The sequence below is a fragment of the Teleopsis dalmanni genome, chromosome 2, assembly GCF_002237135.1.
Source record: "Teleopsis dalmanni isolate 2A chromosome 2, ASM223713v2, whole genome shotgun sequence".
Taxonomy (NCBI): domain Eukaryota; kingdom Metazoa; phylum Arthropoda; class Insecta; order Diptera; family Diopsidae; genus Teleopsis; species Teleopsis dalmanni.
Window position 1 is genome coordinate 147,385,037 of NC_051847.1, and position 144,179 is coordinate 147,529,215.

General features: G+C 28.7%; 1 protein-coding gene across 3 annotated transcripts; it reads right to left on the reverse strand.

Annotated features, from left to right (window-relative positions):
* Window positions 1–537: 537 nt before the first annotated feature.
* LOC119681975 (zinc finger protein rotund) lies at window positions 538–105,682 on the reverse strand. Of its 3 annotated transcripts, XM_038095297.1 has the most exons (8): window positions 82,201–82,917; window positions 79,051–79,551; window positions 67,489–67,575; window positions 62,543–62,579; window positions 57,712–58,040; window positions 2,596–3,196; window positions 2,218–2,538; window positions 538–993 (listed from the first exon to the last, which is right to left on the reverse strand). In XM_038095297.1, the coding sequence occupies exons 1-8, from the start codon at window positions 82,915–82,917 to the stop codon at window positions 677–679; spliced, it is 2,910 nt and encodes a 969-aa protein (XP_037951225.1). In that variant the 3' UTR covers window positions 538–676. The 3 variants fall into 3 exon arrangements, with proteins under 3 accessions (XP_037951225.1, XP_037951226.1, XP_037951224.1); XM_038095298.1 differs by lacking the exon at window positions 82,201–82,917 and adding an exon at window positions 105,293–105,682 and having other exon boundaries at window positions 2,218–3,196; XM_038095296.1 differs by having other exon boundaries at window positions 2,218–3,196.
* Between the last annotated feature and the right edge of the window lie 38,497 nt (window positions 105,683–144,179).

Below are 144,179 nucleotides of genomic sequence, written 5' to 3' on the forward strand. Positions count from 1 at the left end.
ACAAATTGTTACAGTTTTCTCATAATAAAAAGCAATAACATAACAACTGATTTGAGAAGTAATACTTTCCATTAAAATAAAGTATATAACTTTAGTATAAAGTTTTGAGTTTTATTTCAGTGAAATTCGTGAACTGTTACGTATCTCATCATACTAACATTTTTGAGTTTATAATTCTTTCAATTAACTTCTTGATTTTATAAAGACTTTTCAATGTATATTAATATCTCTAAAGAACAAATCGGTGTATCCACACATAACATATGAGTAGTTTAAAATACGTATTACAATAAATTATTTTAAAAAAAAAAAACATAGTGGACGGTTATTACAAAAAGTTTACTTTACAGACCTAATGCTTGAGCCTTAGTAATATAATATAAATATAAAATATAATGTATATAAAAAATAAAATTGAAGATACAATACTATAACCTCTCTGAAATACTTAGCAATTAATGCTTAAAATCGACAGCAAACTTACATCATATCATACTGTATTTATATTAATATTACAATAAGAACTAAATTATACATAATACGACCTCTCTAACTACAGACTAACTAAAATAAGTACCTTAAAATGCTTGCTATTATTTTTAAATAGTAAAATATTCTTGTTCTGTTGCTTTCAGCTTTAAATACCAAATCTTTGTATTTAAATTTAGAAGTATAGCTATCCTTTGTCTTTGCCGGGTCCAACACTAACACCCAAGAGATGTTCTCCAGCCATTAAGCCAGCGGGCTGATGTGCATAATTACGTATTTGATGCAAGGATATCAATTGATTAGGAAATGCATTGGCATTGTTTTGATTGACATTTTTGTTTTGAAAGCTGATAGCATCATAAAGATAAGGACGTTGCGCCATTGGGTGATGGCTAAGAGTATTCAAATGCGGTGGCATAGAATTGATTGGCGTAAATGCTGAATTACTGGTGGTCTTCGTAATGCTAGCAGCGTCGTAAGGTCCAATTGTTGATGGTGTAGAAACTGTGAAATAGAAGAAAATATTTACTATGAAAACTAAGTAATGTCATTATTATATCTACAGTATATAATATGTTGTATCTAATATATTAGCTGAATAGATGTTGGGAAAGAGACCGCAGATATTCTCTATCTACTAAAATTATGCAAAATGTTATCAGAACTAAATGATAAAAGCTATAAGATAGCTATAAAGCTATAAGATACATTGTGCAATCCCTAAGAAAATGCACGTCATTGATTTTAATATAGATTAAAGTTATTGGTACATCTTATAATTCATTTCAGTTCAAGTTTTCAGTTCTTTTTAAGTTCGATAATAGCTAGATAAATATGTTGAACTCCTTTCCTTATAATTCCAGTATACATAAAGTAAAATGGTTTACTCAGATTTACCCAATCTTTTTCCATCCTTGAAAACTAGTAGTTAAGGGATACATATTCTGTTGTAACGTAGTAGTTATTTATCTGAGTTTAAGGAAATTTGGATTAATGTGTATTCACGAATGAGAATATTACTATTATGTTGAAGCTAGTTGAGTCAGTGCACTTGAACAATTTTACTCTCTATTAATATATGTTAGTTGATTTAATGGAAGCATTAACATGGCTTATAGTTTGTGATGAACATGTCTGATCACGGATATAGTTGTATAAGATTATCATATACTAATTGTGTCATGATTGGTTTCAAATTAATGGTATCATTTTACTCAGATATGAGGTTTATGTAGTTTTGGATTAATTTGGATATATAAATCCAAGACCGAAAACATTTTATAGCAGCATATCTATGCGCATATATAAATATGATGATATTTTAATTCCGATTCTAATACTATTATCTATTATAAATTTAAAGCGCTCGAAACTCTATATCGCTATATTGAGTATAATTAACTATAAATACTATAACTATTTTCAAACTTTTATATATTAATTTAATGAATTTATACACCATTATCTCCCTAAGTATTTCTCTATCTCATAATCTCCCAGCTTACTTTTTATAGAAAGTGTTACATTTATAATACCAAAATTTTTATGTTTTTACAGAGACACCTTTTAAATATTGAAAGCATTTTGTTTATGCTGTCTTTATACAGTAAAAACTATCCAGAGAATTCAAAAAGCCGTCATCGTTACTTTATATTTTTCAATGTAATCGATATAATCAATGTAATCATACACAAAAATTATATAAATTTTTTTCCCAATTAAACTCACCTATGTCTTCTCTTCCATTGTCAGACATCCGATGATGGGTACCATGCAAATCTGGATGTCCATTAGCATGTCCATTAGCAGCCACTGACGTTTGATGGGTATTTACTGGTGGGAAATCCATATGCTGTTGTTGAGGTGGTTGTTGTTGCTGCTGTTGTTGTTGTTGATGATGTGGTGGTGGTGCGTGCTGTTGCGGTTGATTGGTATGCTGTTGGTGGTGATGATGTTGTTGCTGTTGCTGATGCATTACATCAGTCATATTAGCTGCCGAGTCTGGACTAACTTTCGGCCAATAGGAATGTTCGGTGGGTGCTATAGAAACTATTGTTAAACCTGATTTTAAAAAATTACTTTGCAACTGATCATTATATATATTACCATTGCTATTTGTAGCATTTGAACCTGCACTGCCTACAGTCGGCATATTGTTTCCATTGCCAGCACCATTACTGGAATTAGTGGCCACAATTGGTGGTCGCTTATCGGTGCGTTCGGAATGTTTTTGCATGTGTTTAGTGAGATATGTTTCTTGCGTATACGACTTACCACAATATTGGCATATATGGGTCTTAAGGTGTTTGGACTCTTTGTGCTTGGGTATATGCTCCAAAAGTGATGGTTCATCTGAGAAACATTTATAGCATGAGTTGCATTTAAATGGTTTGTCTGTTTGGTGGCAACGCGAATGAGATTGTAAGTTTGAAAGTTGTGAAAAAGCCTTCTGACAACCAGGATGTCTACATTTGTAGGGCTTATCGCCGGTATGTGTGCGTATGTGTTGTTGTAAATGTGAGAGTTGAGTGAATTTACGCTGACAAATCTCACAACGATAGGGTTTGATTCCCAAATGTATGCGAGTATGTTGGGATAAATACGAAGAGTTGGCGAATGCCTTGGAACATTGTGTACATTTGTAGGGTTTTGCTTCGCGCATGTGAATCTGTGTGTGTAACTGCAAATCTGCTTTGGAACTGAAGATCTGTAAATAATTAAAAATTAATAGTTTAAATTATTTAGAAACAAATTTTATAATAAGATTTATAAAAATATATATGTGTATGTTATATAGATATACATTAAAAGAATTTTATGTGAAGTAATAGATTTGTCAACATTTTTATAGGACAATAATTGAAGAACACTATTTCAACAGAAGTAGATCACTTCTTAATATACTACCTTCGGATCCTTAACATCACCGGCATGTAGCATATGATGTGGTGAGCTAGTTGATGATGAAATACCATTGGTCGATGTGGCACTACTGTCATTGTGGCTCAAATGACGTGCGTGATCAACGCTATTGCTGGTAACAATTATATGTTGATTGGTGTTCGTGTAAACGCGTGATTTTCGACCACGTCCGGGACCTTGTGTAGAACCCGAGGAACTAACAACAGCATTTGTATCAACTGGTTTGATATTACTTGCATCACTGGTGCTACCAACGTCATTAACACGATTTGTGTCCAAGGAAATAATCGCTGCTGCTATTGTGCTAGATTTCTGTTGTTGATTTTGTTGTAATTGCTGTTGTTGCACTGCAGTATTAGCAGCAGCAGCATTAGCAGCTGGTTGCAAATGATATTGTCCAACATTTTGATGTTGCGGTTGGTGTTGTTGATTATGTTGCTGCTGATGTTGCTGTTGTTGGTTACTGTATGATAAAACAGAAGAGCGTAAATCCGAAGAATTAGAGAATACACTTAAAGGTCCCAGTGCTACACGTTCATTTAGACTATTTCGCAATTGATCGATGGAACGATGCACAGCATGCGAGTAGTCTCCACCTGCTGGTGGTATTTCTCCAATGAGCGGAGAGTTATGATGATAATCTAAGCCTCCACCAATAGGGCGATATTCAATAAGACGTCCTTCCATTTTTATTTAGTTATTTTTGATCACTTTTTAATAACAGTTTTTAGTTGTAGTTTTTTAATTAATTTTTATTTGATTTTTATTGTATATTTGCTTTATTTTGCACTTCACATTTTTGAATTTTTGTTTTATTTAATTTTATTGGAGAACAAGTTCAGTTTAATTATCTTTGATGTATTTTATTTATTAACTAAAACAATTAATTAAGATTTAATATGATTATTTGTAATATGTTATTTATGCGTTTTCTAAGGGAATACAGTGTGTATACAAATTTTTTTTAAAATAATAAGGTCATTACTTTCATAAACAGAATATTAAAAAATAAATAACAATATATCAAATCGAACTTTTATAAAAAATGAGTTTTAACATTTCCAGGTAGTATTTTGAAATTATCCAAAGCGTTCTAATCTTCAATACCACTGCGTTCTTAAGAATTTATATGTTTTCTTATTTAAATATATCTTTATTTCTTTATCTTTAATTGTCGACTAAATCAATTAATAATACAAGAGAATACTCATTGAATGTATGTATTTGAAATGTATTTAATAATTTCCCATTATAAAAGTGTGCTAAATTATTTACGCTGAAAAAAATAAATTTCAACTTCAAAAATTAAAGCACTACTAAGTATTATATTATATCAAAAGTATCTGCTGTTCTTTGTCACTAGATAATATTGGTACCCATAATATCTGGCAATCCGATTGTGTCAAGCGAACTTGTGGGAAAAGTCACGCTATATTTTTTATGAATACTTTCGTCTTTCATGTAAAAAATTATATTGATTTAAAATTGTGTGAAATATCTGAAATAAACCAGTACATAATGCTTTATTACGATAACAAATAAAAAAAATGTCGCAAAAATGAGGCAAATAATTTTTGTTGATTACGATGACGATACAGTGGACCCAGAAATGATTTTCTTGATTCCGTTTCGGAAATTTTTATGTCTAAGATGCACCTCGCTCTGGTCGGTCAAAGGCTAGTAATAAAGTTAATAAAATTTTGCAACTGGTAGAGCAAACCTGATATGCAAGCTGTCAGGAAATAGTGGAGACATTAAACATCACCCAGATAACAGTTTGGAATTATTTGAAAAGCGTAAACTACATAATGTCACTCTGCGTTTGAGCACTGTATGAATTAACGGAAATAAATTTGATTGACCGACTTACCATCAGAGAAGCACTGCTGCAACGCAATGAAATCGAATTATTTTTAAAGCAAATCATTAACAATTATTGTATTAAATACTATACTATCCAATGAAAATGACCATTGTGTACAACCGTTAACCCTCTACAAACGATTTCTGGATTGAAGTCTAGATTGACGGCAAATATAGTAATATTTTCTGTGGGATTGGTAGAAAAATTTTTATTACGAACTCCTCCAGTCTTGAGCAACAGCTTATTCGATCTATTGGTAAAGCGACTAAAATTGGAGAACCGAAAAACAATCGTGTTAATTTGCGGGACTTTGTTAAGAAAGTTGGAACACACATTTACCGTATAGCCCGGGCCTTGTGCTATCTACCATTTTTGTCGTTCTGCGGTAAATGGTAAAAAATTGCCAGACCAAACAACCGCTGAAAATCACTTGATAAAGTTTTTCATTGATAAAGCACGGAAATTCTACAATGATACAATTATGAAGGCACCCGAGAAATAGCAGGAGCAATAAACAATAATGACCAACATAAATTTTATTAAAATTAATTTTTAAGAGATAAAATAGGATGTGTATTATATATTTGTAATATATTTAAATTTTTTTATATAAAAAATATATTTAAATTTTCGAATGGAAAATTTTGTTTATAAATGTACCAAAAATCGGCGAATATTTTTTATATAGTATTAGTATTTATTGTATGATATCTATTTATATTGATGTAAATTAGTAATCTATCATTTCTTATATAGATCAGATCAGAACTGTTATAGCAAATAATGAACTTCAAGTGCCAAAATACGCATTTAAACTTTATGTATAATATTTTTTTTTCCAGATTTATTAGTATTAAAATTATTAACAAGAAATTTAATACTAAAATTGTGTAATAATAACACATTGTTTTTTTTCATTTAAAAAACATATGAATAACATTTATTAACATGAAACATGAGATTCTTTTTTTTTTTTTGATTTATTGACATGAGGTAACATTAAAAGTTACGTGTATTTCTTATTAGTAATGAAATTAATGAAATAATTATATATACGTAATTAATAAAATAGTAAAAAAATTTCTTTTATGCTTTTTAATATTGTTTACATATTTTCATAATCAAAAATGCAACCCTGCAATATGCAAGATAAGTTAACGGCAATTTTTTAAATTTCTTTACTTAAAAGCCGTTATTAATGCAACCCGTTTTAAAATTTATACGAAATTTTTGAACGAAAGCAAAGCGTATTTGTAAACACGCATAATAAAGTATGAATTAGTATAGAATGTGCGACAATCGGCGGGGGTCAAATGTTTCTTTTTAGGTTTTTTAATTGGTTTTTATGTGTTTTAATTGTGTGAATTGTGATTAAAAAGTTATTAAACTAATTTATTTGTTACTTTTAATTAATATAGTTTTTAATTTTAATATGAAAAATATATGTTTTAATGCCCTGGCAATATTGAAACAAAATTTTTTTATGTTTCTTTGTACCGACTTTCTCATCTGTCTTTGAAACTGTTCAATTGATTGCAGTTGTTGTTTTTTAAGGGTAAGTGTTTGTCACGTAGATATTTATTATTAATTTGGAATTTATAAAAAACAATTTCGAAAACAAAAATAAATTGTTTTTAAGAAATGTTTGCTTAGAAAAACAGATTATGATATAAAACAATTTGTTAAAAATTCTGTTGTATTAAATTAAACATAAAAAAAGTTCATATAAGAAAATCTGTTATTAACATAATTTCTGAACTGATCACAGCGTTGCGTGTGATGCATATTTTAATCAGAATTCACACTTTTTCTTTATGTAAACTATTTGATGTGTCTTCAGTATTTGAATTAAAATAAAAATAGTGAGTATAATTAGCAAAAATATTAAAATTTTTTCTATTTTTTAATAATATGTCAGATGGATTTTTAAATTTTCAACGTTTATTTCCAAAAGGATCATCAAGGGTGTGTAACATAAGTTTGCACTCATATAATTGCATTCCATACTCTTTTGACTCAACAGATTTTGTTTGTGTGACATTAACAGAAATTCATACATATCTGTACAAAACATACCAGTTTTATAAAATATCATATTCATATAAATATTCTTTCATTCTTGCCACATACTAGTCATGAGTTGTTTTTGTAGTGGTAGACTTCCCCAGTTTTTAAGTTTTAAACAGATTAATACATTTTTTAATGAAAGTATACTAATATTAACTTTCTGAGATCGTTTTTCTATTCTCTGTTTCAAATTTCCTATTTCTCTATTTTTTTTGCTAATCTCCCACACGCGCTTAACTATGTTATATGTTTAACTGGTAATTTTTTCTGTTAAACTGCAATTTTACATTAAAAAAGTGTATAACAAATATGAAATTAACATAGTTGAAAAAAATAAGATGTTAGATATAGAATTTATATAGTTAATATAAATGTTAGTGAAGCTAAGATAAGATAAGATATTATTTGCTTATAGTTAAGTAAATTTATTATTATTTATTATTTGCTTATAGTTGATTATAAATTTATTTCTTCAATTATATTTTATATAGTTATAATTTTAATATTAATCAATATAAATTTATTTTTTTTATATATGTTTTTGAAAACATTTAAAATAATTTCGAAACTAATATTTCTTTTATGAATAAATCTAAGTATTTTTGAAAATCTTAAGTCGCGATATTTTCGCAGATCACTGCTTAGTAATTATTCTTACTTTAAATAATTTTTAAAGCAAAAAATTGGAATAAAATAGATTTGATTTTAAATTAAAACTTGTTTTGTATTTCTACCATTATTTCTTTACATATTATTTGTTAACTACTACTAAATTTGTGTAAAATTTCAAAATAATAAAAATAAAGTGATGTCTTGTCGAATACCAAGAAAAATATCATATTGCTCGGTAGTTCTTTAACTCGGTAATTTTACAAAAATAAATACACATATAATTTTTTCGCTTTACCGAGCTATAAAGCAAGTCCGATTACCCCTAACGTTAAAGAGAGAAATTTAAGAAATTAATTTCTAAAAATTCACATTCCATTGACATTTGTCTCTTTCTTAGGGATAATATTTTTATATTTTAGCTTTCTTTAGCAATGAGTACCATACTTAGGTTTTTGAGATATTGTTTTACTCTTGATTGTTCTTTTTAAACTACTGTTTTCTATTGAAGATCTCTGCAGTAATAGTAGAAAACTGCAGAGTAATAATAATTTATTAAAAAAGAACTGCTAAATTATTTGAGAGAAAATATGAAATATCATTTTTTTGTTTATTTATTTCAATGACTATTTTTAAATCTGATTATGTCACTGACTTCTAGCGTTTTGCACCTTTAAACAGTATATCTTAACCAGCTGTTGTTTAAGATATATCTTATTGTTCTGAGAAACCTTTTAATAACAATGGTTTTAATTTCTTTGTGTTTTGATGCATATAATTTGGGACGTAAACGAGATTTGTGTGGTGTGGTTCAGAAAATATATATGTTATGCATAACGTTTTTGTTTACTTATTTACAATTCGTCTTTCACAGTGCAAGACTTGCAAGAATCAAGCCAGTTTATGCGTTTTGTTGTACATATATACATTTGTTTTTTTTTATATTTTATGGTTATGTTTCAAAGGATAATGTACACTCGTTTAAAAAACAAAGACCATCTTGGATTAATATTACAACCATTAACAGCAAAGGCTACATAGAATGTCCTTAAAAGATATTTATAAACTAATTTCTAGTGCAACCATAACATTCTCCACTGCTCATAAAACCAATTTAAGCTTTATTTTACATAAAGACAATAAAAAGCAAATACGAAATAAACTAAAACTAATTAAAACGTTCCCATCATACATCCGATTCACCACAAAAGTTCCTCTTGAAAAAACAAAAAACTTCCAACAAAGAATAAAACTGCAAATTATGACTAATTTTATTTATAAGTTTTTCTATTATTAAAGGTTTTTTTACTATAAAAAATTTAACTAATTTTATTTTCGCTTTTTGCTTGCTACAATATCAAATCCTTTTCGAATCTACATCCTCTTTTTCCTTTTATGCCTTTTAACTATTGTTTTCCTGGATAAGCCGCCAATAGGTCAACAAAGCAAAACGCAACATAAAAATAACAATTTTCATTTCTGTTTTTTTCTAAACAAAATTGAAATATTCTTTTGTTATTTTTTTTTTTTTTGTTTTTAAATGTTTTCATTACTTTTTCATGCGCCATTTTGTTTTTTCTTTATATTTTCCAATGTCTGGCTTTAGTTTGATCGTTTGTCGTTGTTTTTTAGCTGTCATTTTAGTTTAGAAATTTTTTTATTGTTTTTGATATTTGCGCCGCGAAATTGTAGGGGGAAAAATTTATATAAAAAAAATATTTCATTGAATTTGCACAAAAAAGAACCACAGCTGTTCGATTAGAATTTTTTCTATACGCCATTTTGTGTGCTTACGCGAAGCTGAGTGCCTCTGTGTGTGTGCTTTTCGTTTATGTGAAACTGTGTTTTGCGTCGGCCAGACAACCATTTCACCATTTCACTAAACTGACAGGTGAAAGTCCGCATATTATATAAAAAATTTATTCATTTCTAAGATTTTTTTTAGAATGTTTTTTGTGTTTATTCATATATTGTGCTTTTTGTTAGAAAACGAAAATTTTGATATATTTTATGTTGGCAATGACCTTGGCGCATATATATATTTTTAGAGTAAATTGTATTAGAATTTGAAATAAAAAATGTCTGCAGGCGAATTAGGTTATTGCATTTGAAATGTTTTGTAAAAGTGCATATTTTTAGGTCAAAATATTTGAATTTAAACATTTTTTCCTTGATTAGAATGTGCTTTTTTTTATTAAATAAATATACATATATTTGCATATATACAATGGGTTGGATTCCATTTTATAAAACAAACGTTCTACCACATTTAATAAACGTTGGCAATACATTTTTGGCGTATAAATAATGTTACGAATTTATGTAACATGTGTATATGTATGTAACGTATATAATGTTTTTAATCATACATATAAAAATAGCTAGATTTTCGAAAAGCTCATAAAACTTCATAAACTTCACAAGCATAATAACGCTTTTTTGAAAACTACAGTATTCTATAAATCTATAAAATCTATAAAGTCCGCTCGGGCTGACGAAGAGGCGCTGCAGATCTTTGAAAGAAAGATAGTTCGCAAAGTATATGGCCTTATTCAAATGGATGACGAGACATTCAGAAGAACAGCGAAATTGATAACCTGGTTAAAAATGAAAACATAGTAAGATTTGTCAAAGCACAAAGACTGCAATGGGCAGCTCACGTTGTAAGAATGGGAACTGAAAAAAATCCGGCCTATATATTTAAAGCTTAGCCGATGACAACTAAGCATAGCGGCAGACTGAAGCTGAGATGGAAGGAAAACGTGTACAAGGACGCCAGAAACCTCGGAGTTCTGAATTGGAAAACAACTGTACAAGATCGAAGTAGATGTTCATACTGGACTGTAGTGCCAAATAAGAAGAAGAAGATTATAAGAAAAATAATAATAATAATATTAGCTTTTAGAGAAAATATGTCTTAGTTTAAAAGTTCGTATTTAAAAGTCTAAGTATTAGAGAAGTTAATTTATTTGTGATATTTAAAACGAAGAAATAACACTGAAGATGGTCTACAAAGCAATATTCAGCCTAAATAATTGTTGAATAAATATACACATAAGTTAAAAACTGTGATATTTTTTAATCACGAACTTAATCTTAAGTTCGTTTTTATATAATATAAGTTATTATATAAAAATATAATTTTTAACAATACGACCTAAATCCCGGCAAAATTTAAACAAATAAGTGTTGAGATCGACACATATATAAACATTCTATTATAGAATTTGGAAGGATGTTGTAGAATGCGATAATCACTTCTTTGATTAAGAAAATATTATTTAAAATTAGTTCAATATGCATACAAAATAAATAAAAAAATAATTGAATATCTCACTAAAGTTAGTTGTATATTTATATACAACATAAATTCATATAAGATATAACCAAAACCATAGTTCATAAAAAATAGTAAGAATCTATTTAAATAGATGAAAAAAAATAATGAAAAAGTGCTAATGCTAAAGGCCCATGCCATACTTGAGTATAATTAGGGATTAAAATTAGTTGTTATAAAAGGGTTTTTTTTATATAGTTTTTATATAGCTGTAGTTTCCTTCTTGTTAAATAATTAAACGTTTAATATTTTTTATTACACTCTATATTTTGACTTTCCTTGAGAGTCATCATCAGAATTACGATACGTCATCCTCTTTGTTCTATCGCCTATATTGTGGAATGTAGTAATTCATATGGTTGTTAAGCTATTCTGTTATTTATATAGTTGCTTTTATATTTATACAATGGTTTTGATTACTTCATCATCAGTATCATTCATGACGTTTAACAGTATAAAAATGACCTCGACCTATAAAATAAACTTCCTCTAGTCATCCCAATTTCCTGCTGCTATTTCTTCCTTAACTGTATACTCGCATTGCTCTTAAAATATTTTTTAATCACGTTGATCTATATTCTCCTTGGCCAACTTCTTTTGTGTTTACCTTATATACGAAGCGTTCATGTATCACTACTCCATGAGCTTAGTCTTAGTTTTTGCATGACATATGTTATTGTGTCACTATCCATAAATTAATATAACGAAGACCTGTATTATTGTAAAATGCTTCAATGACAACTGTTTCATGTGTCCTGTTTCTTCCCTCTCATTCATTCTCTCTCATCTAAGTCCTATAAATCGCTATCAGTACAGTAATATCTTATATAATATATTTATATATTATATAGTGAAAAGTTCACTAAGACACTAAAAGCTTTTTTTGTTTTTTTTTTGTTGATTTTTGTTTTTGTTATGGTATCTTCTTAATTAAGGGTCATGATTTTTGATAGTACATAGTTAAAACTTTTTCCTATAAGCATGAATAATATAATATTAAATAATATACTTTATGTCGACTGTAAAATGTCAGCTAATAAGAATATCTTAACGTTAAATAGGGATAGGAACTTCCAATTCCAATCTGCTCTCAATCAGGATCCAGATCAAAGCCAAACAATCACAGCGAATACATCTTGTGATCTCATTCGCTTTTAAGCAAAATAGAATTTTTGTTTCTTTACACAGAACTGTATTGTTAAGATAAAAATGTAGGCCATTAGATAACCTTCCAACAATCTTTGCTTTGTATTGCTGAGAAGAACACGTTAACATACTTGTACAGGCGAACCATCTCTTTAGCATGGCTGGTTCGTGGAGTGTGATGAAAGTAGTGACTTGATGTGCTAGGAGGACGATTTAATACAATAATACACATTTAATACACTTAACAAAATACACTTAAAAAGGAAACGAAAATGTTGTTCTGTCACGATCTGACACTCTCCAAACTATATCTATCCACTATTATTCAAAATAACTGTATCGCTATTGGAAGCTCTTACAGTATTTAATTAGTTTTTAAGTCTTATATCGTATCATAAGGCGTCTAAGCTATTACTGGCATCTATCTTTTTACCTATCTAAGGTGTGCCCTACTATATTTGCTGTTGGATACTTTTACAGGTAAGTAGTGGTTTGAAAAACTTCTTTGGTATCACAGGCGGTCCCATTGCCTGTGGGACCATCTATTCTTTTAACTGTTAATGGCTTGTCCTACTACTTTTGGTATTGGAAACTCTTACAGTCAACTAGTGGCTTGAAACTCTTCTGTGTTCTCTTCTTCATATGGGGCCTGAGCTGTCACTGGCATCAGTCCATTTATCTATTTATAGTTTGCCTTACTACTCGTATTTTTTTTTATATCGCAAATTTGATTCAGATGGTCTGAGTGAATACCTTCCTTAATTTTGTTAGGTTCACTTAACTAAAAAACATCATATAATTTTAATACCTTCGACAATTAAAATTTTAATTTTAATTTATTAATATCAAATCTGTTAAAATTAATTTTTCTTTTAATTTTTTTCGTTTTTTAAAATTAACTCTATGGATTAGAGGCTTACTATAGCTGAACTGTTAGAGTACTTCAACATGATGAGTACTTATCTGCATAAACGCAAATTCGATAACTAATTTTTTATTTTTTTTTTATTGTTACATGCTTCACTGAACAAATAAATGTATATAAATGAATATATGAAATATATGTACTATATTTTGTAATTATCATTGGGTGTTAGTGTAACTATTTGTTGAGTTAATCTCAAATAAATTTTTTAATATCTTTTCCCACCTTAGTTTAACACCCCTCGGCTCTACTCAAAACTAATATGCACATATATTTATTTGTTAAAACATAATTAATTAATCCATGTACAATAGAATGCAATCATTTATATAGAAATTTATACATATATACTAAATTAATGAGTTATTATATGCACTTGTGGTAAGCGTTTGCCAGGACACTGTGCAGAGTACATAAAGGTAGTCACTGTTACTCCCAGAAGTGATTTTTAAATATAATAATAGTTTTTTTTATTTTTTATGATTTTTTTACGTTTTTTTTTCTATATTATGTGCAGTTGGAACATTGGTATGAGTGCATAACTAATTAACATTTAGTGGTTAAAATTTTTCAATTAATTGTAGAAATATTTTTTTTCTTTAATTGTTGGTAATGTTTTTTTATATTTTAGTCAAAATGGTTATATTGTTTTTATTTGATTAAATTAATTATTAAAATTTCATAAAATATTAATTTTTTCATTTTATTTGCACTATTATTAATTAATAATTATATTAAGCGCTCTCGCAAGCACAAACACTGCGATAATTAAAAAAAAAGTATGCAAATATTAACTTTTATTAACCGTTTTTATGAAAAAGTTCGTCTTAACCGCGCGCTAGTCTTTGATTTACTGATCTCTGTTGTTCATTGCCAAAAGGTTCGAGCTTCATTATGCCAAAGTATCCCTTAACGTGGTTAATAATCATTTTTCGAAAAATATGATTTGATGCACATCTGTTCCAAACTACAAGGCGAATCTAAAGTAAATTAAAATTCTTTATATGAGCTTAAAAAATTACTTCGTGGGAGAAATCTTCACAGGATATCAAATTTCATAATATGAACAAGTGCTAATGCTTGGATTACTCCTACTCATTATATTAAATTAAGTCACAGTTTTTTAGTAACCAGTTTTAGGTTGAATGATATAAAAAAAGGGAAAAAAATTATTAAAATATTGGTTACAAAATTTCTGAACTCTTTTGATTATGAATAGATACTATTTGTGATATACATTCATAAGCTGTTGGAAAGATCATACAACTTGTAGACGAATCAGAAACTCAGAAAAATTTTATCAAAAATGCGACTAAAGTTGACTCATTGTGTTAATGTTCCTAGCACTATATTGCAGTTGTCTCACCAGGCAAATGTTTTCGAATCAAATGTCAGTAGATTCAACTTATGCGCCCTGATATCTGGTAACTTTACTACTTATTTAGAGGCCCCTTAAAATAATTTACAATTAATTTTATAATTCATTGCAGTATGAATATATAAAATAATTTATAATGTAATGTTATTAGTTTTTAAGATTCCAAAAACTTATTGTTATATTCTTTAACTAAAAGCGATTCCATAAAGACATTTTGTGAAGTACAAAAAAAAAATGCAAGTAGATTCTTTTCATTCAATTGGCATCATTTTCATGTTTAATTTTTTACTGAACAATCTTCTTTTAAATATTTCAGTGAAATAAGATCTATACCTTGAACTCTGACAATTTTTAAGACGCAAGAACTTTCTATTATCTTATTCTTGTCAGAATTAAGTAGCCGTTATTATTTCTTAAGGAATATTATTCTTTGCTATGACGATTACTAGACGCACATACCATATAAAAAAGTAACGAATATTGGAATAAACACAGTTATATTTAAGCACGAGTGTCTTTAATATGAGACATATGAGATTAGATTATAATATCTAATCTGGATTAATCAACTATTCGATTATATTTGATTATATATATTATCTAATTAAGTTATGTATCTACTGGTACAATAGGACTCTTCTGGCCGCAGTACCGGCTGTTGGGCAATTTTCACGACTACTTTTAAAAAAATTAAAAAAAAACAAAAGTTATGTATCTAAATTTTCCTATAGAGTTTTATTTCATTAAAAACATTGCATATATTATATTATTACAATATATGGTATAATAGTTTGTTACACATTTTTATAGATTGTAAAATATTAATGCCTCTTTATATATGAAAGATACTTCAGAGTATTATTAGAAATTCATCGTATTTCATTCAATAAGATATAAGTAATACTATTAGGATAGTTTGCTGTAGCAGTTTGTCTAAATAACAAACCCCCTTAGGTCCTACTACTAATGGGAGTTTAAAAGTTTGCTAAATTTAGAACCATTTCGAGGCCTGATAAAGAATGGGGTATTCTTAAACTTAGCACTGGATACTTCTATGAGAGGTTTAAAGACATAATGGCCCAAAAAATTTATCTTTTAACTACAGTTGGGCAGATCCAAAATAGGTATTTTTACTATATTAGTGCGAAAACATAAACCACGTTAAACTGGGAGCTCTTTTACGTAAACTGTTTCCTAAAAAGACATTATACTAGATATAAGCATCAACAAGCACTTGCGCTAAACATAAAGAAAGTTTGTTAAAAGGTTTGTTACATTAGTAAGATTAATGCTAGCGAACACCAAAGATAAAACTGTTGACACTGATAAAAACATATTTTTATACGTATTTATATATAATAGTACAATTGAGTGGACAATAAGTTTTCTTTGTGTACGGTCCCCATTGTTTTTAGAGAAATATATTTTAGGTTATTGGCACTTTTTAATTGGTGCCGAAAGATCGTAAGCATTTGAGAAACAAAAATCTGTAGTTGGTTAAACTTCATAGGGCCATTGCATTAGTTTCGTGATTGTAGAGCCATCGCATCAGATTAGGAAAAATGCAACACCAATGAATCTGGTGCTAGGTAAGAACCAGCGAAATTGTTTATATTATAGGGTGACAATATTTCATAGATGTGTTTTGTGTTTTGCTTATTTTTGTGTTATCAACATTATGGGATATAACGAACTTCTGTGTCACTTTTGTATTTTCAGTTATTTGGATATTTGGGCGAAATGCGCTTAATAGTGAAATAGTGCAAAATGAAAAACATCATACATAATGTTTAAATAATGTTGACAGTGTTTTAAAGGTTGTTTCTAATAATGTCTTCGATTCTATGAGCGTGTATATGAACTACCGCATCGGAAAAGATCTTGAGTTGTTTAAATTAGACCTTGACACTGTAAAAGTTCTGTGCTCAAAACATTAGTTCTCAAAAGGCTTATAGTGTACGAAATTAAAGAAAAGCACGTGAAGTTTAACCGTCTGAAGAGGAGTTTTGTGTAGGTTAATACATAATAACGTGTTAGGCGGCTCTATAACTACCTAGTCAGAACACATATTTTCAATGTTGTTGCATCAAACGGAAAAAAGCTTTTGTTATCTATCATCTGTCTAAAGACTACTGTACTCTTTGAGTACTCGCATTATTTAATTCATATTTGAGAACACTTCAAAGCAGATAACCTTGTAAACCTTGTAATTCTGTAACAATCGTGAGGACTTTAAAAATGATTATTGACCACCGTTGTCAAAAACTATTCGCAATGAAGAAAACATTGAAAAGTTTAAAAAATTAATTAAGGCGAATTCTGTGCTTCTTCGAAAGGTAAACTGGGATACCGAAATGCATAGCTTATTAAATTTTGAGATTTTGAATATAAGGCATACAGAAGATCTGTAGAAAGAAAGATGTATTAGAAATTTCTCAAGAAATCGTCAAGCATGTCAATAATTTGAACTAGTGACGACGAGTGGTGTTTTTTATACTACCAGAAATCTAACTATCAGCAAAATACTTAACATTTTCTGTGATACAAAAATTATTATTTCAAAAAAGTCAAGCGTTGAACAAAGCATATACGTATTATTTGGAAGTTCTATAACGATTGAGGACCAGAATTTTTAACCACTTCCAGAATATCCAAAGTGAAACATTTAATTCTTGTCAAGAAAACAATGTTGTTATTAAATATCTATCGTATTCATTTAATTTTACCAAGTGCGACGTTTGACTGTTCCAAAAATGGAAATTGACGATTCTCTTTAAAAGGCAATCGTTTTGACATCATTTCGGTTAAAGCATTTCCACCTGATGAATATAAGAAATGTTTCGGAAAATTCCCTTAATACTTCTAGCGCAATGTTGACTTGCAAAGAGACTATGCTGAATAAATAAGAATTAAAAATTAAAATATTGAACAGACCTAGTCTTATTGGGTCTGTTAAAAAATACTGACATTCCATCAAGACTGGTGCATTGTCTAGTCTAGTCTAGTCTAGTCTACTGAACAAATGCTATTGTAAGATTTCAAGAATTGAGAAGGGAATTAATCGTTCATTTTCTACATTTTCCAAGTTGATGTTCCGAAACTATTTCTTGTTTCTAAACCTATTTTAATGAAGAAGGGAAGGGAATTAATCGTTCATTTTCTACATTTCCAAGTTGTGGTTCCGAAACTATTTCTTGTTTCTAAACCTATATTAATGAAGCGATTATATAATGGATGGTAATTAAGCATATAACGAGTATTTAAAAGAAACAGAATGGATACATTAAAAAAATATTATATAAAATATATTGAGGTATATGTATGTAAATATGTATATATATACTGGATGTAAAACTTAAGTTTTGGGATTTTTGAAGAGTTGGTATAACTTTTGTACTAAGTTATATATTCAATACAGAAAAATTAAATGATTTTTGACATAAAAACTATATTCAATATAAAAATCAAGCGCTTTTGTTCCGTCTAAGTTATAAGTATATAGTTACTTTTGCTTAAATAAAAACAGGGCGCTGCTATTTCCTCCATTCGAACTCAAATTTTACAGAGGAATCATCACCCATCAGACAGAACCAGTTCTATATAAAATCAAATAAAAGCTATTGTATTATTGTGTTATTACAACGAATCCGTTTTACAATATCGAAATCAGCAATTGAAGTAGTCTGTCGCTGGCATCTGCTATCATTCAATATGAAATGTTTTCAGTTAATATAGCAATATCAAATACTATAATAATATACTTACAATTCAAAAAAAAATGTTTTAATCATTTATTTTGATATCACAACAACCAACTGCATTTACTGGCAGTATTATTCCAAGAAAACTTATTAACTTAGAATTTTTGTACCACTCATATATTTATGTTGATCTATCTATCTATATCTAGTATGTATTAAGTTCGTACATAAATTGTACTAAAATATTTGTAACTCGATTAAGGAAATGGTGGAGACCATGTAAACTACTTGTAGGTATATATATTATATTTTTCATCATAACGACATAGTTCTGTCTTCTTCTCAGTCTCTACATCTCCTTTTTTGTCCGTTTATGTTTCTCATAGTAGACGAACTACTTTCTCAGTTTTTTAGTTAATCGAATAATCGAAATCGAAGCCCGTATGCAACTTTTTATGCCTACAAACCGACTAATGGATTATGTGGCATTCTCTGCAGATTTATTTTATCAATATATGTAACAATGACATTTATTTTAAATTTCCCTTTGACTTTAAAAGTGTGAAATGAAGGAATTGGATTCATTTTCTTATACAATTTTCGATTGGTTAATCTGGGGTATCTTTTTCAATCGAGGTTTACTTTTGGGGCCATTTTAATTTTCGATTAGTAAATCTAGAGCGAAATGTATAACACTGAGATTATTTTATAAGACTCTATATATTTTGCTGGAGTAGCAAGATTACTCTGCAAATTTCTCTGATTACTCTGAAATAAATTTCTACTTACACTACTACAAAAGTTTTAGCTTGCTTTAAAAATGTTCGATGGGGTAACAAAATTTGACAAATCGAAAGTATTTTTAAATTGAATCCAGATTTACCAATCGAAAATGCCAATATAATCGCTAAACATGTAAAATAAGAGAGTTTTGCTATTCTTTTAATAAAATATATTCTTTTAATAAATTAAAAAAAAACTGATGTAATATAAATGTGGAAACAAACACTAGTTTTTGAAAATATAAAATTCAGTATCTGATATCCTAAGCTTTGTAGAATAAATACAAAGAACTATAATATTAGAACTAAAGCTGATGACTCTGCCAATGGATTGCTCATGTGAAATGAATAAAGGTCAAATGAATAAACTGAATTATAACTCTGGATAAACTTAATTATAGCCCAATCTAGATATTAGATACTACATTGTCAGTAAATGCGATCAGTGAGTAAAGAAAAATGCTATTAATTATTTACTAATGCATTAACCTTATTTAGTGTTAGTAGTAAACCGAATCCAATCAATTCCATTAAAAACAAATATCTGAAATCATGAACTACGATATTTTCTGAATTTGTTACCATATTGCCTACTTATCTTAATCTTGTTTTATTTTTGCTGATAGAATTTTTTTAGATTTCCCTTCACTTGGCCCCTCTCTAAGAACAATGCGCTTTATCAGCTTTAGGATCCTTAAAATACCAAGTTCCGTATCTTTAAGTAACTATCGCATTTACTAGTATTTCATATAATCTTAAAAGTTTGATTTTTATTAGAGCTAGAACCATAAGAATAGACTTATGTTATAGTCTGCATATAATTTATTATGTTTGCATAAATATTATTGTTGAACTGAACTGCGAGATATACACACTTTAATACACTTTTGGACTTGGATTAAAAGATTTTATAGGTTGACGATGTTCTTTTGTAACTGAAAATTGATAAATTTTCATAATCATACTCATTAATTAATTGGTAGTAATAATTTTTTCTTAAATATGATTTATCTTCTCATAAAAACTAAGTATATATATTTAGTATGGTAGTATGTTCATTGCCTTCAATTATTTTTGATAATGCGTAATGACACTCCAAATCAAACAGTACCGCTGATAAGGCGTCGGTCTTGTCTGATATCAGAATTAGTTTCAAATATTTATTATATCAAAAATATATTTAGAATAGTATATTTCGAATATTTGAATCACATTCCTTGTTGATGTTTTCATTAAAGTCACCACTACAAATGATATCAGTTATTTCAGCACGTAGTAGTTGGTTCTAGTACTATATAGGTTCTTTGTAGAGTCTGGCTGATTATTGATTTGCTGATTCTACAGAAAACTTGTTTGAAATCGATAAATAATTCAAAATCATTCTTAGATCTCGTTTCACAATAAGTTTATGAAATAAAATACAATTGACGTCTGCATTAACAGATCTATATGATGTCTAAAAACACTATTTGAAAATATCCAAATGATACGTAGCCAAATTTCATAATAACTTGATGTTTATGTTGTAATTCTCAAAAAAAATAAAAAATAAGAATTTGTGTAATTAGAACAAGAACAAGACCATAGCATTAAACTAGAACTTCCTTAATTTAATTAAACTGAACTATAGTGTCTTTGCGTAAATTTTTATATACTTAAATTATGAATCATAGTCCTCAAAATCATTATGATAAAACATTATACTTAAATGCGAGAAAATACAACGCATCTTTAATGACTTGAAAAGTAGTAAAAAAGGTAGCCCAACTAGTAATGCTCTGGGTACTCGAGTTCGATGGATCTTACAGAAAAATATCAAAAACAGTCGTTTTGAGTGACTGTCAAGTGAACTCTAACAAGATACTATAGTTGATATCATAAAGATATCAGGAAGATGCATAAAAACAAGTTTGTGAGAACATTTGTACTAAAAAGGCGTTTCATAAGAAGTGCAATAATAGAATTATTTTATACAGTTTTGAATAATGCAGTTTTGAATATTTATCTACCATTACTTTCCACTTCGGTAGTTAATTAGATGTACAACAACTGACGAGAGCCGCTTTAAGTTATTAAAAACGTTAATGTCAGCTGGTTTGGAATTCTGTATTTTGGGAATAGCATAATATTGTATTAGCCTGTGAAGAAATTTACAATTAATAACGATTATTATTACGTTATTATTGTTTTGAAGTAAATAAGTTAAAAAAAAATACAAAAATAGTGCGATTTTTCACTAGGGTACACGATCATGTCAAAAGCCTATCCAATTTTAGTAAAATAACAGGAGTTGTCTTGTACTTTGTTTTCCCAACGTATTTCCTAGACGTGGCTTCCAGCAACTATTACCTGTCTCCAAAACTTAAAAAATTATCTGGGGAGAGGGATACTGCAGTAGCTTCCGTTAAAATTAAAATCTATTTTATAAGTTGTTGTACAAAAAGCAGAACTAAATATTTGAAAAATATTGGACTATTTCACAAACTTGTTGAGATCTCTATTACGTTATATAGGTTAGGTTTCAGCTTAAAAAAAGATGTTTTAGAGTCAAATCAGTATTAACTATATATTTTTTCTATTTCTTCTATATAATTTTCTATATAATTTTCTATTTATTTTTCTATATATTTTTCTATATATTTAGCTATCAATTTTTCTATTTATTTTTCTGTCTAAGTTTCTATTTATTTTTTTTTACGTATTTTTCTATATAATTTTTTCATTATTTTTCTATATATTTTGGTATCTACTTTACTATCTATTTTTGTTTCTATTAAATTTTCTTTCGTTATAGTTTCTTTCTAATTTGTTAAGTTATTCAGATTGTATTTTTTGCAAATTTATGGTGCCTTCTAAAATTTTGGGATTATATCAGATTTTATAATTTCAGATTATAATTATTTTTATTACTCTTTAAATACAATTTTTTCAAGCTGTTAATTGAAACAAATCAACATTATTGTACTCAAAAATTGGCTATATATATCAGAGAGATACTGTAACTACACATAATTGTCTATGAGGTATTATGTGGTCTATGAGGTATTATCGATTTTTAGTTGGGTGTAAGTTAGGTTCACAAATAATTTTACATATCAGAATTTAGGATCGACGTTAGAAGTAATTTTTAACATTATTTCTGATTAAGAACTTCTACAGCCGTATATTCTGAGTATCGGTTTGGAGAATATAAAAACAAATATGTGTTCTGTGTTACAATTGGGAGGACTGATGAGTAAATTTTTAAATGTCAAGTATGATGCACAGTGTATTTACTTTATTAATTTTAAGAAAATTCGATTGCACAAATAATGACTGTGTGATGCTAAAACTATCAATAATATATATGGCATATATAACAATTTTATTCAAAAAAATAAAAATTGTGGGTAGGTATTGTGAATGGTAACAAATTGTTACTCATACGCCCTGTTTAATACAAAATGCTACACTAAATTGATTATTAATTTCAATTTTAAAATTTTGTATTCAAAATATTTTTAATTCACTCTGATTGCTCTATTTACTATATGTATTAAGTATATATAAAATTATTAGTCAGTAAAAACTGTAATTATTAATTTCATTTACTGATAATATTTTAATGAAATTATTTCATTTTATTCTGATTTATATTATTTGTTATTGGTTCCGTAGTTTTATATTATTCACTGTAATTCAAACTATAACTATTTCGAAAGTAATGGCATTTAATGTGTAATAATTGTGAATTTTCGTAGACATTTGAAATTTTTTTTACGTTTATTGAAATAGAAGAAAATGTATCTTTTTTTTGTGTGTTTTGGAGTTTTAAAGTCTTATTTTCAAAGAAATTACGTCATTTTAATAATTATTTAAAAAAATAGAATTCAATTTTTCTTTTGAAAAAAAAAACAAAGCAATTAGAATTATAAAAACAGAATTGAAAATATTATTTTACTATGTTGTATAAGAGTGAACAAATATTGTTTTAATGCAATGCAAAAACTTAAAATTTAGAATTTTGCAGTATTTAATTTATTAATTAAAAGAGAAATCTAAACTTTTTTATATTGCATTGAAATGCTATATCTTATTGAATGATTCATGAATAAAAGTACTTAAAATAATCTCGGTAATGAAAATTTAAATGGAAAATAGTTGTTTAGTTTTCTTAAGTTATTCTAAATGCTTGAAGGATTATTTTATTCAAATTGAATCATTATTATTATTTACAAAAAAATTTAATTTATAAAGTAAATGCTTTTAAATTATATTTTATTATTATTAATTCAATAAAAACGAAATTTATTTAAATAAATGCTTTTAATGGGTCCCTAAAATTATGCTATATTTTTATGAATTGACATCAGCTGTTCGGCGTCTTTCCCAAAATACTTAGCCAATACAACTCTCACACACACACACACATTCAAAGATTTAACTGTTTGTTTACACAACACTGTATCCTTAGGATCCCACATATGTCGGTGCATTAACTTAAATTCACACACAGCCAACGTCTTATGTATTACTTAAGAAGTTAACGCGCGCAAGCACAAACACACGCACTTACACAACAATACTTGAAAATACATACATATATGCACTTGTGATTTAATAAGCAAGTTCATGGCAAACAAGAATTACCGCGCGCGCGCCTTTTATTTTATAAATTTTCTTTATTTTGTTTAGTTCTTCCTTTGACTTGAATTTTTCTTTGCTTAGTTTAGTGTCTTTTTTTTGGCGAAAATTTTTTTGTTATTTTTTAAATTTATATTTTTTTCTCAAAGATTAAAGTGCACATTTAAATGCCGTCAAGGATTTTATAGAGTAAGCGCAATAATGTAAAGTAACGTAACGTAACGTAACGTATGCGAAACGTGTTGCTGAATACAATTGTACAAGCACAACGTTGATATTTTAGTCAAAAACATTAATGCAAGTGCGGCAGGCACAACTAGCATAAAGAAGAGCTGCAGTAGCAGCAGCGGCAGCACGATCCGTCACCAATGTAAAAACTCAACTAAAGCGATGATGAAAAAATCTGAAACAATATATTTTGGGGGCTAACAAAAACGAAACGCAACTACAACAACAACTATAACAACACCAACAACAACTACTACAACAACAATTACGTCGAAAGCAACAAAAACAGCAGCAGACAACGACATCATCAGTAATAGCAGCATCAGCATCAGCACCAGCACCAGTAGCAGCAGCATCAACAACAACAACAAGAACAGCAACAACAACAGCAGCAGCAACATCACACCAAAGTTAGTTGTGTGAATGGGTTGCACATAGAATGGTAAAAGGCAATTTCAACAGCATGATTTCTATGTTCATTATTATTTAAAGTATCATCATCATTATCATCATCAATATTGCGAGCATAAATAGCAACAACACTGACAACAACAAAAGCAATATACACTCTCACTACGTTAACATCATTATTACAGCCTTTTACTATGCTTCATTATTTAGTTCATCACCATTAACAACGACAACAACCATAGCGGGTAAAATCACTAGTAACAGCACTCCGCAATTCAAAAATTCCCTTTGCTCTGCTACAATAAAACACCAACATACACCAACACAGCAATACACCAGCGCCACTAACATCATTATTACGTTAACGTTAACGCCACTACCATAACCAGCGCAACTAACACCACAAACAGCATCAGCATCAACACTTTCACAGTGCTAGCAAACTCATACAAAGCATTGCGCTGCTAACTGCCTAACTACCCAAAACAAAACCCAAGTACCTCTCTCTAACCCAATTGCAAATTTGCCACCCCCTAAAAGTTCAACAAAAATTTTTTCGCATTTTTTGCCGCACATTTTTTATTTCTCTCAATTTTTTTAACGGCATAATATTTGTACGGGTTCGTACGTATGTGTCTGAGTGTGAGTGAGTGTATTTTTGTTAGAATTTTTTTGCCTTACTGCCTTTCGGTATTTTTTTCCAGCATTACACTTTCATGCTGTGTTGTGCTGCTGTGTTGCGCCTTTACTTCACTTCATATTCTTCTGCTCTCAATGCAACGCCGAAAAGAATTCAGTTTTGAATTTTTTATGTATTATTTTCTATTTGTTTTTTTTTTAGTCATTTACTTACTTACTCACCCACTCACCCAACCACCCAATCATTCAATTTCAGCTGTGCCACAAACACACAATGGCGCTGCATTTTTTTGTTTTTTTTTTTTTGTTTAAAATGACGATTTGTAGGCCGTCAAAGCCAAATCGCGACGTCTAGCTTTATTCTGTTTTTGCAATGTTATTCATATGCGGCTCCGTTTTTAAAACTGTAACAAATAAAAAAAGCTTTAACTATAAGCTTATTTTTTTTGCCATAATTACACCTCACTCCTACTATTTACGGCAGGTAGCAACTGCATTCTGAACGTCGTTTTCTCTGCTGACGCAATGATTTGCTCATCAATTTCGAATGTGCGCCTTCAAAATACTTCTTATTTTCAAAATTATAATGGCTCCTTTTGTTGTTGTTGTCTTTGTTGCTGTAATTGCTTAACTAGTCGGCCGTAGTGTTGCAATTGTTGTTGTTTTTGTATTACTAGAATTCACGTGCTTATTTGCTGCGCTGCAGCTATCACAGTTGCGTCCACATTTGGTGTCTCAACCTTCCTGTTTATTATTACAAGGATTTTTTTTCTATTTTTTCTATTTTACTTAAATGTGGCGCAAAACTCTGCCATCTCCAACTCATGCTAACATACCAATGCCATTGTCTATATTTTTTTCTGCTGCTATCTTTATCCTTTTACGGTGGTTTCTTTTTTTTTGTTTTGTTGTTTCGTATTTATTTTCTTTTGCCGTTGTTTTTCTTTTGATGTGCAACAAAATTTTTTAACTGAGCTCTCTATCAGTCTGTAAACTGGACGCACGCCTGCCTTGCGAGCCTTATGCGCCTTCGCGTTTACAATCCTTTTTTTTTGTTGTTGTTGCTGCCACAACACTTGTGCCTGCCTCTTTCCTGCCGTCCTATATTCTTGTTTCTTGGTTGTCTGTTTTTTCCCCACTTATTTTTTTCTTATTGAAAATTTTTTGTTCCGTAAACTTGTTCCTGTTCTCGCCTCTCACGTTAAAATTTTTTCTATTTTTCATTTTTTATGTGTTTGAATTTTTTCTGATTTTTTATATGTCCCTTTCCCCTTCCATGGGGTTTTCGTTTCATTACAAATTTCTTTTTATTTTTTGGTTTTGTTTTTTATATTTTGACCCGTTCGAAAACATTTCGCTGGAAAAAATGTTTTGCGTGTTTTTTCCCTGATGCCTCTACGTTTTGTTGTTATGCTGTCATTGCTTTGTAGTTATTGTTGTTGTTGCTGCTGCTTCTGTTGTTGGTGTAATCGTCGTCGTTGGCCCCCTTTTAGATTTTTTAGTTTAGTTTGCTTATGAAGTGGGTTGCCATTTAATCCATATTAATTTAATTATTATGCGCGAATGTGTAAGAATATTAAAATAATTTGAGTTATTTAAAAATTAATTTGAAATTCCTTGGTATATTTGATATATAGAAATATATAATTTGTTACAACAAAACTTATGTATTTGCTATTAAAAAGTTATTGTGAAGGTTATAAAATAAAAATAATATTCTAGGTCTTATACATACATATATATATATATATATATATATATTATATATATATATATATATAAAATTTTTTGAATTTTTTCAAATGGTGTTTATATATTTTTTTAATTCGGCTATAGGTCCTTTTTTGTTAAATAATTCAACGTTTAATATTTTTTATTATACTCTATATTTCGACTCTCCTTGAGAGTTATCACCAGGATCACGATCTATTAATTAATATTACTAAAACTATATCTGCGTTATCCTCTTTATTCCATCGTCTCTATTGCACGAACTATATTGTATGTAATTTTTATTTATGAAGCTATTTTTTATATTAAAAACTTTTTAAAAGAAAATTTCTCAATTTTCATTGTACATTTTTATTTATTTCTGTAAGAAACAATAGTATATATTATTAAATTTTCCTGCCTTTATACTAAAATAAATTTTTTAAGTTTATATACGAATGTACGTAAATATAAATTTTAAAATTTTAAATATTAAATATTAAATTAATATTAAATATATAGCTATTTACTAAAAAAAAATTTTTAAGAGAAGATTTCTAAGGCTTGAATGTACAGTTTTATTTATTTTTTGAAAGTAATACATCTCACCAAATATTACAACCATTAAACTAGAATTTTTTTTAGTTAACTAAATATTGTTTAATTATAAATAATTCTAATTGAAGGATTGTTAGGTTTACGTAAGAGATATCATTTTTTCTGCCATTAATAGAAATGAAAATGTACATTCTCCTAATAAATTTTATAATAATTCCCATTGCTTTAATAATTGATCTAATTATAAAACTTAAAAATTCACAGAAATGTCTTTAAATTGGTTTCCATTTTTGAAAACATGATACACACGTCTAATGTACACTAACAGAAAAATGAAATGTTTGCCTTTTCTTATTTTTGATATACTAAAAATTTATTTATGTAATATTAATTATATTGTAGAAATGATTTTTTTTTACTATAGAACTATATAACACTGTACATATGTACATATGCAGATATGCAAACGAATTATAACGCCCTCTTTAGAGAGACTTATTCCACTCCGGAACTGCTTTTGCATTATTTCGACGAAGATCTTTTTGTGTTGGCATTTTAACCATGCTTTTTTGATTTACGATTTGCGTTTAGACGTATGACAATTTTTGGTATGCGGCGTATTTATTAACTAGTTTTTGTTTCTCTTTTTAAAGTCTAATTTCTTCATTTTAAGAAATTTAATCACATATATCTCTATCATTTACCAGTTCTCTGGGTACGCAAATGTATAATTGCTGATATGTAAACGAATTAATAATAAATTAACGAATTAATAATGTTCCTATATATATACAATAAATATTTAATAAATTATAACTATTTTAAGAGAAGCGAATGATTCTTTATTAGGTGGACCAGCTAGTAATGTCATAAGTACAAAACCAAAAAAAATATTGTGCTCTCACTAATATAAATATTCATATTATACAAGAAAATACTTCTAAAACTTTTGAAAAATAATTAAAAAATATTAATATGATAAAAAACACATATTAATAAAACACATAGTACTAATATATTACATGAATTGAATTAAGTATGCATTATAAATGAACAAAAAATAAAAAAATAAAAAAAAATAAAGAAAATAAAAAAAATATTTTATAAATATTGTTAAAAAAATAATAATAAAAAATTATTTTCTTAAATATAAAATTTTGAAAAAAAATTTTAATACTTAAATAGTAAAACAATTAACACATATGTGCTATATAAATAATAATTAAGATATAAGCAATAAATATTGAATTATTTTCTATAATTAGTATAGGTTTTTATATATTATATGCAAGCCCATACTTATGATAGGCTATATAGCGTCTTTATATATTATATAAAAGCTTATATTTAAGCTTATAGTATAATTATTATTTTAGTGTAATTATATTTATACTAAGAGTATAGTATAGTGTTCTTTTTGTTCGCTAATCGCATATTTGTGGTATAAAAATATTGCATTGCATTTGAAAATAAACTCTTTCATTTAAATACATTCTTTAAAAAGCTTTATATTAATAAACGTTGATCAATTAGCCCGTTCCAAATTATATATATTTTATTTATAAAAAATAAATTTTTGATAACAATAAAATATAGTACACAGAGTGAATATAATTTTATAAACTAATTCAATCAAATAAAGTTTATATAGAGTTATATTGGTTTTTATACTGGTAAATGGTTCAAATTTTAAACATACAGAAAAGTCCATCTGTAAAAAAATTCAAGTTAATGGTTCAATTCTACCCAATCAACTATTAATTTTGCAACAAGTGAAGTTGTTTGAAAATAGTAAGTTATGAAATAAAAAAAATTGAACTGTATTCACCAATAAAGAAAAACAACAATATTCTAACATTCAGTTTTTAACCACACTGCAGTATAAACGATATATGATATTTGCATTAGTTTATTTAAAACTCCATGGTAACTCTGTCAACGTGTTTTGCCACAATTTACTGGTATTTTTTTTATACACATTCATACTATTTTTTTCTTTATGGACCAAACACAGAAAAAATCATTTCATTAATTTTTTTATTTTTTAACTTTTTTGTTATTATTGTTTCGAGTTTGTATTTTTACTATACGTTTTGTAGGTTCACATTGTATGAGAGCAAATGCAAGCCTTAATTTTAATAAGTATGAGTTTATATGAGTGCGTGCTAGAGTACTACATATAATAAAAAACGACAAACTCAAAAATAAAAAAAAAATCAGATTCAAATGCGAAAAAATACATTAGTGAGAACACAATATTTTTTTGTTGTTGCTTTACTTGTTATTAATGCCACACTACCATGAAAAAAATTCACCTTCATTTTTTTTTATTTGTACACACATTCAAATTCATTGCGTGTCCTTATTGTATGTACATTTAGTTTTATCAATAGGAGTGAGTAAGTGTGTGTGCGTATATATCGATGTAGTAGTTGTGCGTTTATATTTGGCGCGCTCTGAGTACTGTTACAACAAAAATGACTGCACAATAACAACAACAACAACAGTAATAGCAGCAGCAACAGCATCGTTGCTGGTGTTGCTAAACCGACTAACAACATGCAGCATCCAGCATGCAGCACTGACAATGGCAATGGAACTAGGCGCGCACTAACAAATACCAGCATAATCGCATATTGCTCATTCTAGTACTGTTATTTTGTACATTTGTTGTTGCTATTTCAGTTCACACATAAACATTTCCATATATATATATATATATATATATATTTGTATATAGAAATGGACATATAAACAACTCCCTCAATATGATGCGTTTTTAAGGTAAAAATATACAAAAAATGCCGTAGAAAGAATTCAAAACACAAAGAAAAAAATAAAAAACATTGACAAAAATAAAAAAGTTGTTAAATTAAAATAGAATAAAAATTGAAACCCAAAACAAAAACAAAAACAAGTGCAAATAAGTATTCGATTGCAGGCAACAACTACATTTAGACCGGTTTATTCAAATGAAGCAGGATAAAAAATAAACGCAATGGAGAAATAACAGAAACAAATGGCTTTTGAAGGGGTAAAGCACTAAGTGTTGTTTTTATAAATATTGGTTTTATTTTTCATTCAGTATTTCATTTTTTAATATTTTCATAGTTTATTTTTTAATACTTAATAAAAGCCTCATTGACAATGAATATTTCGTTAGAATTCATATACATATTTCATTGGCAACTCCATGAATGTTATTGTAACCGATTTTATATTGTTTTTAAGCATTTTAATTTGTTTATGCAATTAAATTCTTATTAATAATTAATAATTTGCTGATTAAATATAAACATTACGCTACATTAGTTAAGTAAACAATTAATTAATTTAAGACTGAAAAATATAAAAAATATTATTATCATAAATATAACGTTTTTTTGCTAATATTGATAAAAAAAATTATTTTTTTATGCTGGTCATTCTAATAAATTTAGTGTGTCACTATTAAGTAACCAATTACGTGTAACCACAATCTAACGGAAGAAGAAAATTCAAAGTATATATAGTTACTATATTCCAGATAAGTAATAGAATGTACAACAAAAAAAAAATTTGAAAAGTTAGAAAATTAATTAATTGTAACACTGATAATATTTATACAAAAACGTTATAGAAAAATTATAGAAAAAATGTATAAAATTTAGCTTTCCTTCTTTCTTAATGTTTTTTTAATATTTTTTTTGATTCGGTGCTATTAGTTGGTAATTTGACTGAATTAAATGAAAATAACATAATTTTTTTAGTGTTCACTTGTATTTCCCCGCAACATAAAAATATCCACAAGTAAATATACCTCCAATCTAATGGGATCATTTTTAATGTCTAATTTAATGGCTTAAGTAAATGATGCTGTAGATATTTTGGGTATTAAATATCAAAAGGATTATTGAATAATTTATATTTAACATTTTATTTAATATTAATTTCAATTTCAATTAATTAATTTAATTAAATTTTTAATTAATTAATTAATTTCAATTAATTAATTTCAATACAACATTGCTCTGAAGCCGACTTTGTGGATACTTATTCACCGAATATACGATATTTCCTTAGATGTTCTTTCTTCTGCTGTTACTGCAAATATCTTTTCAGATGAAGGTTGATTCTAGTCAAAAGTTGTGACTAAACCGAGAAAGTTGTCATATCAACAACTGATATTAATAACTGGATATTTTTGTAAAAAAATTTAAAATCATTCAATCTTAATGTCACTACCGCAAGTTATCCTAGTCTTTTCTAATATCAATCTGTAAATTAATTTTTCAGGTATACAGTTTGGACTAAATGATAGTTCAGATTAAATCAATGTTTAGACTAAATTATAGTTTGGATTGAATTATGGTTTAGATTGAACGACAGTTCAGTCTTATTAATCTGTATCACCTTTATAGGTGATTCAAAATTATTTATGTGGGTTTATCTGCAGCATAAGAGCAATGCGTTCTCTCATTTTTGGTACTTATCATGACACTTAATGAAGTTATAACATTTTTAAATAACTAATATATAATATATTTAATAGTGACTACGTAACCTAATGTAATGAGTTTGGATAAGATATGGTTATCTATGGTTTTTCCTAGCGAAGCGAGGCGCCTTTCTTGTTCGCAACGAGGCGAATAAAACTAGGTTGCAACTAGGCAACTTAAATAAAATTATCAGCGAGACTCAATGTTCTGTTTGAATCTGAATTTCTTTATTAAATTTGTACAGTTTTTATACTTATTCTAACTTAAACACTAACTTACCTGAATATTATGTTCGCCTAGTAATTTTCATATAAAAATGCTTAATATGCATTTCAATTAATTTAAAAATATGAAATTATTAATATTATTTAATAATTACCCGAAATACTAAATAATGAAATTCCAATTCAAGTTAATGCACTTTACGAATTTCATTTGCGCAAAACAAAAGAATCAAATTACTTTTCTTTTGCGCTTCTTCACATGGCAAGTGTGTGATCAATGTCCTTGCTTTTGGCATGTGCCAGTAACGTATATCATCATATTACCATTAACAAATAATTATTTTGTTTGTTAATATGTAGATATACTACACTTATAAAATGTTTTAAATATGCAGACTATGTATTTCAGATTAGTTGATGATTTATATAACTTGAAAATAAATTAAATATATAAATAAAATCAAAACAGGAATTATTAATGGGTATTTCAATCTTATTCGAACAAATTTATACCTTTCATGTTAGAAATGATACCGTCAGAATAACAAAAGTTCAAGATCATGTATTATTAACGGTTTGACTGCAAAAATTAAAGTATTATAAATTACAGATTTATGAAGCAAAGAAAGTTTTCCGACATATACCTCTGCAATAGAAAAATAAATCTTAATGGATTTAGCAAAAATCTATGTATGTAATTGAATTTCTTTAAAAAAATGAATGACAGTTACACAAAAAATCTAACAGTAATATAGATATACGTAGTTCCACTTCAATCGTTGAACTGATGAAGTATGCACTTATTATGACCAAAACAATACTGTAAAAGTACGAAACGACAAAATCTAGAATAAAATTCAATTATAGTGTAACTATGGTAAAATTTAGAATGTAATATATTAATGTATGTGATAAACGAAGCTAAAAAAATCTATTAAACTTTTCCATCGTATCTGCCATATGCCTCTACTGAAAACACTCATCGTGCAATCTCAAATCTTTAGTTTTTTATATGTTATATATAGACGCCACACTATCATTTCGTTGCAGTTAACGTAGTCCATGTTTAAAAAACAATTACCAAGGTGCTATTATGTAGCACATTAGCAAAAAATAGCAACAAACGACCACTTTTTCAAAGAAAAATTAGTTTCTCGTGTGGGAATATATTAGCACTTAAGCAAGAAATCAATCCATGGTACAATACGATTTGTGGAGACTCAATTCTAATGAACAGTCCATCAATTAGTTTTTATAGTAGAAAATCTTTTGCACAAAACTTTTTTTATTACCAATTCTTATGTTAAAAGTTGGAGAGGGTGGAGGAGTGTTTCAACAATGTCCCATAAGAATAGTTATCTCCGATTACTGAAAAATCTTGTCCTATCTTCAAAAAAAATTAAATGTATAATAGTATGGAATTAAATATTTCAACCATTCATCAATTTTTGTTTCTGATATTCTTATAATATAGAGAAATTAAAAAATTATCGTCTCCGTACATGAAAAATACTTTACAAAAATAATAACTATTCGAATTTTCAGGGAATCTGATATTTATCAACTTAAATACCAAATAGAACCAAGCAGCAAATTTGGAATAAATGATCACTTGCAAATTTTAAATATTTTTACTTAAATCAATAAGACACTAAGAGACACTGGTTCTAATATTTTTTGATTATCTCAAAGCATTTGAGACTGTTTAAAAATACACTTAGTAACGCCTGCTAGTACTTAACATGGATCAACATGAATCAGCCTTCGACTGGTATTGCTGTTAAAATACTTTCACCAAACCACCACTCATGGTGGTAACTTGACAAGTTGATAGAAAGTTTGAGAAGTTATATAACGCAGTATGTGGACAAATGTGAGCTGTCCATGTAACACGATCAAGGCCAAAGGAAAATAACAGAATGCTGATACTTTTTTCTACCTCAATGGAAATTCTGGTCTCCAAGACATTTCATATAAATCTAAGTGCATCCTTTATAACCAATTACATCCATTTGATATGTAAGTTTGATTAGTACTAGTACTAGACCATTATAATAATTATTTTTACTGTTATGGAAGCATTTAAAATTATAATTCAATTATAATGACGATTCAATAAATATTTGATGATATTTGCTATTGGTGACACATTTCTAGCCATTCTAGAAACAATGGCTAGATGGAAGGCATTAATTGATCCAATTGGAAACAGTGAATTATGGTTCTCAATTTAAATGAACTAATGCTTTATTTAACGATAGCCATCGGGTCTTGGTAACATCGTAACAAATGATTAGAAGACAAAGTTTTCTTGTTACATTCTGTGTAACTATCCAACTTTGCTGTAAGAAATAGGAGCGGTATTCGGCAGTGAGAAACATTTAGATTTTTCTTAAGCAGGCAAAATACATTTTGTCTATTTACTTTTGTTACAAAAGATACTAGTGTGATAAAAAAATAAACAAGAAGTTTTTAATTTAATATATGTGGGCTTTTCAATTTTGGCAACTTCTTTTTTGGGTTGACATTATAGTCACTGATATTTGTGTAGAATTTTATACAAATATATGCATTTGTTTAGTACCATAGTTACGTATATTTTCCATAAAAATCAAGTTAATTTATCTACATTACATTTTGTTTTCATATTGAAATTTGTTCTAGAAAAATGTTGTAAATGCTCCAGGGGCTTTCAGTGACCTGACTAAGTAAAAAAAATTATCAAATGTGGTTATATTTTCACAAATTTAATCAATTCAAAGAAGTCAGAAAAGCAGTTGAAACTAAAAATCGCCCTAGACATTACATTAATTAATAAACAACAAGTTAAGGAAATCACAGACTTGGTGTTCAAAAATTATTGATTCACAATTGAAGATTTCTTTGATGCAATTAACATTTCATTTAGATTGACCGAACCATTTCCAAAGATTTACCATAGTGCTTAAAACGAGTGAAATCACGTTTGGTGCCACAAACACTTTATAACAACCTTAAGGAATGCTTTCCGACTCTCAGTTTAAGAAGAAATATGTAATAATTGGAGATGAGACATGAATGTATGGATACGACTCAAAAACAAACCTCCAATCTATTGAATATCAATATTCAATATGATAAATAAAAGTAGACCGAGACCGAATAAATCATGCTAAAGTCAAAATTAAGATTATATTAACAGTTTTCATCGAGATGTAATGCACTATAAATTCTTTCCACCGGACAAAACTTTTAACAAGAAGTATCATATAATACTATTCCTCAAAAGAAGACAGAACTATTATTCTTGGTTTTTTAATCACTATAATTCAACATATCACGCTGCATTGGTTGTTATAAACATTTCACCAGAAATTTGATTCATATTATTTAACAATTATTGTACTCGATCGATTTAGCACCGTGTCACTTTTAGATATACTCTAAGCTCGGGCTTAGATATTAAGAGACCGCTAGGGGATAAGGTTTCGACATGATTTTTTTTTCACACATTATAAAATTACTAAGTTTGATAGGTTATAAAGTTGATACACATGTAACAAGTTACTTAAGTGACGAGCAGTTTAATTTTAGTTACTTAGGTTATGAAAAAAATTGTTAAAGACATATAATGCATTTCATTTATTTTAACTACACTCCAAACAGATAATAGGGTTCTCGCCATAGCTGTTATGGAATAGAACGTCAGATCAGTTATAGTATCGTCTTAAATGCGGGGATTTTATTAAATTTAGATAGTTTTGAGTTCCCGCTAATAAACTTATTCTTTTTATTTATATTATCTTAAATAAAAATATCACCTTTTACTATTTTTAACATAATAGTCTTAGGCTTAAATCAAAGCAGGTTTATTATTTTAACTGTAACCAGTTCTACTAGTTTGGTTAGATAGCAATTTTCTAAGAAGTAAAAATATTTATCGGTATTGGGCAATAGAAAGAAATAATGCTGTATAGTTTAGTTTATTTTCTGTACTAATTCTTTGAGTGATGTTATATTCAAAGACGATTAAAGTATTTTGATTCAGGTATTCGTACTATATGGACTAAGGGTTTCTATTTTTAATAAAGTCTTGAATGATTTCACATCTAGAAATAGGTAAGCAGCGTTATTAAATTTTGTATTATATTTTTGTAAAATTTGCGTTATGAATTATAATTATTTTACTTAGAAAAACAAACTAATATCTAAAGAATAAAGTAAATGAAAAGCTCAAGTAAAAACAGGATTGAAACTCAACGTAATTAATAATAAAGATTAGAGGTTGAATATAACATATTCGTCATTGCTTCTCAAGGTTTTAATAAAGTCGGAGGTTTAGTATGTACACGTAAAACGTAAGGTATGGCCTAAATTAGTTAATTGAAAATACTTTTGAAATTAATGCCATTTGAAATATTTCCGGATTTTAATAGAATTCCATAATGAATCTAAATAGAATTTTTAAAATGAAAATTTTCGAGCATATTTTTAAAAAAAAATTTTTTTAAATAAACTATTTATATTAATATTTAAATATAAACAATTTTTATTTACTATTTGTAAAATGCTCTTTTAATCACATCTTTGCCAAATTCTCAATACCCCTAGGTCCCCCTTTCGTAAGCAAAAGTTTAAAATATTTTTTCCCGATATATAAGTGTTCTAATTCTGAAAAACAGCTCACATAACGTATTCAGCCAAATTGATGATATTTGGGTCAAAGGGAATCTTGTTTATTAACCCATTACGACCCGGTATCAGATGCCGTAGACCGATTTTGATAAAAATTTGAACATTGTCGTTTTTTGCACAGATTAAGATCAATTTAAAAATGGAACCAACCATTCCTGAGATATGGCATGATAAGTTTACTTACCAATGGGCCAATACGTATAGTGATTTTTTGTAAAAATAGAAATTTTTGTTGAAATAAGTAAAAAATTGATTTATTTTAAAAATTCGATCAAGTCATGCGAAATAGTGCAAAATTATTATCAAATGATATTTTTTATTTGTCGATATGTGATTTAATTACAATTTTAATGTAATTTTAAAAAAATACATAGTTTTAACTAATATGTTTTAAATATGATGCAAATGGACTTTACATTTACTACATTCAAATGGCGTGTGAATATGGCACACAACGCATCGTCGAGGATCACCTTACACCTTAACGGAATATTTTTAAAGTTATTAAAATTTGAAGCAGTTGAGTTAAAGGTTCAACTATTACCGAATTCGGAAATGTTGGTACGGGTGTCAATAAATCGTTGACAATGTTTACTCGAAACTGCAGTTGTGATAAAGGTTTCTGCTTTTTATAAGCTGAAACTATAACACTCTTTTTCCAAGCATTCACCATTATATTATCTATTTAATTTGATTGCGATATGTATCTTTTTAGAGCGATCATAACGTTTGTTTTTTTTTTTGGACTCATTTTTCTATAGATAGTGAGAACTGTAACTAGTGCATTGTCTTTCCAAAGTATGACTAATACCTCTGACCTTTAGTATTTATATCAGATATGCTATGTAATACTGATCAAACAAATAAAATATCCACCTAACTTTTCAATAATTGTGTGTATTCTTTCATTTCAATATTTGTGGTAATTCACTATAAGAGGGGATTTTTTTATTCACTTTGGAACACCAAATTGTTTTAAGCTCATTTTCGTCTCATCGACTGGCTGATACTGAACCTCAAGCTGACCAGTAATATCTCATGAAATTGGAGCATGTTCATCTATGACATCGCCGAGCAAACATCATTGGTAAGTAAAATTACCAATGAACTATACTCATAAATTTTAAGCATTTTGAGTCAATGTATTTGAATGAAAGGTATAGATATATAAAATAAGGCTTATTGATTATTGAAATTTACAATTATTTTTTCAAATAATTTATTTTAATAATTTATTTTATTTAATTGAAAATTTATCTAATTTCGGAGTTCAGGAAAAGTGTCTCTCATTTGGATCCAGTTAATTGAAATAGAATTTCCTTTAATTTGTTTTCTCAAAATAAACCATATATTCATACAATAAAATAATATAAAAGATATTTATTATATGCGAAGATATATACTCAATTAAAAAACTGATAAGTGAAATTACCAGTCGGGTCGAAAAGGGGTAAAGACTAATCCAAGTATGCATTCTTAAAACTTACAAATATTTTAGAAACAAAAAGTAGGGATTTTTATTGCAATTTTTCTTACAACCTCTAATATAGTTGCACATTAAAGAATATCTTACATTCCACTTACGAACATAGCTACATAGCTAGGATGGAGGCTTGAAGGGCACATGCACCCTCCGAAATATATCGATCAAAATATATCGACGATAAATTGGCGCTGTCTGGAGTAAAACCTAACTATAAGTTACATTGCGGAAAGTTGATGACTCTTTTAGGGCTTTAAAGTAAAATAAGTACAATTTTAATTTATTTTCTTAATAAAGTATCTACTTACTATTTTGACTGTTCTAGCAATAACAACAGCTAGAGTTGACAAATTATTTTTTGTTATAAAAAAGAGACAAAAACTGTTACAAGATTATATGCAATTCTCAATAATTTCGATTTAATAGAATGTTGCGGTTGATGCAGATAATGTCATCAAATTTTTATCAAAAATTATCAAAGAGATTGATTTAAATATTATTCATTTTTTACTAATATATTTTACAAATCGCAACTCGCAATCCTGTAGGTTACGAGTGGAAAGTAGATTATAATATTAGAAATATTCTCACCAACTTCTGGCATTGTTTTATAAATTCAGTACAAAAATATATTTTTGCAGAGTATGCTACAGTGCTATAGATTCACTGGGAGATAGAATAAAAAAGAAAAATTTTAAATATTTTTAAAAGCGTTAAATTTATTACAACTCGCCCAGAATACCATTGAGTTACAACATGACGGCAGTCTATGTCCATAAGTGGATAACCTCACTTCATCTTAATAGATGGAGAGAGTTGAGCACTTGTAGACAGACCAAACTCATGTTGCCGAAATCGTGGGCTATGGAAGCGATAAAAGTGCTTAGTTATTCGCGGAACACTCTAAACTGGCTGACCTCACTAATTACTGAACATGGCAACTTCAAGTATCACCTCAAAAAGATAACTCTTGCTGAGGAAGACACTTGCAGACTATGTCTAGAAAAAAAGGAGACAGCGGTGCATATATTGTGCCAATGTCCAGCACTGGTAAGTAGGAGGAAGACTGTCTTGGGACACTATTGCGTTGGTGATAACTTGATAGGAAACCTCAAGCTAAATGAGCGGCTTGCATTAACAAAAGATGTAGTTATGCAAACGGAAGCCACTCCAGTTTTAACTCAATAACAACATCCGAGAATCGAAGGACGAAATAGGACCCAAGCAGTTTCGTGGTCTACTTCGACTAATCCTTCAACTCAGTGGGGCTACTTGTTGGACAGTGCGCTGTCCCAACGTCCCACCATATATATGTTACGACTCAGTCATTCGAACTCTTAAAACTGTTATCGAAATATAATTAATTATTTCTGCTTATTATAATAACATTATATATATTACTTCTGCTTCATTGAACATATGAATTCGAAGAAAATATAGAAAGAAAAGTTACTCATACGCATAGTCGGACAGATAAGTGTACTATTTTAATAAGAATTGTGACTATTTTTTCAAAAAGGTTAGGAACTACATTACATTTTTAATATATATGCTATCAAACTAATCTATTTAATATACATTTTTGTGATATAAATTAGGTTATAATAAATTTGAATTGAATAAAGTAATTAATTAATTATTACAATAATTAATTAAGTACAATAAATTTGATTTATATAATATAGCTTTATGATGATATAAATTAAATTTTTAATTTAAATGATATGAAATTAATACAATTTATTTACTTGAATTGGTAATGAAATTATTGAATACATCTGAAATCATAGCAATCGAAATAGCGAATTACAACGTCACCAATATTTACGGCAAGTAAGATGAATCTATGAATAGAAGACTATGATAGATTGCGAAAGGAAGTGGAAAAAAATAACTCACTTCTTTGCAAATACCCAGGCCTCGCAAGATTAAGGCGTTTCTCTTTTGAAGTCTAGGAACTAATGAACATAGCCATAACAATGGGTAACAAGATGGTTTTAAAACTTAATTTTCTTATTTTATATTTCGAATGTTATAAAAGTATGTACATAATAACGTTCATTATCTCTATAACTAGTAGTAGGAATACTAACGAATAGTGTATCTTTAATATCCTCATAGAATCTCATTGTTGTTTAACTACACACTTAACAACCATGAGACTCTGTGACTTTTTTCAATAAGGTTATCAGAGTATTTTATCAGTGGTGTTGAGAAGCCTGCTGGCATTAATTTCACGTTAATTTCAAAAATTAAGTTTGATAAGTTTAATCAATATAAATAAATTTTAATCTCAATGTATTGAATACAGCAAAAAAATTCATCATAATCAGTACTATATATATATCAGCTCTCGTTCTTGATTGTGCAGACAATTGGCATTATTTCAATAATTTTTCATACCATAACAAGAAATAACATCAACTTTTAATTGATAAAATACTGCAAAACACCAATTTTATATAGAAGTATAGGTATATTCATATCAAAAATTATGTGGTGTGTTCAAAAAGTTTTGCGCCCAGTATAATGCATAATCTGTTCTTTGCTCGAATCAACCCTGGTAAATTGTTTATTGATCGAACATTCATAATTTCCAATTCAAGTGGATGTGACAATTTATTTTGACGAGAATTTTTGATTTCATCTGAAGTTTCTACTTTCATCGACACTCAATCAATTTCAAACGCAAAATGTGGAATTGAGCAATTGTAATTGTGGAACTGTGAGTTTTCACATTATTTTTATGAAACAAAACAGTTTAATTTTTAAAAATTGGGAACCTTTTGAATTTTTACATTTAAAATATCTAGTAATATTATAATAATATGATAATAATATGGTTCAGTTATTGAACACAATTTTAAACTTAGTCATCTAACCACTATTGTAATGGTTTATAGTCAAAAAATAGGAGCCATGACTGTCCTTAGCTAATAGCACAATCCGTAGTCATCGCGTTTACTTCTCGTTTTTACTTCTCTTTGGTTTCCAAAGAATAACGGAAGAGCTACGATTAATTTTAGTGGAAATATATTTTCTCTGTGAAACTAAATGCTTATTTTACTTTATTAAGGTAATTTTAATATCTTACTTACAGTCAAACTATATAATAGCAAACAACCCACGGTATTTTACTTGATGGTTTGCAAATTAATAATCATCTATGTTTAAAGCATATCTATTCGATAGATTCAGTTTTATTATTATAGATTATAGTTTTATTATTTTTTTCGAAATGTTTAACTTTTTTACAAAAAAATAATGTTGATAATGTGGTAAGTAATCTTGGGTGCAGTCTGTTAATAAAAAAAATTTTTTCAAATTTAAATGTTAAACTGAACGAATTTTAATTTTCTTTTATGGGTTAATAAGTATATTTTCTTTTATTTTAAAAGACGTTGGTTTTATTTAATAATAAATTTAAGTAAAATTTATGAATTTAAATAAGATTTTTAATAAAATTGAATCAACACGTTTTGTTTCAAATAAAATCAAAATTGACTAGAAAAAAAACATAAAAATTAAAATAAATTTATGTTTCATTAAATAAACAAATTTTTTAAAAGAGGTTTTTCGAAAAGTAGTGAAATACAACAACAAAAATTTTATTTTATATATTATTTTAATTAATTGAATTTTTAGCTGACCATACAGCTGTTTCGAGTATTGCCAAATACCCATCATCAAATTTTTAAAAAGGAAACCAAAATATTTGAGTTATTGTAGTCAAATCCGAGCATGGTCAATTGATTAAACACTTTGGATGTACCCTGCCTAACTAAGAAAAAAATAATATTTTATATTAATTTAATATTCTATTCTATTATAATAGTATAATAATGTACTACCATGTTTTGCTAAGTAATTAAATTTTTTAAAGAGTATATATACATAAACAATATTATGTATATCGTTTTTTAGCTTGGTGTGATTTGTTTAAATATTAGTGCACTGATTAGGGATTGCATTGGTGCTAATATGGTCTTCCATTAGGATGAGAGTAGAGACCTTGCGATCAAGTGGAAAAGGAGTAACATTGAAGTCAACATACCAAAAATAATTTGAACCATAATTTAATATTAAAGGATGTCATATGTTTTATCAGAACTATTTAAAATTACGGCGTAAAATCTAATTGTAGCAGTTGGAGTTCACCGTCGGAGTCAAAGGTACGTTAGCAGTTTTGGAAAGGAATAAATAATACATTATTCTTTTCCGTTATTAAATCTTAGTCATAATATCTAACACCTAAGACATGTATTTGGAAATTCTCATACAAGTAAGCAGTGTAAGAATATTTTGAAAATTGTTATTTATTTTAGCCGTTAGTTTTAGCCTTATCTTCACTAGGTGGTTTGAAATAATATAAATATTTAGCTTTAATTATTTTGAGTGATAAGAATGTGGTAATTTTTAAATTTCTTACTAACTGCATATATTAAATGGAAATAAAATTAAATAAATGCTTTAATAACTAATTTACTATATAAAATTTAAAGTATATATAACTAATAAATATATGAAAATGCTTGGAGAAATAATGAACGGATAGCAGATAGTCCTATTAGCTCATTCCCTTGCGGCATGCCATATACATATATAATGTAATAAAAATTAAAATAATAAAAATTGCAATAAAATAAAAAACTCAACACATACAAAATCATTTGAAAAATTTTTCAGTATCAGTAAATAACTGCATAAATAGCTAAAATTAAATGCATAAATTCTATGAAATTTGTGTAACTGTACAAGCCCAAGCTGCACAAATGATAAAAAAAATTTAGGCTCTCTTAACAAATTAATTTTCAGTTTGTACTCCCAAATGTGGTCAACTAAAAAAAACAAAAAACAAAAAAATTAAAAAACGTCAACAAAAACAAAAATAAAAAACTAAAAAATTTAAAAATAAAATCAAAATAAAAAACTAAAACTAAAACCACTCCAAAAAGCCTACATGCGTGTCGCTGTATCAGTGCTTGTATATTCGCGCTCACACACAAACATATACAATACATACTCATCAAACGATGCACCTTCACGCATTAAAACATGAAACGTTCAAATAAAAATAAAAAACAAAAAAGAACAAAATATTTGCCTGCCTAAGTGCGCTTGAGTGTGTTAGTGCAGAATTATTGCGTAGGCTCATTTTAAGCACACTAACGCCTAGTTTTTCAATTTCAAAGTGTTTTGTTTGTTTTTGTTTGGCATTAATTTTTTTACAATATATCCCAATTTTAACACTTTTTTATTTTGTGCTTGTGTTATTTTTTGTTTTTACGTTGTTTTATTTTTATTTTATTAATCCTTGTGTGCATCATAAACAATGTTTTACCTACACACAACTGATTGCTTTGCTGCGTTCAAGCATGTGCTCATGTGTGTGTTTGTTTTGTATGCACTATTTAATACATGTGCAAATGCATTTTCAACGCCCATTAATAGAATAAAAGAAAAAAGTTTAAAATTCAATCTAAGTTTTTCATTTTTATTTTATAAAATTAAAAAATTAAAAATTTATAAAAATAATATGAGAACGAACACAAATTAAAAAAAACCTCACAACTAAATAGTTATTTATAATCGATCAAAACGAAGTTAAGAACTTAGAGACTATTATGAACCTGATTATGTTTATGATCTGTTCTATCAATTGTTTATATATAATAAATTCAATTGTTCAGCATACCGAACTTAATGTTTCTACTTAAGCTCTACTTAATTATCACATATAAATATTCAAATAATAAGAAGAAAATCAATTATATTATTATATAAAAGACAAATTTAAATATCCACTTTACTAAATCAGAAAAAATTTGGAGAGAGTGCCCACATATTAAGACCATTACATTTATAACGATAGCAGCGAGAGCTACAAGTTGGATGCCACTAGCTTAGACTGAATATTATTGGACCAGAAAGGATCTGTCCATGATAAAGTTCTTTTAACGTTCGAACGACATTATATTTGTATATATTAAGATTCTTAGAATCATTTTCTACCTTTCGCATGAAGAGTGAAGATGTAGTTTTCTTGGTATTCATTTCATAGCATTGCAGCGAGAGCTACAAGCTGGATGTTACTAGCTTAGACTGATCAGATAATTAATAATGTAAATCAACATTTAGATGCGAACTTTCCTTTTTATCTTTTACTAAATGTAGTATTTTTGAGAACCCCTAACAGATGCAGTCTTTTGTAAATGGTTGATAAGTGGTATTTTACTTTAACAAATATCTATTTGTTGGCACCTAAACATAAAAGACAGTATTCTAACGTTCTTTATTTCTGTTTTTTATTTCTGTTTAATTTTTCATTATTCAACTGCTGTTAAGGAGCTATTGGGATGTAAATCATATTTTTATAATCCTTAGGACTATGTTATACACATAGTCATGTAAAAGTGAAATGTGAATTGCTACATTACATTTAAAATTAAAATACCGAGAATGAGAAAAATATGAATATTTTAATTATAATTATAATTGGTCACGATCCGCAATAAATATCAGAAAAAAATTAGTAGTTTTAGAAGCAAAAATGTGTATTTTTGCATAGGTATTAGGTACATACATACCTATGCAAAAATACACATTTTTGCTTCTAAAACTACTAATTTTTTTCTGATATTTATTGCGGATCGTGACCAATTATAATAATATTCATATAAAAAGTATTACCTTTTACATTTAGGCTCAAAAAGAGAAAGATAAAATAGTAATAAAAGCACGATATTAGTAATTGGTAGTAGTAATATTACTCGATGCGTAATGATAGTTTTGGTATGACAAAAAAGATCGTAAAATTGCCGTCATATGACTATCTATATAACATGGCCGTTACCGTTTGTTCACTGAATTTAGTTGGCACTTTGGCTGTATATATTAAGTTAAGTACTTTTTAACATTTGTAATACATTTACAATGGTTTACAGGGTTTTTTTTTTTGTGAAATTTTTTATTTCTTTTCCTCTTTGTATTAGCGTTATTAGTATCTATTTTGAAATATGTTTTCTTATTTAATTTCGCGTTTTTGTTGCAGTCAGCTGGCATAAGATTATAAAGATTATGAAAATATTGTTTATAATTACTTAACATAATAATCTTACTCATAAGTCTTTTTTTGTTCTTGTTGTTACGTCTTCTTCTATCTATATTCTCATCTTTTAGATTTCCTTTATTTTAGTCTTGATTTCTAATATTTATCTTTTTTCTTTACTTCTTTAACTTTTTTATTTTTTAATTTTTTCGTGTTTTTAATATTTATTCATTTCGTATTCGTATTTTTTTCTTTTAATCTTATTCTTTCATTTCTATTACTTTATTTCTGTTCTTCAGTTGGTTTTTATTTATGTCATTATCAATTATTAGTTTCTTTTCCTCTGATTTATATTACTAGTTTTGTTATGTTCTTGCCGTCAGTTTTCTTATTTTTTCTTCTCTTTTGTACTTTATTTTTCCTGTTGCTATCTTTTTCGTTTTTGTTTTTATTTTTGCAATAATATGACTAAGTATAAGTAAAAAAGAACTGAAATATTTTAGGATGCGATATTTGAGCTCAGAATTCTAGAACTTCTTAATCAAAATTTTTTATTCTTGTGGTCAAATATTAATGAAAGTTTTTTATTCCTTGAAATCAATTAAAAGTTATAATAAATTAATTACATATCTTCAATGTCTGTTCTGTTAGTGTCAATAATAGATAAACATTTTTGACATGATTTGACTGAAGCTAAAAAATTAAATTAATTTATAAAGTAAAAAATTATATAAAATTGAAAATCTTAATTGCAGTTTGTATTTTTATCAGATAATTGCTTCAGAATAATGAATTTGATCAAAGAATGACAGATGGCAACCGGATGGACAATTATCAGCGAACGATTCGAACGTGATGAATCTAATATGCGTGCTTAAAAAATAGTGCATAAAAAGAATTAAATTTCAGCTTAAACAAATGCACGCACACCAATACGCATACAAACAAGAAAAAGTAGGCATTTGTGCACTTACACACACAATAAGAGCGTCAGGCATCGGGCATCCGTGTACATGTGCATGTGAATCTATTCCCTACCTCATGCAATATTTAAACAAAATAAAAATAGGCTAAAAAGTCTAAAAAGTAAGGCAGGCTAAAAAAATTATTGTGCATTTTTCATGCGCTTTGTAAAGCTTTTTTTGTACTGTATGTGTGCTCAGTTCTGCTCTTAACTTGCTATTTTAGTACGTAATGCACGCAGCGAAGTTATAATCGCTGTATTCGTGTTTCTGTTGTCGTTGTGTTGTTGTTGTTGTAGTTGACGTTGTTGTTGGTGTTATTATTATTTTTATATGGCCCACAAATTGTGTTAAACATTTTTTCTAACTCAAACCTGCACAAATTAAATTTGATCATGAACAAAAGTTTGCGGAGTCGTTTGCATGATTCTCTGTATGTGTAGGTGTGTACACACATGAATGTGTAGTCAATTTGCATTTGTATTTGTATTTGTGTGTGGTCAACGTCAATTGTTTTTAACTATTTTTATATCGTTAAATAGAAGTACGCTTGTGAAAGCATGTGTGCCTGAGTGTGCGGTCGGCAAAGGGCACATGCATAAGTATTTGGTGTGTGTGTGTGAAGGTGTGTTTGGGTAAGTAAGGTGAGTTCAGTACTTTATTGTATGGGCGATTATTTTATTTTTTTATTAGTTGCATATTTGCTTGATTTTATTTGTCTTTTTTTCGTTTCATTTTGTTTTGCATTGCTTTCTGTGCAAGTGAGTTAATCAGGCTGACAATGGATTTTCAATGGATTCTATTGTGTTTTTTTTCGTTGAAACTAAAAAAGATTTCATGTAATAAAAAGCAACAGAAAAAATATGTCATATTAAAGGCTTTGCATAAATGCATTTAACCGAAAGCCATGTTTACATTAAAGTCAAAACGTTTCCACAGCAAAATCTCAAAGACCTCGTGCCTGCCAATACTTGTATGAAATATGATATGTAAAATAAATAACTCATACGTCATGTGTGTCCCAATGTACAAACGAGTGGTGAGTGATGGAACAATTGTGGTGCATTTTTAAGAATCTAAAATTTGATATGGAGTAATAAATAAAGACTGTACTTTACATTAAAAACGAAATGTCATTGATAGGTCACTAGATAAATATCATGTCAATGCAGTTATCTTTAAAAGCTTGGATTCCAAAATGGCACTTTTAGATAAAAAAGAATCTTGGCTATGTTGGGAAGCAGATGAGACTACCACTGAACAGAAAACACTCCGTCCTTCGAAATTTCAGCTGTTATGCTGCCGTATAAGCCGACAATTACAATCATTTTGACTATTCGACTTTGATCAGTGACAGGAAGAGATGACTGAAACTCAACACCTGATGTTTTGGCTTTTATTCGAAGGATGGAGTGACTTCTGCACAATTAGAATCGGTTGACAATAGATCAGGCATTCTGTTTTATTTTACTCTATTCTTGGGTTTAAACAACTTTCCGCATGTTTGCAATTGCATCTTTCTTACTAATAACAAGATGAAATTAATTTTTTTGACCCATTATTAGTCAAACAGTTTCGACAAACTATTTGTGGTTTAACAGATCAGTCACAATTTAGACAATATCCTTGCACTAACAAGTTAAATAGGATTATGAAAAAAATATAAAATAGAAAATTAACTATAAGTTGTTATAAATCGAGTTGAATGTGAACTTATGTACTCAAGAAGATGATTTCATACAAATATATTTTTATAGGGCTTTTTTGGTAAATGATACAAATCTAGACCCGGAGTCTTTTTTTTCAAATAGAGAAAATACAAAAAATACACTGAGTTAACGACTTTCTTAAAAAACTGCAACTAAAAAAAAATTTTAGATTTTAATAATGTATACTATTGGTCCAAAAAGGATCTGTCTAAGATATCTATTAAAGTTTCAACGATATTACATTTGTATATATTAAGGTTCTTAGAAACCTTTTTTGCATTTCGCATGTAGAGTGAAAATGTAAATTTCATAGTACTCGTCGGTGTTAATCAGTGTTTTTTAATAAATGGGATGTGATTATAAATCAAATTGAAGATGGATTTAATCTTCAATCATAATTCATCATAATTCTATAGTCTTCATTTTTGTCTCAGCTTAATGATAATTAAGCACTTATGGCGCTTTATTTCATGAAGTATTATTAGAACTCCATTTTATTTAAGCATTGAGTTCGTTTTCGATTACTCATTTATCTCAAGAGTTTTTGAAAACTTTGTCCTTCTAGTGACAACAACTCATTGGGTAGCATATCTGAAGACATATTAATATCGTTGGAATACAACAGTGAATATAACAGCCTTACTGCAAACCGCTATATAAACAATGCTATATGCACTGGTACGCTGTCGTGGTGTAAAATTCATTAATTGCCGGGGTTTTTTCCAGATTATATCCTGCAATATGCGCAAAACTTATAGTTAGTATTACTTATTGATTGTAGATATTCGTTATGTACCATTTAAATCCACTCAAAGAAAATTGTGTGAAAGTCAATTATATTAGATATGTATTTTTCGGTCTTGGCTCTTCAGCAAAAATTGATTTTTCTGTGGTCTAGGCAAAGAAGCTCCATCCTTTCTTCTGAAAGGTGCAGAGAAAAAGCAAATATAACTCTATGGGGTAAAACTACCAAGACTGTCGCAATGTAAAATACTTTTAAAGGCTTTTAACCTTAAGAATCATTACTGAAATACTATCCCGTCACTGCAGATTGAATAATCAACTAACAATGATAGGAATCCAATCCAACTCAAACTACAGATACTGCAGAGAAGACAGAAAAAGTGCATCCCATGTACCGGGAATGCCCGGCACTAATACACAAGCGGAAGAAACACCTAGGAGGGTATTTCATGGAACATAGTGATTTAAGGCTAGAAAAGTTAGGCTCTATACTGTCTTTCATTAAAGAAATCGGGCTTGGAGAGACATTCTAATCCGATTAAGGGGTACAATATAAATTTTAGGTTGTAGTGTACTATCCCTTTTTCTAATAATGGAATATGCGTATATAGCATTCCCCTTTTAAAAATAATACATACGAAATGGCAAGATATTGACAAATGTGATGTGATTCTTTGCATAAAATACCTTTTGGTCGTGACCAAAAGGAACGTAAAATTGCTTTGACCACTTGTCATGTGACTGTCTATATAACATAGCCCTGATCGTTCATAGTATTTAAGTAATGCGTTTGCTCAAATCAAGTTAAGAGTTAAGAGGAAATCTTATTTTCTCATCTGATGTATATGGCTGGCATTGTGCTGCCAGCCATTGTGAAGTATGGATTGTTGCTTAGGCATTCACAGTTGAAGAAAGCTTGATATCTTTTTGCAGCAGATATTCGATTAAACATTGCCGTTAAGGTTCAAAAAGACGATCGACTGTCATGGCTGTTTAAATCATAAGAAATGCTGGTGTTTGACTTTTTGTGGCCAATCGGATGTCTTCATGTTTGTGTGATGTTTCTATTATGTTAGTTTTATCATTTAGTTTACGAATGACTTTTTTATGCAATTGGTTATGTTCAACTTCTTTATCATTTGCTCTATAGAATACAATTTGTTTTCAGACATTGTTGATATCTTATTCTTTTGGGAACTTGTAAATCTTAAGTCTGAATTAAGTGAAATGAATTGAATTTTTGACTATTCGTTGTGTCGTTACTTTCGGTGTGCTTATTTGAGTCTACCAAAATGGTTGGGATTTTTTGAAACTGCAACCTTAAACGTTCAATCCACTTCCGCTACAGTTGCTAAATTTTCGACCACGAATGTAAACTACAGTGTTATGCAGCACTATCAGTTTTTTTATAATGTGCTATGGTACTAAAAATGATGTGCGCAAGATTTTTTAAAATTGAGATTAATATCGGTTTTCTATTCCATCATGGATAAAATAAATTTGTTTGAGAAGTGGAAAGAAAAAATTTCAGCCTGCTTTTGAACAAAAAATTTAGCTACATTTTTAAGTGACTTATAAACGCAGTGTAGTGTGTTGTTGCTTACTTACTTATACTTATTTGGCTATTAGAGATCGCATTCACTAGCCTTCGCTAGTCAGCCCCATCAATGCCTTGCTATTGCCAACTGGTAGTACTGAGTGCTTTTATATCGTTTATATCGTATATCTTTCTACCAAAGATGCGGATATTCTCTACCGCGATTTCAGCCAGCGTGTACTGAATTAGCCACCTTTCTAGCTGAACCATGTTCTTCCATTCGTATGACATGACCAAGCCAGTGAAAGTGGTGAATTTTGGTACGTATTACAATATGAATGTCGCATTATAGCTCCTCAACTTCTCCTCAGATGAAACAATATCTAATTGGATGCTTGTTGCCAGTTAGCAAGATCACCTTTTTTATGGATTGGGTAAAGGTCACTTAAATTCCAACAGTTGGGCATTCATTCCTTTGACCATAATTCACGAATTAGCTATAGCGTATATTTAGCTTTTCACTACCAACTTCGAACAGCTCAACGTCTGCAGTTTTGCTATTTATAAGTCATGTCTCAGCTTTTTTAAAGTCATTCTTCTTTATTTTAATTGGGAGGCAGAATGAATGTTTCATTGTCAACGATTGCAAATAAAGGATTAGCTTTAGTTATATCATTGCGGTCGTGATTTATTAGGTTCGAGGAGTGATATGGGATGTAGCCCGCAATTTAATTCAGCCATCTTATGTTATGTATAAAATATGGTTCTAATTCTATTATAAGAAATAATTTTTTTTCTTTTCTTGCTAAAGCAGTCATATTCTTTCTCAACACTTGTCTAAATAGGGGATCTTATTTTCTTGGTGTTATTAAAAAATGTTAAAAAAAATGAATTAGAAAAATTTATTTGCGTTTAAGTCAGCAAAGTCTACCCTAAAAGATTAGATTTGCATATTTTACCATAACTTAGTAAGAACCTAGTAAAAAGGTGGAAATTACTGCATTTTTTAAAAGAGAAAAGAGAAAAGTTGAGATTTTACTTTATTTTATTTTAATTTATTTAACAAAACCTTTTGTTAGAAGTTAATGGAACCGCAATTTCACTCCCTTTGTTCTCCTACAAAAGTGTATATAGAATTGTTAATAAAGAATAAATTGAAATGAATTGCGCTTGTTGCTATTGTTTTAGTTACACTAATTTGTAAGGATAATAGTACAAAATTAACAAATCATCTTTCAACTCGAACGCAGTCCATTTTAGTCCATTTTAAGTTGTGGGCAAATGTTGCCATATTTCACAGCGAAGGATGGCATTCGAATACTGGATGGACGTGCATGCTAAAAAAGTACTCCAAAGCAACAATGGCGTAAAAAAGGATAAAATTAACACTAACACGATAGGCTACAGTATAGAGTGTGGCATGCATGCATGTCTCAAATCGGGGCGTCAGAAAAAATTGCAATTGAAAGCTTTGGCAACACTCAAGCGAATAAACGAAAACTGCATAGCAGAGAAAAAAAGCGTGTGGGTAATTAAAAAAAGTAAAAGAAAAGCAAAAAAGCAACACAAAAATGCGAAAATAGAGAAATGCAAAATTGTAGGTGCTGCATAGTGTGCCATAGTTTATGTGCTATGCGCTATATATCATGTGCGTGTGTGTGTGAGTGTGTGCTAGTATGAGTGTGCGTGCATAGAGTGTGTAGCTGAAACGCATATTTAGCATGGACAGCAAACTCACACTTATTAAACGCTAAAAAATGCAGAAAACTTGTGCAAAATGTCCAACAAAACATCAACATCGACTGAGTTGTGTGCAAATTGTTTTTGCTTTGCTATTTCCAAGTTTTTTTTTTGTTTTTGAAAAATCGTGGATATAAAAAAATTGAGATACAGCGTCAAAAAAACTAAAAATTACAAAAAAGTAAAAATTGTAAGCACACTTTTAGGCGAATAACGCAATACTGCTGCGTACGGCACTTTTGCTGTTTCGCTCTTTAGTGCAAATGTAAAACTGAAAACTGAAAACTCCTTCTTGTTGGAAACGTAGTTAGTAGACCACAATTTGTGGGCTACATGGGTGTGGCATGCAGCAGTAAATTTCAATTTTTACCTTTTTTGATTTGGTTTTCATGTTTTTTTTCGTTTGTCTTGTTTTTTAATTTCTTGCCAGTGCGTCCAGGCAAATTCTGCTAATTTTTTTTATTTTGTAATTTATTTAAACATTATTAGTTAGTGTTGAGTGGGAGTGGCAGTTGAGTAACTGCAATTCTGTTATTTAAAAAAAGTTAATAAGCAAATTTTAATGTAGTTGATGAGTTCGCTTAGAAAAGTGTTGAAGCGACTTAGAAAAAATATTGCCTTTTAAGGTTATTTTAAGTCAACCTTAGTCTAAATCATAAATTTCTATCAACAGATAAATAATACTAAATCCATAAATTTCCATCTATCCAAATTAGAAAATCAGAAACTTAAAATAAAATAATATATTTTTGTGGGATAATTGTTCAAATCTCTTATTATAATTAAAAAAAAAAATTAAGAAAAAGAAATCACTATTTATTTTACAATAATTTTTAATCTAAAGTTATTATCAGGTTTTTACCAACAATAAAAAACCAATTGACCAATTAGGCTGCAGAAACACTTTATTAAAATCGATTGATCATAAAATAATAAATATTTAAAATATGATCTAATCATAAAATCGCATCTATAGACAAAGAGATAGTTTTATAAGTTGAGAGGTTGATTAACTGTCTTAATAAAACTATAAATTGGTAATGGCTACAGAGTATAAAATAGTTCAATACGTGAGTGCAACACAAAATAATCTTATTGTCTCAATTGACGCAATCAATCAATCAATCAATATAAAATATTTAACCATAACAGATAAGTCGAATTTGTAAAATATATTCTCTTTAAATGCACTCAATTTTGAAATCTATTTTACCATACCCTTTGATCATATCAATAGATCACGAAAATTCCAAAATGTTTATGGTAGTGAGTTCGGTGTTTATTTTATGAAAGTCTTCAACGTTATATGCGTCATTATGTACCAAAGATGCGATATCCTTTACTAAACTTTGTCTTGTCTTATATATAGTAGATCTTATAATTATGTAGAAAAATTACTAAGTACTGTATAATTTAAAAAAAGAAAGTTCGATCACGAACTTTGATCTTTGATGTACAGAAACCTGAGTCGAACTATTTCAGAGACTGGATATAAGTGCACATCTATACTTTCGTATACATGTTGATTTTGTGAACATTTGTATATGTTTTGTTTAAAAAAATTTTAATAAGATAATTATAAACCTAAATTATTTGCTATTTTATAAAAAATTAAGCACTGATGAAGTTTTAAAAAACAGAACGAAATATATGCTGAAAATTTTTAAATAAAAAACTTTTTCATTTGGTTTGTCTGCTAGCCGAAAAGGAATTTTATACTTAAACATCTATATCTACACAAATAACCCAGCAACGATCAAGGTTTTTTTAAGATTACCTTCAAAACCACTAGCAGACGAAATTAATTAATGCTTTGTAATATTAATGGTAATTTTGGTGTGATAGTCGTAATTAACATATGTAGTTTTGAGAACAAATGCATTTTTGCAAAGTTTATTATTTTAAAACATACTAACTTGTGATTGCATATAAACTAAAAGCGTGACTACTTCAACAATATTTAAATAACCATTAAGCTGAAAAATTAAACACTATTTTTCCTTTAACCATAGGCTTTACTTAGTTAAGAAGTGCAAAAGTATAGAGTTACAATCAAAAAACCTCGAATTGGTTAATCTCGCAAAAGTAAAAAATTGTAACGGATGTAACTTGATGCTATCTCAGTTAAGAAGAGAATATAACTACCAGCTACACTTATCTTTAAAGGAAAATCTAATGGAAAATATTAGAAAAATATAAAATTTTTAAATTACAATTTTCCACTATTCGCAATATGGCACTTTAGAAAATATTGCTTCTCTGTTTTTTACTGTAAAATAGCTTAGCTCCCAGTATTAAAAGCATCATAAAATTATTTAAGGGCGATGTAAGTGGAAAAACTATAAGAGCAAAAGAAATCGGGAAAGGTAAATATACACTTAATGACAAAATGTCGTTAGATAGAGTTATGTATTAAATAATCTGTTATGTCTTAAATAAATTTAGGAATTAAAGAATTACCTTTGACTTCATTCCAAGGCTAAAGAATAATTTCTCCTCTCCGTAAATATATTACATATTGCATATATACAACAAAAATTAAATAAAATTTTCAAAGAATTAAGATGAGATACAAAGTAAAACTACAAATATACTTCAAAATTTTAACTGTAAAATATATGTTAGTTAAGACCAATTATTCTAAAATTATTACCCTCTTCAGCTGCAGAATAGTGGATGGCTTACTTACACTTATTTATAAAATATACATCGATAAAATAAAATTTTCAATATAACAAAAACTTTTCTGATCAAATATAACTTTAAATTAATTTATAGAAAGTTCATTTACATTCATTAAATGTAATTTCTTCACATTCTAAGGATATAAGAGAAAGAGAAAATAATTTCACATTTTCCTTGCGGAAATTAAAAAAGAAAATGCATCCAAAACATAAAGTAGATAAAAAAAAGGACTGTTTTTATCTTCTTAGTTTATTTAGTTGAGAAAATCGCATTTAATAGCAAATGACTTAGTTTTTGCTCAATTCTTAAAAAAGAACTAAAGTAATTATCACCTTCTTCAGTTAAAAAAGAAAGTTAAAAAGATTTACGAATTCTTCTATATTTTTGATATTTTTTTCAAATCTTTATTTTATTTAATTTTCCTTTTGATAGGAAATATTTTTTCACAAAATATGACACTTTTAGATGCTTTTTGACTGTCATATATAGGTATCTTGGAAAATGTAGATTAAAACACTGACCAATATTTTTTTTGCTCTGACCTGGCATAGGCTGCCAGTTTATCTCTATTTTTATAAATAAGCAACAATTTTTCAACACTTTCAACTAAATACCACAGATATGACAGAGATAGTGGAGAGAACCATATTTTTCGATAATCTGCTTTTATTGTTATAAAAAAACTCTTGGTACGCATCTCTTAACGATAAAGGTCGATGCAATTCAACCTTTCTTTTCTCTGCGATCTTGATCACAGGAATATAGTAAGTAATTGCAAACTGATTGAGTTAACCAGACAATATGTCCATATTGAAACATTCTTTGTATTGTTAACAAACAATTGTTTATATTTTTCTGTAAATTATATTTTAATATGGTTAAATGATGATTTCAAAACTCCAGCAATCTCATTGAAGTACCCTATTGATATATCAGTCTTATGGTGCGGTTGCCTTCGAATGACTGTCGGTTAGAAAATTATGCTGGATGATTCAATATTTTATATTATGACTTTTGCCTTAGTTGTAAGGAAGGCGAAGAAAGTGCTTTGTAACTACTTTTTCACGGTATCAACTCATGCACAACGAAAAGTTAACATATCTAGGCCTCACTTTGTAGAAGAAACAAGTCCTCCCTCTAAAGAGCATCTTTGGATTTATTAAACATTTGAAATGGTAAAATAAACTTTCAACATATTAGGGGCATACTTGACATATTAAGGGCATATTAGTAAGAGATATTAATCAAATGCAAGTCCTGTCTGTAAAGAGTACCTTCAAATTTTTTAGAGATACAAAATGGAAATATAAGCTTTAGAGTTTTATATCGTAACCCAATAAACCTAAATGGGGTAAGTAGACCTCTAAAATCATCTTCACAATCGCATACAATAAATATTTAATCATTTTTTCTGCACGGTCATCATTATAATTTTTACAGAAATCTCAACGGAGGGATTCCCATCTAATCGTATGCATATCTCTTGTCCAACAATATTATCTGATAATAAAGTGAGTAAATCTAAATGACTATGTTTCTATTAATTAAAATATTCACTGACGTCATAACTAACGTTAAAATGCAATTTAAAATATTTAATAATATCACACAACTGGTGCACTTTTATTTGATGACCAAACTTTTTAGTTAGCGATTTTCAAGCTAATTGCCACCAACGTTGAGTCACACGCTTATCTGCCACTTTGGTGCTCATCTAATATTTGCACAAAATCACCGTTAACAATCTTTAAGCTCACAATTCGTCTCAATTACCAAAATCTTAGCATAGAACATATGGTAACAGCCACAATTAACCTATAATATGTATCCTATATGCATTATTAATGAAACAGTGAAGCACAAGGATACAAGGATGTGAGTGCCAGTTCAAGTGATTCAGCACAAAAAAAAAAAAAAAATTAAAAAGAAATAAAGTAAACATGGCACAACTGACGTCGTCGGTCATTTAAGGTAGACGCCACAAGTGCGAGAAAACGATATTGGCCACACATAAGCCATATTATATGTATATTTATATTGTGGGAAAAAATAAAGTGGCCACAATTCTTCTATACTGCGTTTGCTTTTGTTGTTGTTTTTTGTTTTTTGACCATAAAGTGTCATAAAGACGTTAAATATCGTTATGGAAATCAGAAACTTTTGTGTTAATTCAATTGAAAAATTGCAACAAAAACGAGTCAAGAGAATCGAAAATAAAAGAATAAAAAAATAAAAAAAAATAAAAATTTCGAAAAAAAGTTAAGCTCTTAAAAAATAAAGGATAAAAGTAGAATAGTGCGTTATATGGAATTGCAGGTGTGGTCCTTTGGATTGTGAGCCTGCTGCGCGGCGTCGTATTTACATATTAACTATGAATGTGGCGCCCCTATGCCGTCAGCAAAGAAGTCAGATTTTATGCATAAAATACTGTCAATGGTTGTGGCACTTTCTCATACAAAATACAAATCAAATAATTGCTTTAAGGTAGCAGCAATATTGACAAGTAAATTTTTTCGTTGGAGCAATTCGTGTTCCAATTGCGTAAATTGAATTGTTTTTATAAAAGCAAAAACGCAATGTTAATATTCAAAAGATTTATTGAAATTTAATACACAAAATTTAATCAAATTTTATTTAAACAATTAAATTTAACACATATTTATTGCTTTCACACATTTTTTTAAAACGCCAAATGAACTTTAACAGATTTTTCATATATAATCACTAAATATAGACTTAAGACTTTATTATTATACAATACATTTGAAATAAAAAAAATTTTAACTAAAATATATAAGAAATTGTATCATACGCACATGAAGAGAAACTTTTTTTACATTTTTTTTTTGTATCTTCCACTTGACTTCATATTTCGATCAAATACCCGGCATCGAATTACAAAACAAATGTTTAATACCAAAAAAAAACTTTTCTGCACAAGTACTAAGATGTGTAAACTCTTTTTAATTATTACCAAATTTAAAAGAAGTTATTAATTGCTTAAATTATAATTAGTTAATTATGTTAGTTAAACTCACCTGTGGACACATTTTACATTGATACTTGCGGCCTGAGCCACCGCCACCGCCGCCGAGAGAAGCGCTAATTTTGGTTGCATTTATAGGTTGGGGTACCACAAGTAATGCAGCTGATGCTGCTGCTACAGCTGAGCTATGATGACCAACATGATTACCATGATGTGTACCACCAGCTCCACCAATAACACCTCCTCCACTACCTGACACATTGTTGTTAGATGTTGCTACAGCGCGTAAAGCGGCACCAGGACCATATAAAGCAGTCATTTGATTGGTTTGCGGTGTTGTTACTGAATGATGATCCAATCGATTATCATCCAAAAAGTGTCCTGAAATTGAAATTAAATATGTTTAATTATGAAGTTTAATTAATTCATTATAACATGAAAATGATTTTCTCTCACAAATTAACTAAATTTTAACTTTAATATATTTCTTATTTCTCAAAATGTATATTAAAAAAATATCGACATTTGGCTATTGCCTATTTTGAATTTGGTAGTTAGTGATTAAAAGTAGTTTTTGGAAATATTTATTAGTCCATGCCAATCAATTGTTTGTACATATTAGATGACACAAAAAATACTGCGGTTTTTTTGGTATAAGGAGAAAGTTTTACTTTATCGAAAATGAATTTTAATTATGTATATATTGGTTATTATTATTTATAAAATTTTTTAATATTATAGATAGTTATTTGCCATTTAATTTCATTGATTTAGAAATTTTATGGTATATCGACCAAATACTAGCTTAAGTGAGTTTTTGCGGCTCTTTTGTTGGCCAATATTTTACCATTGAAAGAGTTTTGCTGAAATCGAAACAAATCTAACAAAACCATTTGATTATTGCTGGTGCAAGATTCTGGCTATATAATAAACACATCAGAACTGTCCCACGAAGTTTCACCAATTTGTCCAACGATGTGTCTGACCTAGCATTGTCTAGATGAAACATAACTCCTTTTCTTCGATTGTTTCATTCTAGTGAGCAGGATAGAACAAAAAGAATCACTTACCAATCCAAAAAGCACTTAAGATAATATTGTTTACTATCAGTTCAGATATTGAACTTGTTTGTACTGAGTCAAAAGCCTTTGTCCATGATTGCTAGCGTTATAGCTCGTTCTTTTTATATAACCCATTAATTTTAGACTGTAAATACCAGACCTTGAATCTTAATCCTGTTAAGTTTTCACCTTAGACTCACATGCTAACAAAGGAGCGAAGTTTGCAAATAATGTATGTTGTCAACAACCTTGGAGTTGGAGTTTTATAAAATTTTTATTTTAATAAAAAATAATACATTTTTAGAACCAACCCATAAACAACAGTTATATAAATGCACTTAATAATTAATTAAGTGTTGTTTTAACACATAAATAACCAATAATGCACATAATTTGTTACCAATAAAACCAAGATATTTACTTTGTATACAGATCCCAAACCAAAAACTACTGACTTGAAGAAATCACTACTTATAAATTATAGAACTTAATTAGAGCCATTAATGAAATTTTTATCCCTTGAATAAATGAGAAATATATTAAACTAAATATAAACTAATATAAAAACAGCAAGTAAAATTGTTAATAAAAACTTTCATAGTAAAAATAGCAAAACTCCAGAAAAATATGCGAACAAAAAAGTCAAGTACGGCTTTGGATCAGTTGGTTAAGGTGCGATGATTCTGAACTTCACATTTGGCAGGACCCGAGTTCGATTCCTGATACTTGCAGTCTCAAAAATAATTATTTACGAATAATTAAATACAAGAATTATTTCCAAGACCACTGATGATGGGTATTTGGTAATATTCGAAATAGCTGTATGGTCAGCCAAAAATCCAACTAATTAAAATAATATAAAAAATAAAATTTTTGTTGTTGTAGTCCACTACTGTTCGAAAAAACCTCTTTATGAAATATAATAAGTTTCTATTAAAATATAATAGTCACTTTCGTCGGGAAAATTTTACGTTAAATTACAACTTATATTTACTAAAAGACTACGGTAAACTAGTAAAGACGTTAATAATAAATTAATTTCTAATTATTTATACTGGTATATTAATGAGAAGATGCTGTCTTTGGACTAAGTGATATCTTCTCCATATGTACCTAAACTGATAATTATTTCAATGCCACATAGAATGAAAGTGATAGCATCATATACTTGCACGCAATCTACCAGTATCTGTTAGTAGCATAAATTTATTCCTAAAAAATAGCTGTGGACTCCTTTAAATGTAATCATTGCAATTAAATAAAAATTATTTTAAATTCTTTACTCCCGTTGAAGTGCCATAGAGTTGCCGTCATGAATTTGATATTCTTTATTTGTCGAAAATATTTCTGTATTTCTGCCAACATCGCAAATGGCGTCTATCAGTCACATTTGGTGGAACCTGACGGCGGTACAAAACTTTCTGACTTGGTTTGCAGCAATTTTATCTGCCTAATTGCATCAGTACAAGTATTTACAAGTATTTAGTGTAAATTATAAAAATTATACCATAAAAGGTATGACGGAATATTAAAAGTATAAAGGAAAAGAATTCCCAGTATTCAGTTGAGAAAAATATGCTGTGCGAGTATCTTTAGATAAAATAGTTATGCGTATTTGCACTATGAATTCATTAAAATAAAACTAAAGGAAGTGAATAAATAAAAATATTATTATGCGATGATGCTAAAATCATATGCTAGATGATGATATAACTAGAAACATGAAAATCTCTGAATACATTAAGTTATTAACATTAATTGTCTTAAAGGTATTCCATTATGTGCGCGTATTCGGTTCCCTTTGAAAGCATAAATGAAGTTTGCAGATTGAAAAGGCATTAATAACGTTTTTTGGAATTTATATCAAAAGTTTCAGTGAAACAAGAGTTGGACATAAAATTTGAAGATATTTCAAATTGACTTGCAAATTTAGTTTGATTATATCCAATTCTATTGAACACTACAAACCTTTAAAGAAGTGATTTATCAGCTAATTAAGAATGGTTAGACCTCTAACAATACATCAGATATTTTGAAAAAAACTCTTATTTATATAAAATTAAGAGTTTTAAACTTGATATTAGATTTCTATCAAGTAACAATAACAACAGTATAGCAACATTATTTATTTGTATAATGGAAAAGTATAACGATTAAACTATCTGATTTATCTTTGTATATATATTGCGGAATTTACAAAAAATAAGTGATTTTTTCAACTAATCGCCATAAGACGCATCTATTTTGCGGTCAATATGTTAACCAGAAAGTCTTAAGCTTTTAATGATGTTTACAATACCTTTATATTTAAAATTATAGATATAAAATAAAGAAAAAGGAAATCCTTTTAGCTGACATCATAGGTAAAGCCAATAGAGGAGATATATGGAATGGTTAAAGCTACGGGTTATGTACAAATTCAATACGCGTTTGTACTGAGCGTTCTAGATAATCTACCGATTATCAGTCTGACAAACTTTGAAATAAGTACTTCTCTAAAAACCTATTTCTTTTCGAAGCCAGAACTATACTATATACTATATACTATATACTATATAGAATACTATATTTTCATTTTTAAAGCACTTCATATACAAATGTATTCGAAAAACTTCAGAGATACTTTTAAATTAATAAAAAAATAAAAATTTTTCCTAATTAAGCATTAAAAAGATTTTTACTTTTATATTTTAATTAAATAAAAGTTATAATAACTTTAAGATTTGGGCTTCAGTCCTACTTTACAAAACTTTTCTATGCTGGACGTGCTCCTATTAAAATTTTAATTACAGCTTTGCGCTGCTAGGCTGCCTTAACAGTTAACTTGAAACTTTTAACATTTAACTTAACATGACAAACAGTGCTGGTAGCGATTGTTATCTATGAAAAAACACTGCCCTCTTCCCAACATTGACAATATCGCATAGGATCGTATCGACGCGAAGCCATTGATGATGATCTTAAATCTACGACAATAGAAGTGGACGAGGTGGTCGCCGTACATTACGCCAAGATTTTTGTCTTGTACGTATTGTCTGCGTCGTCGTCGTCGTCATTGTAGTTGTTGTCGTCAACATCTTCGTCTGTGCCAACGTCACTTACATAAACTTTGTTTTTATTTTTTTGTTTTTTCGTTTGTACAAATGTTGCTTACTCGCATTCGTGTTGTAAATATTGTACACAGTAGCAAGCAGCATGTTGTTTGCATTTTAAGAATTTATGTAAACATGTTGTTAGCAACTTGTTTATTGTCTTTTTAATATTTTTTTTATTGCTCTGTTCTATGCTTTTTATTTTGTTTTGTTGTTGTGTCTGCCAAAAACTATGTTAAACATATTTAAGGAAATCGTTTGCGAAGCTTAAGTAGTTAAAGGTCAATTGACACAGTTTTTTGTTTTTGCGTTTGTTGCTCTTTTAGCCTGTGCTTAAGTGTGCGTTATTGGTTATTTCTTGTCTTTACTCTTCCTCTATATGTTATTAACTTTTTTTATGTAAGCCGTGGGAGTCGGTTAGCTGATGGAAACATTATTAAAATGATTACACTGTTGGTTATTGTTTTCTACTGTTACTATAATTGTTGTAGCCGATTACTGGCACTGCTCACACAGCAGCTGCTGTTAGATCAATATCTCTTAACAACCGATTACATCGCAATTTATATATTTAACAAATTCGTGATTTACTTTTCTGTTAAACGTAAGCTAATTAGTGTAGACATTTACAGAATGGACTATATTTATTGTAATTTATTTCATACGAAAGTTATGTTATGCATAACATAATATTAATTTTATTAATAATTATTGAAACATTAACACTTACCCTTTTGCAAGTTGTTATGATGATCATTCATCTTAGCCTGCAAAGAACATATGAGTGATTAGTTCTTTAAATATTATAAATAACAAATAAATAATATAGAATAGCAATTGATTATAAATTATAAAGCAATTTTGTTTCTTCCAATCATTACTTCAGAGGTATTAATTTATAAATTATTGCATATTTATAGACGCATGTTTATAGGGAAGAAAAAATTACATACATATGCATAATAAATTATAATTTATACTGGAGAAGGAGGATTGAAAAATTGTTTCATATGAATAAAATATATAAAAATCATAATGAAATACAAAGCATCCAATTAAGTTTTTAATTACTGTTACCTCTTAAAATATTAAAATATATACACATTATGCGAACTTAGTCCAGTCACAATCTGTGAATTCATAAGAGAATTATAATTTTTAAAATAACTATGTAATCTAAAGTGAAGTTTAATTCAAAAAAATTTTCTTTTCGTGACCACATTAACCCTCTTAAAAAAAATTATGGGCTTTGCCAAGGTTTGAAGGTGGTTTTTAAATCTCTGAGTTCTAATATGATAACGCAGTGGACCTATCTAAGTCCTATAATAATTAGACAACATTAGCGGGTAATATCAGAAATTTCTTTTTTGTTTTTAAAAACCGTATTATATATTATATATGATAAGTAATAGTAATCATATAATTGTTATAAAAACTTATTTAAAACTATTGATATTACTTCACCACCTATATATTCCGTTGATAAATATTTTAGTCTTATCATACATATACAGGATTTATACAAGAAAAAAAAAGAATTTTGAATTAAATTTCATTTACATCACCTAGTTATTTTAAAAATTATAATTCTCTTATGAAATAATTTATTCTTTACAAATGTGACTTCTAGAAATAAATTCACAGATTGTGGCTGGACTAAGTCTGCATGTGTATATATTTTAATATTTTAAGAGGTAACAGTAATTAAAAACTTAATTGGATGCTTTGTATTTCATAATGATTTTTATATATTTTATTAATTTTGGTGGTCTAACACTTTGAAATACTTTAGAACCACATCATATATAATGGGAAAATGGAATTGCAAAATAAGTTTATTCTATAGGCAGAAGTGAGGTAGTTATATTCATAGTTTATAATTAAAAAATAAGTTCAATTCCTACACTTATTTTTTAAACAATCTTGTAATCTTTGACTATGATGATCACTAAGCAGGTGTACACAACCTAAACCATCAGTTTTTCATTCTAATATATTGCAATATTATAGAAACCCGTGACTGTTCACTTTTAAGGTAAGGAAAGGCTAGACGAAAGCTAGCATTTATAGTTTTATGTCAGTACTAAAAAGTAAATGTATTTACAGTACACTACAAGTATAGATTTATTTATATCGGGATGAGAAATTTATGCAACCGAAAGTGTGATTGCTATTAAGAATTTTTTCGTTTAAAATAATAAGCACTATGTTATAGAAATTCAATCGCTTAGGCTTAAAAATTATTTTATATTCTAAACCAATAGTCTTTATAGTTCTATAACAGACCAAAGATAACAATAGAAATCATCTGTACAATATTTGCACAGATCGAAAACTTAATTAAGTTATTGCAAATTTAATCAGTAGCAGCTGAATTTATATTCTTGGTTAAACTGGTATATGGAAACAATTTGAATCCATAGCTTAAGGTAGTTCTAAGAACAAATTTTGTTGTTCTTTGATCCGAAGTATACTTATATTGAGGAATACCTTCATTGTAGGCTTTGAGACTAAGTTGTACAGTGGTTGTGTTTCTAAAATATATCTTTAGTTACTAACCATATTCTTTTTTTACGCCCACTACTACTCCAAGACGATATAGAACAATTGTTAATTACTTACTTTTACTCGTATGCATATTTAACACTAAAATCAAAACAGAAATTAAACTAACGAGGGATTGTAATGTCACAATAATCCTCGAGGATGCAGTGACGCGGTGACTAGTTTCCAACCCTTTTTGAAAATAAAAAAACGAAGGATTGTTTATTGATGTCTTTTCACTCTACAAAGTTAAACTTTCAATATTCATCTGCTCTTACTAAATAAAGAGCAATTCAGAAAGATTAAGAAAGCGAATAAAGCATTGACTGGTTAACAAATAGCTGTCTGAAATTATTTACCATTACCACGCACCAATTTTTTATAATATTAAAAAAAATTAGAATGACTTTTGCCAAAGGTTTGTTAATACGTAATAGAATCAAGAATCCAGTTTACAATGTAAAGTAAAGTCAAGTTAGTTCGAATAATATAATATAAAATTTTATTCGGCTTTATTAGAGTAAATGATATTACTTTGTCATTTTGATAGCCTACAGCCTAAGCACTTTTAGTTACGACTTACTAAGACAAAAGTGTTTTGTCTGCTGCTGCAGTTTAATTACAGCTACTTTAGCTACTTTATTTAACAGCTACTTATAATCTTGTAATAGTAGCAATGTTTTTAATTTTTAATTAATGTTTAAGAGAAGAGATTTGTTGATCATTGTAAATACGCTATAACGCCTAGGTCTGTAGAACTATAACATTGATCTACAGCAATTACTGTGTAAAGCAAAAAATACAGCAAAGCACTACCTAATAATTGCTGCAGCGTAAAGCAGTAATTAATCAATGGACTCAAATATAATATATAAAGAAGATACCCCAATTTCATTTGAAGCACTTAACTGATTTGGGCCATAGACAGTCATATAACGAATTTTCACGGTTTCTTTTAGTCATCACTAAAAATGATTCTTTTTTTTGTACCTAAATTTAGATGTTGCTTGTTTTTGTGTAGTTATACTTGCAAATTCACATAGTCTACTACTTAGTTTTGAAAGGCACAAATTCAGACATATATTATTGAGCAACACTGTTTCGACCAACATATCGATGCAAAGAAAGGTTCGTCACCATGCCCAAATTTTAATCCAACTTTTTCTTAATCCCAATTTTTAATTTTATTATATTTGACATGAACATGACTGTCTGCATAACATGGTTCTAACAAGCTATTAACGCAGGGTTGCCAAAACTATATATTCGCCTATTACAAATTTACTTTTGTTTATTTCTTTTATGTTTTGTGATAAATGATTTCAAATGAACAAAATGAATAAAATCTTAACATGTTTTGAAAATATAAATATTAAATAAGTATATTCTAAATAAAGTATACTTTTTCTAAATTTTAAGAAATTGTTCGTTTTGCTTCTCAGTACTTATTACGTGCTTTAAAAATATGAATGCTTGTATATTTGAAACCTTTCATTTATTTAAACGATGCTGTGTATATTTTTTAGCATTATATTCTTTTGTAAGCATATCGTAAAAGGACAACATAAAATAAGCATTACTTTCAATGGCCACTCTGGAAAAACTGAAAATTTTTATTTCGATATTTGCCAGGTTTATATATGCAAATACACATATTTGCAAGATACGTAAATTTAAAGCTAAAATTTTGAAAATTAATAATAATTTTTTAACATTAAAATAATAAGCAAAAAAAATAACAACTACGAAATATGAATAATTAACAATATCATATATTGACAGTTAACTGGAAATTTTGTACGTACTTTCAAAAATCGGTCATAACAGACGAATTTTTAGTCTTGGCAACTATGTGTTTTCAGCTGCTTCTTAGTTAAGCGATTTTAAAGAAGTTGGACTTAATAAGCCAGCAGTGTTGTTGTTTCATATGTTATATATAAAATAAGCGATTGTTTTTTTTTGTGTTGTGCTTACAAAAGAATATGCTTAATGTTAAATGTTATAATTATATTTCTTAATTTTTTTTTTGTTATAATTTTTATAATTAAATTGTATTTAAATAATTTTTTAATTATAATTTTTTATAATTAAAAATTATATTTATTTAGCAAATAAATGTAATATTTAAAATATTTAATAAAATTGTAAGTGCCATTTAAATATTAAATAATTAAGTAAATAAATATTCATATTAGAAAATTATAAAAAATTTTTGTCTGTTATTTTCAATGCATCCAATCACAAAATTTAATATAAAATGGTAAATATTTTTATACATGTGTTATTTTTTTTTTTTATAAAATGATTCGTGTTATTTATTGGTCAGTGATATGTACGAAATCAAATATGCAAATTAAACTTTTAAAACATTTTTGATGCGAATCAGTGTTAATCTTGCAACTAAACAATTTAAATAAAATAAATTTATCACTTGTCAGAAAAGCGTTTTATCGGCTAAATAAACGCCAGACATGAGAAAATCAAAACATGCAAATACTATTTTTTTTTGTTTTAATTTAAATTTTTTTTTAGATTTTTACAACGAAGTCTTTCTTTTATATTTTATTTTTCATATAAAAAATACTAAACTTCCCCACTTAACATGACACCACAGCCAGTCAATGAAAATAAATGAAATATGGCAAAATATCTAAACGGAAATAGGTTAAAAACTGAATGAAAAAGTGGCGCAACAACAACAAAAATAGTAAAAACAACAACGATAGTGCCAGCAAAAAAAAAATCCAAAATAAGCGAACATAAAAACGGACATGACCTACGACTAGAAAAATTGTGCTAAAAATGTTTACTATCAAATTTGAAATATTGTTCAATAAAAAATAAACACACTAACAACACACTAAAACACAATAAAAACACACAAAAACACAATAAGAGCACAAAATTTGAAAAAAAAATATTTAAAAAATCTGTTATCAAGACTAAACAACAAAATCATTTAAAATATTTGCGCTCGAAAATAAATTTCAAGCATTTCTAGTTGAAGAATATAAATTATATTTCATATTTATTTACATAAATAAATATATATTTTTTTTTATATATAATAACATAATTACAAGTAATAATAATAAATAAAATAAAGATGTATTAGGTTAGTTTGAAATATACCTCATATCCCTGCTTCATGGACATGTGGTTGCGTGGTGTTGGTGGCCAACCATTATAATCGCCGATTTCTTTGGTGTGTTGTCCGCACTGTTAAAAAAAAAGAAATAAAAAGAAAAAACTGTTATTAAAGTAAGCAGAAATATATGAAACGTAAAAAAAAAGAACTCATTGAAATAGCAGTGAAAGCTAAGGAACAATAAGTACAAAGACATTGGAAAAAAAGAGAAGAGAAAACCGGAAGTGCAATACAAAATAATAACAAATAATTTTTTTTATCAACACATGTAATTTTGTTTTTGGTTTTGAATATTTATTTTTCTCTTTCAAAAGCCACTTACTTTCACTGCAATTGTGATATAGTCATATGCAAATATGTGTAAAAGGGTTTTGCATAGATAAAAGCAAATAAAACATTAGAAACCGGAAATGGCAATGGCACAGACAAAACAATAAAATTTAGCTTCACCTTTTTTCCGCCATTTTCAAGAGAAGAAAAAAGATATTTTTTCTATTTGAAAATTGTTCATTGCCGTGTGGTGTCGTCAATGTTTCACTTCGACTTTTGGCCAGCAAAATCAAATTTTATTTTTAGTTAACACAAAGGCTTACATATTTTTTACAAAATCTAACATATAAAAAACATGTAAATAAAAAAAATAATATCTAATGCCAATAAACTTTGGGTGTAAATATGTATGAATTTTTTTACTCTATTAAAAATTTTTTATTAATACTTCACAAGTGAAATAAAGTTTGTTGATTTAAGCGTAATGGATTATGGTGATTGAAATGAATTGTAAAGATTTGGGGCTTTCACTGGAGGTCAGATTTTTTAAAATTTTAGAATAAATAAATTTAAAATTAGAAACACATAATGTGACTATTATTATAGCAATATAATTATTTACTGTTACATAGAATTTACTATCTAAACTGTACCATTGCGATTTAAATTGATGTGATTGTAAAAGTAAGTAACTCCAAAAAGCTAGCCAGACTTGACACCTCTTTCATAGAAAATTCCGTTTCAATCCCTGCTTCTGCCAGTCACATATAAAAATTGATATATGACAATTTTTAACGACAAACAAATAACAATTGGGCTCATATTTCTTCAGCAGCTACGTCAAAAGCTACATAACTCTTATACTAAAAATGCGAAATAAATGAAGTGTTTAAGATAGTATCTGTCCTAACAAGACACTGAACTATAAGCTGGCATGGAGCCAGGCTTGGGCTGTCGAGACGAGTGTCCTGTAGTACATGTCCATAGGCACTCAGAAAGGAGATTCCGAAGCACATGTTTTGTCTTTATATATCTTAACCGAGCTCAAGTTTTTTTTTTTATTTTATAATTCCTTAGATAAAATTTAATTTCTTGTTGACACTTGTTTCGATCTACGGTTGTCCTTCTCTAAAAATAAATTTGCTTATTTATTGAGAACAACAGTAAGTATTAATAGAAAGGTTTTTGAACAGTAGTGAAATATATCATATTAAATCATAAAAAACACTTTTATGATTTAATATGATATATTTCACTACTGTTCAAAAACCTTTCTATTAATACTTACTGTTGTTCTCAATAAATAAGCAAATTTATTTTTAGAGAAGGACAACCGTAGATCGAAACAAGTGTCAACAAGAAATTAAATTTTAGTTTATACATAAAAATTTTTTTGGTGGATATAAGAGTAAAATTATTTATTCAATTTAAAGAACTACTGGTTTCCAGATCTTTTAGAATACAATTTAACTTTTGAAAATAGTAACTTTCATTAGATGTATTCGACCATTCTGAAGTGTTGCGAAAAACAACAAGTCTCTATTTAGTCTTCAAAATGAAAACACTACTCTCTTCCTCAATAAACTAGTTATGAAGTGTCTAATCATCTAAGAGGCAGCAGAAAAAATGTTGTCAAAGCTATAAACGATCTATCTGCATTGGAAATTTTGACAAAAATTCCAGTAATCTGTGATTCAAACAAAAACACAAATTGAGTGATTAAGTTTCACTGCCGACAACCGACCGGAGGTGTAAATTTGGTACCATGATAGTTAGCGCTCGGAGCTTCAGCTATTCTGACCAGTAACAATCAATCAACTGTGCAAAAATTGTTATAAAAGTTATTTTTAATCGTCAATTTTACTTAAAAGAGGCATGGCATGTTAAATCGCTCAAAAGCTAGAACTGGGGAGCTGATAATACATTCAACTTATCACAGGGTTTCTCACTGGATATTGTGGAATTAAGAAGCATCGATCGAATCTAAGTATTACAAGCGACGATAACTACAGACTTTGTGGAGAAAAAAAGGAAACAGCTGTCTTCGGCACTTATCAACTGCATATCCAATTATAACGGAAATAGGAAACATCACTCCAAGGAACATAATGGCATTTTTAAATGGAACTAAATTGGATTTGTCACAAAAATTGCAGTGACGTGATAGCTCCCAGCCCATTTTATCTAATATAATCTAAGTGTGGCATGTGGCAATGAGATTATAATTTGCTATAAATCATTTAATTGAATTTTCAAATATAGGCAATTTGGTAATAATATATTGATAATCACGGGCAGTATTATTTTTCCTGATTTTGTTGGTATTCTGGGACTTAAATTCACTGAAATTAGTTGAGCCTTGCCCTACCCGACAGGTTTTGATATTGCATTACGGTTGGTCAGAGCCGGTAATGGACTTTCCAAGCATATCACAATTTACAGATTTTTAACGTTCGCTTTTAAAACAAAGACCCCAACCTGCTTGTTAGCAAAGACCTCAGCTTGGAATATACTGATTATACTCTAAATATGAAAGGATAATCATTTTTAGTAGAAAATCTTGTAATAATGTAATAATTAATGTAATGACCAATTTGATTTGATAAATAATTTAATTAATTTTTAATTTATAAATAAAATTATGTATTATTTTTCTAAATAAATTAATGATATTGCTATAGTTTATAAGATATTCTATGTATTACTGCTATTAAGCTGGATAATTGCTATATATATATATATATATTGTTTGAATTTACATTAATTAAAATGCGTTATCTTATGGGATTTCTCATAATTTACTACACTGAACTAGTGAAACGAACTTTTAAACTATGTCTTTATGTTATATTTTGTTAACATGAAACTGAAGTTGGAATATAGACATTCCTATACTTTTAATTAATATTACTAGCAGAAATGTAAGAGATGTAGAAAAGGTGCATGAACTATTCAAAGTCTGTGTGTTTTTACAGACCTTTACATTTTAGTTGTCTTTAATTTGTTTAGTATCTTGGACGTGATTGATAGTACTTTGTAATGAGGATTTGACATTCGAAATGTCAGTAGAACGCAATTTTTTGAAAAGAAATGTATTCAAAACAAGCAGAAATGAAAACAAAACCAAGTCGTTACCGCACCTTCAACCTATTTCGACGCACGCATACACTTTACTTTAACCAGATTGAAAAGTAGCAGAGGCAGCGACGCTGTGCTCACACTAAACATCACCAGCGTGAAGAGCGGCAGTAATATTGCAACAACAACAACAGAAACAAAACAATGTGGAGGACTATCCAAAAACGTAACGACAAGGCAGCAGCAGCGTATACTACACAACAAAATCAACTAAAAACCAAAGACACCAAAGCAGAGCTACAATAATAAAACAAAGAAAACAGTCAAAACAAAACCAAAATCCAAAAAAAAAAGCAAGATGTAAAATCTGAAAAAAAATTTTAACCAAAACGTAGAGAAAAAAATTCAAAACATTTTTTAACCCCTTCGGCAGCCCATACCAATTTAAAATATCACAGAAAACACAAAAAAAAACTTAGAGAAATAAAACACAGCGACATTGCTGCGCTGCTTTGCATTGTACTATGCACTATGCGTCAGTCGGAAGGGTCCAGTGCCGCTGGCTTGATTGAAGCATGGGCACATAACATAACGTAACGCGCTCGCTGCATAACAAACGGTTGAGCAAATAAAAAAATTTTGAAACAAAATAAAAAAATTTAAAATTTGAAAAAAGCCAAAAACACAGAAAAAACAAAAATTAGGAAAGAACATTTTTTATTTTCTGTTGTTGGACATTTGCCTTTCGTTGGGTTTGAGTTGACAAGCGCGGGTGTGTAGTAGTTGGGTGGCGACATGGTGAACTCCATCAGTTTGTTAGGGTTGGTTAAGGGTCGTGCTTCGTTTAGCTTGTAGTCAATCCTCATGGTTACAAAGTAGCGACCATTTTTTTGCCTGCTAAATCCAAAGACTTCTTACAATTTTTTACTTTTTACTTTCTGCTTTCTACTTTCAACTACTACTGCTCCACCACCAACAACAACAACAACAGCAACAGCTAAAAACATTTTTATTTCTGATTTTTTCAGCCGTTTGATATTTTTTTCTATTTCTTTTAGATTATTTTTTTTTCGTATTTTCATTTTTCCTTTGCATTTGGTTATTTCTTTTTTTTTTTTTTGTTATGTGCTCGCATTTTTTTTTCTCGTCTGGTTCTATTGATTTTTTCCGCATTTAAAATGGAAAAAAATATCCTTTCAAATGCTACATTTGTAGCGGTTTCGTGTGGTCTGAGGTTAAAATTTGAATTTGGATTTGAATTTTTTACTGTCGTCGGCAACTAACAAATTTGCAGCACTTTTCTGAGAGGACTTTAATATATTCGATTAGTTGGCTGTAGTAATTTCCGTGATACTCCTGAAAACTATGGTTGAAGTAAAATGCAAAGCGGTGACAACATATTCAAGTAAAATATTTAGAAAACAAAATAGGTGTTAATTAACCTAAAGCTTTATTATGATATTATTTTTAAAAATATTAAGTTTTTTAGAATTGAAGGGGTAAGAGCAGTAGATAAGCTTAGTTTCAAACTGTCATCAATTAGCATCAATAGATGCCAGAACTTCCATTGATACTAATGACAAACATACTTTCTATTGAAAAATTCGTATGAAGCCAGTCTGTAAAGTGGTTCAATAGTGTCATAACCATATTGACTGATCTATCTAATCTATCTAATCTTCCTTAATTTACGAATTTTGTAGGTCTTCACTGCCTTTTATATATTACGAGCTCTAGATTTTAGGAGGTGTATTTAAGTAATATTTATTAATTGAACTATATAAAAGAAAAAACAAAATACTGAATTTTGAAGCGTATTAGTTTTATATCATAAGTCCTTGATAGGTAAGAGTAGATAATCCGCGACCCTAAGAGTCCTCTTACAATAATTGGCCTACTGTGTTACCGCATAAGAAACTTAGAGGATTAAAACCCAACTTGAATCCATGGCAAAGCTTAAAATGGTCTATAGAGAGAGGTCCTGGAATTGGCCAGCATTCTCAAAAAGTTCTTGATAACTAAAAACCGAATTAATGATTAATATGATTGATTCTGTTATATTATCTGATAATAAATAGTACAAATTATTCAACATATTGAATTTGGAATACTTAAACATCTCTAGAATTTGTAAAATATAAGCTATTACGAATATTTGCTACAAATAACAAGGAGAAAACCCAGCACATTATCAATTATTCATAAAACCTATCAAAGAATTATAGCCTTCTTTGAAATCATAGTAGAATCTCTTTTTGCAATTAAGATAAGTTTCTTATTAAACTAAATATTAGTATTCAATAAGATTAGTGTGATGATAAATTATACTACTATAGTTTTAATATCGTGGAATTATTGCCAAATTATTATAAAGAAGAAGATATTAGAAGTACCAACTCTTTTTAACAGTACGAAATCAATTTACTAAGTTATTATAATATTCAAAAATAACGAGTAATTTTTTATTGCATACAGAAATTATTCCATTTGAAGGAAAATTCAATAGAATAGAGTAATATTAAAGTTCTAGACTTCTAGTAAAGTTAAAATCTACGACTATAATATATCGTTTATGAGAACAATTGAACTTATCTAAACAGAACGCATTCAGCATATCATATGAAGACGGTGATCGAATATTTGGTTTAGTATTCTCCTCTTAGGCCGAATCAAAGGCAGAAATCACAAAGAATGTGACTAACATAAAAGCCTCATGTTCCCCTTACGATACTTTGTAACCTCCGTCAAGTTAACTCATATTTTAGCCTGGTGCTTTCCTGGACAGCTAAGGTCCAGTTTCCAAGACAATGATTAAAAATATAAATAATTAGAAATTATTTATTTATTAATTAGAAATATTATAATTAAGAGCATACATTTATTGTTTATTTGTAATTTCAATTTCAAATAGATCATAATTTATAAAAATAGCTATTGATTTAAGTAAGAAATGTTAAAATATATGTTAGCTATGACGGTTACAGTAACGAATCTGTTTTTGATCTTATCGAAACAGTGAGTGTTAAACTGACTTTAGTAGCTTTTTGAAGAATATAATTAAAATTTTTCAAATTCAATTGTCTTGAAAAAATTTATAAAGTAACTTATACAGTTTCTTAATTAATTATAAAAATATTTCGTTTTGTTGCCAACAACAAAAATTTTCCAAAAAGCGATTTGAGATTTATTACCTAAATAATTTTTCTTATATAATAATTATAACAATATAATAAGCTGGATGAATATTAAAACTCCAGGTATACTAAATTAAGAAACCAAAGAACACGTGTAAAATATGAGAGATACACCAACATTCGGCCACTTATAAAGCAAATGAAGCAAGTCACCACAATAAAACATTAATTTCTTTCCATATTAGGTGAAACATACATAAATATTCATCCATAGATATAATTTAAATTTTCCTCGAATTCTTACTCTACATAACTATTCAACATATCCTCATACTAACATATACTAATTGCTTAAAATTTAACTGAAATCTTCATTATAAAGTAAAAGAATTTTGTCTAGAAACCCATGCATATCACAACCATAGTATCACAACCATAGTTGATGTTAAAGGTCCCACTAACGTTGAAGAATTTAGTCCCTTTTCGATATCATAATATAATGATGGGTATCAGTTCTGAAGGCAATACTGCGATTAATACGTTAAATCTTTTTATATATTGAAAAATAAAATTATTCAACTTCATTTATTTCAGAGTCATGAACTTTGTAGACTGTTTTCAAATCATATAGGATCTACGACTAAATGTTTTTAGAATATTAACATCTATTGATATTAGGTATTTGTCTGTTGTAGCACGTTACTTTCTTTATTGCTGTGCCAAATATTTAAATTATGTCATTATCATCATCTAAAACATCTAGAATACTTATATTAATATTAGTTACTATATTGCATTTTATAAATCAGATAATTAACTGAGCTTAGGGATAGAGGCACTTCAAAAAACTTTCCCATTATTCTGTTTTATCATGCGATACGCGTTAGCTCAATAATGCATTCTAAAACTATCTTTCAGATTCAAGATTTACAACTTTATTATGATGTGGCAAAATCTTATTCTGTGATTCATTTTCTAATATCAAATAATTAATTTTTTTCTTATTTATATGTTCTTCTCTAAGACATGAAATAAGATTCATTTTGTTATTTTAATATAAAAAAAACTATATTGATTGTATTCACGCACTTATTATAAAAGCTAACTTTTATATTTCAGCTATTCTCGACATGTTTGAGGGACTTATCTCATTTTTAATCTACAAGGTCATGTTTTGATATTTAAGATGGTAAGAGAGTGAGTTATAATAGAAAAAAACTTTATTGAAAATATTTTTTATGTTGGATTTTATCTATAAAGTGATGTTCTAACAAGTTCCAATACCAAAAATCACAAATAACGGATTGATTTTAATCAATACTTAAACAATAAGATAGCAATAGCATAATAAGTATGTTTTCTTATCATTTTTAAAAACAATATGTTTTATTATAGTGTTAATTATGTAAAAACTACATTTTTTCATTAATTAAAAATTAAAAAACTTTATTTATCAAAACTTCAAAACCCTAATAATGTCTTAATAATGCTTTGCAGTTTATAAAAAGTATATTTCATTGTAATTTTTCCTATATTGTATAAATTTCAATTCTTGTTCTGGTTTCCATTTTTCTCAATCTCTTAGTTTTGTGTCATTCTGTTGTATATATTGGTACCTAACATTATTTACATACTTTCTTCAGTTATCAAAACCACAAGTATTTTTTTTTTCGTCTAAGAATACTAATTAATACCAACAAATTGTTTTATAAATTAATTTTCCAATTTTCTTCCTTCTCTTTCTAATTTCTGTCATAATTTTTCCCCAAACATATATTTGAATATTGCGAAACCCTTCTGGGAACCTCCTTAAAATAATAAGCATTTTAATTATAATTTTTATCTTCTTTTATCACGTACAATTTATTTTATTGCTCATTGTCTTATAATTTCGCTCCTCAACACAATGTTCCTTAAATTAATTAACTTCGAATGTCCTTTCGAATATCATTCATCTATAAAAATTAAAATTGTTTTTATAAGACTTAAATATTCCACTTCTCCATACGTATATTCTTGTACTTTAACACAGTAAAATTTTGCACGCACTCTTTTTTTCGTACATTTTTTCATGGTGCAACGTAGTCGTCCTTGGAAACAATCAATCTCCATTTAACTTAATAATTTAAAGTAAAAAAACAAGACGATAAAATACAACGAAAGCATAAAAAAGTGGAAAATCTTTCATCAAAGCAAAAGCACAACGACCCGCGCATTTCACAAAAACAAAAAAAAACAACACCAAGTCCAGAACAGAAAAAGTTGTTTACATCTTAAAAGGATAACGGCAAAAAAATGTTCGGCAAAAAAATTTTTTACTCGTTTGTTGTAAAAAATGAGAGCAGATGACTGTTGGAGTGTGTGAGAGAACGTACAGGTCTGAGAGCGTGAGAAAATATTTAAGAAAATGCAACAATCTTCTGTGGTGCGAGTTGAGGAAGTTAGAAAATGGTGTGAGAAAGAGAGCAAAAAATACGAGAAAATTTTAAAAATATTGTAAAAAAGGATATCCCTTTTTGTTACAATTTTTTTTTTGACTGTTGTTGGTTTTTTTTATTCTTTAATAACTTTAGCTGTGGTGGGGTTAGATGGAGAATGGTGGATAAAAGTGCAAAAAAGTGTGAATTATTTTGCTGGTCTTATTGAGACAGGAAATACACTACAAAGGACAATATACTGTGCTGTGTGCGCGAGAGTGTATTCAAGGACCTTAAAGTAAAATTATGGAAATTGACTTTAATTGTCTGAATATGGGAAATGACAATATGTGAGTAAAATTTTGCTGAAACGTTTGTTGTTAATATTGAAAAAATACATGTTTAAAAGTGAAAATTAGTCATTATTAAGAAAGTCGATTTTTCAGTTTATAAAAAATTAATAGCGGTTAATAAAGGTTTCGCTTGTAATATTAAAAATCTTAAAAATAATTTTGATATTCATATATTATAAAAATTTACTAAAAATTCTACTAAAATAGTTTAAATCATAATAAATATTATTACTTTAGAAGGACAAACCACAAATAATATAAACAAGAAAATTGCTAATTACGAATAAGCGATATTCCACAAACTATGGACTAGTAATGACCTAAAAGATTGATATACTGCTGTTCAACAGCGCCTGTTAGTTCGCCTACATAAAATAAACATCAGTTAAAACTATCAGCAAAAGCCAAATTTCTAAGAGTGTTGATGAATAGTAAGCTGAATTGGAAAGCCAGTGAGTTGAGCCGGAATAGCTTTCTACCCTTGCAAAAGAATGTTCGCAAAAAATATGGGACTTATCTCGATTTTACATATTGGAAGTATACGTCTATTGTGCGTCCAATACTTACATATAGTACTGTAATTTGGTGGCCAGATGTGAACAAAAACTAAAATATTCAATTGCAGAATACAGAGGACAACATATACCCATCGGGCACCGCAATTATCTAATTTGAATAGGATGGATTTAGTTTTTTTTTAAATCTTAAGGTTTCATGTGGGATATGTAGTCATAAAACGGCGAAAAATCCTTAATAATATGAGAAATCTCATAAGTTGAACCACAATTATGTGTATAAATTAGTTTATATATATCACCTGTTGAAATATCTGACAACAATCTTATTTCTGTTGTATTGGAGAGAAACGCCTTAATATAAATGGCAAAATTGAATCTGCTCTGGCAATTGCCTGAAGTGTTGAGCCATTAAATATTTGTTTCGGTTGTAAATCACTTCTGTATTAGAAACCGCTTTAGGGAACAACATATTTTATAATAATGCTTCAGTGAACAAAATGGATTGGCTTTGTAGTCATTGTCAGATTTTCAGCAGACTTATAGTCATTGATTTCTGTGTTTTAAATTTACTTTGCAGTTGATGCAGCATGTCATAGCAGTCTATCCAAATTGTGTGAGAGCGTAATGCTTTAATTGCTGCTTGACTGTGCAGATATGGATATATATTTGCATAGTATCTACACATTTTATAAACATTCCTAAAAATACTTAGTTGTCATACAAAATATGTTTTTTTTTTATTGTTGGACATTTCACAAATTTTTTTTTATTTTGTTTAACATTTTTTATGAAAACTCTACATTTAATTATTTTTCTCTTAACTGAACATAAAACTTTTTAAGCCTTTTTCTTTTCACTTTTCACTGCGCTTTCTCTACTTAATTTACTTAATTTGCACTTTTGTGGGAAAAATGATGAGCAAACAGCAAAAAAAGCGCCATCTATGGTACCTAACAAGTAAACAACAAAGTTTTCAATTAAAATTAAATCTTTTTTGCCCTTAGAATAAAACTTAAAAGTCCAACCTTGTCAACAACAGTTTTTTGAACAATTCTGTGAAAAATACTGAAAAACAGAAAAATTCCAACACCACAAATTTTATAAAGAAAATAAATTCAAGAAGTTTTCTTGCATAATTTACGACGTTTAAATGTCACAAATTGTGAACAAAACAAGTTTTTAATTAAATATTTCTATTGTGGTAATAAATAGTGTAAAAAGAGTACAACTCCTACAAAATGGTTATTAATTAGATGTTCCTATAATTGTTACGCAGGTGGATATATGAGTAAATTACGAGTTAGAGAGATGGAGATATAGGTCTCTTATTTTAATTTTCACTTTAACTAATAGATATTTTAGGGTGAGCATAAGAGTATAAGCAGATTTAAAGATTAGAAATAATGATAAGGGATTACTTTATTGATACTTCATTTGAAATCCGAGTAGCAACAAATATATATAATAAGACTGACTTACTTCTATTGGGGTTATGCACCTATAGCATCCTCTTTTTAAAAATCGTCATTTGTAATGAAACTACATGACTGGGTATCCATGAACAAACAAATTTTCATCACACTTTATTTTTATTAATTGATTACTTCACATCATCACAAATATATAAGTAGAAAACCATTTTATTATAGAAATTTTTGTCAGGTTTTTAAAAAAATACATCGATTTTTAAAGGACTTCGTAGATCTATAGCTACTTCTTTAAGTTTTACATATATGGTTTTGTAAAGAAAACAAAATTTTCAATTAAAATACTTACATCGACATTGCCATTCCACATATAATGCATACCCACAGCTGTGGGATCGTGATGTGTTTGTCCAGTCATATGTTCAGCCATAACAGCGCTCATCCAATGTACCAAACCTTGGGTTGGATTTTGACCCTGCACACCACCGATCGGCATTGTTGCTGCAACTGCTGCTGCAGCAGCTGAGGTTGGGCTTTGTTGAAGTAAACCGTGAGATTTATAGTTTGTGTCACCGTTACTATTACCAGATAATCTACTATCACTTATCGATAGATGTCGCTGAGATGTTGGTGAGTGCAGCGATAGATTTGTTGTGATTGAGGTTGTTTGTTTTGGAGATTTTACAGAATTGTCAAAATTTTGTTGCGTAGCTTCCAAACTATGATTTGTTACCGGAGGTGTTGGAGTACCTGGTGCAGATGATGGTAACACTGATAAATTAGTATTGTTGTTGTTTAGTTCTGTTGTTGTTGTGTTAGTTGGCAATGGCCAAACGTAATTTGTTGGTTTCTGAAATATAAAAATTATATTTATTAAGTTTTATATAAAATGTTGTTTATATTTTTATATTTTACTACTTAATGCCATTGTAAAAGACTCTTTTTAAGGAATCTTTTATAATTTCATTGTAATAATTTCAAAAACAAATTATAAAAAATTATTACTATAATTATTACTATATATTATATAAATTCATATAACAATGTGCCTAACATTAATAAATATTAACAAATATATCAAAAATTGTATAATATGTATTCCAATATTGTACACGATAGAGAATAATCTAAAGTGAAAAATTGTTTTATGAACAGATACTTTTTAAACTTAATAGAACAACTTTCTAACAATAAAATTGAAAAACATATTTTGTAGTATCAGTTATTCATTTCAAAAAACGTTAAAATATTCACATTTAATGCTAAATGTAATTAATTAATAATTATCACTTATTAATTAATTACGTGTATTCAACATTCTGTGTATCTTCGCTAGTAGTACCTAATTCTAGTGCCCTAATGCCCTAGTAAAGTTGCAATCAAGTCAAAATTAGTCAAGAAATGTAGATCTGAACCGATATTAGTAAGGAATTAATGCCTAATTTCACTGAGCTGAAGAAAAATTTAAGAAAATAAAACAACGGATTAAATGGTTAGGTAAGGAAAAGAAGTAAGGTAGATAAACCATTTTGTAAGATTGAGAGGATATTGATGACCAGCGAAAAATCTAAGTTACCACGGCCACAATTTTTAGAATAAAGTTTTAAAATAAGAAATTTTTAAATTTTCATACATAAAACCATTCTTTTATGTTTCTTTATTCCAAAATGGACTAAAACACCATTAGATTATGTAACAAACATTCTTAAAAAGTATTGTGTTTAATAACGGTATAACCACTGTATTAACTATATTATATATCAATATAAGATATAATAATTAATATAATAATATTAAATAAGATAGGCAGAGCATATAAATTTGACTTATAAAAAAGGCATCATATCATGCCTCAGAAATATGGTTGGAAAACCTTGCTTGAAACAATAGCAGACAAGGACCAGGACAGAGTTTTTTTGTAAATAATGATAACATAAATATATAATATAATATTAAATAAGATTGGCAGAACATATGAATTTGCCTCATAAAAAAGGCATCCTATTATGATAATAACGAAGAAAATAACGAAGATGTAAAAGAGTTAGAAATAGGGTTGGAGAACGCTTGCTTAAAACTATAGCAACCAAGGATCCGGATCAAGTTCTTTTCTAAATAAAGATGATATAAATATATACAATACATTTTTACAGAATATAATTAATATTCGTGTTAATAAAACCAACACAAGGAAAATTTATTTTCAATATATTTGGAGATAATTTTTGTTTGAATTCATTCACAAATCATATAAAATTTGGAATTTCTAAAAGTGATAATAATAATAACAAAATAATTTTTAATGATTATTTCAACTATAATAAATCAATCTTCAAATTAATTTTGTTAAAATTACTAATTTTAATGTAGTACATCAGCTTTATTGTAAGGATCTAATGGCCAAGCACTATTAAAAATTAAGAATTATTATACACCTGTGAATAAAATGGCAAGAAAGCATGCATTTGGAATTGATATTCAGAGGATGCAAAAAAAAAACAAATAAATCAAAATTGAGAGGTTATTCTTTATGGAAACTACATCAAAAAACAATCATTCCACCTGATTCAGAACATTTGATAATAGGTCTGTTCCACGAGCAACTCGTAGTAAAACTCTAGTAAAACGCAAGTAAAATTTACACGAACAACCTAATGAGACTAGAAATTTATTTAACAAGTGCACTTTATTTGTTACTAGAATTCATGTTTTTATAAATTCAGACATAACAAGGAACATAAATTTCAAGTGAACATATCTTTATAGTTTGCTTAGTCCTAACTCGTAACTACAAAATAAATATTTTATTCGTAAAACTATATTTAAACTATTATGGAAGTACATTATACAATTATCGGAAACCACATTAAAATTGAATGTAGAAATAAATCAATGTTTCTAAAAAAGATAACTGCAGCATAGTATCCAAAGTACTATGGTTTGTCACAAGCCAGCGCCTGTGCCAGGACTTATTCACATTGCAGCGGTAGCAAATTAAATTCATAAGTAATACTCAATTATAATATACTAAACTAAATTATTTTCACTAATATAGAACTAAATATAACGCTATACAAATATATTTACGTTCTGCTTAGAATGCTTACAATATATTTAATGAATAAAAATTATAATATTAAAAAACTTCAAAAGACTTAAAAGGATTATGTGCAATTGAATTAAACTCCCTATTTGGTATGCATATAATATAAATAAATTTATCATAACTCTAACTGGTCTGCTTATGTATTTCGCATAAGTGCGAAACATTTAGTTTTCCACTTACTACTTCAATGCCCAATATACAAATTAATACCTTCATTTGTTTACACCTTTTGACTTTCATAATATTGCTCATACGTCTAGCAACCCTCGAACTTCTACAAACACGCATTTATGTGCACTCACTCAAAAACGCATACATACTATACTTCTTCATCACTTGTGCATACATTTTAGTTTAATAAAGCATTAAATGCGAACAAAAGCTTAGACTAACATGATTACTGCCATTCGAATCACCGCCATCTTCCACAATAGCAGCCGCTGTCATTTCCGTTCGTGTGCGCTTCACAGTTTCCGCTACAGCAGCAACATGTGCTACAGCGGCAGCGGATGTGGAGAAAAGTAAATTACGCGCAAAATGTGGTGTTGAAGTTGGTGTTTGTGTTGGCATTGGCGTTGGTGTGTAAAGCCTTTGATGCACACTATGCGAATGTTCTTGCTCTTGCTCCATAGGCGGTGTTGAACTATGTGATTCCTGTTTGTATTGCAATTGCTGCTGTTGTTGTTGTTGTTGTTGTTGGAGTTGCTGTAGTTGCTGTTGTTGGTAACTGTGCTGATATTGCTGGAATACATTTTGCTTATGCGTCAGACTTAAGTGTTTCTGTTGTTCTTGGTGTTGTTTTTGCTTTTGCTGCAACACCGCACTTGCGAAGAGGCTTTTATAGAATTCAGCAGGCATGAAAATTGCTGTCGGTACTGGGGTTGTAGTTGGACTTGCTCTGTTGGGACTTGCATGAAATGAAGTTGCCTTACTTTCAACACCTGGAGAATTGTAAGCATTCTGTGTTGTTGGCGATATTTGTACTTGTTGCACTTGTTCTCCTGTCACTGCCGCAGCCGCTGCCGTACTGCTGAGACGTCTTTTCTTGACGGCGTGCATTGTTAATTCCACAGCAGTTGAATTTGAAGAGTTTGAGTTGCAAGGTGACATATTCATATTACAAAGCAAAATGTGTAGAATTAAAATAAAAATTTTCTTTGATTTTGAAAAATTTGTTTACAATTTTTCTGCTTTTTTATAAACAATAAAAAAATGTTAAATTAAAAAAAATGGTGTCGTTGCCATTTCCGTTTGTATTATGAAACGCTCAAAACCAACACTTTTACTTTCGTCGTATAGCAGTAGCAAGCACTTCGGACAGAATAAAGTAAAATAAACTTTTTAACAAAGTTTTTTATTTCTTATTTTAGTTTCTTTTATTTTTTGTTACTTTTTTTGTTTTGGTTTTATTATTTTTATTATTTTTTTGTTTTTTTGGTATGTTTTTGGTAGACTAACTTTTGCACACTTCCACTTCCGGTTGGTTTTGTTTCTTTGCTATTAGTTTTTTGTTAGTTGGTAGAAGAGGCGCAATTTTTGAACTAGTTTCATAAAAGTTTTTATTTATTTTTAATTTTTTTCCTTTATAAATACACAAACATATCTATGTAAATTTCTATAACTTTATTTGTTTTATTTGTTAGCCAATTTTTTATATAAAAAAAATTTAACTGCACTTTGCAGCCATCGCTTTCGGCGGTAACCTTGAACAATGTTTTCAGTAACTTTTTTCCTCGCATTTGCTTAGAATTTATTTCTATTTTTAAGGATTTTTAAAATTTTTGTTTATTGCCGCCACGTTTTGCTATGATTTATTTAGTTTTTAGCCATTTCAGTCATTTTGTGTGTGAACTGATGGCGGTGAATTTTTTGTGAGACGATATTTTCATTGCCGCATATCCTGGCCATTTTTCTGTCCACAATCATTGAACTCTCGATTGCTTTCATTGGTTTGATGCTTTAATTGTTGGACTGCTGTGGTTGTTGGAATTTTTATTTATTATCATTTTGAAGTTGTTTTGATTTTTAATTGTTTCAATTTTTAAGTTATTTTAATATTTAGTTATTATTATCTATTACTTCAGTTAGTTTTTGATCAGTTTGGATTTCCATTTATTTAAGTTTTTATTTTAAATATTTTTTTAGTATTTTTTAGTATTATTCATTTCAGTATTTCAAATTAGTATTCCACTAATTTATTATTAAAGTTGTTTTAAATTGAATATAATTTGTTATAATTGTTATAATTTTTAATGATTTTGATTATGCATTTATTTAAAATTTGCTTTAAATATTTTTTTACTTTTTAAATATTAACTTAATATTTTAGTTGTTTTAATTTGAATATAATTTGTGATAATTGTTGTAATTTAGGATAATTCCGATTATGTATTTACTTAAATTTGTGTTTTAAATATTTTTTTAGTATTTTAAATAATTATTTTGTAACTCAATATTAAATATTTTTTTTTATTTGTGATAATTTTTTATTTTTTCTCAACTTATAATTTTAGTCATTATAATTTGTTATAATTTTTGTAACTTTTAATCATTTTCATTTTACAATTATTAAATTTTTCGTTTTAAATATTTTTAAATATTTTCAGTATTTTAAATTATTATTTTGTGACACAATATTAAATATTCTTTTTGTAATGATTTCTTATTTTTACGTAACTTATAATATTAGTTGTTATAATTTTTTATTATTTTTGTAATTTTTAATCATTTATCATTTTACATTTAATTATTTTACAATTATTTAAATTTTTGTTTTAAATATGATCAGTATTTTAAATTATTATTTTGTGAATAAATATTAAATATTTTTTTTTGTAGTTTTTTATTCTTACCTAACTTATTATTTTAGATATTTTAATTTGAAAATAATCAAATTGTTATTATTTTTAACCATTTGATTTTGCATTTATTTAAATTTTTGTTTTAAATATTTTTTCAGTATTTTCAATAATTATATAGTAACTAGATGGTAAATAATTTTTTGTCTGTGATGGTTTTTTATTTTTAATTAACTTATAATATTAGTTGTTATAATTTGTTATAATTTTGTAATTTATAATTAAAATGATCAATTTAATTTTGCATTTATTTAAATTCTTGTTTTAATTTTTTTTTTAAATTTTTAAATATTTGTAGTAATTTAAATTAATATTTTGTGACTTAATATTACATAATTTTTTTGTTGGTATTTTTTTATTCTTACTTAACTTATTATTTTAGTTATTTTAATTTGAATATAATTATATATTTAAATTGTTATAATAATTTCTGTTTTAAAAATTTTTTAAATATTTTAAATTATTATTTTGTAACTCAATGATTAATATTTTTTTTGTGATAGCTCGTTATATTTTTAAAACTTGAAATTTTAGTTGTTTTCATTACAATATAATTTGATGCAGTTTTTATTATTTTGCACATTTTAATTTTGAATTTTTTTAAATTTTTTATTTAAAATATTTATTTATACTTAAAAATATTTTTTCATATTTTTAAATATTTTCTTAAATTTTTAAATATTTTTTTATATTTCCAAATATTTTTAGTTTTTTAAATTATTCCTTTGTCACTTAATATTAAATAATTGTTTTTTTAAAGTCATTTAACTTGTGCTTTTAGTTTTTTTAATTTATAAATAATGATATATTCAATTTGTTATAGTTATTGATGATTTTGGTTTTAAATTATTATTTTATAACTAAAAATTAAATAAATTTTTTTATGTTGATTATTTATTATTTGCAACTAAATATTAAATTTTTTACCTGTGGTATTTTTTCGTTCTTAATTAACCTATTATTTTAGTTCATGTGATTTGAATAAAATTTGTTATAATTTTTGATCATTTTGTTTTTGCATTTATTTTAATTTTTGTTATTAATAGTTTTTTTTTATTTAACACATTTTTTTATTATTAATTTATATTTAGTGAATTAATATTTAATAATTTTGTTACTTTTTATTATGGTTTTTCAATCTTTAAAGCTAGTTATATTTTAATTGTTTTAATTTGAAAATAACTTATGACCCTCAATTGTTGTTAATTAATGAAGTGTGTAATGTATTTGTATATTTTTTTAAATAATTAATATTACATTTAGAAAATAATTTGCACGTTTTAGGAACTTTAAGGTTTGAAATATTTTTTTATATATTTTTTTGTGGCACTTTTTAGGAACTTTCGTTTTCATTCGTTTATAAGATTTTTCTACATTTTTTCTGCTTTAGAGTTAGTTTTTATTTAATAGTTTTTATTACATTTAAATGCTCCATTTTCTACAATATAGTAATTTTTAAAAATTAACATAAATTATAAAAAAGTGACCTCGTAACTATTCTAATATTATTTTTAATAAAATTTTTCTCTAATTCTCTATATAAAATTATGTAAATAAATTTTATAAATGGCAGAAATTGATATTTTATTTGACATATTAGTTCATTTATTAAATTAGAAATAATTAAATCGAAACTTATAAATTAACTATGAACTTAAACAGGATATAAATCGAACCCTATAATGTAAATATCAACTTATTAGAATAATCATTCAGTGCATCAACTCAAATTCGCATTTATACATAAACAATATATAAAGAGCCACATATATTTTAATGATTTACTTTAATTAAGAATTTTATATCTTGTGACGAGAAATGAATTTTGCAAATAAAAGGCGGCAATACAGTGGAAATTTTCATATCCAAAAATTATTTATTTATATCCCATTATAATTCCAGTTTATTCAAGCAATAACAATATGTAGTAATTGTTATCGTAGCCTTCAGCATTTGTCAACATGATCTATAAAAATTGCGTTGGGATAAGCTCACCTGCATATCATACTATATATAGTCCAGTATCCGATAAGAACCTATATCATTTTAAAAACTTACATTTTATTTTCTTAGATCTAGTCTGAAGTTTAAGTTTTACGAAAACTGAGTCGTATCACATCAACTCACGTATTATAATAGTTTATTAAAACAATTATGTATCGCTTAAGTATCTCTGCTATCGGCGTTAGTCAACATAATGTGCAGAAGTTGTGATGGGATAGGCCCAGTTTCATGTCATTTTTAGTTCAATTTCCGTTATCTTGTTTACGTCCACTTTTGGTACCACAAAATGAATAATCTTATAAAAAAATTAAGATTAAAAGGAAAGTATTTAGTTAATAATAACTTTTTATAGCGTATATCAGGAACCAGCTACTTGTTCTTGTATGGATGAATCTGGTTTGCAATGCCAGTTAAACGATAATATAATAGACAACATAGGACATGTTCTATACTTATAATTTGAATAAGTTCGGTTAAGTGCGGTAGACATTTAAGCTATCATTAATAATAAAACTACCATATTAACTACAACACCATTAGTAACATAATTGTTACTATAATATTATGCCTGTGCAATGAGGAATGTCAGTGCAAAAATGTGAATAATATTTTCATTAATGTAGTTGGCGGTATCTTAAAGAAATAACATAATATAATATAACTTCAATTAATATAAATCAGGGAAAATATTATTAGATCTCATCATAATAAAACATAAAATAATAAAATACAAGAGCATTGAAATAAAAATAGACCTCTACAAAAATGAACTATCAAATCGTTGAACTTAACTTGTGTTCCCAAATAAAGCTGTAGTTTATAAGCTCGTTCTAATTTAAAAAAAAAAACATGGCAAAGTGCTTTGAAAAAGCACTTTAAATTTTAAGCGTAGTGAAAGTTTGGGCAGATTTGGTTACTTGTGGAAAAACACGATTAATTATCGTTTCTAATTCGACTGGCACGAGTTCTAATCCTGGCACTTGTAGGACAACAAATTATATACGGACCATGAACTTATTAAATAAAAATTCGAAAATTTCTTAAAACTACGGATGATGAGTACCGGGCAATATTCGAAGCAGCGTTGTATGGTCAATCAAATTTCAATAAATTAACTAACATTTTTGTTGTTGTTTCTTCATTACTGTACGAACCCTTTAAATAATTTCTTTCCGTGATAAGACGCGTCACATGCGATAAAAAAAATGAACATTAATAAAAAACAATTTTTGAATACCTAAAATAGAAAGATGAAATAGAAAAGTATTACGTGAAACTGAATATGTTTTAAATTTAAAAAAGTAATGATTATAACAGAATAACTGTGAGGCATAGTCCTTATAAGGCAATTGTAATGTACAGCTCTCTCTCGACAGGCAAAACTTACGCTCTTTCAACCTGTGCTTTTACATAGCGCAGAAATATGTACATAATCACAGAATGATAAAACAGCACTGGGAGTTTTCGAGAGAAAAGTTTTTTGTTAGTTTTTTTGGCAAACGACTATCGCATCCGAATGAAAAACGAACTGTATGAACTGTATCACAACATTGATATAATTTAGCGCATTAATATTCAGCGACTTTGCTGGCTTTATCATTTTTTGAGATTAGAGGACGATGCTCCAGCGAAAAAGGTATTTTAAGTAACAGTTGGTGGAAAAAGGGGTAGGGGGACTCTGTATCTTCGGTGGAGTTGGAAAGGCACTAAATGCTTTTATTGTACAAGTAGCATGCAGTATGAATGCATTTATAAGTCTTTTATAAGTATATTTAATTAATTCAATTAATTAAATTAATTAATTATGATTTCATGAATAATACTAATAGCTTATTTAATATATTCGATAATTACAAAATCGAGACGTAAAAACTTATTTAAGAAAATGTCAAATTTCTTTCGAATTTTTAAATAACTTTTTCTCCCTGACTAAAATGCCTACACTAATATTGCTACATTGAATCACTCCTAGGCTATGTTTCACATGAAAATTCCTGACCTAACTCAAATTGAAAGATATTATACCCAACATGTTCATTGTATGTTTGATACTCAAAGCCTTCCCATATGATTCTACCAATGTTTGTGAAACTCTTTAATGCTGTGCTTATAAGTATATGTCATATGAAATATTAATTTCCGCCATTAAATTATATTTAATGCTCTTAGATATGCTTTTCGTTACAGCACTGTTTGGTCATTGCGTTGTTGTTGTTGGCTGACGCTGGCGTTAGCGATGATATACGATTTCATTTCATAATTTTTTCTTTTAACACTTTTATGCACTCATGCATTTTTACATTGCACATTTATGCACAAACATCGACTTTGAGACTTGCATAATGTAATGATACTTAAATATTCACTCGCACACACACACACAGAAACACAGAAATGCACACACAAACATTCAATTTTTTAACAGCTTTGAGTTATGTTACTCATACGCTCTGTTGTCTGCTTAGGCATTTCATTTATTCAATTAATGTTTTATATTTTTTTGCTTATAAAATTTACAATTAAATTTAATATTATTATACTGTTTTTTTTTAATTTGAAGAAATGCTATTATTCTATTGTAAAAATTATTTGCTTGAAACGCGCGCGTTTTTGATAGCGTCACGCCAATATATGAACCACGTATATCCTTGCAACAACTGAAACAGCAACCAACTTTACGTTTTTAGCGCACTAAGGCTGTTGTGAATGTTTTGCTGTACTTACTTTTTTCTTATTATTTTTAATTTTTTTTTTCAATTTTTTATATATTTTACTGTATTTTATAGTATATTTTTTTTCTTATATTATGTGTTGCAGCATATCTTGTAAGATGAAGCAAAAAAGATTGATTTTCTTTTATACGTTTTTATTTATATACATACATACATATATATATATATGTATATATATATGAGTATTACTTTTTATTTATTTTTTTGCTTATTTTTTATGCACAGTACTTTGTTTGTTTATATGTGTAGACAAAATGTACTGTTTTGCTGCAAGATCCTCAAAGCGCTGCTCGCTTGCTGCTACAGCACTCGCAGTTAGCATTAACAACGACGTCGACGCACACATCAACTTCGACATCATCTTTAGCACACATAAGATGATTTCGTTAAACGAACTCTACGATATGTGTTGTTATATTGTACAAGTAGAAGGAAAGCACACAAAAAAAAAATATGAAACAATAACAACGACGAAATATACGACATTCATATTAAAACTCACAGTACATTTATATACATACAATGTGTATGTGTGTGTGTATGCTATGCTTATTTTTTTGTTATTGATATTTTTGTTGTCAATAATGCTTTTCATGTTTCAGAGCTCGTTGCAGTTCCTTTTGCTGTTATTGTTAATCTCGTTGTTGTTGCTGTTGTTGTTATTACTTTTGATATCGTTGTTAGCATTGTTGTTGCTACTGCTACCTTTGTTATTACTGTGGGCATATACTTAATGCTTTTACTTGCTAGTTCGCTAACCAATTTCGTGTTGCAACGTCACTGCTTGTATTATATATGTTAGAATCGTCGTATTGTGTATATTAAGCTGTAGGTAAATATATGTAGTTGTTGCAAGCACTACGCTTGTTGAGTTAATTGCTTTTGCTGTTGTTGTTGCAATTTATATTACAACAACTACAACAACGTTATAGTATTGCCCTACAATGTTGTTGTTATTTTGATGCTTATTGGAACATTGCCTGTATATATGAGGAATTTCATTGAAAGCACCTTTCTCGGCATATTTAAGTTGCTTCTATGCTTTCTTACTTTCTAACTGCTTTTCATATGTATATATATTTTGTTGTTGCTTGTAGTTTTTTGCTTATAGTTTCTTTATTGTAAGTGCAGAGCACACACGGACCGTCCGTTACAGCCGCGCGCTGTGCGGCAATTGAAAGAAATTGCTTCGCGACCACGTATTTCTAAGGAAAAACTGAATGAATCGAGAAAGCAAGATACGTTTTTATTCTTTACATTGCAGTTGCAGCGCAGTACACTACTAAAAGCAAAAAATTAATATTTGAAAAAATAACCCAAAAAAAAAACAAATAAAAAGCAAAATCATAGAGAAGCAACAAGAACAAAAAAAACATAAAAAGAATATATAAAACGGAGTACATTTCAGTAGCAAATGCATAGCTGCTTGCACGTTAATATTACAAAGAGTATCATACCGTACAAATATAAAAAAATACATATTCGCACACATTTCAACAAACACATAAACGTACAAACACACAAACGTACACACAAAATTGCTATAAGAAAAAATAAAGCATTTGCCATCATCACAAATAAGTTGGCAAGACAGTATTGCAATAAAAATACAAAAATAAAAGAAGAAAAAAAAAAGATTTAAATTGAAATGAAAAAAACACATAAAATGTAACAACAAAAACGAAAACGTAAAAAATAAATAAAATAAAATAGAATTCACCAAAAAAAAAATAATAATAAAAATCTATATATAGAATAAAAAAATAAAAGTCGTATTAAGCGCGCGCTATTTGCTATTAAAAAGAAAATGAAAAGCGAAACCAGGAGCTAACACACATTTTCAAAGAAAAGGATAAGCTAAGAGCTGCTGCACTAGTGGCAATAGCAGCAGCAGCAACAGCAGCAGCAACAGTGACAGCAAAGCTGACATTGGCAGCACACTAAAGCACACTGTGCTCTGCGCTTTGTGCGCTGTTGTGCTTTGCTGAGCTCTGTTGTGCTGCGCTCTGTTGTGCTATGCTGTGGCGTGCACTTATAAAAGCATAACGTAAATATTGCAGTTAAGGAAACGGAAGCTCTGCAGCGGTCGCCCGCCAAATCTGCTGTGCATTTTTTGCTATATATTTTCTTGTGTTATGCATTTCCTTTTTATTTATTTTGTAGCGTTTTTTTTAATACCTATTTATTTTGTTATTCTTTTTTTTCTGCATTTTATATGCGCGTTTTTTTGCTCCTTACTTACAGCGAGTTAAATATTAGAAAAAATGCTAAGGGTAAGATTTGTAGCAGCAAAAAGCAATATGTCTTACCAAATATACACACATTTATATATATTACGTTTCTTGATGTCGATCTGGTCTGGTCTGGTCTGGTTTGGTCTTGTGTGGAGTTTAGCCTAGGTCAGCTATAAAATTTAAAGAGCCACATAAAAAATGACTTCTTATTATGGCTTAGTTAATAAAATTGTTAGCAACTGTAATTACAAGAGTTTTTTTTTCAGTTGATTCAGGACGACAGAAGGTTCCAGTTTGAAAAAAAAAATATTAAAAAATAATATTTTTTTTAAAAGCTATTGATACGAAAAGAAAACATCCTTTAAATGACAATTTTTTATAGTACTTATAAATAATTTTATATATGTAAAAGAAAATTAAAAAAACGACTGAGGGTTTATAAGATTTTCTACTAACAGTAAATGTGCATGTGAAATCACTCACACTTATTAATAATTTTGTTAAAGAAAATAAAATAATTATATACAACTATTTTTATTGCTTATAAATCTTTATTAACCAGTCCTTGCGGAAAATCGTTAAAGTGTTCTGGCCAAACACGCTATCGAATAAAAGTCTGTGATCCATCACTAACCAAAAACCAATCAAGATTGAAATGATAAAGCGCAAGTGAGGCTGGATAGACCATACTCTGCGCAGACCAATCAGTGAACCCACGAGAATGACGATATCGAGTGGTACCCTATGGGTAGTCGCAAGAGGGATAGACCGGCGAACACCTAGAGAAGACAAACAGATAAAGAAGTGTCACGTATGCAGAAAACTATTTAATTATTTGTGAATAATTTTTTGAGATTGCAAGTACCAAGGGTTGAACTCGTGCCCTGGTAAATTTGAAGCTCTCTATTCGTCATAACTGATTTTAAAAATTAAATTAAATGAAAGTATTTTACAGAGCCTAAAAAATGTAAAAAAAGCAGTTATAAAAATTGTATACAAATAAACAGAAAAAATTGCTTAACAATACTTGCTAAAATAATCAAAGCAAACATTGATTTGTTTCAATACTAAATGTGTCTGTCCACAATACTAAATGGACTCACATAGGTAAGTGTACGTAAATTTCTGTTTCAATGAAATGCTATTAAAAATACACATTAATGGCATTAAATCTATTCCAAAATAATCCCTCTTTTTACTCATGCATGCAGTCAACTATGAAATTACAATAAACAACAGTCAAAGTCGCAGCTAACAGTACGATATTAAAAATGACAAAGAAAAAAGACAATACACCAAAGTGCCAACTAAAAGTAGTAAAAAAAAAAATTAAAAAAGATAAGAAATGAAAGAAATTATATGAAATAAGGAAAAATGTTGACAGTACTAAAAAAATGGACTAACTTAAAAAAATAATTAAGAAAAGTATTAAATAATGGCACCAAAAACCCGAAAGAAAATTTTCATGAAAAAGTTCTGTTCAACTATTCACATATTTTCAATGTTAATACGATCTAAAGATAATTATAAATAACAAGAATTATTTTATTTATAAATATATATCTACGTCTAAAAGGTACAAATTCTGCCATTATTTACTAAGTAATACTGTTTCAATCAACATGACAAGAACCTTTCGCTATCGAAATTTCTCTCTTGCTATATCAGCGTTGTTTGCACCCTCATCACAGCGATCCTTTCGCGAATCCTACTGGTCTGCATATAAACTACGCTTATACATGGTTTTACAACGGGCCATTATTTGAGTTCAAGTGGAATTTGAAACTTGCCGCCACTCTAGTGATATTTAACCCAAAATTTCTTCAATTTTTAAATCACATTGAAAACAACAACTATTTCACATTCGACACAGCCATGACTGTCTATATTGCAGGGTTCTCACAAAAAATTTTTTCACACATATATCAACGATGTCTTCTGAACTATTAGTAGTAATATTATATTGTACAATCTTCGTGATACACTTTTTCTTAAAATAGTGTATTGAAAGCATTTAGTCACATACAGCCTTAAAGCTCGTTGTGGTACTATTTAGGAATTAACCTAATTTTCTCAATCATCATTAGTAGAAATCTTGTTTCAATAACAAACTTTAAAAGTTGTATCAAGTCGACTGGACCTAGGTGTTTTATTTATTTGAAGTAGAAAGTTCCAAAAAGCTTAAACCTTTGTCTGGAAACTGACACTGACTAATGTTCACTCCTTTTTTCATGCTCTTATACCGACATCATCTAGAGAAGACTCAACTGTATTATAAATTGACATACCAATAATTTTTTGGAAGAAAGAAAATAGATCTTATTCAATTTGAAAGAATACTTGTTATTTTGTTGCATGTGTTCGGCAAGAGGACCCTTGGAACTTGGCATATATGTTGTACCTGTTACACATTCTTTACTTTATTGTGATTATTTTCTGAAAAAACGTTTGAATTGGAGTTTTTTTGACGAGTTCTACGTAAATGTTAATTAATTAATTGCATATCATGGCCCTGTTCGTGAGAAAATTCAAAATAGTTTTAGTTTTTATGTGGCTCTTTAAGTTTTAAGAGTTATTATATTACTATTGCCACCATCCCCGCAGAAAAGGGGCTAGAGTATTCCCGTGATAAGGCATGTTGGTTATAAGGAGCACAAAAATCGCATGGGCACCACTCGACACTGTTTAGAGTATATGTCCTACCATACGGATATAAGTAAGTAAGTTTCAGTGGCGTCACCGGACCGGAGGCTTAAATCTGACAACGCAGGAGTCAAACATTTCCGGCTCTCCTGACCAAGAGAACTTGGCCCCTGGAAAGTAACGTAGTGGCTGTTATCAGAGTAAAATGAATATATTAATTTACTTTTATTCGATGAAATTGCATTCTCCAACCGGTTGTTGTGATCTTATGAACAGTAAAGGTGTTAGATATGCATCGCTCTCTCTACCAGGAGGAAACTATAATATGTTCATGCATTTAATTTTACTTGACACTGGTAGAATTCTTTGGAATCCCAATGGGGATATTTAGCATTCCATTACACGGATACAAATGTTAAGAGCACCATGGTTTTAAACCTGCACTGCAGGTAATATCGTTAAAAAACTATGAACTTTTTCGATTATTACCTTTATTACTAAACCATTATCATAATTCGGATTGATCCAAAATTTTCTTTACTATTTGTTCAACAACAACGCTCTGTACTGTCCGAATGTCTTTATCAATAAGAAAAAGTTTTGCATTTGGTGCAGGTAAAATCCAATGGTGTTGACTCGTAAACTGATACACTGTAAAAATTTACTATTTTTAGAAATGAACCATAAGCGTTGACTATAAATATTACATACTAGATTGTTATATACACAAATCTAACATAAAGAAGTTATATAACTGCTTTAAATATGTATTTGCATTATAAAAATATAATTAAATTATAAGAATTTCAATTAAATATTATAAATTATTCCAAGACCTGTTGGTGGGTATGTTTAAAAGTAATATGTTAATATTTATGTGAAAGTTTTGAAAGTTATTACTTTACTTTCGACACTACCCCCGCAGCAAAGGGGTTAGAATATTCCTGAGGCGAGGCATGTCATAAGGGAAACTAAAATCTAGTCGGCGCCACCTGATACTGTAATAATCGAAACAGTTGTATGATCAGCAAAATATTTAATAATTTAAAAATAAAAAAAAATATTTGTTGTTACAATTTCACAATTGTTTGAAATGCCTCTCTATTCAAAAAAAAAATGTTTTTAATTAAGAATTTAGTTTCTTAAAAATGTTCTTACTTTCGCCATATAAATTCTTCTTATATAAAAATATTCTTCTGTTCTTCTTTTTTATTTAAAAATTATTTTTTTTTCTTTCAATGCCAAATACAATTATTCTTTGAAGCTCTTACAGTAAACATTAAATTTCGTATGTCTCATACACCTTCCACCTTCTGTTGAGTATAATTATCGTATCACATTGAAGCAAGAGACTCTTAAACGCTTTCTCCCTTCCAATGTTAATGTCCTGCTGGTGTTATTGTAGCGAATTTAAGGAAATAAAATAATTTACACTAGGAAACCCTTGACAAACGTAAAAACAACGTGCGCACTGGTCGTCCTGCGAAAAGATGCGAAAATGTAAGTCAAAAGTGAAGCATTTAAATGAAATATTTTTTTTCAGCTTCACAGGACTTTACGGGCAACCTGTTGCTATAAAACCCACCATAACACAATCAGATGCAAAGGAATTATAAAAGAAATACTCCCAGCATGCGATTTGCATTTTCAATACATAAAATATTTTGGAATAAAATTTTGTCGTCCCATAAATGAAACGCAAAAGGGAAGTCCTTAAAGCGTTTGTTTTCACAAGCAAAAGCACATAAAAACGCTTTTTTCATTGAATTTATAGTAAAGCCTGGACACAATCCTTTTTCATAAAATAACAACGCAACGTAGAAAATATCCTTGCCAAACTTAACAAAAAATTACACAGCTTTCAAAAAACTTCTTTCTCGATTTTCACTCAAACCTTATGCCGCATGACTCTTTGCTTGCAACTTTCACTCATTCACTCAATGAATTACACTCGCCACGCTACTCTTTTGTTTGCTCTTTTAAGAGATACGAAAGAGTTCTTCAACGCGTAAACTTTTTTTATTGTACTTGTGGGCGTGTTTCTTTTAGCTTTTTGCATTAATTTTTTTAAATTGTGTTTTGTGCTGCTTTTTTTCGCTGACATTTTTTCTTTACTGTTTTTCTTTTCATAGTCATTTAAATTGATTTGAAAAACGCCCACTTTTTGTATTTGTAGCGACTTTTTTAATGTATTTTTTATTGTTTTTTGTTTTTGGTGTTGTTTGCTTTTTGTTTGTGTCTTTTATTTTTAATTAATTCCTTTTGGTGTGCAAATGCATTTATTTAATATAAAATAAATTATGTGTTGGTATGTCGACTGAATTTAATTGAAATTGAAATGACTTTGTTAATTATTGCAAAAATGCAGACTTCGTTTTTTATGGGCTGCTTTCTTAATTTGTTGGATTTTTAAGTGCAACAGAGTTTCTCGATTGTCATTCGAAATGTGTCTAATGAAATGCATATAAAATGCAGCCAAACACTTGCATAAATTATTTATTACAAACAGCCAGAACAACAACAACAACAACCAATACGTAAGGTTCTCAAAAGTTCTTTAATTTTTGTGAATTTTAAAAAGAATTTTTAAAAAAAATACTGGCAGTTTTTATAACACAAGAAAGGAAAGTTATTTGTTGATCTGAATTATATTATAATACTCGTTCATACGTATATAGTACATATATTTATTCTATATATTCTACATGTTTATAAAGTTTTGTCTTTCCTTTGTCCCAATTAAAAATAATAAGAATGAATCAGGGTTAAAATTATTCAATTGTTGATCAGGTGAAACATGTCTTACCTCGAGAATAAAATCTTTCAAAAGAATATGCAATAATACGAAAAGAACTATTTATATTTTGAGTCTATATTTTGTCTGTTATCAGGTGTCATTTGATGTTAGACTTTTTGTCAAAATAGTGTTATTTATGTTATTTACAGTGATTTGTAAATTAACAAGACAAAAGTACATCGATCACCTTACTTCCACATTGGCGATAAAATTTCATCCTATGCCACTGTAAAACGCTGGTACTCATACAATGATTTCAATCGTCGCCGCAGTTCGCTCACTTCCGAAATTTGTAAAGGTCGTCCAAAGGTCAGTAAAGGTCAGTTGTTGTACCAGAAAACATTAATGAGGTCCAAAAACTGATACGAGTAATGCAAGATCGTCATGCGACATACTATGAGTATTAGTTTCACCAGCATATATAAAATATTCTACGATCATTTAGCCGTGGGAACGATTGGTTGTTGTTGGACCCCCCATCATGTGACAATATCTCTAATGAAGCTCGTATCGATTGGGGCACACAAATGCTCAAGAAGTACGTTGGCGGTGCTTAAAAAGATGTATACGAGTATAAGATTGTAACAGGTGATGAATCATGGATATAGGAATGCCTATGAGTCGGAACGTAAACAGCAGTCGACTGTATGGGTGTTTCAAAATTAACTAAATTCTACAAAAGTTATTCGCGCTCGAAGAACTTTGAAACAAATGGTCACTTGTTTTTTGGGAAAAGTAGTTAAGTGTTAATAATACCATTACAGGAACGTAAAACGATCAATTTTGAATGATATAAAACTATTTTTTTACCGCAAGTCTTTAGTAAAATACGGAACAAAAAAAAAACAAACAAGCGCCGTCGAATCATTCTCCATTTCCATCAAGACAATACGAGTGCTAACACATGTTGTCTAACAACCGATTATTTGAACATTCGAACATTCAAAAAATCGATGGGTCAATTGATGGATAATCCGCCGTACACTCCTGATTTGGTGCCCAATGAGTCTCTTGTTGCCTAACGTCAAGAATAAATTGCGTGAGCAACGATTTGCATTTAAAAAGCACATTTTGGAGGTGTCTAAAGAAGATTGGAAAAAATGCTTTGACAAATGGTTCGAACGCATGCATGTATTAATCATAAAGAAGAATACTTCGCAAAACAATAAAGTCATTTTCAACGATAAGTTAGTATTTTTTCATTATTAGGCTCTAGATATAAAAACTGATCCTCGTATATAAGGTAAGAAAATTTAAACTGTACGCTTGATGTATGAAACTCTGACAAAAGAATGCCTACGCTATGAAAAATATGCTCTAACCTAGGTAAATTAACCTAATCATTTTGTTAGAAAATCATGATTAGACGTTTAAGCTTGGTTTAACCAACATGATACGTCGAGTATTCATGATACGAGTATTTATTCTCCAAATAAAAAGTAAACTGGACAACCCAATGAAAATATCATAGAAGTCAGTGTTGAACGGTCACCACAAATATCAAGTTCATGTAGTTTTGCGCTATAAGATGTAGAGTGGTCTCTTGGGTAACTCTACTTCAAATAGACTGTTATAGGCTCAAATCACCGGAAAATGATTTGAGCCTATATCAAATCACCGGAAAATGATTTGAGCCTATATCAAATCACCGGAAAATGATTTGAGCCTATATCCATAAAAAATCCAATTGACTCGGTATCTGTTATCAACCGAAAAGCTTTGTTGCTTGGAATGTTCAAATTCTGCAGTACAAATAGTCGAAGGCCGGTAGGAATTTTAGTAAATAAGTATTATGAATAATTAGGCGCATTTTATGTTAAAAAGAACTAAAAACAAATACATGATTTGATGGAAAACTTTGAAAATATTGAAAAATCACCTCTCTACTGTCAAATAGAGATAGTGTTTTGCAGAATACGATCATGGGACCATACTTTTCAAACACGTCAGTGACAAAGCAACAGCCATCAATCAGGTACGGTATCAGGCTATTGTAATCGTCTTTCTGATATTGATTCTTGATGGAAATTGTATGTAGCATATTGTAATGTAGAAGCTGGCGCATCATATCATACAGCTTGTGCCATAATCGATTTTTTAAGACTTTGTTCCTCACCACTTGATATCCAAAAATTGTGATTCGAACTAACTTCCGCATTCGCCCGATTTGAAACCACCGGTGTTCCTCTGGTGTTATCAAAATTATTATTTACAAACCAAGGTCGCTAGACGAACTTAGGGCATAATCCGCCGATAAATCGATATTATTTTAAGTAGCAAACATTTGCAGCATCTCATCTCAGCAGCTTTTGCTGAATAGAACTCTACTACTCTACTAAAATGGGTTTAGCAAAAATAAATGAATAAAGGCAAAATGGAACACATGTCAACTACTGGCAGAAATGTGCATCGTTTCAAAAAAATTTCTGCCGGCGACTTTACTTTGAAAGCGGTAAAGAATGTCATTTAACACCACTATTACAAACAACAACTCTGCTAGAATGCCGATTATCATTAGTAATAGATGCTATTATGGGCTTAGTGGAGAATTGGAATATAAAGCAGTCTCTCTCTCGCCAGGGAAGAGAGATCGCCCTACATCGCGAACTATAAACGGTATCACAAAGTGATGAACGGGAAAAGTTCGAAAGAAAAGTTCTTTGTAAGATCTTTCGTTCTTCATAAGTTATTATATGGGAGGCAATATTTTTGGTGAAACAAAGTTTTATGTTATGTTTTTTTTAGGAAGCACATATGCACTTAAGTAGTTATATATAAAAAACAAACTAATAGTACTGCATTGTTAGAAAACTGTGATTGTAAGTTTCTAGTGTTTCATTACTAATATACCTTCTGCTCGGATTTTGTTAACTACTCCTTAAGTAATAGATCTTTTTCAAAAATTGTTTTTTGTTATGTTGGTACACCCTTTCTTGACATATGGTACAAATATGAGCGCCATCTGTCAATTGGTTTGTTTACAGCAACTGTTAATGTGAGACTACCACAAGTGCATTTATCGATTTTTACTATGAAAAATTCAGTTGAACAACGAGTTTGTTTGAAATTTTGTGTTTTGAACAAATTTTCAAGTGTTGAAGCATTGAAAATGGTGCAAAAAGCTTACGGGAACTCTTCTATGTCTCGAACACAGGCATACGAGTGGTATAAATCATTCAAAGAGGGTCGTGAAGTGATCGAAGATTTGCCTCGTTCTGGACGTCCATCAACATCAAATACCGAAGAAAACGTGGCAAAAATCAAGAAAATTGTGCGGGAAGATCGTCGTACGACTGAAAGGGAAATTGCTCGAGACTTAAACATCTCAAATTTATCCGTTCACCACATTCTATATGATATATTGGGCATGAGACGCATTGCAGCTCGACTTGTACCGAAACACCTTGATTTTTTGCAAAAAGAATACCGAAAGAACGTGTGTGAAGAAATGATTTTTGAGCATGGAAACGACTCTACATTCATGAAACGCATCATAATAGGTGATGAGACATGAGTTTATGAGTATGACGGCGAAGTCAGTCAACAATCGAGCGAATGGCGCTTCAAAAACGAGCCAAAACCCAAAAAACCGCGAAAAAACCGCTCGAAAATTAAAGTTATGCTCACTGTTTTTTTCGACTACCGCGGTGTTGTTCATTACGAATTTTTGCCAGAGAGTCATACCACCAATAAAGAATATTACAATGGCGTTATGCGGCATTTGGATTCTTCACCACGACAATGCTCAATTGCACACGGCTCTTGTTGTACGCGATTTTTTGACTAAGCACGGCACCACTGTCATCGCTTAGGCACCATATTCGCAAGATCTGGCGCCGTACGACTTTTTCCTGTTCCCGAAACTTAAATTGCCCCTTCGTGGTAAGCGTTTTGAGTCGATTGAATCGGTAAAGAGAATTCGTTGAAGGAACTAAAAGCCATACCCGCACGGGCCTACGAAAAGTGTATGGAAAATTGGGTTAAGCGTTGGCATATGTGTATCGCTTTAGAAGGAGCATATTTTGGAGGAGATAAAATAAATTTAGAATGAAATTAAAATTTGTGTTTTATTTACTAAATCCGGGTACTTTTTGAGCAGAACACTAATTCGAATTTTAAATATAATGCAAATTATAAATCTATTTTATTTACTTCAAAATAATTTTTATTAATTAAAAAAAAATCTTAAACTTATTTTTGCAACTCTTAGGTTATATATAAGAAACTTTATTGATCTTTAAATTTAAAAATGTTGTCTTTTATTCCATAAAAGTTCAAAAAACAATTATTCAATAATCAGTGTTAAGATAAATTAAAAAATTTGGATTCTTAGTTGAATCTTATCCATGCCTTCGTTTGCCAACTTGACAAACTAAGACGTCTACATTCTTTTCCTTATTGGATTTCTCGGATCAGTAATAATAACGCAGGCTGCATTACTATTTCTTATATGGCATATATATTATTATGCAGGACGATACTTTGATCATAAAGTGCATTAAATATTTTTTTACACATTTTCATCTTCCATGAAAAACCATAATAATTTTTTAGTCTTGTTTTGTCATAATAATTGCAAAATAAAGAAAAAACTTAAATAGAATAAAAATTATTTTAAGTGATTTTTTTAAAATACTTTTTTCAGGATAAGATGTTGGTGAAAAAGGCTATTATTAATTCTTAAAACTTAACCAAGGATTAAAATGGATATTCTTTGGATATATCAAAATTGCTATATCAGTGATAGGTTAAGTAATAAGAACAATATTAAGATTATTGTAACAAAAAGAACTCCATACAGTATTTAGAAGAATAGTATGTAATAAGCAGAAGATATAAATATAATACATAAAACATATAAACATCTTCTTGTAATAATAATAATAAAGTTTAATTGATTTAATTAGATAATCTAAACTACCACTATATTGGGAATAGACTGCAAAACAGTAAGATCTCTATCTTACTGTTACTGATCTCAGTTTATATTCCGTCGGTCGTTAAAGATATTAAGTTTATTTTTGCTTATATTAATTATATACCACATAATCCTTAGTAGTTTTTTTCTTCTCGCACCTTTTGCAAGTTATATTACAGGTCATACATTTTTCTTTTTTGTTCTGAATTTAAATATTAGGATTGATCACTGAAATCACATAATTTGTTCACTAATGAACACTAACTCTGAGCTTCAAATTTGGCAGGTCAACAGTTCAACTATTTTTACTTGCAGTCTGAAAAAATTATTTACGAATAATTAAATACAAGAAATTATTCCAAGACCACTGATGGGTTCTTGGTTATTACAGAGACTATTTCTCTTTACTCGTTTTGAACTATGAAAAATATAAAATTCAATAATAGACATATCTCAGATGTGGTGTGAAACTGCTGAGCTAATATACTGCCCCTCTAATAGAATTTTGCATCTTAATATATAGGTATTTTATTTCAACTTTTTTTTACTACTGAAGTTTCTACTGTTAAGAAAACTGAACTGTTTTCTATAATCTATAAAGACTGTATTTAGTGGCCACCAAAAATAACAGCAAATAAAACAGATTTGTGATTGAGAGGTAAACAATTTTTTTATTAAACAAATTTTATGAACCTTGCCATTAGGTGGAGAACACAGAATCATTAGAATGTCCCGCTCGGAATATGTTCGAGTACAGATCATCTTTGATTTTTGCTTTGAACATTACTTTGATTTGTTTTTCTGAATTTTAGACCGATTAGAAAATTGTTTCGGGTATAAAAAAGTGTCTATTATAATTAGGTTTTAATTACCCTTATAATAATTTTAAAATGCAAGTACCAAAGGTTTTATAAGAACTTTGTTAATTATAATAAAAAGATTCAGGTGCTAAACAGCTGAACGAGCGTCGTATTTTATTTGAGGTGTTTCAAGTAGTAGTTTTTTTAAGTGATTGAAATAGTAAATTAAAAAAATAATTGACTGATATACCATTATATTATATGGTATATACTAGGGTCCGCATATTAGTCAAAATGAATTTTACTTCTTGTTCTTACATATTTGCGATCTTTAAGCAATGAGTATAACCTATGATGTTTTGTGAGAACTTTTCAAAACCACCCTACCTTAAACGTTATTAATATTGAATTAAACTAATTCAGTGAGTTAAAAGAGGGTACAACTCTAAAACTGATAAGTACTATTTTGTGTTATAAAATAGTATGTGAAGAACAATAAGTTGGAGCTATATATATATACGTAACACAAGTCTTTAAATGTATATTTAGAACTCAACCAGAGTTTCTGATGACTCCATTTATTGAAACATATGTTATTAACTTAGTATTTCGATATGATTTTAGCAAGAATATAATCTTCAACTTCTCTTAGAATGAGACTAACAATAAGTTGTAAAATCTTATAACTAATTACATAAAATTACAAATTTTTATTTTAACTATACATTGTATAAAATAAAATAAAATAAGTAAACCTTATATCACGAACCTTACTTAGATTAATGGGTTAAGTTTCATTGGAGTGAATGTTAGGTGGTTTCTTAAGAAAGTGGTTCAACTTTATCATATTACTAAAAAGAAAGGTGCGGTTATTACTTAAAGTTGTTAAATATTAATTAATGGCTGGACGATCAGCTCTTTTTAGGCGGGAAGTAATGCATAAAAGTGCGAGATTTCTTGCTAAGGGATTAACAAGCTCTGTCAGCCTTTTATGGTAATTTTTTATATTGTCAAATTCAGCTTTAACTAGGGGAATTTGTAGATCTCGGTGTATACTTTCAATCCAAATATACCATGGGATACCAGTGATTATTCTTAGTATTTTTGACTGACCTCTTTGAACAATTTCAATATTTGAAGCACTAGCATTACCAAATAACTGGACACCATAAGTCCATATTGGTTTTATGATGCTGGTACGTTATGTTATCTGCTTGTGATATGGGAATGTTATTTAATGAAATTGTTGGAGATGTACTCCAATTTAAGGTAAAAGTGACGTGTCTACATTTTAGTTAATTAATTTTAATTCGCCATTTTGACAGCCATTTCTGCACCCGAAATAAGTGAGATTGAAGTTGGTTTGAAGCTAACACAGCGTTTTTGTTTTGGCATAAAATTGCCGTATCATCGGCAAACGTTGTGGTGACAACTGAACTACTTATAGGGATATCAGATGTGTAAAGTACATACAAGATAGGGCCAAGAACACTTCCTTGTGGAACGCCAGCTTCTATTGGGAAGTTATTAGAAGTATATGATTTACATTTCACTTTAAAGCTTCTATTATGCAGATACGATTCTAAAACTGAGTAGACATTTGCAGGTAATGAACAACGTATCTTATATATGAGTCCATTATGCTATACTTTATCAAATGCTTGTTTAACATCGAGGAATACCGCGGAACAATATTCTCTGAGCTCAAATGCGTGTCTTATTTCATTCGTTATACGATTCACTTGCTCAATAGTTCCATGTTTTTCCCTAAAACCAAACTGGTGGGACGGTATTAAGTTTTGAACGTCAAGGAACGGTTTTAGCTTTAAAAGGTTTAAAAGTGCTCTTTCAAAGAGTTTAGAAAGGCATGGCGGTAAACTTATTGGCCTGTATGAAGAGGCAAGCGTGGGATCTTTACCTAGCAAGAATATAATAAAGAGTTTTTTCGAATAATACTAAATTGTAATAAAAAAAATTTTATTGATTTTTAATTAATGTAATGTACGGTTAATTGGTTAACCGTACAGCTGTTTCGAGTAGTGCCAAATACCCATCATATTCATAAATAAAATTTTTTAAGACTGCAAGCATCAAGAACTGAAATCGTTTTCTGCCCAATTTGAAGCTTAGAGTTAGTGTTAATTGTTGCTGCAATTAAGTACTAATACATATCTATAGTATAATAATTTTTTTTAACAATTATGAATATAAATTAATATGTATATTAGATATACCTTACTAGAATCTTACTAGAAACTCAATTGTAAACATCACCAAATATATTATTCGAGTTTCAGAGCAAATTAAATAACATTCGAGTTTAACCAGATAAGATATATTCATAAAAATATATTTATGAAATATACATTAAAATGACTAATATGACTTTAATTAATATCCTGAATTCAGTGGCAATATGATTGTAGTTTTTTATATAGAAAGTATAATATAATTTAAAAATAAAATAATTATCGAATATTTAACATATTTCTGACTTACCCGAAAAACGTTATCAGCGGCTACGTTGGAGCAATCCAAATTCAATGCGTATTCATCCGTTGTCAATGGTTCAGTAAAACCATTTTCAACTTTAATAGTTGGACTTAGAACTGTGAATTGTGTTGAGAGCGCCGGATTGACTCCAGCGGTAAATGTTCCTTCAACTATAATCGGAGCACTCGTTGCTGTAGCTACTGTAGGCAATGGTGCTGTGACTGCAGTGCCAGTTGAAGAATCATGATATGGGGTTACCACAAAAGAAGGATACGAACGAAATTGGTGATAATCAGTGTGTGTGTGATGCGCCAGTTGTGGTCCTTTGTACCAAGTACCATGCATAATCATTTAAGACGAATTTTAGTAGCTTTTATTAAGCAATTTTGGGAGGTTCACTACTTTCGTTTTATTAAAAAAAAAATCAATTTCTTGGCGCTTAATTATCGTAAAGTTACTTATGTCGGTAGAAATAAAATTAATTAATTAATTTCATTAAGATCAATTTTTTTTAATTTTAATGTGTTTATTATTTATTAAGACATAATATTATTTTCATAATATTTTAGTTGTTTTTATACACTATATATATCTGAAATCACAAATAGATCTCACCTTTAGTATTTTAAGTTTTGTCAAAGACTTTATAAATTTACTTGAAAAGTTATTGCACTTGTATTCGAAGTTCTTTTAAATAATCTGCAAAAAATAATTACATTTAAATTTTTTTTTATATATATTTCATATTTTTAATTCATTTATATCTCTAATATTTTAAATTTTTAAACACTTGTTAATTATAATTACTACAAGTATTAATATTACACAATTCGTAGTTTTTTTTACTAATTGTTATAATATATTTATTATTTATAAATCAGTTTTAAAACTGTAATTACTTTAAAATAATTTCGTTAGGCAACTCTTTCATATTATTCTATTATTTAAAAATATACACAGGATATTTAGATATAAAATACTTTGGCCTTGGAAGATAATAAACAAAATCGAAATGCAAGATATTATATAAATGAAGCAATGATGAAAAATTTTAAATAATTAAGCCTTTCCATACAATCTGCCGAAAAAGCTACGAGAACTTTCTCAAAAATTATTAATTTTGAATCATCATTACTTTTGTAGCAAATAAATATAAAAACATTCGAGTCGTAAATTTGAAGTACATATAATGGACCAAGAATTTATTATTGAGTTAAGGTTGTTTAGATGAAATATTTTTTTTTTATATACTGCTCTTTGCAGTATTTCGAAAATACTAAAAATAATTTAGAATTAAATATAAAAATAAATGAAAAAAGAAATTAGTTCTGGTTTCATAATAAGGGGCATATATGCCTTCATTCGTAATGTACGATGCCTTCATTTCGGTAAGGGTCAGCTAGAGTACAAAACTACTGCTATGGCCGCACTGTTCTGCTCAACTAATGTGTCTATCTACCTATTTTTTATCTATCAGCCTTTCTAATTTACCGACATTAATCCAAGAAAATATTTTATTTTTGGAACGAGTCCTTATAAAATCCATAAGTAAGACTTGAAAAACTATTGCACACAAAACATAATATCTCTACACGGTGTGACATTTGTTCTAGAAGTGTAATAAACCTGAAATTTCCTTAGATAGATGAAGGTCTGATACAAAGGTTTATTCTTATATCTACATCTACATCATTATTAAATTTTTTTTTGCGTGAAATCGAAAATACATTGTGACCGAAAGGTTTTCGGAGGTTCTCATTTAAGATTCGCGCGCTGTATATTTTTCGATATTTTAAGTTTATGTAGTTTGGCAGCACTGTCCTTAATTACTATGCCAAAAATGAGCGCGATCTGTCAGACAGTTCGTTTACGGCAGCTGTTGAAACAAGTTCACCTCAGTAGTGCGTTGCGAAAAAAACAATGGAAAAAAATATTGAACAAAGAGTTTGCATCAAATTTTGTTTTTCGAACGAAATTTCGTGTGCAGAATCGTTGCGAATGCTACAAAAGGCTTATGGGGAATCAGTTTTATCGAAAACTCAAGTTTATGAGTGGTACAAAGCCTTTCAGGACTGTCGTACGACCGTCGAAGACATGCCGCGTTCTGGACGACCTTCGACCTCTACCACCGACGAAAACATTGAAAAGGCAAAGGAAATCGTGTTCAAAAATCCTCATGTGAGTGTTAGAGAGATAGCACGAGAGCTAGGCATCGGTCGTGAGATGGCTCGTTTGATTTTGGTGGACAATTTGTGTATGCGACGTGTCAACGCCCGGCTTGTTCCGATTCACCTCAATTTGTTCAACATTATCAACGATTTTAAGGCCAAACATTCAATAAATACCATCGAACAGCCACCGTATTCACCTGATCTTGCACCGTGTGACTTTTTCCTGTTTCCCAACCTCAAATTACCACTCAGAGGAACGCGTTTTGAATCCATAGAAGACGTAAAACAGAATTCGCAGAGGGAACTCAAAGCCATACCGGAAAGCGCCTATAAAAAATGTTTTGATGATTGGAAGAAAACGTTGGCATTTGTGTATCGCTTCTAATGGAGCATATTTTGAAGGAGATAAAATAAATATTGATGAAGATTAAGAATTTTGCGTTTTATTTAAGAGTTTCCGGAAACTTTTCGGTCACAATGTATAGGTGTGGAAGATATAAAGTTTTTTAAAGTAGTGTAATAATAATAATTAATATCTTTCTGATCAGAACTGTTTGCTCTTCTTGAACCATAAATATCAGCTATAAGCCAGTGTTTTTAATAAATCCAATTTATTCTTAGCCTTGTCAATATTTCAAATTAAACCGATTTAAAAAATTTACAAATTTCTAGTCAAATTAAAAACTCCTTCTACTTTATTCTTCTAAGTTTAAACTGATTCAATCCAATGCCATAAATAAAAGTAATTGCAAATTTAAATATATATAGTGAGTCATTAACATAAACTTTCTGGCGAAGTAAAAACCATCTATCCATCTATTCCTTCCACTAATTTCGATTTCAAATATGCACCACGTACTGTAAGGCCAATTTTGAGAATGTCATATAAGCACTGTTCCGATTGTCCAAGAGCTAAAGACCAGGATAAGGCTGGTCATCATGCACCTAATTTCTGTCTGCGAATCACAACAAAATCGATCTATTTTTGAAGCGGTCAGTTACTGATAATGAAAAGTGAGTGGTGATCACTTATGAAACTTCAAGCAAAAACGGTAGTGATCGAATCGCAGTGAACCGGCTGAAAAGGTTGCCAGAAGGGTTTTACTGTGTTTGATTGGATTGGCAGGCAATCATCTACTATGAGCTGCTCATACAACAAAACTCTCAACTCGAAACTATACTGGCAACCAATGGATCATCTGAAGTAAGTAAGCGCTCAGAAATCAGCTTTGAGCAATAGGAGAAAGAATTGTGTTCCATTAGCACAACGCCAGGCCGCACACATAATGGTTCGCCAAAAACGCCAAAAGTTCCAGCAGTTTGAATGAGTAGTTTTTATGCATCCACCTAGTAGTCCAAACCTGACACCAAGTAATTACCTATCCATGGCAAACGATTTTTAAAATTAACTGGCCCAATTTTTTTTGTCAATAGGTACGAGACTTCTATGAGACCTAATGAGGCATAAAAAATTATCTTCAAAGTGGCCACAATTTATCAAACAAAACAACGCATATTTGACCTAAATCGAATCATCCAAACTATAACAAATAAGTCTTGAATTTCATGCAAAAATAATGGTTTTCTTTTTCAGTGCTGGCACCATTATCAAGCATTTAACTCAGCAAGTCACAGTTATATTAACTTCGACAATAAGCGATTACGATAATCTAACTTAAAGCATATTTTGGATTATATATAGAAAAAATTATATAGTGATATTTCCACACATATTTATACTTACAAAAAGCACTAAAATAATAAATTAAAGATTAGTAACCTTCCTAGATTACAGAATCGTAGAATATTTAGCTAGTAATACCTTTTTGAGTGCATATTCAATTTAAATCCAAAGAACGCTTGATAACTCAAAGAAAAAGATAAAACTTAATTTACATTATCAATAAGAAATCAATAATTTAACCTGCACCAACCTTTTCAAACATTTTCTATGGAATTGCAAAAACAACTACCTTGTATGAAAATTGCATTTTATATTTTCATTTTAAAAATAACTCTTGCTTTTTATATTATATAACGCAAGTATACCAGTTATTTGTGCGTTTTAAAATAAGAAGCAAATTTTAAGAGTTATTTCTGCGCGAAAAAAAATAAAAGGCATATAATAATTATTATTTTTGATGAATATAATAAAAATCAAATTTAATTATTATTTTTTGATTTTTATTTTAAAATGCAAATGATAACAGTTATAAGATGATTTTTATTTTTTTATGATAACTGTTACGGTCCCTGATAAACACACACATGTACGGTATCCCGATCGATTTGACCTTCATACAATTTTACTAGGTCGGCTGAGCTTATATATACAAGACCGTAGTGCAAGACAAGTTGCGGTTCTTTCATGTCACTGGTGTATACAAATTTAAGCAATTAAGTTGTACCTTCCATTCAACACTGATTGTAGTAATCGTAGAAACTTTGACATTGAGGACACAATCATGTACTTTCTTGTGACTGCTCAGCTTTGGCTAACAGAAGAAATAGATTTGTCGGGAAGCACAAGCAGTACTTTTTTGACAATCTGTCAAACTACTCATCAGTAAGAATAAAAGATCTGTTAAATTATGTTATAGTACGCAATTTCAGATGAATAGATCTTGTTTATCTATAAAGTTTTTTTTTAACGAGTATAGTATTAAAATGACAAAAAATTGCTTTAATCAAGACCAAACTAAACTATATTGTCTGAACTAGATAGATGTAGTTTCTCTACAGCGTTTATTTAATCACCTGAAACGGCGATTCATTGTGAATTATGGGAAATGTGATTGTATCAACCAAGTTAATGCTACGGTCAATTATAGCTTATTCAGTTGGGCATTTAAATTGAAATTACTGTGAAGGATAATACAGCTGACTTTAAAGCCTAAGGGTCCATTGTAGAAAATGAAAATCTTCTAATTTAATTCCTTTTTATATATAATCAAGCTAAAACTATAAGAACAATTATATAAATTAAATTAAATAAATAAATTAAATAAAAATTAAATTAAATAAATAAATTACATAAAAAATAAATTAAGGGAATGAGATGAGAAAAATTCGTAGGAAAATGGACTTAAGAACTTTTAAACTAACAAACATTTTTAAAAAAGAATGTAATTTTGAATTAAAGAATTTTATAAATATCAAAATTTATTAAATCATATATTTAATTATTTTTAATTGAGTTTTTAGACTGCAAGTTCTAACGATTGAACTCGTTCCCTGTCGATTTCACCTGAGCTCCCTAGCAAATAAGTGAGTAATATTCGATTCAAGTTCAACATTTGGTACTTGCAGCCTTAAAAAATTATTCACGATTAAATAAATGTAAGAAATGCAGTCAAACTTCCATAACTCGAACTTCTATAGCTCGAATTTTCTACAACTAGAACCAAAAACAGAGCACCAAGGTTTTATAGAGCTAATTACATACAATTCTGCTTCCATAACTCGAACTTCTATAATTCGAATTTCTCTACAGCTCGAACAAAAATTAAGTTTTGCGCCGATAGGAATATGGGAAAGTTCATTCTATATTCTATCGAATTAATTCCATCGAATTTTTCTGTAAAGTATAAATGCATTTTGCTGTTAGGGAAAGTCCCTTTTTACAAACCAAATGTTTAATTTTTTGTTTCCTAAGTTGTTTCTTTGTGCAAATAAAGCCACTTGTATCATATATTGAGCTTGACAATCAAGCTTTCCTACAGATGACGATATTATTGCGCATTAAAGCTCTAATTTAGAGTGAATCCGATTCTAAGCGAAAAGGGAAAGTAATGATAACAGTTCGGTAGATGAAATTGTTCATCAGCCTTCCAAGAATGAAGTAGCCTCCATTCAAAATTCTGTAAAACGAATGATACTCCAACTGATGATCACTATAAGGCTTGGAATAAATTGGAAACTTTTTTACTGAAAATAAGAAAGAAAATTGAAATCCCAAATATTAATTTCTAATTATAGTAATTTACTGCTGTGCTGTATTTGATTTTAAATAAATAAATAAAGACCTTAAAATATAATTCTAGTTTCTTTCAAAAATAAAAAAAAAATAAAAAAACTCTAATTCGAAGTCTCGATAAGTCGAATCTTTTTTTTTACAAATTTGGACTACGAGTTATGGAAGTTTGACTGTAATTCCAAGACCACTGATGGCATATGATGGTATATGGCAATATTCAAAATAGCTGTACGATTAGTTAAAAATTAGATTAATTAATAAATAATACATTTTTTTGTTTTTTAATAATTTTCTACTGTTCAAAATGCCTCTATATTGAAAACAATACAATGTTTATACAATGAAATGATTTTCTTTGATTTTAAAAATCAATTTAATATTACATTTTATCGATATATAGAATTTATTTTTTTTAAAGTTAATTATTTTGCTGCAAGCGTAGTTACGCTACTATGACAACAAAGAAGCTATTTTTTAAAAGTTAGAAGAGTTGAATAGAAAAGAAAAGACAAAAACAAAAATTTGTTTAATTTATTGAAATTTGGCTGATCATTCAACGCTGTTTCGAGTATTGGCATGTACTCATTATCAAATTTTTTTAAATGATTGTTTTAATGACCACATTTCACTTATTTATTTTTGAACGGATTAATTTTTTATGGTCGATATCTTGGTGATAATAAAATATATTTTTTAAAATAATTTTAAACATTGTATTTAATTTAAAAAATTAACTAATTAGCCCTCTTAAAAATTTTTTACATTTTTTTAAAATTTATTGGTCAAGCTAAAATCTTTAAAAGTATGTGAAAGTCTTTTCTAGAAAAACACGTTATATTGATGATAAGGTTTCAATAAAAAAATTTGTTTTCAGTGTCGAGTATCTCAATCAATACTAAGAAAAACGCCTAAACATTACTATTAAAATTTTAAAGTATTTGAAGAATCACCTACGGAAGTTCAAGTATTTAGATTGAAAGAATGAAAGATTTAAGAGCCAAGGAACGTTGACCATTTAAGACCACTTCGTGTCTCAATCAATACTAAGTAAAAGGCTCAAAAATTATTTTTAATATTTTAAAGTATTTGAAGAAGCACCTACGGAATTTCAAGGATTTAGATTGGGAGAATATATTAAAGCGTCAAGGCATTTTGATCATTTAAGCTGGGGTCGATTACCACTATTCATATGAACTAAAATTTTTTCATCAACTTTGTAATGTTTATTTTTCATATATATATTGTATTATATAAATTTACTATAATAAAATAATATAAAAATAATTTTTGTTGTTGTAGCTCACTACTGTTCAAAAACTTCTATGAAATAATAAATAATTATATTAAAATAAATATTTGCTTTGAGAAAATAATGAAGCACTTTAGACAGCTCTTGTTTAATTTTATTTTATAAACATTTAATTTAAAATAACAAATTTATGTTTTATATTTTATTTTTTGATTTAGGCTTAATTATAATTTGTTAGCAACAATTTTTTCCTTTCTAATTTTTTTTTTAAGTTTTATAATTTTTTTTTTATAAAAAAATTATTTTTACCTTAACAATATTATTTTATGTCTGGAAAAATTTTTTTTAAATTCATTTATTTTTTTTTTACGTGAAGTACATTATATTGAAATACTTGAAGTATAAATTCACTTTTTATTGCTCACGAAAAAAGAAAAAAAAATTTATTGAATTTTTAATGGCAACTGCCGCCGACTGCACATATTAAAAATGGCACCGTTTTTGGTGACGCACTTGCAGCGTTGCACTTTGCGTTTTTTGCACACATTAAGGAATTTTTTTTACTTCCCTCGTTTCATTGCAATTTTGCACTTGTGTTTCTTTTTGATTATTTTATTTTATTTTTTTGTTTTTTTTTTTTTTTTTGGTTTTTATATAATTTGTGTATTTGGTGTTTAGTATACAAATTGTATTATTTTTCTTTTACACTTCTTTTAAATTAAATTAAAATGTATATAACCATGTATTCTTGTTTTTTCTATTTTTAGTTAATTGTACGATAGCACGAAAATTTCAATTGTTGCTGATTAGTTGCTGACAAACCACGTCAACGTCAAGAATAGTTAGCAAATATTGCACAGTAGGTAAGCCCCGCGTTTGATAAGAGTGAATCCAACTGAAAACTATGCTTAGCTTTAAAGAAATATTATCCAAAAAGAGGGCACTTTGCTCGAAATGTTAACACTTTTTCAGCACTTAAACACTTTTTAAACTAAGTCTTAGTTTTAAATTCAGTTAATGCTTTTGTGCACATTTTTGATAAATAAAAAAAAAATTTATTCATTATATTTCGTATTTTGTTATTCTTATTCAAGTCGTCTTGGCTACTTGAAAATTCGCGCGCGTTGAAATAAATACTTTTCAAAAAATACAATAAACACAGTGGCAACAGTGGCGATAGCGGCAGCACAAGCACCAGCAAAAAGTTGCTACCAACTCGAAAGAATTCCGAACTCGAATGCTGAGCATGAAACGAAAAAAATATTGAAATGCCTTCGCTGCTGTCGCTGCTGTTGGTACATGAAAATTCATTTACCGGTTGGATATTTTTGTGTACTGCCATCTCAGTCTCAGTTTCAGTCTCTGCCTGCCTGTGTGCCAGTCTGCGTGCGTGTTAACCTGACTCTCCTCGTTGGATACACAGAGATTTACACAATTACAACAACTACAACAACTATAATAACACCAAAAACACCAACAACACCAACAACACTAACACCCAACAAAGATAAAGCACTAACAAACTCAAACTAGTCAAACAAAAAAAAATCAAAAAACGAATAATAAAAAAAAGCTTAACACAACTACAAAAGTAACCGACCTGGGTGCTGTGTTTTAAGTAAGCTTTTTTCGTTTTGTTATTGTAAGTTTGTGTTTTGATTTTGTTTTGTTATTCAAGTCCCATAGCATGAGTAGCTTATACTTTCGATGCTTTCTTCATTGTTGTTGGTGTCTTATTGTGAGTGGTGGAGCACATCACCCATCATGCACATGCTCTGTATGGCATATGCTTAAAAAGCAAAAACAGTAAAGAAATAAAAACTGTGGTGTGCAGTGAACTTTTAAGAGCAAGAATGAACAAATTATATATGGCTATGCAAAACTGTAAAGAGAATCGTTTGTTTTTATTGCAAAGAATGAATACTTCTTTGGGGGTAAGCTGAATTTTTTTATTTATTTTTGTTTAAATTATTTTTATTTGCAGAAAATATATAGAGAAAGTAAAATTATTTGCTTATTTATTTATTGTAAAATTTTTATTAAAAAAAGTCAACATAATTATCAATAAATTATATATTATTGTATTATATTGGGCAAATTGATCAATACAATACAATAATTAAAATTTTTGGGCTTAAAACACATTTATTATTTTATTTAAGTGCGACTGCATCACACAAAACCTTAATTTTAATAAACTTTTATCAGTTTTTATCAGTTATTAGTTTATCAGTTATTAATAAGTTTATATACCAGTTATAAAGTTATTATAAAGTTATTCCAGTTATAGTTTATTGTGGTTTCAGAAAAACATAACCTCAAATTTTAAAAGATGTTTTTAATTTTCTTAAAAGAAATAGAAGAAACATTAAATAAAAATAACTCATAGGCATTGTCACCTTTTACCTTTTAAATTAAAGACATATGCACTCGGCTCAGCTTAACTAGGCCTAATGCATTGAAAGGCTAACAAAAAAGCTCATCTCAATCTTTATTCACAGACATGTTATTACCATTCGAAAATTATACATACATTCATACATATATATAATTCATTTGATTTAAATAAAAAATTATGATTCGTAAATAAAACACACATTTTCACTTCTTAAATTTTTTAATTGCAATAATACGATAGTATTAATAAATATAATATAATATATTTTTATAATAATATCTTTTTTTATTATATATAATATTAATAATATTATAATATTATTAAATTAATATATAATATTATTATATATAACATTATAAAGAACTTTATTTTATATTTTATTTACATTTTTGTATTTTTAAATTGCCATAATATAATAATTCCTTTATTATAAATAATGTTTCATTTTTATTATATATATTTATATTATATTATAAATAATTTTTTATTTCATATTTTTTTTCATATTTTTAAGTATTTTTATTATATTTAATATTTTATTTTTATTTTATATATATTTATACATATAATATTTCATAAAAGTTTTAATTTTATATTTTTAAATTATTTTTATGATATATAATAAATTTTTTTAATGTTGTTTTTTATTTTTATTTTTAAACTATTTTTATTATACATATTATAATTTTATAGCGTATGTTTATGTATATTATATTATAAAGAATTTTTTACTTTATGATTTATTTATTTGTATTTTTCTAATTTCATATTTAATTTACATTTTTGAACTATTTTTATTATACATAATGTTTTATTTTTATTATGTATATTTATGTATATTACATTGTTTATAATATTATTTTATATTTTATTAATATTTTTGTATATTTAAATTGTTATAATATAATAATTTTTTTATTATATATATTTTATTTTTATTACGTGTATTTACTTTTTATTTCATAGAACTTTTAATTTTTTACTTATATTTTTATATTTTTAAACTGTTTTTATTATACCTAATATGTATATTTTGGTATATTGTATTATAAAGAATTATTGTATATTTTTAAATCACAATAATATTTTTTTTTATTACATGTATTTTATTTTTTACATATATTTATATTATATATTATATATTATAAAAGTTTTAGTTTTATATTTTATTTTGATTTTTAAATTATTTTTATTATACAAAATATTTTATTTTTTTATGTAGATTTATGTATATTATTTCATAAAAACTTTTTATTTAATATATTATTTATATTTCTATATTTTTAAATTCCAATAGGATGATATTATGTAAATTTTTAAGTGATTTGCCGGTTTTAGCAAAGACATTCATTCTTCTTTTTATTTCAAGTCTTTCACGATGAAGATCGTTATGAAGTTTATCTAAAGTCACACCAATCGAAATGGATTGATTCTTTGCAGTGGCTGTTTGGCAGATACCATTTCGCTTCTCAAAATAAGAGGTTATTTGCCGTTTTACTTCGACAAACCTAGCAAGAAACTTAATGAGACAAAAATTGTACCAATACTGTTGTTCCTTTAAGAATTATACAGCATTGTTTCCTGATCTTGTAAGTTTATGTAACTTCTTCAAATAATTGTTAAAAGGAATGCACAAATTCTTCGCGTTTGTTTCTATACACCAATGACCAGAAAGAAGTTCTATAAACTTTGCAGTACTTATACGGTTCTTCCTAATGGGTTTCTTAGATATTATATCTTTCTTATAACAAGTTAATGACTTGTAACATTAAGACTAGGTAGACACAGAAACTACGTGATTGTCCTCTAATTATTATTAGCTAACTGAAAAAAATCATGGTGACTACTCACCTTAACGATCACCAGTAGAACATAAACTAGTACCTAAAATAGTACGTATACCTTCAGAAGAGCACCAAGACGGGCCAAACCGTTTCCTTTGTTAATCCCTTCAATGTTGTTATGCCGAGTAGCCCAGACGAGAGTTACATATATCAGTTACTCGACTTAACTCTCTTATTCCCGCTTTGCATCTTTCATAATGTTTTTATGCTAGGGTGGAGTATTGAAGATGTTTAATTACCACTTGGCTGTCAATAACAATGCTAGTATTGCAACTGTCCTTGATGTCACTTTCAATTAGCCGACGTGCCTCCATAATCACTTAACCTGTATTCTGAAAAACCGTGATTTCATTAGAGAGCGTAAAAGGATGTCAATCTAACTATGGTCGCGTGTTTTAATATCAGAATTGATATTCTAAGTATATATAATCCCTATTTGTCTTTAATTTTTCAAAAGAAATAATTCAAATATGATATCTTCAAAAAGAAGTAATTATTATCTTTCAAAAGCAGAATAAAAACGATAAACAAAGCAAAGTTTAGATCGTAAAACTTACGATCTAAATTTTGTCAACTATAATCACACTCATTTCCAAACAAAATCAAATGCACTCAAAATCAATGTAATCTTACTCAAGAGCTTTTCCACTTAACGAAGACTCTCTAAAATCTTCACGTTTGTTTATGTCTTCTCTGACTCTTTTTATTTCCTGCTCTGCACGTGCACCAGAAAGTGCCTTTTTTGTATTGGTTGTGCTTAGAACAAAAAATAACTAAAATCTACGAAAAAAAAGTTTAGACTGGGAATTTTTATTGGAACACTACTTTTTTGGGGCGAGCAAATAAATATTTTGTTGGTGTAGGTTTTCAGGGTAGTCTATATTGCATTTTTATATGGGCTTTATGTGATTTTTATTGCTTTCTTATATCTGTTTTTATGTGTCGTTTTTGTTCTTGTTTTTGTTCTTCTTTATACTGTCTGACTTCTTGCATGCGCGTCATATTGCCTCGCCTGTCCGCAAGTTTAGTTTAGTGTTTTTCTTATTTTTTTATTTTAATTTTTGATTTTATGGTGCAGAACTCCTTTGGGGCGCGTTTTCTGCTCTTGGCTTCGCATAAAATTAAAATAAAATAAAAATTAATTTGATGCAATAATAATAATAAAAAAAAAACAACAACAATATCAACAATCATGCTAAAATCTTCCATTTTAGTCAACTTGACAAAATGTTGTTGGGTGAGGACATATTTGGACAAAAACAAGCGTTATTGTTGTCTATTTTTGTGTTTTGTTGTTGTTGTTTTATTATAAATTTGCATATGTAGAATTTCGTTTTATTTTTTTTTTTTGCAATTTAATTAATTTGTTTTTTATACATGAAAAGACAAATGAATTATGGAACTGAAGAAATGAATAATAAATTTGACATTAGGATAAATTAAATATGATTCGTGCATGTATGATTCGTTGAAGACACTTATTAATTATATAGCTTCCGAGAAAAAGTTGCTTTATTAAGAATTATATAGATTTTAACAGTGTATTTAAGCAAGAACCGCATTTTATTTTGATACCGCACTTCTGGTTTTTTCATATCAGATTCTATTTCAAATAGCATCTATGAATAAAATATCTCAATAGCCTAAAAAATCCAAATTTATATATACCTTTCAGTTACTAGTTACTCTTCCTGAAATATATATAAAGAAAAGAAAGAAAAGTTTTAATTGTAGCTGTGTGACAGGATTTGAAACAGATTTGATTTCCTGTGTTTCACTTCTGCAAAATGGTTACTTTCATGGCATAATGCCCGTAGGACTAAGTATAATAGACACATAACTGTCCTATTAAAATTAAAATTAAGGTACCTTAGGTTAAATTAGATTAGGATATTACGGTAATGCTAACGATCCTGTTGGATAATTGTGTTATCGTATAAGAAACTCCAAGGTATAAACGCTCGAACTCTTGCCAAAGCCTATATTCTTTTTAAAGGTATTTCTTAGAACTGGACAAAATCCTTAAAAGAAGGAACCCCCAGGTATACGCAATCGACGCTGCGCATGCGCTATACAATAATAACGCAGATAGGAAGCACTAACATTGTCTTATCTGCGACAGGATTAATGAAATGGAAGATTAAGTCTTCTAACATATATCTAAGTCTTCTGCTTGTCTATACATATATGCTGTTAAGAAAGATTATCAGAGAATCATAGATGTTTAAGATTCTATTTTGTGATCCGATTGTTTGATAATGTAATGAGATTTTTTTTGTAGCCGACCTTTAAAGTTCTGATTCCTTTTTCTGCTGGTTTTGCCAAAATTTCTAAACATCTCTTCATGGTTACGAAGTAAGTCAGATATGTATTAAAGATTATTTTCAAGAATCTGGCTTTTATATTTCATTTCTCAGGTAGGGAGATGTTAGTATGATTAAAAGTCCTTTATATAATAGCCTTCGGTGGATCCACAATTAATAGCATATCGAGGCAAGCCGGGTATGTACTGAAAATTATTTTCTAAATAAGGTTTTTATATTTCAAATTTCAAATACATAGGTGTTTAAACGTAGGTATAGACTTATAATTCAAAGACTTCGATTTTTTATTTGTTTAATTTTTTAATGTTTCATGCTTTGGCTTCAAATGGAATTATTGAAGAAACTAATTGAAGCTGTAAAGATTTACTTATATTTTTCCATATACTTATATGTATTGTAATTACGGATTTTGTCATTGCAATATGATATAAATTTCTTCAGAATTTTCAGCGGTGTTCGTTACGAGGAAGTTTAGATCAGGTTACATCAATATAGATTTAAGATTGAAAACCCAATTCACTTTGACAGTGTCATATATTCTAATACCATTGCTTAACATAAGACATTGACTATTTTATTTATGAAAAAAATTTTGGGATATCTTATAAAGCCCACGATATATCTTAGCATTGGGCACATCTATAAGAAAGCTTAGAACTGGTTTACTTGTATATTTTTGTTTCTTCTTCATCATCATCTGCATAACTTCTATAATATTTACATGTATGAAAGGAAAATTCAAGTCTAAAAATGTAACTACCAAATATCCAGTGATTGGTTACACAAACCGTGAGCTTAAATATGTCTTCTCATGGTAGCCTGAGTAAGTATCATCAATTATACTATAGAAGTAATAAATGGATCACAGATGTCACACCATGAAGGAGTCTAAGTAGTTGAATAATCATAGCCTTAACTTTATACACTAAGGAAGTTTTAGTTATTTAAGTCTAAGTTATTAAACTTATCGATTAAATCGAAGTTTTTAACAGTTATCGGATAACTGCTAATGTGATGTGAATTGATAGATAATTATTACCCTATTAGTAGCGAAAGAGGCGGAAGAGACGCTTAGTTATATCCAAATCTAGACTTTGGTATCTTTCTAAATTTTTTGAATACTTTGTATATATTAAGTGTATTAAGTATATTAAGTTAAATATCTCATTATTACCACCGTATGTGTAATTGTTATTTTCTGTTTTCTTTCTATATAAATTATATGTCATCTTATTGTTTTTTTATCTTTTCCAATATAATTCAAACAAAGTTTTTTTTTTACAAAATTAGAGATCCCTAATTAAATTATGTAAAACAATTAAGTTTATTTGTGTTATTTTACAATGCGATTGCAGCTAATGAATTTACCTTTGCATAAAAAGCATTATTTTTTAAAGCACTGCAATTTGATTTTGTACGAAAAAAAATTGTAGCAAATATTTGAGTACGCCGAGTGCACTGAAATACTGAAACGGGCGCCGGTTGAAAAACCGTTCCTACCTAATGAGTGTCGTCCATACGTTGGTACGCTGGAGTTGTTATTTTTCTTCTGTAATGAACGGCGTTGCTGTGCCGAGTGATGGAATATTTGCCACAAGTGCAAATAAAATGAAGCAATTAAATTGATGTGCCGCAATCAATGTTTTGCTGCACATTTCACATTCAATCGATGGTTTCAATCAGTGGAAAATGCCTCGCATGCCAAGCGCCAGGTGAAGAGTTTAAATCGCTCAAATGCATGGAAGCCAGAGTTGATCAACTGGCAGTGCTGGAAAAAAGCTGAATTACAGTTAGAATTTAATTGAATTTGATTAATTAAAAAGATAAAAAGAAACTTGAGTAGAATTACATTGCTTCATTTTCATGAATTTTAAAGTTGATTTTATGTAATTCCATATGACTATTAAATTCACTCAAAATTCCTGAGAAGACATCATTAAGAGATTTCTTATGACCTACGTTAGATGGGTCTTCCATGAGATAAGTCAAGTGCAAGTTCTTTTTAAAGCAGATTAATGCTTCCATAACCCCTCACACACATTTTGTTAAGGTTACTTACTATATCAGCAAATCATCTGTCTTATATTAAAGATATCGATAAATTTATAGTACTGTCTTAATTTTAACTGTTTTAATAAATTTAAAACAATAAATTAATAATGTTGAAATATCTAAAAAATTTTACTAAACTAATTAAATAAACCCTTGAAATTGAAAATAATTTCCTATTGATTTTTACGTATATTGTAAATTGCTAAACTCTAAACACTACGTTGCAACATTAGCATAAATTATCATATCAAATTAGCTATATGATCATATATTAGTAAATTAAAGAGATTTAATGATCATAGGTTGTATGTAGGGGCAGGGGGCGGCGGATTGCTACAGTACCTGGTTGCGAGTTTGGCCGCATTTAACTTTGAAAAATGACATTGCATCTTGTCGTGCTCATTTCAAATTGTCGTACAGCTTCCACATGGCTCACCTGGACAGTTACCTAGTTTAATAAGTCATCAGAAACTGTCTGTTGAAGGTGGGAGGCTGGGAGAGGATTGGTTTATAAAGCACCTGGGTTCTGTAGGCAACTTAGAGCTGTAAGCACCTGGAAGCTTATATGGTAATACAATGGGCTAATAAGCCTACGTGGATAGTTAGGATAGCACATGTAATTTAATTCAATCTATGATGGTCTTGACCAAAACATTCAATGTCTAGATGCGCCCAACTGGATAGAATTAACTCACTGTGAGAATCGGTGGAATGGTTTGTTGAAGGATATCACAGTTTTACTACCGATTGTGATGATAACGCATGAAATAATAATTATTGTTAGCTTTTTTAATTGCTGTTTTCATTTATAATTTATATACTATGTATTTTGCAGAATTCATATTTATATATATATATATTTTTTTTCATTTAATAATTTATAACCCATTTGCGTGTGCCTTTGTGTTTGTGTGTATTCGTGTCCATACTTTCTACTACTTATTTATTATGTTTATAGGATTTAACTTTCTTTAGTTTACTTCTTACTAAGAAATCTAAATATTAATAAAAAAAAGTTATAAAATAATATATAATAAATTTTATGAAAATTATATGCAAATTGAAGTTTATTGCAATAATTATAATAGTAATCTGGAGCAGAAAATGTAGGAGATTGCAATTTATTAAGAATGAAATTATCTTTAATTACTCGGCTGATCGATTACCAACGTCATATTTCTAATTGCAGACTTACAAATGTGGACCCAACTTCATATCAATTATTATCAGTATGATTTATTTTCAACCATAGATAAGCAACCATTTAATTATTAAGTAATGTAATTAAAACAGTAATTTTTTAAACATAAGATTATATGATTATATGTGAATCGTATATTTTTTTCGATTAATATCCACATTTATAGCATATGCACAAAAAATACAGATTATAGGTTTTATTACAAAGTTCACTGCATCCGGCCAATGATTTGCATTGAAATCTTTTTTTTTATCCACTTAAGTAACTTAAAGCGATTAAATTTTTCCCTTTTTTATAAATTAAAAAAAAATTATTGATTTTGCATTAAAAACTTTTTTTTCAATTTTATTAATCGCTCTTAATTATTTTAATTATTTTTTTTTCTCTAACCAGTGGTTAACTCAAACAGCCATTTTCATTTCAATATTCCATGGGAAATATTCATTGGGATTAAGTTTTACTTTGCGGTCAATTAAAATAAATGTTGGCTAATTTTAATTCCACCATTTCTCATTCAAAAATAAATTTAATTTGAATTTTGTTTAACAGAAATTTAAATAGAATTTAAACTTTAAAACCACAAGAGAATTTAACCAAACAAAAATGTCTGAAATACGCAAAGAAAAAAATGTTCAGCAAAAAAAATAACAAATTAACAACAAAAATTAAGCTAAACATGCAAACAAACAACGACAACAATAACAACAACAATAATGACAGCAACACTGTTAACAAGATAAAATAACAGCACGAACTGTACAACAACAACAAACGACAAACAAAACCGCATGAAAGCCAGCATGCAAGCGAAACATCAAATTGTGTAAAATGCAAACTGCCTGCCGACTTGGTTGGTCATAGCAGCCAAAGAGTGAAGTTGACAACAAGCACCTAAAATACTTTGTATGCCAAGTAAACAGGCTCCACCATAAAAAACCACAAACAACAAATGCAAAACGTAACAAACCGACCGATAACAACAACAAAAACGCGCGCAAACTCAACGACAAGTACTCCGCCCTTTTTTTATGTGCATGAAACAGTAGTAGCAATCAAAGGAAAGCAGACAGCTTTTTTGTTATTGGCTAAAATGAACGGGTTGTTGCCAGTTATTTTTGTTTGTACAAATGTAGCGCAAAGCTTAAATCGTATAGTGAGTGTGTGTTTGTGTTTAAAAGAGCGCAACATGTGTGTGCAGCTTAAACATGTGTAAAAGTGTAAAAGAGATACACAGCGTAAGTTGTTTAGTTGAGCACTAAAGAGAAATGAAATAAGCAAGCAACAGAAAATCATTAAATACTACATTTAAGCACTAAAAATGCGGGACAACTTATATATGGAAAAATGAAATTTTTCTCTTCATTTTCATTTACAAAACATACTGTTTTTGTTTTTTGCTTTTGTTCTTTGTTTTCTTTTAACTGCTACTTAAAAGTAAGAAAATTCTATCTACTGCTTCAATACCTTGTAAAGCTCACTCATTGCGCTGTGTACGAGGGCAATTTAATCACGTGTTTCACATACTTTACACTTTTCTTAATATGCGACAGTTCAGATTAACTCCTTAAAGGAAGAAATGCGTGAAAATATTATATGTGATTGTATTTGCAGTTAAGAAATAAATTATTAATAATGAATTTAATCTCTATTTAATCTATAATTATTTAATTTTGATTTTGATTGAAGTGAAGTTTAGGAATCTTTGAACGAGTGCTTTTGCGTGCATGATATATACGTAATTTGAAATTTTATAGCAACATTGTTAAAAATTTTTAATCTAGATTAAGCAAAGCTGTTAAAAAATAGTGTTAAATTACTTTATATTACTCATAAAAACATTTCGTCAATTAGTTCAGCACAAAAACCAATAAAAACTTTACAAATGAAATATTTTATTCTCTGAAAGAATTATACTTTTAGTGCTAAGATAGCGCAAATGAAGCCGGCAAATATATATAAGAAATATATACAGAAAAAGTGGTACTTCCACACCAAACCAAATCTACAATCTGCTTAAAAAGTATCCATTATTTGAAAACTGACAAGCTTTAACACCGTTTGGACACTAGTTACTTTAATGGACATTTACGTAGTGCGATTTTAGAATATACCTACATATGTATCAAGTATATAAATGTACCTTTGCTAACACACGTATTTTATTAGATACATATTCTGTTCAAAAAGTATTCAGAATATGAAGATTCTCTAATTAAAAAGGCATCATTATACTAGTTTATGTACACCAATTATTTATATGAAACTCGAAATAGTAGTACTAAGCTTTAAATATGCAAATACTATTTAAAGCTGTTCAAAGTTGGAAAGCATCAATTGTAGCATTTGAATGTTCGGGATACTAGATTATCTACACTTACATCTGTTGTTTAAATGAATAGCAAAATGACACGAGTCATTCCATAATATGAATTTAAATCTATATATACAAATATAAAATTTTTTCTTTTATAAATTTATTATCGTGCACTACTATATCAAATAGAGTAGTGCACGATGTTTTGACCGATGCCGATGGTGTTTTGTCAAATATTTGATTTCCATTCAGAGACAACATACCAAAACGGTTGTATATACGTATTATCTACGTTTTTTAATCTTATTCCATGAAAAGTTATTAACTCACAAATCATTGATGAGATGTATATTAATATACGCTCTTTTTAAATTTATCAATATAAATATTATATTATATAAATATTATATATATAGATTGATATTATATTATACAACATATAATAGTTTAAATATTTCCGTGGTGTGTTTTATTCAGGGTTTTTTAGAAGAATATTATTTGAATATTTATAATGGAATAGGACAGAATACAATATTAATAGGAAAAACCCATGCAAAAATGAAGCTAAGTAGTGTATCTATAACAGATCTTTCATGCTACAATAACAATTCATTGCCTGCGTCAGAAGTCTTCTGTGTACTTTGTATAAAAGTTTCTAATATCAAATAGTTTATTTCTTTTTGTCCAGATGACAGCCGAATAGTCTTAAAGAATGTGGCTACTAACATCATAGGCAGATCCAATTAGGTCCAATAAGGTAGTAGCACACGTTAACATACACCATTATTTAGTCTGCCAGCACTGTTAGCTCAATCAACTTAGAAGACGAAAGAACGTCATAGGTCTTTGCCTAAGCAATTCCTTGAAATGTTGCACCAATAACGACAATTTACAATATTTGTGTTTTATTGGTTAATATAAAAAGCATTCGTATTTTTTTGTCACTAGATGGTATTACTACACACATATATATTTCGCAACACTATTCCGATTGTGTTAAATGAAAACGTGTTTGAAAGGTAACATTTTAGTCTCCCTTTTCTGTTAGCAAATGTGTGATTCGTCACACGTGTAAAAAGTTATATTGAATAAAACCATTATGTGATACTTTATTACTATGAAAAAATTGTGACTGCAGTGAAAACATACCGGAAAATCTGTTCAGTTTATGGTGACGATTCCATGGGTGACTACCGGACCTGGGAGTAATTTCATAGACCTGGGAAATTTCAAAGATACAACTAGCTCGGATCTGATCGGCCAGTTACTAAAAAAAGCCGCTAAAATTCTGCAAAAAGTGAACCGAAACAGTTTGCCTAAAACAGAGCAAAAGTGCAAGAAAAAGCGATTACAGCCAATAGCAAAGAAGTTGTGTTACAATCATGAAAATGCCAGGTTACACAAATCTTTGATGATCCGAAACTCTTCCTTTTCTTCTTAATAAAAAAAATTGATCGATTAAAGAGCTACTAAAAATCACTTGACTAAATTTTTCGGCAGTTAACCACAGAAATTTAAATTAATTTTCAAAAAAGAAGTGTACCAAGAACGGTTGATACTTATATATCTTAGGTCTCACTACTACCATATGTTGGAAAAACAAATATTACTTTTACATTATCTCATCGGATTTGAAAAGTATTATTAACAAAATGGAACTATATTTCAAATCGCTTCATTTATAACTCCATTTAAAATAAATGCTGCAAAATTTTAGACCCCACAATAGACATACCCGTAGACACAACGTCATACGACTATAATGTATGATGTTAAGCGATAATTAAAAAAAAATAGGGCGGTTATCGTACAAACAAATCATATTAAGTAGACTTTAATTTTTACAAAGTATTGATTATATTAGACAGGTATTTGACCTTTAGGCGGGTCTAATGGCAAAATATTGGAGCTTTTGAAGTTGCTTCTACTTTCGTACAACACTGCATTTTTTTTTTGCAGTATTTTAAATTGTTCGATTATTAGAAGTATATTAGAATTCGAAAATTTAAATTGATCACCTTAATACTGGATTCGCACAACAGATTTGTTTGTAATTTTAGCTGTCATGTTTGTAATCTTAGCTATCAATTGTTGTTGTTTTCAATTAAGAATGTGTGAATCGAGTAGAAGTATTCAAAACCTTTTGAATTGCTCATAGATCTTCAAACTGATCAAAGTGTAAATTTGCTTTTTATTTAATTTTGCTTTCATTTCATTTTATGCAAGTTCACATAACCACATATGTTCGAACACATTATGATCTTCGAACACAGTGTTATGTTCGAATAGAATGTGATGCTCAAATATTTTCGAGTGGGATTCTTCGCGAGTATACTCAGAGTATAAACAGAAGATCGTATACAAAACTTCGAACAGCTCGATTGAAAGGTAAAGCAATAATTTTTTATGTATTTTAGCTTTTTATTTAAGCTATCACAAATAGCTTTCACAAAACTCTTTGAAATGAGTTTTTTTTGTGTAAAAAGTGTTAAATTAAAATCTGCTGGATTTCGTACAAGCTATTATTTGGCTATAATACAATATATAATACTTTTCGCTTTAAACGAATCTTTCCGCTAAATCAAACGAAATCGAAAAATACGATTAGTGCCTTAATACAAACCATTTTAAAGTAAACTTTCGGTTATAATGAATTATTTTCACATATGGTACAAACAAATTTTTCGTATGGCAACACTATTTGGAAATTCAAATTTTCTCTGCAGTTTCAAATTGGAAAGCTCTTTCGTATATTATTTGTATCATATCATATTTATACTTATGATATATTAACGAATTGTTGATTTTGAAGAAAAAATGGAAAAATATGCTTCCTTTAAAATTTCGATATGAAATTCACAAACGCTTACTACTCGGAGTAAACTAAATTTTCAACAACAAAATGTAAGTCTGAAGTTAGCCCCTTACGTTAATATGAGAGTTTGTGCTACAAGTTTGACAGGATTCGATAACTATCAGTTGCAGTTTAAAAATTATATCAATGAATATCTTCAAAGTCCGCTAATGATGAATATTTGGCAATATCTGAAACAGCTGTGTGGTCAGCTAAGAATTGTATATTATTTTGTTGATAAATTTCAAGCAATAAAAATAATTGCATATATTTTAGTGACACACAATAATTGATTTTTTAATAATATAGGTGTCGCGTCACTTCAAAAGTAGTCCGTTTCGCTTAAAACGGATAACATTTTTCGGTCTCTTGAAGTTCGCTCTAAGCCAAAATTTGTATACGAGGGTACTAGCAAGAGTTCGCTTAGTTGGTTACAAAAATATAATTAACATAAATATTTTTAACTTCATAAATTAAATCTTCATCATTTTTCATTTTTTCAGCATAACTTCTATTAATTTGTAAATAGTTTACAAACCGATAAATCCATTTTTAAAATGATCCTTAAAATCATATTACCTTAGTTCTTCAAATTCTAGATTAACGGCATTATGGCTTTATTATTGCTGAAGACCATTCCAAACAAAGATTTGTTTGTTTTGGAAACAATCAGAAAACATACAGTCTGAGAAATGTGCTGTGGGGAATATGATTTTGGGAATCTTTACATTTTTTTGACATCATTGATATCATTACTTTTCTTTCTAACTTCGACTGTCTGAATTTAACGGATGTATTAGCAACTTTTAGGCTCCATATCATAGGCTGTTGCTTTGTTTTATTACTTGTTACAATTTTGTTGAAGTCAGAGATTTTAAGCAACTTTCTTGTTATTTATCGACAGGAGAAATATATACGGTCTGAAATCTACAAACCCACTTCATGACGTTCAAAAGCGATGATATAGTCTTTCCATGAGTTATTTGATTCTAATTTAATATTTCCGTGTGAAGAATGGTAAATCAAAATTTCTTGATGTGATAGAGGCGGCATTTGCACCGACTTTATGTCACTAAGTTTGTATTATCCTATTTTCATAATGACTGCTTGCTCTAAGAAATCTAATAATATATCGCAATACTATGCTAAATCACCTGGCCTTTTGATTTGTGAAAAATTTATTCCGCATCATCAACTGAGCCAACTGTTCTTAGTTCCCTATATATAGTACATATATATAACGGGTGCTTTTTTAGCTGCATGAAATCTTAAAATGATAATATAAAACAGAAATATATAATTTCATGGCATTTATTTCTTAACAAATGGCCGCCGCGGTTACGAGTTAAATGGTCCATTCGATCATTCCAATTTTTACCAATTTTTTGCAATAAATGTGTCGGAATGGCGTCAATGGTGACATTAACATTGGCTTTCAATGCTTTAAGAGTTGCTGGTTTGTCGGCATAAACCAATGATTTAAGATAGCCCCATAAAAAGCAACGGAGAGCCGTTAAATTGCATGAACGAGAATGCCAGGTTAAAACAAATAGGAAAATAGGTGCCAGGAAATAAAGTTGTTACCAAATTTATTTCGCAATAAATCGATTGTTGTTTGCTGTAGGGCAAGGTACGCCGTCTTTTTGGGACTAAATGTCGTCGATGTGTAACTGATTAATTTTTGAAACTTCGTCATTTCGAAAAAAAAATAAGGACCGATGATGCGGTAAGCCGCATCAAACAGTCAATTTTTAATAGATGTAATGATGATTAGTTATTGGCTTGAGGTCTATCTTCGCTACATATATGGCAATTTTGCTTATTAACTATTTTGCTAATGAGCTATATCACTAAACAAAATTGTTCGACAAAATGCTCTATTTTTTTGTACTATTTAGAAGCGTTGTTCTAGCGTTAACCGATTCGTGATGAATATCCAAACCTGACTGAACAGAAATGTCAATACAGTTTGACATTCTCAGCTGTCGAAGCATTGTTATCGATATAGATAGTTCTCATGCAGTTAGAAAAACACCCGATATATATTTATCTGACCGTCATCAAATGTTTACTTTAGGAACCGCAATAAAAACAAAAACACTTTAATACTTCAAGTCACACTTCATAATTAAAATCACAAAATAAAAATCTATCCTAAAGTCAAAAACTCAGTCTAGAAAATCGACGTATTTATAAATAAATCGACGTTGTAAAAACTTATATATTAATTATGGCTTATAATTTCAAGATAAAAAAAATCTATTTTATTTTAAAAAAACAACATCTGTTGAACAAAAATTTTATTACTGTATTTATTTTTAGTTTCTGTTACATTTTTTTTATTTATTAAGTTTCTGTAGCATAAAAATGCTCGTCATGCAGCGCTTTTTAGTGCATTTTTTCTTCTTTTCAGTTCAGTAAATTATGAATTTGTTGACACTTAGTGCACTTTTTTTGCAAAAAAAAAAATGAAAATAATGAACACAAAAAGTAAAGTATGTCACTCAATTTTTTGTTTTTTATAAATATTTTTTAATTAAATTTTAATTCATTTTAATTTTACATCATTTAGGTTTGAGTTTATTGTATTCTCGTTGTGATTTTGTTAACAGTAAAATGTGTCATTATTTTTTTAAGTGATATTCATTTAGTTTCACTAGAGAACTACTAAATTTTCAGCAGCTGAAAATAAAGGTATTTATGATTTATATGAGAAATTTATAAAACATATCTTACACAAATGTTTAGTATTAAAGATAAATATATAAAAATACTATATATTGTATATACGACCATAGTGAATATGCTAACCCACTAAGTCACGGAATGTCGGATTGTTGTCTTGTTTGTTCTAAGAGGACAACATCAAAAGCTACAATGTAAGACTTGAATTCATTTTAACTATCTAATACGAGTACTAGACAACTTCCAGGTATTGTACTGTAAAAGTCCAACTTTCTACTGAAATCAATCTTCAATAAGCTGAGATAAACAGTAGCTAGTTTTTATGATTCTACAAAATGACAGGTATTATCACAGAATTGCAGATTGGCGCAAATATTAATAAACAAAGGCGAGAGTTTTCTTAAGATGTAGATGAAAAATTTGGACAATTGAGACAGGAGGCCGTTTGGGTCAACAAGGTTAGAACAACCAACAGGGCAAGTTTAAGTGGACTATACAGCCAAAGTATTTATAAAACAACTCGTGTACAAGACCATTTATAATGGACGTATTGTAAAAATGGGATTACTAAAATCAAGAAAAAAACAGTTTCTTTAAAAAATTTCATCGAAGAAAATAATTAATTAGTCCTTAGTGAAGGCATCAATTAAGTGAAGCCCATCTTCATCATGTTTATACTAAGTTGAAACTATGAGAAATTATAATATCCAAATTACAAACGCAACAGGTCTGTGCAGACTAAACGATAAGCTTTACCCCAAATCGTTTAATGATACCTAATAATGCTAAAAGTAAATTTATCTGTAATTGATTGATGGTTCTTACGACCATCAATAAGAGGCCTTGAGGTTATAAACAATGAGATTAATTTTACTGTGTGCTGGGTGAGGCAGGTGGTCGTGTTATTCCTACTTAGGTGTTTACAGTTTAAATCATATCCAATAATGAAATAATTGTTACTCAAAGAAATAGCGGTCCAAATATCAGAAGCATCTAGGTATTCTTGGAAAAATTTAAGGACTGTGGTACACATGAAAAAGATTGGACTATGGCATAAGGCATAAGATAGTTTCTATAACATGAAGGGCGGACTGTAGTGGAGTGAGAATGCGAATGTGTCTAAGTGCAAATCGACAGCGGAGACTATTAAAACCAACAAATATTGTTATCCGTGCAAAACCTGGTTTACAAGACCAAAGGTATATCGGGGTTGTATTATGGGTTAAAGTCTTAGAAAAAAGTGCACTTGTATAGTGTAGCGTTTTTTTTCACGTAAGTTTCCGATCAAAAACAATACCTAAAAATTTTGCTTTCTTAGTAAATTGTACCGCAGAACCTCGAATATAATGTGGAGAAACATTGGGAACACTATTGTTTCCTGGTAATAATTACGATTTCGGTTTTGCTAGGGTTAACTCTAAGTTGATTCGGATAACTTCGAAGCAAATCATCAAGCTCTAATGCAAAAACTTTTTGATACCGAAAGCCCTAAATGTCTGCATTTTTTTGCCATAGAATGACTGTTCCACTGAAACCACCTGGTAGGAATAAATGGATAAGTTTTCGACTACTAACCCGAATGGCAGAGTGCGAAACTTGATTGCAGTAATTAGAGGAGAGCATTTAAATGAGGTTTACTATTTCAGGCTTATGTGAAATAGAAAATATAGGCATGGCGTAGGGAGAAGAAAGTGCTGATACACTTACACTTAATCTTCAAAACTTTTTCAAGAAAACAAATTTTGGTTAGTGTGTTAATCGTTTCTGTGAATCTAGTATGATCGGCTGAATTAAATTAAATTTGTTTCATAGAAGTTATAGTTTCGTTTTAAAAATAACTAAACGAACTAGTCGAACATGATTAATCTTGTTATAAATTTGTATGAACACCGTTGACATTTTCATATATTTGGAAAAAAGACTATTTGTTCTGGTAATGTTGATAAATTTTCTGTTGGGAGTGTTGAAGTACAAATGTACACCTGATATTGCAGAAACTAAAATATATTGATATATAGTGTGTTGGAGAAATTACCCAGAGTTTCGATACTTCTATTAATGATCTGTCAAATTGTAGAACTCGGAATATCGAAAGCGTACAATACTTTTCAGATGGTTCAAGTACACTTCGTTCAAATTACCAATACCAACTACCTTTCTACAAGAGGATATATTCTGTTTCATATCGGATGTTAAATTTAAAAAAAACTGTCAGGAAATGCAGTTTGATGCTTATATAGCTTAAATTTTTTTTAAATGTTTTGAGAAATCAATCCATCACAGCTATAATTAACGAATTTCAGATAACCGGTAATTACTCAGATTACTTATAAATTGAGTACTAGAAAAACCAATATTTAGTCCACTTGTCATTAATAAAGTTTAAACTCAATTAACAATAAACATAAAACAAAAAATATACAATCCGGCTCATACTAAATAAAATGTTACTTGGTTTTTTTTGCTCAAATCAGACTCGTGCCGGACAAGTGTCAATAATGCCAGCACCTCAACTTCAGTTTCAGTTAACTAAAAACTACTGCAATTATTTGTTAAAGCCATAAATAAAAAACGATTCAACAAGATATCATTTTTTCTAACCTTTCAGTTTCAACTTGAATACTTTGTATCTATGATTAATAATTTAATTTACTCGATTTCCTTACGTTTGAAAAGGAAATTTCCATAATTGGTTCGCATTAACAGTAAATGACAATAAATGTCAAAATATTGACGCGTCCATAAACATAAAATGTGGCTCCACAATTAAAGTGTACGCCATTACCCCAATGAGATAGCGGCAACAGCTGGACTGTAACTCTGTACACAATACTAGGATTCGATGAAGTGTAACACCTACGGAAGTATACTGTCAAGCAGTTGTATAAATTAAACCAAATTCAAAATGATATTAAATAATGGAATTGTGTATTTTAAATTTTGCTCCATAGCAATCTGGTGGATATAAAGTCAGTTTCTAGTTCAGTGTTCGAATTGGTACAAGATATTAACTCTGTTATTCAAGCCATTAAAAACAGAAGTGTCGTCTTTGAAACACACTAAACAAAAAATGAAAAATAAACACAAATAATATCGAAAATAAAAAATCGGATTATAAAATAATCGATTTTTAATCGTTGCTACCGTTCCATTACAGGCAATCAAGTGCATTGCCAGTTCAACTGTCAGTTCGCGTACAAAGTCATTGCCATTTCAGTAACGTCAAAGAAAAATGACAGCAGCAGAAAGAACGCATCATCGCACAGTTGTCAGCTATGTCAGCGGTATCAGTGGTGTCATTCTGGTTCAATTGCCTTACAGCGAATGTTATAAAGATGAAAACTCCACAGAAGACGGAAATAAAACGTAATTGTCTGTGCTACGGAACGCATTAATAATTCGCACCTCTGTTGTCTAAACAAATCAAAACGGGGCCCACACAAAGTGCGTGCGTCTACACCACAGCGCACTAGTAATCAAAAGTCAGTCAAAACACACCGGTACTAGACACATTAAGTACACAACTTATATTGCTAACTTAGTAACTAACAACAATAAAGCAATAACAATGAAAGAAAAAAAACAAAAATAAATTTTAAAAAAATATGAAAAACTATTTAAGTTAATACACTGATTTGAGTTCACATTAAAAGTATCTAAAGCACTTTTAGTTTCTTACTTACATTTGCTAAGTAAGCATCCTGCGCTTTATATCTGAGCGAGCGATTATTTTTAAGATAGTCACGTGCTATCTGTTGTTTACTAATGAAAAACGGAAGCTGTACCGCTTCACATGCAATTGACAAATTATTTTTTTCGGCTATGAAACTGTAATTATGGGAAGTAGAACTTCTTAAAAGTGTTATTTCATGAAAATTACTCAGAATAAATTAGGTCACTTGCGCTACAAGTGAGTTCAAGCTCATTAGAGCCGAAATTTATGGCAATATCCGCAACACGTTGCAATAGAGAAATGAAATTGCTTATGAAATTGTTAAACTGAATAAATATGTAGAAAATTTCAACAACTTTGCTTCTTATAATTGAAATCCATAGAAGTCCATGAAATAAAAATATATAGTATATAGTATATAGTATATATAGTATACCCGTCTAGATTTTATTTTTCTACTTTCTACTTTCCCCTTGCAAATTGCAATTGCTTGCGTTGCATAGTAGTTATATGTCCCATTCTTGCCGATATTATAGATTTAAGTGTTTTTTAAAACACTTCATGTATATATCTTCGTTAACCGTTGCACTCTAACTAAAAAATATAACAAAAAAGTACTTATACTATTCTTTTAACTATGATACCAATTATTTGAGTTATTTCATTAGAATTCTTGGATTGGGAGAACTGCAATGTTTTATAAATCTAACGCTTTCTAATATTGTTTTCTTTTCTTTAACAAATAGCAATGTTTAACAACAACTAGTCACATTGACTAATAAGAGATTTTTTAATTTTATATTTTAAGTGCTATAACTTATCTAAAGTAAGCATGTAGATCTGAGCTAATCATCTGCTTACTGGTTGTAACGTCTCAAAAGTAACTCCGGAATAGTGCTGTTTTGGTGTTGACTCAATCTGTCATAATATATGTTAACAGCCTTCTGTATTTCTTACCGGGCTGTAGGTATAGCTACAGTTTACAGTATAGCTATGGCTGAAGATTGTTCAGTTTATAAAGCAGATTAGAATGCTAGCCATTTTGGTATTATAATATTGTAATGCAGTAAATTGGTACCTCATAAATAACTAAACGATATTAACCTGAAGACAATGACAGACAATGAAGGTGTAACTACAGACTGAGTATGAAACTATAATGCAGAGCTCACTTACCTACAAGCTCATTATGATATCTGTTTATTTTTAACTAACAGCAGAAAACCTGTGGTCCTTTACCGTAAATGATGATTTGTGATCTTGAGCTATATAAGCTTTACTGTGGGGGTTGGTATATTATGAAGAGGAGAGATAACGCTTTATCCGATTTCAATGACTTTTTGTGTAAATCCGTACAACATGGTTTTTCTTTCATTCAAGCATGGAAGTTGCAGTATTTTATGTAAACCTAATAACATCAACAATCGATGAGTAAACATAACTACAGATTAATATAATTGACATATAAAGTATAGTGTACTACAGCTAATTTTTAAATTAGTATTTGATGGGATTGAACATTAGCTGTTTGTGCTAATGCCCCCATAAATGGACTATTGTATCATGTCGTTTACATAATTAGCGAAGGATTTCCTTAACTGTTCGATGTTTGATCATCCTAAGTCGTGCATTAATTTTTTGTGTGAAATACTACTCCTATATTGTATAAAAACTGGACATTCCACAAGTATATGTAAGCATGTTTTTGTACCTTCCATATATAGTCTACATTCGTCGGTTGTTATAAGCCCTAACCGCATTTTATGCTTATTATTATAAAGCAGTGAGCAATTCTCATTTCAATCATAATTTTTAAGATTATCACTCAATTTTTATTTCTCCTATTCAGATGCAGGAGAATTAACTCTTCTTCTCCAAATAGTTAGTAAAGAAGAACTCTGAAGGGCTGGATCCAAATTACTACTGTTATGAAAGAATTTTTGGAACATATTTTTAACGACTTCTGCATTTGTATGGTTTAACTTTATTCACGAATTTTAAGAGTATAATAGGTAATGCTGATATATCAAATACTCAGATAAAAACTCAGTTCAGATAAAATTCTGATCGTTGTAAATCTCCGATTGAACTCATGGAGTATTATTAATAAATAATATATATTATCTTCTTTGTATATAAATTATGTAAAGATTTTATTTAGTTTTATAATGAAATTCAAAAGAAATATAACGTTCAATTTAGAATTTAATATTGTCTGATCAATATTATGTATATGATATATAAATAATATTACAGGAAACTCTTAAATAATTAAGTGTCCTTAAAAATATAAACACACCTTAATATGAAAATTATGCAATTGACGCTCTAAATAAAGCCATAGAGACCAGAAAGTAATTCAAAGTTTTATAACTATCTACGCATCTATGTTCTAGTTAAAACAGTGAATATGATGATAGTATACAGTATTATCATATATTATATAACACATATGATTTTATATTACTGCGGACTAAAGTCATTTGCAGTAATTTTTCGATATTGCTTAAGCATTATGCGTGACATTTATCAATCAGCACTACTACATCCAATATCAAAACTTTTGTATATATATTCCATTGAAACATTAGATATTATTTTTTTGTAAATTTTATACAATTTAGTCTTATTGAATACATTTAAACCTATTTATTCCACCCTTAAATCTAGTAATGACCGGTGCTTCCAGATAGCACGCTTTAGTTTGAACTGAACTTCTTTGAATTTAAGCCGCTTTAACTTAGTTTACTATTCAAAAATTTATAAGTACGAGTATTTTCTGCGATGTGAGTTGGAAAACTTTGCAGTTCATTTCCACGTCAACGACAGCAACTTAACTTGATTTATGTGGCACATCGTAAACACACTTGCACATCTTGAACTGTTCGAAGCATACAAACTACTCAAAAAAGATGCTCTGGACGATATTAGCCACTTTGGTCAATGCAAGGACATACATATAATTATGCCCAAAAGCAGATAACAAACAAATGTACAAGGATGTGAGTATTTTTATTCTTCATAAAATATTAGCAAGCGAGAAAGGTGGCAGCAGTTGTGGTGTTGGCTTGACCGCATGTTTAACAAAGAATTTTTTTTTATATAGAAAAATCAAAATTTCACAACTGAGAATATGAGAATTTTATATTAACTTCAGTTTTCCTTGATAAATTTTTTTTTATATAAAAATATAATAACTTTTCCATCAAAACTGCTTTGCTCACTAATTTTTTTCCCCGGTAAAAATGTGGTTCTTTTTCATTTGTACACTTGCAGCTGGTGTTGAGTGTTGTGCAACTATTGGCTTTTTGACTATTATGGTCACGTTTGATAAGACCAAGAAGAGTCAACACATGTTCCAAGATTATACAAAAAATATTCATACACATGATGTAATAAAATATTAAAAATTCTTGCAATAGTTTACTGTGATTTGATGGAGATTCATATGTGTATTTATCTATTTAGAAACTTACATACAAACATATTGTTGCATCATCGAAAACGAGGAGAATTTTCTCAAGTTAGTGCTATTCCCATTATATAAAGTTAAAAAAGTATTTAAAAGTGGATAGTATAATATTTAAATCAATATTCTGAAACCAAAAAATTAAAAACATTTAGTTTTTTAAAACCAAATTTACACATAAATTAAGATCAGATCGTTTTATTATTGATATATCCATATATTATTATAAAAAATGGATTATTTAGAATATTCTTCATATGGCTTAAATAACTCAAAGAACAACATTTCCTTAAAAAATCATTCAGAAAACGTATCTACTTACTATACTTAAAAGTCTTGAAACAATCCATTTAAGACAGACGTAGTATTTCTTACACATAAACATTGAACTGTAGCTTTCATATTAAATAATTATATAAAAAAAATATACATACAAAAATAAAAACAAAAAAAAAAAAAACAAATATGCAATGTTTGGCACATTTTCCAAAATCATACCAGAAATACAAGAAGCTAATTTGAAACCTACACAGAACTCCTGAATTATTTCCCTGCCTTCATATTTTTTGGTAAATTAATTCTGTGAATTTATAGTATAATTATACAATTAACATTTTTTTATTTTTTCTTAATATTACAATCTGTGTATTAAATGTATTAACACACTTATAATAATAAAAAACATTTAATATTTAACCAAATATAAATTTAAAATTTAATCGAACTTTTAGCAACTTAAACAGAATTGCTATGCAACCTCGTGAAGATTTAATGGAATATGTTTACGTAAACGGCTTTATCCTATTGGGTTATGGAACTAGTAAGTTAAGGTAATTTTTCAAACGTTTTTTATTAATCTGTGCTCTATTCTTCAGCAGGATTTAAGTTCTCCACGTTATCGTGTATTAGTTACCCAAAGCAATTTCCCAAAGCTCAATAAGTTTCAGAATAAATACTTATTTTATTTTCAATGAAAAGTTTTAGCTGTGGCTTTATAAACCTGTACAGATTTTCAGTAAAACTCCATTCTTTGAGTAAATTTGTAATGCTACTAAGTTTACCTTGTGTCAAAATGCATATCAAGGTACTTAGTTTTCGTTGACTGAAATATTGAAGCATTGTTAAGGCAAACTAGCAGACAGTAGCTTATTCTTATTGTACAAGTGATTTGTGGTGATTTGATTTCATTTCATTTTCATCTGTACTAGCTTGTAATTTTCTGGATACGAGTTGTGCTAGATCTTCTGTAGTAATAACTACGGTGTCAACTTCAACAGCAATAACAACAGTATATGACGTAGTTTGTAGGACACCCTGTGTGTTACTGATATTATAATGGACTCAAAGCACTACCACAGCTTCGGCTGTCCTGACCAATAAGGACGGCTCCTTAAAGGAAGTGTTGTGGTATTTATCGTTAAAACCCAAATTTACACGGGTAGAATCAATATATTCAGTTACTTTTATTTAATGTATGATTTAAAGACCAGCAGAGGTACTAGATAAGCCTCGCTCCTTACCAAGGCTGAAACTCTGTCCAAATCTATAGCTTGGTACCGGCGGTATTTCTTATAGTCTCAATAAATCGGTTATCGGTGAAATATACCAATACGCGTGTTAAGAACACCATGCTGTTGAGTTTTCACGGCAGGTAATCACGTTAAATAAGTCTGGATTAGCTTGTGACATTTTTCACATTTTGGTTTTCTTAGATTAACACCCCATTTATTTGTCAATTCGTACGTCTGTATCAAAGAAAATGAAACTTGCACAGATATCTTCTAAAAATACTAACTATTTATTTGTTCACGTAAACTCAATAAAAATTTAATTTGAAACAATTTAAAATTTTTTTATTTATTAGAAGATTACGCCTTATTATCTTCATTTAATTTTATAATTAAATTCAACTCCATTTCTAGAGGACTTAAAAAGAATCCTGCAACCTTACTTAAGTAAAATTTTTCCTGCAACTTTTTAAACTTTACCAACTTTGCTCATTCCAAACCGCCCATTTTCGATGTTATATTCATTCATCTCATCCTGTCCTCCAGCATTGAGTCAGTCAACTACAACGACCTCAACTTCAATCGTTTGTCAGTGTGAATTGTTTGTCATTTTGGCGCTTGATTGATGAATTTTTTCCAACTTAAGAATCTTTTCTTCACCATTTTTGTTAATCTTAATGATGATGTGCAGAATCGAAAACGGAACCCTCTTTAAGTTGTCTAAGAAGACATAGCAACTACCACGCCTATTGCACATTTGAAGCTACTACAGTGGTGCATTGTGTGCTGCTGACATTTGCACAGCATCATTAAAATTCGCTTAAATATATAAATAATTCAAGAATAAAAATGTATTGTTATATTGAGAAGAAAAATATTCAATAAATAATTTTTTAAATAAAATTATTTATGATTATCTCGCTTTGCATCACTTCATTCACCCTTTCGAAGCCAATTGGTCTCACTGGTTCAGTTGCAGTTGGCACTTTGAGAGTTGACAGCTGTCTGCAAATGTATCGAAATGATATACAATTTACATTTAATAAATAAATTAAATTATTATAATTTTTTAAATATTTTCATATACTAATATTTTTAGATGAAATAAAAATGAGGTTTAAAATGTTGTACAAAATTTTTATCTACAATCAGCTAAATGAAAATTAAAGATACTTTTCTAATAAAATGAACTTACTATATTACAGGATTAATTTTTATTTCAATTATAACCAAATATCTATTTATAGTAGTTATTTTTGAAATATTAATTAAAATTAAATATACAATAATACAATAATATACAATAATAGAATTTCTCTTCTATTTAATATTCTTCCTGTCCTTACTTAACTTCGTATTTAAAATACAACTTTCTCAACAAATTCCCTTTAACATCATTAGCACTTATGTTTTCACGTAATAAAATGTTTTCAAATTGAAATAGAAGCCACAGCTGGAGCTTCATCATCTTTATCTCCAACAATAATAATAACAATAATAAATGAATGAACAACAACAATTTATATTCACAAAAGGACAAATGAATTAATTGAAACATTGTCCAAGCAGACAACTTCATGCACCTTAACCGCACCCCATCAACACTCCAACCAAATCTCTAAATAAAATTACCAGCATTCGATTGAATGGTTCTCTTTGAGCTCTCGGTGTGGAAATCTAAACGTAGTCGAACAAATTATTCCTTTGCATAGTGAACCAAATAAAGAGCACAAAAAAAAGGATGAAGAAAAACAAGGCACTACGAACGTGTACAGATACGTTTCGCATTTTAAGCAAGTTTATTTTGGTCCTTTTTTTAAAAATCTATTTAACGCATAAAAATTAAAGCTCAGCGAACGAGGCTTGCCGGTGGGTGGAAAGATGGGGATTGGGTATGTATCTTTTACTATGCCACGCGGCAGTCTGGTCAGAAACAATTGGCTTTTGTCATAGACTATCATTAGTTAACTGCATACTTAACGTTGATGGCCTTAATTATGGTATATCCTGAAATTCGTTATTCTAGTTGTTAGTGTTTATCCTTGTATTTTTGCTGTCGTTGTTCTTGTGTTTGTGGTTATTTGAATTTTGCTAATTTATGCCGAGCGTAAATTGTTTTATTACATTTTTCTAATTTTGGCAAAAGTACAGTGGGTCTTATGCATGATAAATTACATCTTGAGCAATGTTTCCCTTGAAATTTATTACAAGTTAAGGTAAATATTAGGCATATAACGACTTTTAGAGTGAGCTTCAATTCTTCCGATTACATTGTCAGCTAATGTACGCTTCTATTACAACCATTTCGAATGAAAAGTTCATTAGCTTATTAAGATAATGTAGCCAAGAAGACATAGAAACTACCACGCTTATTGCACATTTGAAGCTACTACAGTGGTGCATTGTATGATGCTGACATTTGCACAACATCATTAAAATTAAATTAAATAAATAAATAATATATCCATTTATACCATATATATAAGTAAGCATATATACAATATAAAGTGTATTTATTTTAGTTATATTCATTTATGAATGAACTTAACTACCACAGATTTTAAATTGACTACTACAGTGGTGCATTGTATGATGCTGACATTTGCACAACATCATTAAAATTAAATTAAATAAATAAATAATATATCCATTTATACCATATATATAAGTAAGCATATATACAATATAAAGTGTATTTATTTTAGTTATATTCATTTATGAATGAACTTAACTACCACAGATTTTAAATTGAATATAATATAATTTTACCGCAAATCGAACTTTTGTTGCTAAAACCGAAATGAGTAGACAATATTTCATCTTTCATGCATTTTTTTTCTTGAGATGGTTAACATAAAAATGTAGAGGTCTAAAACCATTACAATATATATGCCACCATAACGTATTAAAAAATTTTAAACATTTTTATAACTTACTGATATTTTTTTTCACATAAGTTGTTGTCACTATTAATTACTCTAATTACGAAGTTATTAAATATTCAGCTATTCCGACCAATTACTCAAGTACCAATTTTATAATTACATAAATGAAGCATCCGAAAAGGCAGACCTAGTATCAATAACTTTCATGTACATTGTCTCATATGCAGCTGATACTTTTTCTATTTTATTTAAATACTTGTAAAAGATCGTATCATATATATATAAAAATTTTCATCACGTTTTTTATATAACCTTAAATATATACGGTATTATATACGAGTTTAGATATTTTTCTTACACGTGTTTTTATTTTACATTTGTTTTTATCATACACTGAATATACCATACTTATCATATACACAATACGTTCCTAGTATCAAGGGTTTCACTGTGCTAATTACCGGGTAATAGATAATGTAGACATTATTTTCATTGCTTTCCGTTTTCGAAATATCTTAAATGCATTATTTAAATTAACTGTTTTTATCGTTAAAACATTATCTTAGCATTATATTATAATTGCATAAAACCAGTAAGTCAGTTCTCGATCCAATCCAATCCTAATGACATACTTTATTTCTCTGAAATTATAAAATATCTAGGTAAATAAAATAGCTAGGTATCTAGTTATCGTGAAAATTAGTTCAATTATTTCTATCGCTATTATGCTTATTCTTGACGCCTATATAGTTCTCCAGAAATTCATCGTCCGGATGTCTTAACCTTAAAATGTCGTTGTTAGTAATATATAAAAGAGAATAAAATGTTTTCTAACCCCTATCTGTATAACTTATGGATCGCTGTTTGTATTATAGATAAGTAATCTATTTTTTGTATTGCTTCACGTTATTATAGTTAAAAGTGGGCACCTGAAACTATTTTTCACATAGTTAATGCTAATAAAAAATGTAATAAGGTAACAGTTGCATTCTGAATCGCTTAAGATAACACAGTTTTTAAACCGTGCTGTTTGGAACCAAGCCATCCATTCCTAATAACAGCTACTGAAAATAGTTATTTTGTAATCGTTTTTAAATATGTTCTTGCTATATCTAGTATACTTAAACATTAATAGATCATTAGCATTGCTGGATTGACTTTTTCTTTATTTTAAGTACTAATATTTGAATATTTAATTTCTCATAGACACATAAATTAAAACAGTGAACTCATAGATTATCATAGTTAGGGAGCAACAAAGTATGAATGGTTATTTAGCCTTACTGTGAGAAGTCACATCATTCCTCGATTGAAACTGCTGACAGAAACTAAGAGATAATGCTGAAGGAATATGAAGCAGCTAAATAATTAGCGAACAATCAAAATATATCAACTCTAATACCTAGGCCTAAGAAACACACTTTGGAATTTAAGTTAGAAAAAGATTATGTTTACGACGGATAAACAACTTCGTTGTTTTTTCGCTATCATATCTTTAGCTAACGGTTGAGTATAGAACTTCAATGTCAGCACAACTTAAAAATCGAAATTGTAGACAGATATTCATAAAATACGCACCCACAAATGAGATGTCAGGACCTGTATCGAATCGATTAGTCATACTGTTGCATACGTAATTATTTTATTATAGTAACTAATATTACAGTTCTTTCACACACAGTGTAGTCTACAAATTATTATAAGAAAAGTTTCTGTCCATATAAAAATCGTACGTTTGATGTACCAACAAAGCCTAAGTGAAAGATGATTTAATCAGTATGTGTGCTACTAAATTTTGCTACATCTGTTCTCCAGAACTTTCTTTTGACGCTCTGATACTTCTAATCTAAATATCACTAAGAATATAGTGCATTACGAATATAATTGAATAAACTCTTAAAAATACTCATCATATTCTTTTAACTTCGATAGCACATTAAATAAAACAATGAAATCAATGTATTTAATCGGAACAATAAGAAAAGGAAAAGTCGCAGCTATAATTTTTGCAGTATTTACATATATAGTCTTTAAAATATAAAACTAAAAAAATACATAACATATTACAAAATTTAGTCTCAGAAGCAAATGTGCTTTTTTGCAATACTTTTTTACTGTTAACTACCTTTATAAGCTTCTACTTTTATGTAGTTCTGGTAAAATTAAATGTGCGTTCTTCGATCAGAATAATACCATAGCAGTTCGATTAGAATTCAATTGGGCCATTTCAAAATATTACTGAAATATAATCCATTATTAACATGTCAAAAAAAAACCATACTATCCTTCT

Excerpts from the sequence above, each read along its gene's own strand:
- LOC119681975 (XM_038095296.1), bottom strand. The coding sequence starts at position 82,917 with ATGTCACCTTGCAACTCAAACTCTTCAAATTCAACTGCTGTGGAATTA. Across the intron at positions 79,552-82,200 it reads ATTCGAATGGCAGTAATCAT|AAACCAACAAATTACGTTTG; the intron begins GTTAGTCTAAGC and ends TTTATATTTCAG. Across the intron at positions 994-2,217 it reads CAATGGAAGAGAAGACATAG|TTTCTACACCATCAACAATT; the intron begins GTGAGTTTAATT and ends TCTATTTCACAG.